General features: G+C 40.2%; 10 protein-coding genes and 2 long non-coding RNA genes across 25 annotated transcripts; 7 read left to right on the top strand and 5 right to left on the bottom strand.

Moving 5' to 3' along the window:
• The first annotated feature begins 7,247 nt into the window (after positions 1 to 7,247).
• On the top strand, positions 7,248 to 9,024 carry LOC120728303. The gene is made up of 3 exons (XR_005694696.1): positions 7,248 to 7,879; positions 8,027 to 8,135; positions 8,253 to 9,024. It is a non-coding gene; the product is annotated as an uncharacterized LOC120728303 (long non-coding RNA).
• A 798-nt stretch (positions 9,025 to 9,822) lies between these two features.
• LOC120728373 lies at positions 9,823 to 11,752 on the bottom strand. Its single transcript, XR_005694711.1, has 3 exons — positions 11,276 to 11,752; positions 10,354 to 10,479; positions 9,823 to 10,267 (listed from the first exon to the last, which is right to left on the bottom strand). It is a non-coding gene; the product is annotated as an uncharacterized LOC120728373 (long non-coding RNA).
• Positions 11,753 to 13,557: 1,805 nt separating this feature from the next.
• pvalb3 (parvalbumin 3) lies at positions 13,558 to 15,790 on the top strand. Of its 2 annotated transcripts, XM_040023214.1 has the most exons (5): positions 13,558 to 13,689; positions 14,161 to 14,228; positions 14,590 to 14,722; positions 15,167 to 15,276; positions 15,368 to 15,790. In XM_040023214.1, exons 2-5 carry the CDS (start codon positions 14,168 to 14,170, stop codon positions 15,391 to 15,393), a joined length of 330 nt encoding a protein of 109 aa, XP_039879148.1. In that variant the 5' UTR covers positions 13,558 to 13,689; positions 14,161 to 14,167; the 3' UTR covers positions 15,394 to 15,790. The 2 variants fall into 2 exon arrangements, with proteins under 2 accessions (XP_039879148.1, XP_039879149.1); XM_040023215.1 differs by lacking the exon at positions 13,558 to 13,689 and having other exon boundaries at positions 14,142 to 14,228.
• Positions 15,791 to 17,937: 2,147 nt separating this feature from the next.
• Positions 17,938 to 21,145, top strand: pvalb9 (parvalbumin 9). Its single transcript, XM_040023216.1, has 5 exons — positions 17,938 to 18,171; positions 18,994 to 19,061; positions 19,557 to 19,689; positions 20,150 to 20,259; positions 20,862 to 21,145. Exons 2-5 carry the CDS (start codon positions 19,001 to 19,003, stop codon positions 20,885 to 20,887), a joined length of 330 nt encoding a protein of 109 aa, XP_039879150.1. The 5' UTR covers positions 17,938 to 18,171; positions 18,994 to 19,000; the 3' UTR covers positions 20,888 to 21,145.
• A 977-nt stretch (positions 21,146 to 22,122) lies between these two features.
• Positions 22,123 to 37,002, top strand: ccz1 (CCZ1 homolog, vacuolar protein trafficking and biogenesis associated). The gene is made up of 17 exons (XM_040023222.1): positions 22,123 to 22,289; positions 23,775 to 23,850; positions 24,814 to 24,910; positions 25,014 to 25,111; positions 25,380 to 25,473; positions 25,617 to 25,697; positions 25,786 to 25,833; positions 27,698 to 27,781; positions 28,754 to 28,929; positions 29,514 to 29,595; positions 30,102 to 30,163; positions 32,507 to 32,618; positions 32,966 to 32,999; positions 33,166 to 33,283; positions 35,532 to 35,690; positions 36,231 to 36,358; positions 36,498 to 37,002. Exons 2-17 carry the CDS (start codon positions 23,837 to 23,839, stop codon positions 36,551 to 36,553), a joined length of 1,443 nt encoding a protein of 480 aa, XP_039879156.1. The 5' UTR covers positions 22,123 to 22,289; positions 23,775 to 23,836; the 3' UTR covers positions 36,554 to 37,002.
• A 1,804-nt stretch (positions 37,003 to 38,806) lies between these two features.
• dlgap5 (discs, large (Drosophila) homolog-associated protein 5) lies at positions 38,807 to 44,819 on the top strand. Of its 3 annotated transcripts, none has more exons than XM_040023217.1 (19): positions 38,807 to 38,937; positions 39,832 to 40,079; positions 40,154 to 40,335; positions 40,507 to 40,584; positions 40,699 to 40,738; positions 40,835 to 40,912; positions 41,033 to 41,122; positions 41,237 to 41,317; positions 41,438 to 41,475; positions 41,569 to 41,819; positions 42,069 to 42,230; positions 42,311 to 42,399; positions 42,544 to 42,704; positions 42,796 to 42,897; positions 43,066 to 43,318; positions 43,406 to 43,983; positions 44,106 to 44,271; positions 44,449 to 44,492; positions 44,636 to 44,819. In XM_040023217.1, exons 2-19 carry the CDS (start codon positions 39,842 to 39,844, stop codon positions 44,744 to 44,746), a joined length of 2,742 nt encoding a protein of 913 aa, XP_039879151.1. In that variant the 5' UTR covers positions 38,807 to 38,937; positions 39,832 to 39,841; the 3' UTR covers positions 44,747 to 44,819. The 3 variants fall into 3 exon arrangements, with proteins under 3 accessions (XP_039879151.1, XP_039879152.1, XP_039879153.1); XM_040023218.1 differs by having other exon boundaries at positions 42,075 to 42,230; XM_040023219.1 differs by lacking the exon at positions 44,449 to 44,492 and having other exon boundaries at positions 38,808 to 38,937.
• On the bottom strand, positions 44,609 to 51,125 carry rsph10b (radial spoke head 10 homolog B). Of its 2 annotated transcripts, XM_040023220.1 has the most exons (17): positions 50,442 to 51,125; positions 50,272 to 50,347; positions 50,034 to 50,102; positions 49,637 to 49,810; positions 49,477 to 49,562; positions 49,280 to 49,400; positions 49,004 to 49,180; positions 48,782 to 48,878; positions 48,572 to 48,687; positions 48,311 to 48,500; positions 48,113 to 48,221; positions 47,861 to 47,940; positions 47,393 to 47,532; positions 46,743 to 46,847; positions 46,510 to 46,647; positions 46,012 to 46,087; positions 44,609 to 45,551 (listed from the first exon to the last, which is right to left on the bottom strand). In XM_040023220.1, the coding sequence occupies exons 1-17, from the start codon at positions 50,546 to 50,548 to the stop codon at positions 45,274 to 45,276; spliced, it is 2,139 nt and encodes a 712-aa protein (XP_039879154.1). In that variant the 5' UTR covers positions 50,549 to 51,125; the 3' UTR covers positions 44,609 to 45,273. The 2 variants fall into 2 exon arrangements, with proteins under 2 accessions (XP_039879154.1, XP_039879155.1); XM_040023221.1 differs by lacking the exon at positions 49,637 to 49,810 and having other exon boundaries at positions 50,442 to 51,123.
• A 162-nt stretch (positions 51,126 to 51,287) lies between these two features.
• On the bottom strand, positions 51,288 to 57,923 carry pms2 (PMS1 homolog 2, mismatch repair system component). Of its 3 annotated transcripts, none has more exons than XM_040023227.1 (16): positions 57,789 to 57,923; positions 56,596 to 56,651; positions 56,356 to 56,495; positions 56,158 to 56,244; positions 55,970 to 56,072; positions 55,701 to 55,884; positions 54,951 to 55,118; positions 54,705 to 54,802; positions 54,517 to 54,616; positions 54,351 to 54,435; positions 54,115 to 54,267; positions 52,752 to 53,622; positions 52,500 to 52,667; positions 52,305 to 52,405; positions 52,038 to 52,207; positions 51,288 to 51,665 (listed from the first exon to the last, which is right to left on the bottom strand). In XM_040023227.1, the coding sequence occupies exons 2-16, from the start codon at positions 56,607 to 56,609 to the stop codon at positions 51,522 to 51,524; spliced, it is 2,586 nt and encodes an 861-aa protein (XP_039879161.1). In that variant the 5' UTR covers positions 56,610 to 56,651; positions 57,789 to 57,923; the 3' UTR covers positions 51,288 to 51,521. The 3 variants fall into 3 exon arrangements, with proteins under 3 accessions (XP_039879161.1, XP_039879159.1, XP_039879160.1); XM_040023225.1 differs by lacking the exon at positions 57,789 to 57,923 and adding an exon at positions 57,478 to 57,590; XM_040023226.1 differs by lacking the exon at positions 57,789 to 57,923 and adding an exon at positions 56,759 to 56,835.
• Positions 56,861 to 69,537, top strand: eif2ak1 (eukaryotic translation initiation factor 2-alpha kinase 1). 5 transcript variants are annotated; one of them, XM_040023228.1, is made up of 15 exons: positions 56,861 to 57,633; positions 59,577 to 59,744; positions 59,869 to 60,005; positions 60,128 to 60,198; positions 60,285 to 60,387; positions 60,536 to 60,616; positions 60,709 to 60,802; positions 60,900 to 60,948; positions 64,213 to 64,594; positions 65,057 to 65,165; positions 65,323 to 65,429; positions 68,520 to 68,634; positions 68,725 to 68,804; positions 68,979 to 69,212; positions 69,375 to 69,537. In XM_040023228.1, the coding sequence occupies exons 1-15, from the start codon at positions 57,465 to 57,467 to the stop codon at positions 69,498 to 69,500; spliced, it is 2,025 nt and encodes a 674-aa protein (XP_039879162.1). In that variant the 5' UTR covers positions 56,861 to 57,464; the 3' UTR covers positions 69,501 to 69,537. The 5 variants fall into 5 exon arrangements, with proteins under 5 accessions (XP_039879162.1, XP_039879163.1, XP_039879164.1 ...); XM_040023229.1 differs by having other exon boundaries at positions 60,288 to 60,387; XM_040023230.1 differs by having other exon boundaries at positions 60,164 to 60,198.
• LOC120728383 (ankyrin repeat domain-containing protein 61-like) lies at positions 65,174 to 68,524 on the bottom strand. 2 transcript variants are annotated; one of them, XM_040023234.1, is made up of 6 exons: positions 67,510 to 68,524; positions 67,225 to 67,319; positions 66,879 to 67,050; positions 66,504 to 66,704; positions 65,877 to 66,161; positions 65,174 to 65,762 (listed from the first exon to the last, which is right to left on the bottom strand). In XM_040023234.1, the coding sequence occupies exons 1-6, from the start codon at positions 67,690 to 67,692 to the stop codon at positions 65,556 to 65,558; spliced, it is 1,143 nt and encodes a 380-aa protein (XP_039879168.1). In that variant the 5' UTR covers positions 67,693 to 68,524; the 3' UTR covers positions 65,174 to 65,555. The 2 variants fall into 2 exon arrangements, with proteins under 2 accessions (XP_039879168.1, XP_039879167.1); XM_040023233.1 differs by having other exon boundaries at positions 65,174 to 66,161.
• Positions 69,538 to 69,738: 201 nt separating the features above from the next.
• usp42 (ubiquitin specific peptidase 42) lies at positions 69,739 to 80,255 on the top strand. Of its 2 annotated transcripts, none has more exons than XM_040023223.1 (18): positions 69,739 to 70,316; positions 71,552 to 71,801; positions 72,387 to 72,593; positions 72,696 to 72,806; positions 73,041 to 73,140; positions 74,121 to 74,188; positions 74,289 to 74,359; positions 74,451 to 74,533; positions 74,617 to 74,728; positions 74,845 to 74,985; positions 75,223 to 75,323; positions 75,507 to 75,672; positions 75,771 to 76,454; positions 76,561 to 76,640; positions 76,949 to 78,028; positions 78,294 to 78,601; positions 78,694 to 78,747; positions 78,833 to 80,255. In XM_040023223.1, exons 2-17 carry the CDS (start codon positions 71,561 to 71,563, stop codon positions 78,741 to 78,743), a joined length of 3,603 nt encoding a protein of 1,200 aa, XP_039879157.1. In that variant the 5' UTR covers positions 69,739 to 70,316; positions 71,552 to 71,560; the 3' UTR covers positions 78,744 to 78,747; positions 78,833 to 80,255. The 2 variants fall into 2 exon arrangements, with proteins under 2 accessions (XP_039879157.1, XP_039879158.1); XM_040023224.1 differs by lacking the exon at positions 69,739 to 70,316 and adding an exon at positions 70,659 to 70,772.
• Positions 80,256 to 80,425: 170 nt separating this feature from the next.
• On the bottom strand, positions 80,426 to 111,967 carry LOC120728384 (cytohesin-3-like). 2 transcript variants are annotated; one of them, XM_040023236.1, is made up of 13 exons: positions 111,613 to 111,967; positions 95,671 to 95,753; positions 95,215 to 95,279; positions 93,632 to 93,698; positions 93,293 to 93,411; positions 91,049 to 91,129; positions 90,839 to 90,951; positions 89,457 to 89,605; positions 89,214 to 89,325; positions 85,935 to 86,011; positions 83,849 to 83,920; positions 83,545 to 83,699; positions 80,426 to 81,765 (listed from the first exon to the last, which is right to left on the bottom strand). In XM_040023236.1, exons 1-13 carry the CDS (start codon positions 111,629 to 111,631, stop codon positions 81,693 to 81,695), a joined length of 1,185 nt encoding a protein of 394 aa, XP_039879170.1. In that variant the 5' UTR covers positions 111,632 to 111,967; the 3' UTR covers positions 80,426 to 81,692. The 2 variants fall into 2 exon arrangements, with proteins under 2 accessions (XP_039879170.1, XP_039879169.1); XM_040023235.1 differs by lacking the exon at positions 111,613 to 111,967 and adding an exon at positions 103,486 to 105,829.
• Positions 111,968 to 120,722: the final 8,755 nt, after the last annotated feature.

Below are 120,722 nucleotides of genomic sequence, written 5' to 3' on the forward strand. Positions count from 1 at the left end.
TTTTTCTTAGTGATTAAAGAAAATCACACATTTAGGCTTAAAAAATGTTCATCTTATGAAGTGGATGTTTTTTTTTTTAATACTGGTACAGATCATAAGAAACATTGAAAAGAGGAGAATAGTCCAGCCTCCTACCACTTGGTGGCAGTAGAGTGTAAAAGTTAGCCTCAAGTGGCGTATTAAAAATTGCTAAGTACTTTATTTCACACACTAACACACAAACTGTAAAGCATCCTAGCAGGGAAAATTGGTGATGCTACATGTACAATATTTGATTTTCCAGACATTCAGAGCAAGGAGGAGAGCAGCTTTTATCACTTAAACCGCTACATCAGCCGGTTGGTGCAACCAACAAACCAAGTGGTGAAAGGCCTGCACCTGTCTGTCACTTGGTAGCTGTCGCACTTATCCATGTAAACACTTACCTCATCCAGTGCTGTAATCAAAGTGCTGCTAAGGGCTCAGCTCAGCAGGGCAAAGTGATACTTCAGCATTAAAAAAAGTGAACATGCAGAGTTCATACATGTGAGAAGGAATTTCCTTAAACTGTCAGGACTGCTGGCGAGCCAACGACAGAGAGAAAAAGTGTTAAAAGGCTTGACTGTGACCTCTGACCTGTACATACACACTCACATTTAGGCACACATACTTGATCACAGCTGCGGTGCTCCTCGACTGGTTTGAAGTGTTTTTGAAGGAGCTGAGTTTAAGCACTCGTTGACAGAGCTCTAATTTACACACACACACACACAGGCACACAGACAGCCCTGATCAGATAAGAGCAGATCTGTTTCAGCGGCTAATCTTAAATGTGATGAGATTTACAGGGGCTTGTGGCATTGGAATATACATAACTATCTTTATTTGGGAATCAAGCTCTGCCCAGGGCTATATCCTCTATCTCACACTATAGGAACAGGAAACAGGACACTATGCTTTCATGATGAATCCTTTTATATAGTGGCTTGTTTTGGCCTGTGGTTCTCAGCAGTTGTTGGTTGGACCCTGTAGCAAACAATAAAGCCTGGAACACTTACATAAATCACTGTCTGTGAATACAGTTCACCGTGCCATCCTCGAATCCAGGTTAAAGCTCTGTAATGCAATGAAGCTATGTGTTGGCTGATTCAGAGACAGACCTCACTTAAAATGGACTGAGACAAAGTGGAAATAGTGAAATGCCTCAGTTTAAACATTTGAGATGTCTTCTAAAATATGGGTTTTTGCACATCAATGCATTCTCTTTTTAATTACATTTTGCGCAGCGTCTTTACTTTTTTGGAATTCTGTTTGTATATAATTACATTACCATAGACTATAAAGCATTGTTCAGTCCACTTGACACACTTTTACATTGAAAGGCTACAGTGTTAACCAGTTACCACCTCCGAGCAATTTTTAGGTTGCTACTTTGCACTAAAACGAACACCATGCGACACAAACTGCCAACATGTAACTGAAAGTCAAGGGCTGTGCTTTGGCCAAAATTATATGTAAAACTGCTCCTCAGACAGACCACGCAAAAGAGTGTCTCATGTCTGCTCCACATGACCTGGGCTGTTCCCACTGGCTGCCACTTGCTGTCACTGAGACACTTCCTAACAGGGCGTGGGCAACTCATGAGCAGTAAAACAGCTGATTTAAAGCAGGGTTAAAACCAGGGACATTGTAGAGATAGCATAACAGACAATTTATAAAGGATTTCCACCTGAAGATATTTAATTTATGTCATTTCCTTATTTAAACAAATGTCCCCTTTAAAATGTAATTGTTTACGTGTCACACAATAGGTATGTTATGTAGTGCTGTGCATCCATACATAGACCTACTTTAATCAGGAGGCAAATCAAGTTCAGGTGGCACTGGTCTGCATTCACCTGAAGCCTGAGAAAGGGAACACTCTAGTATAATATCCACACTGGAGTTAGTTGGTTGTGGTTGCTAGGTGTACTAACATGGGCTAGAGTGAGCTCATACTGCAGTGCTTAGACCAGGGTGACACCCCAATATGTACATTACAAATGTCAATAAGTCTTTGAAGCATCACAGTTTACTTACTGATTACCCCACAGGGTACCTTTCTTGTTCTTCATTATAAACATATTACATGTATGTGTGAGTGTTATAGCTTTGAGCAACTTAAAGGCAGCAACATGAATACACACACTCAAGCAATATGCTTTGGGTTCATTCAAAATTGCGCACACTGTCTCATTGTACTGCATATGCACACTAACCAGTTGCACAAGAGTGCATCAAAACAGTGCATGGATGAAATAGAATGACATGCACATGCACACTGAATGCCACAGACAATCACACATTTAGTGCTGAAAGACAGGTGCCAAAACAGAAGAGGGTGGTGAGCAGTCCTGGAGGGTGGAGTTTAAGAGTACTTTTGGAGGGCTGGTCTTGGCTGAATTTCAGAGTGTCTCTGACATGCCCACACCGCAGCTGGTCAGATAGAAATAGTCAAAGGTGTAACTGAGCCCAAAAAGAGGAGGAGCGACCACTTTCCCTGGACGGAAGGACGAACAGGGTGCCTCTCTCACTCATGTCTGAGAGGCCAAGCATTGCAGGCATTAGTGGGGGACTTAAAGATTTAGTTTAGCATCAGTGGAACATCAAGTCTAACCTGATGAGCCATCATAAATAAATAAAGCAGATAAATGATGTCAGGATTTGATATCAAGACTGTAAAGTGCTTAATAAAATATATAAACATGATTAATAGTACATTTAGCGAGTGATTCAACTGATCAGTCCAGATTTGATCAATCCTCTGACTCTTCAAACCTTTTGGTAACATTCAAGAATTATACTACAACTAACTACAACTGAAAATTAGGCTTCATGACAAAGTAAAATGACATCAAGAAAAAATGTGTCCAGGGCCAAAAGAAAAAGGAAACTAGCCAAAGGTCCTGCGGGAGGTGCAGGAAGCCGTAGAAGAGCAGGGAGCGCATTGTTTCACCTGCACTGCGGAGAGCCTTCCTGCAAAGTCATCATAAAAATCCATCATCTAACGCATGCACCTGGATAAGCCAGGACCATGATGGAAATAAGTCTGTTGTTGGGAAAGAAAAACTGTGGAAATAGTCTGCTTCGGGTAAACCTGTGCACTTTTCGGTGGTGCAGAAAGTGCAAACGTCCGCAGATGTCAAAATTACTGCTTATTGTCACAGATTTGCAAACTTTGCATAAAGCTGTTTGTAGTATGTCATCATGAGACACTAAAAACGGGGGGTGAGAAAAAAAATTCTTGCTCTGTAACAAAAAATTGTGAAAAATTGTAAAATCCAGAACTGCAGTACATTTTATTACAGTCCATGTCTGATAAAAAGCAAGTGTTACAATTTTCAAGGTGATGGCACATGTTTAACATAAAGGATATTTACATATTCAAGTGTATGGTAGACACATTATGGCTAAAGCTGTAAATAAACAGCTGGTGTTGGTTCTGAGTCTTAGTGGCAGGGTTCGCCTGGTAAATGCAATTAGCTAACTATTGCAGATTTGTTCAGGAAAAGCATTATATGTTATATGGACTCCACTTTCACAGCCAGTGGCTCCCATAAACCACCCATCTTCATTTAAGCTTTTTACTCAGGGATACTTGTGCATGCATGTCGAAGGAGCCCAGGTTTGAACCACCTGCCCTACAAATCAATCAAAAGCCCACTCATCCACCTGTGCCACAGTCATTAAATCACTCGTACTGAGACTTTATGAGCAAGATTCACAGAAAAAGCCAATGATGAGACAAAACTGAGAGTCGGGGATGCTGATAAAGTGAAAGTGAGAAGAAAATATTGAGAGAGACAAAGAGAAAAAACTGAAAATCATGAGCATTACATGTCAGCTGACTGCACCCAAGGATACAAATTTCCAAAGCTATAAAACTGAATACAACTGTCATGATGATGGTGAGATGATGCCCATTTAAAAAGTTTCATATTTGTATAGTTTTAGATTTTCATTTAAATCATAATGCCAAATCTCCGTGGTTGTTTATGCTAATAAATTAGATGCAGATACACAGAGAGAAAATGGTGTTTTTCTGCCTATCAAAGGTGAAGTGCAACCTACCTTCTGTTAATGGGAGCTTTACCTCTTCTTGTTTCCAGTCCTTTTGCTGGTTGTCCCATTATTCAGTGTTTCTCATTTTTGAAGGGAGAAAGGGGGGAAAGGCAAATATTGCTTTTTTGATTTGTGAGTGCACAATGTTCAAATCCAAGTCCAAAAAACGAACTTGTTAGTACCCGTGAGAACTGATTGCCTTGAATAAATCCTTGTAGCTCATCAGACCACTCCCTGCTAAGCTGCCTTACATGAGACAAGACTTTTTGCAGGTGCAGTAGACAAAAGGTAAAAGCATGAAACGTAGCAAAAGATCTGCATTGTAATTTTCTCTTCTCTTGTTGCTTGGACTCCCTTACAGCTGCTCGTCTGTCAGGAAAAGAAAAAAGAAACAAAATGCCCCAAATCACGATGAGTTTTGGACTGATGCCTCATCCCTATCTATCTCGCTCTGTCTGTCTTTTCCTGTCTATCCCATCCCCCTCTTCCTCCTCTCATCCATTGCTCCATCACACAGGAAGTCTGGTCTTCCTGAAAACAAGTCTCCGAGCATGGAAAGGGACAAGGACAAGGGGGGCAGGTACGTGTGGGGGCGCAGAGGATGTTTTTGTCATTCCACTGCCCCTCTGGTTACTGCAAGCCTCAATGTAGTCCATCCTGAGGAAGCCAAGCCCTCGTCACTCTGGTCAGGCCTTGGGCCCACACGTGCTCCCTCGTAGGGCCGGTGTGACGCAGTAACTGTAGCGCTGGAGTAATCCCTCCAAACAAACGCTGTTTCTTAAAAATCATAAAAGCTTTAACAAGCAGGAAAAAGTCAGCAACAATCACAGCAGACGATCAAATGTAGCATACAGCAACGCTGTGTTGTGAGGCTCAGTGTTAGAACAAAAGTCGAAGACTTTGCCATCTATCCAGCCTCCATTTCCTGTATGTAATCACTACAATCTGCCAAGCCACCTGCAAGTGTGGGAATTTATCTGCACATGGTTTTCCACAGAGTCCCACTGACTGATTTACAGTGTAACAAAAAAATGGACACATTGTCCAAAATGGGAAGTTTTACTAATAATCTTCAAAAGTAAAAACATTTACTAACGTAGCTATGCTTTTACAGTTCGAGTGAAAAAAACTGAATACGTTTCACGCTCTGTAAAAAGCTGGATATTAAAGGTGCAGAGAAGTCAGGCTGCTTTAAATGCAACAATTCAAATCATTTGAGCGACATATTAAAGTGATAAAGGGAAAAAGAAAACATTTAGCTGGAAATAATTAAGAACAATAAAGAAATCCTAGAGTGGGCACAGAAACACCTCCGTCAGTGAGTCTGCTTCATCTCTGCATCCACAAATATAAGTGAAATCTGCAGCCTGAAAAGAAAAAAAAAATACATATTTAGAAGCACAAACGTACCGCATTACTGCAGTTATTACCTCTGCCATGTTTTTGGTAATGTTTACGAGTCTGTGTGTGCGTCAATCTGTCTGTAACACATAGTAACAGCTTAGCAGTCCAATAACATTTGCCTTACATCCACCAAAGTCTTCGAGGTCAAACTATGGTAGGTCAAATTGACAGAAAGCCTTATAACTTAGAAACTATGATTCTTGTAAGTGTAGTGTGCATTGTCAGCATATAGAAAGTATCATATACAGATTTAAATATCATGACACATTTGACGTGTGACCTCTCATTCAATGTCAATAGATTGAGCTGAAAGTCAAAGTGATAATAATGCCATACAGAGTGTTTGTTCTAAGGTAAAATTATAGCCATTGTTTGTGCTGACAACATATAGACATATAGAAAATAATATTACGGGATTCTAAATATCACATTACTTTGGACCTCTGATCTCTTCAAGGTCGAATAAGGTCAAACTTTTTTTAAAAAGCATTTTATTTTGAAAACTATGTTTAAAATTCTACTTCCTTTGTTTGCATAAAAATCACGTTGTCACAATTTATCTCTGACCTTACTTTACGATTTCACATCTGCCTTAAAGAAACTATTTGGAAAGAAGTTTAAAGTACAGTGTAATTAATTTCAAGTAGAGTGTAATTTAGCCGAAGAACAATGATCTTATATTGTAAGTACACTGTACTTTTCAGGATGTGTTATGGAGCAACCTGCCTTTTTATATCATAATGTTTTACATTGTTATTTAATATTTATTCTGCGGATGCACACGATGAATAGTGTATTATTTAATTCATCTTTTCTTAAGATTACTTAATTTACTTATAAAAATTGCTTATACACAAATAAGTTACATATCATTTGCTTCTGCTTTCTTGTATAATACCTGGAAGTTAGGCAAGGTTAAGACACTTCATAATGCGTCACATGCAGAGAAAATTAAGATGCTTTTACCAATTACCAGGAAATTAAGCCGTTTTTAAAAATGCTTACAGTATAATTATTTTTTATTTCTTTGTAAAAACCTAGTGTACCTACTTTTAAGTATTCGTAACAGCTATAACTATGTTGCAATGTGCATATTAATACAATTACACCTTTAATGCATCGTATCTAAAAAATAATAGTACTCAAAATTATCTCATGTGTATTAAAGTATATTAAAGAATTAAATTAAAATTATTATTTTTTAAACAGGGCAAATAACAAAAGCCTGTACTGCAAACTTCTTATAGTCAGTTTAAAACAAACAAAGAAAACAAAATTATTATGCATACAAAATGCATTACTATTCCCTTAAAAGCAAATACTGCAGAGAGTGTGAGCTGCCTGGGCAAATGTTTGTAGTTTGCAGTGTTTTGCCAGAGTAATACTGTGTGAATATAATAGAGGGGGGAAAAAATCTTACTTTAAGACGTGCGCTTCTCTTTATTCTCTGAACACAGTAAGAAAACGTTCGTGAGACGTGTCAATATATATGCTGGTATTTCTGAAACACATATCATACTTCTCCAATGTATGCTCAATCATCCAACTATGTCCCACTTTTTGGGGCATACTTCTCCAAGCTTGTGAGAAAAGGCACAGCGATCCATACAAAACTAAATGCATTTATATAATGTAAGTCTAGTGTGAATGTCTATTGTATGTTCCTCATTTTCTAAATGCTAAATGTAGTATTGCTGGAAACAGTGTGGCTGTGAGCGGAGACAGCTCCATGGAGCAGAGCCTGAAAGTGACAGACTCCATAATAACAGGATGTTTACAGCATGCGGAAGCCCTGCCAGGGACAACCACAAGCAGGCAGCAACTTTGGCTGTGGCTGGAAACACGAGTGAAGAGGAAATGCAGGCCGGCCAGATTCCCTCCAGATGCACCAAATATAACCTCACTGACTGCTGTTTTGTTTACACAGAGTCTCTACCTGCTTGGGGTCTGTTTAAGTCTTTCTTTTTTTCCACAGTGACCCCTGGAGAAAGAAAACACAGCTGTATGATGGCACACAGTGATGGCTGATGGGGTCAGCTGCAGGTGACAGTGGACAGACAGAAATTGGTGGTTTCTGACATTTAGGGTGGGTTGAAGCTTGTTCACTGTCACCAGCTGTTTCTTTTCGACCATCAGTGTTCAAATTTTGCACCAGACATCACTTCTCCAATGAGCACTTGTGAACTTGAGTAAATAGTAGTGTAGGGTGTGAATACTTCCTGTTTGCCATAGGACAAAAAGGCCTGCTGTCACCTGGTGGGTATCATCATTTCATCTGAGTTGATCTGATCAGATTCCTTTGGTGTAAAGAATTTTATCAAAACAGTTATAAAAGAGAGCTTGAGTGTGTCTTTAAGCTTTTTGGACCAGGACAGAAGTGGCTACATAGAACAGGGTGAGTTACAGTTGAGTCACATGCACAGAAAGCATTCTGATCTGATATATAAAATCACCTTTTGCCAAGACAATTTTAGTGTGTTGTTCGTTTCGGCTCTTGTTTCTGTGTTTGATGTTCACTTGTCACTTCACTGCTCTCGGTCAGGCTCTTCTTGGAGAACTCTGTGAAGGAGCAAGACCTCTGACCCCAGCAGACACCAGAGCTTTCCTCCTGGAGGGAGACTTGGATGGTGACGGTGAGATCGGCTGGGAAGGTCAGTGTGTCTGAGCACAACTAACCAAAGATATAGAGTTCACATTTTTATTTTTGTGCTTTTTCAGGCATGTGTATTTGATTTGATGCCATAGTCACACATCTGTCTGCTTCCCAGGTGTTGCTGCCTATTCTAAGCTTGACATCACTTCCGCTTTCCCACGGTGTAAAGCTGATTGTGACATCACTAGTCTCGTCCAATCAGCTTTTTGCCAGCCTTCTTCGGGCCAATCAGCTGTGATTCTGTGTACTTAAAATCTCACTGGACATTAGTCATTGTCCCTTGCAGATGCTTTCATGCAACCCACCTCCTCCCCATCATCACCTCTCGCTCATCTTTCAGGCTCCATTCAAGCCTTCATCTTCATCTCCACCACCAGCATCTAGACTCCAGGGGGTCCTACCATAATCCCTATAACTGCTGGGATTTCATTCAGTGACACGCCATCGGAGTCTAACCACCAAATACCTCAAACTGAATTCTGTATATTAATAAATTATGCTCAGTTCCATCATAAATGATCCCTCCTTATTGAAATGAAGACAAGCACTCCTATAGAAAACAGTAGGAACAGCTTTAAAAATAGGTCTTTAGTCATCACATGTTTATTATATAATTCAATTCTAATTTATATTGTACCATTATATTTATTCGCCAGCCTTGTGGTCAGGTCTTATTCTGAAAAAACAAAAATCATTTTCACACTTTTTTTTCTTTTTGTGGTTTCTTTGTTTATGAAAATAATAAAGGGCACTCATCATTACAAACAATGAGCAGTGATTGCAAAGAAAAATCTTTTCCCGATTATGTCTGTTGTCATTTTGAATCCCAGATAAATACCAAATCAAATGGAAATGGTCTAAAAGCTACTATGTGGTGCACTGCTCAGAGAAAGCAACATTAATCATAACTAACAGTGATTTTACTGTCACTAAACCAGCTGGTGCTGGTATCAGTGGCAGTCACCAGCTATAACATGGTCTCTTGACAGTGATCTGTCATCCTTACACTGTCTTTTACTTTGCAAAGCTAAAATGTAGCTGGTGTCTTCATCTAATATTTTTATTTTTCAGAGTTCTGGTCAAGTCTGCACAAGATCTGAATGATTTACTGCATGGGGATGATCCTTTTCCTACAGTAAACCCCAAGTTAGATCTCGCTTCTCTGCTTTGTGTCCCTGCTAGAATATATGTTTCTTCATGGTGTGACTTTTATCCAGTGAGAGACACAGATGAGTAGTTACAGTAAAACCTACTGTTTTGATGTTATATTGAGCACTGGGTCACATCCAGGCTAGCCAAGGGGGTTGGGGAAGGAGTACACAGGAGACTTTTGACTCTCCACTTAACCGCATGTGCAATTTTCCAGTCAGCAAATGAAGTCGCCCCAGTTTAACACTCCATGCGCAGTAATTGGTGTGAATATGTTTACATTTAGATTCCGTGTGTTCAGTATTTATCCCGTGTTCCTTGAAATCATTTTAAAGAGGTGATTGATTGATTTGCTATAGATGCAAAAAAAAATAAAAATCATCAAGACTACAGATGAGCCATTAGAAGAAATGGTTTCTTCTGCCTTTACATTTTACATTCTCGTACAGCTAATGCAGCACAAGGCTCTGGGTTAATATAACTCCTTATTTTAACAGATCGACTGCATGCATTCATTCCTACACCGGGTCTTTAGTATCTATGGAGAATATTAACAATTAAGGTGGGGATCGTGCAGTTTAATTTTCACTTAAAGTTTAACGTTACAAGAAAAGATATTCAGCCAGCATGCAACCAGTTTCAGTTAGAAAACAGTTTCCCAAGCATATCACATCTATTAGGTTTTTTCTTATTGTCTTTATAGATGAATGCTGGACAAAAAAGCTAACTTGTTACGGTTAGATGGTGAGGGCTCAAGCGCAGGACTCCAGAATCAGCTGTACACAATAATTTATTTGCAGAATCCACATTGTGTATTTATGGGAAGTGCAGGGCAGTGCTATATACAATTAGGTGAGGGACGGGGCTCCGGGGAAATCCACGGGGGTAGTCACGCGTTCTCCAACTCTCCACACTCACAGCCACAGGTTCACTCTTCCACACTTGACACAAAGAATCACACGGGGAGGGAATCCAGGAGGTCTGTAGACGGGGAGACGAAGATTAGTTACACAGTTCACTTTTAAACACTTGAGCTTAGCTTAGCTGTAGACTTGACTTTCACTAACGCCTGGCAGACAACAATCCAGCGAAGAACAGCCAGGAGAACAGCACTCCTGGCTTAAATGCTGACCGCCCTGATTAGGCTCAGGTATTTCCTCTCACCGACGGCGTGAACCCACAATGACTTCCGCCTCGGCGATAGAGAAGAGGAGAGAGAGAGTGGAAGTTGGAGAGAAAGACAGAAAAAACCTCAGATCAGCTGGACGCTGATCCACCGTGACATAACTACATTATCACCAAAAGGAATTCAGATTGTTAAGAGTATAAATGGTCGTGTAAAATGGTGCTTTAATTACCACTAAAAGTCCTGCATTTATTTGTAAGTAACAGAAAAATGTTCATCAGCTGTTAGTAAATTTCTCATTAATCGTGGATAATGGAAGTAAGATATACCAGTGTTTTGTGGATAAGTGTAATCACAGACACATGACTACAGAAAATAAAATAATGAAAAAATGAATAAAATTGCACTTTTAAAAAGTTAGAGATAGAAAATTTCACTAAACTTTTGTTCATAGTGAAAAAAAAATTTGTATTACATTTCCACCAAACTGTTTCACTGCAGTAGTAAGACGCAGGGCCAGATAGGTTGGATCAATACTAGTCCAACTTTCTTTCTTCTTCTTCTTCTTCTTTTTTTTTTTTATAAATCTTACTTCAAACACTACAGACTAAAAAATGCTTATTGGTGCAAATTGCACCAGGGGTGCACAAGCAGGGCACAGTTGGCTCATGCAACTGATCTCTGGCAAACAGGAAAGTGGCTGTGAGGTTTGGGTGACTGGGTGTCTGGCAGAGCTTCGGAGTACCTGCATGACCCAGCAGAGAAACTCTGCGACGGGATTAAATTTCTGATCCGACGCATTTACAGTTCTGTCAATGATGCACATTTATTTGCAACTTTCTCCCAGACGGCGAGTCACTCACCTGACTGGCAGAGGACAGAGCGACAGGAAACAAGGGTCACTTCTATTTCTGCTGCAGCACCAAAGAGCGACCTTCTGCTCTCAGGCGGAGATATTGATTCAATACGTGCACTCTTCTGCACACAGAAGGCAAAATATCTCTGTGGCCTAAACCCGTTTCACAGGATTTTCTGAAATGTACATTTCAGAAGACGTCCTATGATCATTCGTTGGTGCTTCAGATTACAGGCTTGATGGGTTTCATTCCTGCTGTGAGATATTTGTAATTTAAGCCTGATATTGAAGAAGGGCAGAAATAGTTACAGTATCTATGGCTGAGTCGTTTGAGGTGAGAGACCTCATTTGACCACAGCAGATGTTAAACGCCAAAGATTAGTTTTTCCAGAGTTTTTAAGAAGTAAAGAAAAAGCCCAGTGAAACACATTTTAAGTACAATTTGTAGGCTTCTTGGACAACCTATGCCTGAAACCATTTCTGTGAAAGACTTATGGAGAACTGTAGCAGCAGCTAAACTAACAACGTATTACGTGTCCAGAGCTTGAAATTAAATATGTTTAATATAGATTCTGTTATGATTTGTACACACAATTAAATTCTGCTGGTATTTCAATAAAACTCCTCATCATCTCAATACTGCCACCTGATGTAGAATTACTGCATAACACCTGGCTATCCTAAAAAAAAAAGCAAACATGATAAGGAAAGTCCCCAGGACTATCCCCGTTTAATTGTCATTTGTTTTGATAGTACGTGAGAACTCGGCGTCATTATGCAACCATCCGGTGCCAAACTGGATTAGTTAAAAGGATGATGATGATAATGGGTGCGATGATACCGAGGGCATCAGCTTTCAGCGTGTCCCCAAATAGTACCACAAATAGTTTCATCGCCATATGGAGAAATGGTTTGAATGGATGTAAGAGGTCCAGAAATAAGTTCCGGCATGAGAGCCGGTGGCTGTATGTAGGTGCATGATGATAGTGGTGATGTACTATTAAATAAAGCGTTTCAATTAATCCCTGGAGCTCCCCACTTCATATAAACGTCTTCCTCCTATTCATAAGACTATAACTCACAGTTTGGCGTGGAAAATTATCATAACATAGTTTTAGTTCAGTATTGCTATTATATACAAGTCCCCTCTACGCATTCACGGCAATAAAAATGAATGAAACTTCAAAAAATGGGGCACAATGTGCATAAACATACATACGAATTAGGAAGATAGAAATCATAAAGACTCATAGAAACCGTAGTCCATAAGTTTGACGTAGATTTATATATATATTAATAATTCATATAACAATCATACACACATAATTGTTTTTATCAAGGGAATAGATAAGCAGGACAATGTTTTTCTCCATAATATAGTAGTATAATAGCTGATCAGCCTAGTGTTCTCAATGTTGCCATTATGTGAAGCTAAGAACAGCTGGAATAGGGAAAAGTGTTAAATGCATTCCCCTGTTGTGGGCTAAAAATCCAAAGAACAAATAAAGAAATGAACGTTTACATTTTGAACGTGGTGTTTTAACTTACGTAGGTTTTCGACTACAACGTCCCTACCTGCAGTGATCAATCAGACCAATCAGCCTGTTCTGACATTGGAAGGTCAGGAAAGTCATCGCAGACGTTTTACGCACGCCAGTTACGCACAAGCGCCGTTTCAACCAAACCGTGATCAGCGATGATGGTGTAAAAGCACAGAGATAATATTACCAAAATGTACTGAGTGTTTGGGGGGGTTTACAAAAAAACAACAACAACAAAAACACATTGCTTTATTAAAGGAACTCTTCTGGGGGTTATTTAGAACCAAAGCTGGCGAAGATAGCTATTTAAGGTCATTTAAAGAGTTCATAATCAACACAACGCTTTTTCACATTAATACATTTATCATTTAAACATGATTAAAGACAGCGTTTGAAACGACATTCATTAAAGCACAGTCAACAAGTGAAATTACATAAACACAAAGCAAAAACAAAAAAAATAATAACAGTATTAAGTACGGTTGACTTGGAATAAGTCTTTCTGGCTGTCAAAGATAATATAAAAGTTTACCCCAGCTTTCACTCTGAGGTGTTCTGCACACTTTAACAGGCTGCAGAGTATGTTTCAACCAAATCAGCAACATATATTATTAGCCTTATGCAATATTAAGCACTTTCACATAGGCCTACGCTTAGCCTACCATTTAAGCATCTTCATTTATGTTCATATAAATAGAACAGCTCTGTCTACTGGACACATTTTTTGACTGACTGCTTTGCACACAGTGTCTGTTACATAGCCTATGCATCATATTTCGGGTGAGACAAGGTATATAAGCTGGTGAGAGTCGCTGGGGGCTTTACTGCAGTCACCAGATTCATCTGAGCGAATCCACTCTAGTCTTAGCCAGACCCTAAGGTGAGTTTCACTGAAGAGTTGCAGACCTGTAGGCAAGTCCACTTCCTGACTCAGAGAGTTACAGGGCTTCTACTTCTTCATGCAATGGGATATAAATCATGTCCAGATTTTGAACATCACAAGGCCAGATTTCAGCTTTGGACTAACAGAGGAACGAAACGGAGAAAGAGAAAAAAAATTCAACTACAGATGCAAAGGAGATTTAATCTTTTGCCTTTTGGAAGGCTTTATTTTGGAGAAATTGGACTACCTTTTGTGGCTTGGAAGACTCACAGAGAGGGACTGTGAATTATACTGCATGGTATAATGAGTATTGCATGAAGCCCTGTAACTCTGAGCAGTGCACTACAAAGTGCACTGAGGGAAGTTAAAAGGTGGCCTTAGATTGAGAGTAAAGCTGCTTCATCGTGTCAGATTTCCCCACAGCCTGACTGACTAACCGATGACTTGTCCTCTTCTCTCCTCCCTCAGTTAAAAAATGGCATTCGCCGGAGTCCTGACCGAAGCTGACATCACTGCAGCCCTTGCAGCTTGCCAAGGTAAACATGATGAAACTCATAGCATTTTAACCTAGGGAAAGCCTAGACAACAGCCAAACTGTGACTGCAAAAACTTCGCATCCAGTTGCAAAATATTCTAAAAAAAAAAAAAAAAAATCTCAGGTGTCTGCCAGTAGTAAAGAGAGTTCTAAATGGCTGTATGTCTCAGCATAAAGCATGCACCAGTGCATCTACTGTAAGAAAAGCTGACCTGCACGTTAGAAAAAAAGCTGAGTGATGGTCAGGAAGGGAAAGTGGATACAACCAAATGCCAGGCCTTACATGCAGAAACTACAGCCTCTGCAAAACACACCACAGCCTGTGTTTGTGCTATAACCTCCCTCTGTCCATCTTTCCACAGCTGCCGACTCCTTCAAGCACAAAGACTTCTTTGCTAAGGTCGGCCTGGCAGCCAAGTCCGCCGATGACATCAAGAAGGCCTTTGCCATCATTGACCAGGACAAGAGTGGCTTCATTGAGGAGGATGAGCTGAAGTAGGCACCCTCTCTTAAATTTCACCCACAAGCTCCTCAAAGCTCTTGTAGCACTGGGATCATCTTTCTCTGGCTCACAGTGAAATCAGAATGATGTCAGAGGCCCAAAAGCATCTGAGAAGCTCAGGCTACTGGGTGTTCTCCTAGACTGCAACTCAATACCAGTTCTCTCCTTCAGTGCCTCTTGCTGTAGGGTGACGTAGAACAGAGGACAAAGGAAAGGAATTGTAGCCTGCTTACATTTTTTTCATGACAAAGCCCAAAAACCTCAGCATCCAATAGAACAAGAAGGATTCAGTTAGAGATATTTAATATGCTTTTTGAATAGATGATCGGTTTAGCACAAAATATTCACTGTGATCCCAGAAAACAACTGTTCAAAGAAAGGCTTCTCTTTTAAAAAGAAAAAAAAGCTAATCTTGTGTCTCTGATTACCCTCTCCAGGCTGTTCCTGCAGAACTTCTCTGCCAGTGCCAGAGCTCTGACTGATGCTGAGACAAAGACATTTCTTCAGGCCGGTGACTCTGATGGCGATGGCAAGATCGGAGTTGATGGTGAGGAAATCTTTACCTCCAAAAGAACAATGTAAAGGCCATCCAACAAAAGCAAAACAATAACCTTCTTTCTTTCTTTCTCCCTCTGCAGAGTTCGCTGCCATGGTCAAGTCTTAAATGAATGAACTGACCAACTGACTGACTTCACAACTCTAAAGGAACAACTTGAATCAAGACATCCTTTTCCTCTCTTCTTCTCCTCTTCCCATTCACTCTCTCTCTCTGTCTCTCTTCAGTTCTCCACACCACTTTTATACACTCAACCTTTCACCCCTGACCATGGACAAACTGCTCCCTCTCTTTCTTTCTCTGGCAGTGCAGACCCCAATGCTGTCCACGATGAATGTAACCAACTAAGTGTATAGCGTGGTTGACTCGTGTCTTTCTCTCTCTCTCTCTCACTTCTGTCGTCGTTTTACTGTGACTTCTGCTTTCTGTGAGATCAGTGATGATGCACTTTTAGGGCAAACGGACGGACGATGAGAAAACAATAAAGGTTCTTTTTTCAGTAAGACAAGTCTGACCCTGTTCTTTGCTATTCAGTTGTGAAGTAGTAAATCAATGATAGCTTCTTTTTTAAAAAAGAAATTCAAAAACATTCTTTTAAATGCATGAGAAAACTTCTACATGTAACATCCACCCACCCACCTATCAATTCCCCCATTGCCTGTGAATTGGCTCTTTAGGTAATCTTTAGGTAATCTGGCACAGATGTGCCTATTTTAAGAAAATAAATCTATGCTAAACTTTTAACTAAAATGCTAAACTAGTAGCCGAATGTCACACAGACAGGTAATTGACTCTGTATAAATGATGATCATAGCCACCATAATGTCACCCCCATGGGTTTGTATAGTCCTGTATTGAAGTCACGAGTTCAGAATTTTGCATCACCGTCTGAGATTTTGGAGCCAAACGTTGAATAGGTGATGGATGGGTTAAGAGGGATTGTAACATGTAGTTCTTTTATTGAATCGGTTGCTAAGACCATAAAAGAAGGGGCATTTTCTCTTGTACATCCAGAAGAATGCAGTTTTAAAGCACATCTGCAACAGCATGTATCTTCTGTGAACAATTCATGGAAGTGATATGATATGCAATATTCAGAAATCAACCCACCTAAAACACTTCAAAAATATCTATGTGCAAACTGACTTTAAATCATTTGATTACCGTACGTGTAGATTTTACATGTAGTTTTATTACAAGTACAATGTAAACCTGTGAATTTAATGGACTCTGTTCAAATGAAATGTACTTGATTTGTATGCATTCAGTTTATACTATATTTTCCTTAATGAGTCGTTATTTAAATAAACAAACCTTTTTATTTTACTCAAAATTATCTATTATTTATTAAGTGCCAGTAGTTATATCAGACCAAATAAGCCTGTTGCAGCAGACCAGTTGAGTGCACATACTGTATATGCAAAATTTTCCACTATAATGCGCTCAGTTTTTTATTTGTGTGAGGTGTAAGGTCCTGTTTTGGTTGCTTAAATGCATTTTTTTTTATTGACTTTTGCACTATTAATGCATTACAAGTACATCCAGCTGTGCTGATGTGAGACTTACATAACCTCTTAATCTAGATTCACTAATACGCTGACACACACCTGACTCCTGCTCTACATAATCCAGCTCTTATCTCTTACAGTATCTGGTAATGCTTAAATTCCACCTCCCTTCCAAAGTGGGGGAAAAACCAACAACAACATACAAGAGCAAAACTTGATTGATAATCGCAATAATAGTAAGCAACCACAAGGTGTCGCCATTTAAAATAAATAAATACAAAGAGGGCTTTCAGATGCTTGATGGTTAAAGTTGCAAACGTCGAGGCTTGGAGATAAAGAGGTGGTGTTTTGGAGTTACTTTTGGGGTAAATAGTTCATCTTTTTGTGTAACAAGTAGGTGAGACTGATGAAAATGCTGTTACTTGCAAAGTGTTAAGTCAGAGATTTGCAGCAATTGAAAGTTTGAAAAAAATAATTAGATTTATTCCCCCTGGTTCTAGTTACAGAAAGCACCCGTCCCCCCCTCTCTCCTAAAGCCATTAGTGCTGACTGGATTCACCAGAGACGCTGCTGCGTCAGATGGTTTGAAAGGCTTCCCCTTTGCAGGAAACAAATTCATCAGTTTAGAGTGGCAGGATGCCAGCAGGCTCTTCAGCACAGGCCCCACCCAGCCTCTCACCTTTTAGCACAGGTGCATGAGTGAGAGCTTCAAAACCTCTGACAGTAACAAATGATATGCATATATCTAAATTCTCACTAAAGAAACTTGTAATCTTCATGTTAACTTGTTAGGCAGGTTGATGGCTCACTTGCAACAAACACTGAGGTTTTTACTTCTGAATTTTTACTATCAGAGCATGCGTAATGGAGTATTTCTGATAAATTACGACCTGCTTGAGTCATCCAAATCAAAGAGACTCTTCATTAAAGAAACAAAACAAAACAAAGAAATGATGCCAGACTGATTATTGGATACTTTTAAGGTTTCAAATGCACCTGCAGGGAGAGAGAGAGAGAAGAGAAGAGATGGGATGGGATGGGGAAAATGTAAGGGAGGGGGAGAGAGGGAGAGCAGTGTAACACAGGGGGAGAAAGTTGATTGGACGAACCACACGCTGCCATATGAGTAACGGGGGAAAGGGAGAGAGAGTAGGAGAATGTGCAGCGGATATAAACCGTAAAGGTTAATTGGACAGGTGAGCGGGTGAGGAACACGAGACGGAGGTGGCTGGCTGCGGGAGAATTTGATCCTCGGACAGATTGGAAACTCAAGCATCGCACTCGTCGTATATAAGGCAGAGCCAGCTGTCGGCAGCCACCAAAGAGTCTTATTTGCTGCTGCTGCTGCTGCTTTTGGACCCGGACCGAGGCAACTGCGGTGAGTAGCCCACAGCTGCACAGGTAAACTCTCAGTACAGGTGTGGTATCTGTCTGGTGTGGTCTGTTGGTGCAGTGGCACAGCCTTTAGACTATTTGGGTTACTTTTTCAGGGACGTGACGAAAGTTTTAAATTCGTCTAGCACTGCTTAATTCCTCCAAACCGGACAGAAAGGTGAGATTTTTGACCAAAATACAGGTTCGGGCTGTTTCTGCTCATGCTTTTAACAGATTCCCCTAAAACAACCTGATAAAAACTTGCAGATCATTTTTTATCTACGTTTATTTTTTGTTTAAAGACAGCACGCTGTCGAGCGCTCAGGAGAGGGTGTTTTAACTTTTCCTAGTTCTCTTTTTTATTCGTTCTGCAATGGAAGTTTAAGTATCACAAATTTTACTCCTTCCCTCCCTCTGATTTTTTTTTCTTGTAAAGTCCCTAAGTGCCAATTATTTTTGCACAGAGCCAATTAAGCACTTCAAACAAGGCAAAAAAAAAAAAAGCCGATTAACAAGCTCGCAGGGGAGATCCAATCAAAAAGCACAATTAACCTGGCATCAACGATAAGACAGAAAATATGTTTGGAGTTTTTTGGTAAAATAGAGATTGTACATAAAACCCACTCATCAAAAACTCATAACCTGAGGTCTTATGGGATGATGATATTAACCTAGAAACCACTACAGATATTAAAAAAGGTAATCCAGTGTGATACAAAAGTGGGCTGAGAGGATATCACTGAGCCAAATGTAGGTTAAGATAATTAGAAAAAAGAAAAATACAGACCTATGTGTGTTTCTTAAAGACTTTTCTTCTATTTTGCAGGACCAACATGTCACTCACATCCATTCTTTCAGCTGACGACATCCAAAATGCCATTAAGGACTGTGAAGGTAGGATGTCAACTTATGCACACTGGACCACGCATTGCCCTAGTAACTAAACATGCTCAATTATGACGGTTGTATGACTTATATGCAAAATAAAATACATTAAATGCCGAATAAACGGTTGCTGTAGTCGAGTTCTTTTGTTTTGTTTTTGCAAAAAGGTGCATAATCTTCTCCACAGCTTTTCAATATTGTACAGTGTCCTCGCTACTAAAGTCGCACCCGCTTTAAATCGGGATTTTAAAAAGAGGGGTTTTAATTATATTTTCTGTTTTGTTTTGTTCTTTTTTTGTTTTTGTTTTTTTGTGGGGGCATAGCTGCTGGCTTTAAAAGTTAAAAAAAAGAAAAGAAAAGGAAAAAAAGTGGAAAATCCCTCCCTCCGTCGCTGCAGACACATGCCGTTTTAATCTCCACATCACCTCCCGGGCCGGTGAACCTCACGGGTCAGCTCTGTTTCTGTATTTGTTTCTCTTTTTTTCAACATTTGTATGCTTTCAGCTCCGGACACTTTCTGCTACAAGAAGTTCTTTAAGCTGTGCGGCCTGTCCTCAAAGACACCCAAGGAGGTCAAAGATGTGTTCCAGATCCTCGACGAGGACAACAGCGGCTACATCGAGCACTCTGAGCTCAAGTGCGTAAAAGGATACGGGGTGTCTGCTCTCCCAGAGGCGTTGAATCTTAGTCTTTTCTTTTCAATATGCACTTTTGTTCCTTTACCTGGATTTACTCCGTCAACTAACTGACCCAGTGCGGTGTGGCTTCATATTTAATGTGAATCTATCTCGTATTATTTCTCTGGTAGAAAGAAAAAAAGAAAGAAGGCTTGGTACATTAAATCACACAGTAGTACTCTAATACTGTGATGAATGTTAAGCTGTCTCGCAGTAATCCACTGTGAGTGGTGTTTTCATTTCATTTCTGTTACACAATTCATCCTTTTTTTGACAAGAGGTTTGACTTGTGCAGTCCAGTTTAGGAAGTGGTGTCTTTCTCCGTGTTCTTATTAGTTTATGTTTTTTAAAACATGCCCTATATTGTCATCCATAAATATCAGTCATGGCTAAATATCATCATTGTGTGTGTGCGTCTAGGTTTTTTCTGCAGCGGTTTATCCCCAGTGCACGGACACTGACTGACGCAGAAACCAAGAGCTTCATCTCAGCAGCTGATGATGACAGCGATGGCAAAATTGGAGTAGACGGTTGGTATCTGGTTTCTCACAAAAAAATCAGCATGTGGGCAGAAATGATCTTATTAGTTGGATTAAGACTCAGCTGGTGGAAATGAACCAACACAGGCTGTGCCAAAAGAGACGAACTGGGTGATATATGAGATTTAGTGTGGGGGGGGGGGTGGGGTGTCTTTCACAAAGAAGTTACCATCAGAAAACCTTAAATGCACTATACATCTATGAGGTGAGAGAAGGTATTGTTTTTCTATAATGTTGAAATCCTGGGAATGTTTCATTGGTGTATTCTCTGATCCTTATTTAACCATTATGCCATGTGTGAACCACACATGTTGATATTAAGGTCATCATCATGCTCGATCATTTGCCCCAGTTTTACCCATTATCCATTTGCAAACAAAAAAGTTGTCTTAGTTAATAGGATGAAGGATTTAGGCAATCCAAAATGGACCGCTTTAGTCTGTGTTTATTGTTTATTTACCAGCTCTTCCCTAATCCTGGAGGGAATTGACACAAGATTTAAATTTGCTTGTTTTCTTGATTTTTGTCACGTGGCACATGCAGAGCTATGATTAATTCTGAGTATTCCTTTATTTGTTTATTCTTTTCCCCAGAATTCCAATCCATGGTCCTATCCTGAGTTTTCAGATGAAAAAAGTTCAAGCATTCAGGTCCTTTGGTCACTTTCCCACATCTGGAGTCTTCTGATCCACTTCCAGGGATTAAATATGTTTTCTATTAATGTCTGTGTGCACAAATTGCTTTAAAAAGGCCTTTTTTTATTTTAAAGGCATCACAACTTAATGTGTCTTTTCACTATATTGGTATGTGGTTTCTCGTCTGTAGCATTCCCCCCCCCCCTGACAATGAATGTGGTAAATAAACATGTGGAAACACACACACTTGTGAACTGACTGTGTATATATTAAACGAACTCATATTATGATGTTTAGTATGTTTTGATGATAAAGTTATACATAAAGCAGTGCTTAGCACTGGTGCATCATATCAAGACGTTTGTGGGTCTAAATTTCCCTATCAAATGTCAGCCTTTGTTACAGAAAAGGCCTCTCCATGTGTTGCTCAAAGTCCAGAAGACATGCCTGTTAGATTATTTGGCTGTAGGTGTAGAAAAAAGGAAGATAAAGAAGCTTAAATTTATAGAATAAAATGGATATATGTAAATATTTGGACACAACTTGTAGTGTAAAGCACATTGTTGTCGGTAAGACCCGAAACACAACATATAAATGCCAGTCTAAATCAAAAACAAATACACACAAGATTACAGCTTTACTGGAGGTCAAAGGAGCTTGCAAAGAAAAGCATCTGGACTTCTTTAAGTTGCTTGAAGACGTTTCACCTCTCATCCGAGAAGCTTCTTCAGTTCATGAGAGGTGAAACGTCTTCAAGCAATCAAAATAAGTCCAGACGCTTTTCTTTGCAAGCTCCTTTGACTACGATGACCTGTATGACTGAGAACCTTCACAGAGAGCTTTACTGGAGAATCAAAAGAAAAACAGTCTGGGTGCAGGCATGTTTTGGTGGCACTAATTCCTAAGTATCAACTGTACTATTCATCATTTATAACCTGAAATGTCCGTAATTAAGAAATGTATGTTTTAAAGATTTAATTTTATATAAAGATAAGATATAAAGGGTGCAAATTAAGAAAAAAAAAACATTTTAAAACGAAAAAGACAAACTTTGTATCTTGCTATTATGTATTTAAAAATTCTAATTCTGTAATATTATTGCACAGCAGTATGCTTACTCAGCAAAACGTGTTGTGGTCAGTTAAACTGGAGCACCCCACAGATCATTTGAACCCCCTATTTGGAGAGTAGGAAACTTTGTTTGAAAGCGGTTTGACCCGAGCGACTGAGCTTGTGGCACCTCGTAACTAAAAGCAGGAAGTTAAGGATGTGAAGTAGAATGCAAGCGGCTTCGCTTCCCATTAACACCATTTACGCATTTGTTCTTTTAATTTTCACTGTCTGTATCAGCGAGTACATGGACGTGTTGTGTTTATCTTCTGTAAGGTGAGTGTTACTGTCACGGTTCACTAACGGTTCCTCCGACAGCCAACACAAGCCTACAGCTAGCAGAGCCAAGCTAACAAGCTAGCTGCTCTGAGTGACTCCGGCTGGTCGCTGACTGGATGTTTGTCAATAGTAGTACACAATCACATACATTTCCTTATGTGTTTGTTTTGTAGTTTATTATAACACATATTGTATAAAAATATCCAAGTATTTCTCTCTGCCGGCTAAAGTACAGTAGTAGCATTTCATTTGCAGTACCGTATGTGTACGAGACAATAATGACAAAATGTAAAACGAGTAGAAAACAAACACACCCCTTAAATGTAGAGGTGTAAGCGTCTGAACTATATCACTTTTATCTCCAGTAAATTAAGTGAACTGCTAAAATTTTACCTTGCGTGACCTAGTGCCTCTAACTTTAACCAAAATGGTCAAAAACTGGTACACCGTTTTATTATTATACACAGCAACATGGCTGCTAACTTTTAAATGCAAATATCTAATAAGCAAATCACATGGCAGCAGTTCAGTGCATTTAGACACGTAGACATGATCAAGACGACCTGCTGAAGTTCAAACTGAAAATTAGAATGGAAAAAAGAAAGATGATTTTAAGTGGCTTTGAACGCAGCATCGTTGTTGATGCCAGACAAGCTGGTCTGAGCATTTCAGAAACTGCTGATCCACCATCTCTAGGGTTTCCAGGGAAAGCGAAAATATCCAGTGAGCATCCAATTTTGGAATTAAAATAACTTGTTGATGGCAGAGGGGAATGTTTCTAGGTGATAGAAAGGCAAACTTATACAAATAACCACTAGTTTACAACCAAGGTATGCAGAAGAGCATTTTTGAAGGCATGACACGCCAAAGCTTGAATTGGGGGCTACAGCAGCAGAAGACCACACCGGGTACCACTACTGTCAAATAAGAACAGGAAATTGAAGCTGCAGTTTACACATGCTCGCCTAAATTTTGATTTCTCCTGCATCATTCAGAGGGTAGGCTTAGATTTTGGTGTAAACAACATGCTTTGTATCAACAGTTCAGGTTGCTATTGATGGTGTAATGGTGGGTGGAATATTGTCTTGGCACTCTCTTTGCCCCTTGACCATTGCTTAAACACTACAGTCTACTGTAGCATTCTTGCTGACCATGTTCATTACTTTATGACAACAGTGTAGCCATCTTCTGATGGCTTCTTCCAGCAGGGTAACAGAAAATACTCTGTGGAGGCCTTTTAAGTACAGTAAGCGCAATCTTTAGATCTCAGTGAAATAGAGAACTAATGGAGTGAGAGATTCCCACCATGTATGTGTAGCCAACAAGTCTGCAGCAACTGTGTGATGCTATCATGTCAGTATTGGCCAGAATTTCTTAGGAATGTTTCCAGCGCCTTTTAAAATGTGTACCTTACCAGTAGTGTATTATTACCAATGGATTTGTGTCACTATATAACTGGATGTTGTTGTCTTTGTTTTGTAGGAACACGGCATGCTAACCAAACGGCCACTGGAGCAAAGGAAAGGCAGACACAAGTTACACTAATGCTGATGATCAGGTAAGTTTAGGTGACTTAATATTTTGGTCTTCCCTTTTTCCATGCAGTATTTTGGCCCCTATGCAATGTTTTGGTCTCTGTGCAATATTTTGGTCTCTGTGAAATTACCATTCCCATCCTAAATGATCATAGCCCCTCCACCCTTATTTATTTATTATATTATATTACTGCCCTTGTATACACCCCCACACTGCTTCTGTTTCAGTGTTTCTACATACACCATGTATAGTCAGGGGTGCACATACGTGGTCCGCAGGTGCGCATTCGTTGTCAAAATAAAAGACGCGCACCAGATAAGAAGTTGCAACGCGCGTTTGCGTACATATACGGTAAAAGGCACTGTTTTTGTCCACTAGAGTGGGATTTTCACAGCATATTCTGCACTACATCTGTGTGCGTTCATCATTTGTTTGAAGCCAGCTCACCTCCTGCAACCACTTTTCTGAGTATACGCGCTTCTTTTGCGGTTCGGACTCTTTCTGGCATTTCTTTGGAGGTGGAGGACCACCAAAGAGAACTAATGGAGTGAGAGATTCCCACCATGCAAGCTCCTTTAATTGCTTAAAGGAGCTTGCTTCTTCGACATCTTTAAGAGTTCTAATCAAATGTCTGTCCTCCTCCAGAAAATCTTATGTACGCAAACTGGCGTTGCAACTTCTTATCTGGTGCGCGTCTTTTATTTTGACAGCGAATGTGCACCTGCAGACCACTTATGTGCACCCCTGTATATAGTTTAATCCCACAGACACACACACACACACACACACACATATATATATGAAATATACTGCTTTTTCTTCTTTGTATATTATTTTCTTTACTTTTCACCTTTGTGGTCTTGCTACCCAATTTCACTGTGCAAAAAACTGCACAATGACAATAAAAGGTCTAAGTCCAAGTATTACATAAGAGCAACTTGGATGGAGTCTAGAGGTATGTCACCTTTCTCTTTGTGTGCCACAGCCCCAAAATGGCCTCAGGAATGCAAGAGAAACAGTACACACCATCTTTACTCAGTTTTTTCATTTACAACCCCACGTTTGGACCTCGAGAAGGAGAGGTGAGTGAGACTCCCTGATAAAGAGTTCTTATGCAAGTCGCTGAATTCCTTTTTTAGCTTTTAGATCAAAAAAGCATACCTAATGCAAATATTTTTGTTTTAGGAAGAGAAAAAGATTCTGTTTTACCACCCCAGTGATGTTGAGAAGAACGAGAAGATCCGAAATGTCGGCCTTTGTGAGGCCATTGTGCAATTCACCAGGTATCAGTATTATGGTGTATATATTACTGCAGCAGCATCATGGCTGTATTTGCAGTCTATTTATTTGTACTTTGAGCATAAAATTAAGCATTTGTAGCTGTGATGAAGCAAAAGGAAGCCTGAAGCACAATAGAAAAGGGAAATGTTGCAATAAGTGGTCAGATGCACACTGATAAATATCTAGTGTAAATACAGACAGAAATTTAAGAGCCGTGCGTGTTGTTTGGGTGTGTCGCCCGTCTTCACTGTCACATCCCCTTTGTTCCAGGACGTTCTGTCCAACAAAACCAGCTAAATCCCTGCACACACAGAAGAACCGGCAGTTTTTCTTTGAGCCCGAGGAAAATTTCTGGATGGTCATGGTATCTTGCAAGCTTATGTGTACATCACCTTCCCAGTATTTAGTCTTTGTCCAGAGTTTGTCTCCTTCATTTTAAATATCATTCTGCTCTTAACTCTTTAATGCTCCTTTGTGCTGTTTTATTTAAAAAAAATCCATCCTCAGGTGGTTCGAAATCCAATGATTGAGAAACCAAACAAAGATGGCAAACCACCTACAGTAGAATATCAGGAAGAGGAAATGCTTGTGAGTACTGAAAAGTATTCGTGTATGTCTTCATTGTATATCTCTGAGTATTGCCAGTTGTACTTAGCTTCCCTCTTGCCTTTTGTAGGATACTGTTTATGGTGCAGTGGTAAGGCAGTGCTACAGCATGTATAAGGTGAGTTTGAGTGCGGTTTTAGAATTTGCCATACTTTTTAACATTTACAACACAAAAATCACTTAATACTGAGCTAAGAATCAATCAAGTATTCTAGTTTTCCACCACATCATAGAGTTACTGTAGGCTTTCATTTTGTGTTCGGTACAAAAATCTTGCCATATGTGTTTTATGCAAAATAAGTATATTACATAAGACGTTTGTTTATACTCAAGATTTCACAAGGAATGTGATTATAACTAAAAGCAGATGCAGCTGAAGAAATCTGTGAAAAACATTATTGCATAGATGGAGACCATCAGATTTCAAAACAAATCGAAAAAGAAGAAAATAGGAGCCCAATTTAACAAATTAAATAAAATATTTTCATTAATAATAAGGCGCTTAGCCTCATTGCGATGCCCAGAACACGTTTAAGTTAATTTCTTTAGAATCAGTTTGATTTTACTAAAACCCTTTTTTCTCTCTTCCACTATTCTTTGCTTAAACCACCAGTGTGATAAGTTGTTATTTAGCAACACAGACCCAAACCATAACACAGCCACCATCATGTTTTACAGATGAGGAAAAGGTTTTTATACTGGAATGCACTATTTTTTAATGCATTCCATTTTAAGTCTCTTCTTTTTCTTTTCTTCAGAACAAAATGTTTATCATTCACATCAAAACGTCCTTTTTGAAATTATTTAGTCATTAAACATTCTCGCTTGTCAGCATGACTTTGAACAGAGTGCAGATGAACTGTGGTGATGTTTTGACACAAACATCGTTGCTGTTCATTGTTCTTCTGTCGATGAGCTACTTAGCAAATTTGAAAGCGTCCTAGAGTGTGTGCTAGCTTACCATCTTCATAATGGTGATTCGTAAATAGTAAAATAGTTGTTATATATCACTGATCTATTCTTATCTTTCTCAAAGCGCTTTATACAACGTGGCTCATTCACACACATTCATACTCTGAGCAACGCATTGTGGAGCACGACTTGGGGTTCGGTATCTATCTGTAGTCAAATGACTACTCTATTAAATCTTAAAATAATTTAAATAAATATGTAATTAATATTAAATTACTAATGCTAGAGGTTCACAAACATTTCCCCTCACAAATACACATTTCACGGCTCTTGAAATGACATGAAATAGTACAATATATATTTGTTTGACTTGTTAAGAAATATAGAAAATGTCAAAGGGTTCCTGCTGCTGTGTGTAGTGATACATTTATCTGCTGGATGAAGAAATCTTTGACTTAAAGTTTAGTAAAGTAATTAAAATAAATGTCATTGCTTTTATCACATTTGTGTTAAAATAGTATTTTACTGCATTGGAGGCTTATTCTAATAAAAAGACCTTATTCGCTCAAAGCCATGTAATGACACCCTAGAGTAGTGTTTCTCAACTCTGCACCCCCAGAGGTACTCTGAAGTGTTGCAGGGGATTTTTTTTTGTTCATTTATTAGATGTGTTCTTAATTCCCGAAATTATTCCTGAAATAAATAGTATTTTAAGTTCCTATTATTACTATTTTAAGGTTAATCTATAAGAAAAAAATGACAGACAAAATGTAAAAGTTGTAATCAGCTGAAAACACAGGAAGAACTTAAAAAGAAGGCAACATGGAGTCAGTAAAATACTGTTGTTTCATTCAAATTTAGTGCTGGTCTTTTCCGGTTGTAACACTTCTCATGAAGTCAGGTCTGTGCATTATGTTGAGGGAATCTTGCTTGAAATACGTAATGAAAGGATTACATTACTGGGGGGAATGTTGAATCATTGCTCCTGAGTGTCACGCATTACCAATTTATGCCTGTATGATGCCAAAATAAGTCATCTTTTAACAATGCTCATTTTCCTCATGCTGTAGCTCTTCAATGGCACCTTTTCCAGAGCAATGCAAGCTGGCGGAGTGGAGCTGCTCATGCAGAAACTTGAGAAATTCTTCTACAGGGTAATAAATACTCACAAGCCATAACATTTTTGTTGCTAGGCGGATATATTTTGAGTTCAGATCATGCATGCATGTATATGCATGCATAATAAAGACTTTAACTGATCAAGCACACACATCCATACGTGTGCAATAACACTAATGTGCAATAATCTTTTCTGGCATCGTTGTATTTTTACTCAGTTGTATATAGTATTTGTATTTGTATTCTATTTTTATCTTATTGTATATTTACTTTATTTTATTCTACTGTATATAGTATTTTATTCTATTCTGTACAGTTGTGTACTGTATTTATTCTTATTGTATTCAAATTTTTGCCTCATAACTTTTGCACTGTCCACTTCCTGCTGTGACAAAACAAATTTCCCACGTGTGGGACTAATAAAGGTTATCTTATCTTATCTTATCTTATCTTATATTGACCTTGCTTTGACAGGATGATTCCCTTAGAATGCCGGCATGTGTGTTTTTAACAGAACTTATTCGAGCCTGACTGTCCTTGTTATCACAAGGGTTTCCCTCACTGATGACAGTTGTCATAGGGACACTGTTTATTTGTGAATACTCCCGTTACTCTTGGAAAGCTGTAAGATGTTTGCAGTCATGGTTGACGTCTTGATCGTTGTCTTGCCCCCATTATTTGTCTTCACATCGCACTTCTGTCAACTAGCCGGAACATTGCTTTTAAGGAGCTGCTTTAAAAATTAATTTCTAATTAGGGAATACCCTTCATCCATTAACACGGGCTTCCCTGTCCACCATGAAATCTAAAGACGGGGAGAAAGAGAGAGGCTGTGGTGTGCTTGTCAGAGGTTGAATGTCAATGCGGTACAAGTCAAAGAGTTTCTTATATCCTCTTTTCTGTATTGAACTGTAAGCAAGCACTTGTGGGCAGGTAAACTAAACCCTTTCTTTTTTGCGTCTCCTGTGTCTGTGTGTGTCCGTGTGTTATCACGCTGGGGTTTCCAGTATCTGCAGACTCTCCACTTGCAGTCCTGCGACCTGCTCGATGTATTCGGAGGCATCAGCTTCTTCCCATTGGACAAGATGACCTACCTGAAGATCCAGTCTTTTGTCAACAGAGTGGAGGAGAGCCTCAGTCTGATCAAATACACAGCCTTCCTGTATAATGACCAACTTATCTGGTATACAACACTTGTTGATGCTGTGCTTTAAACTGTATGTTTGTCCATCAAACCCACCGTCTGTCAAATTTGACTGAGCCATCCGGTGTATTAAGGTAAAATCCTGTGCTGGCATCAGCACACGAATAATGGCATGCTGGGTAAACAGTGGTGGTTCTAAACACAGCAGTTAATCCTCTTTGTGGTTTATGTGCTCCCTGACATGTCACTTGTTTTTAATTGTGCTGTCGGCCACCGGCTCTGTGTGTAAGCACAGGGGGAATTACATGATCGCTAATGAAATTACTTGAGAGCAGCATAATCGTTCACTGTGAACTGAAGATGGACAAACAGGAAGGAATATTTAATTACTGTGCAAATTAAGCAGCTGCATCTGCTGCACAGCACTCATTGAATCCCATTTATAGCCACTGCTGAACAGCAAATAGTAAGGCATTTTGTCTTATTATCTATCCAGTGATCCATAACACATTTGACAGCACACCTGATAAAAATTAATCCATGCATTTAGTTTTTTTTTTTTTTCATTAGTGCAATGTGAAGTTTACAAGGTGTCATTTTTGGCATCGTGGTCGTGTTTACAGGAGCGGGCTGGAACAAGATGACATGAGGATCCTGTACAAATATCTGACCACCTCGCTTTTCCCCAGACACTCAGAACCAGAGGTAGGTGGAGTGAAAAAAGTGGACTTCTGCAGAACTCCAGCCCACTAGATTATTTTAACGGCAAATTGAGGAATGGTCAAAGGAAGTGTCATGACTGTAGAGAAGAGGGTCACTGCTTCACGATATTGCATAGTGTATATCATATGACAACATGGCTAACTTGTCTTGATAAATCTGTACAGCTAATGCTAAGCTTTTTATATAATTTGTAAAACAGGTCTGTGTCCATGGTTTTGTTAGTTTCCATAGAAGGATCCACCGTCATTAAAACATACAAAGCTACTGTAGCATTTAGAGCAGTTTAGCTCACTGGGTTCATTTGCACAAACGTTGACCCCATTATCTGAAACTTTGGCTGTGTTTAATATAAATATCTGACACTTTAGTAATATAATGATTATTTTCTGACAGAAAATATGACCTAAAATAAGGAAAGCATAATAGATCTACTTAAATAATTGGCTAAACAATCCATAATTTTACTCTCTTGTATTTGCTTGTTTCAGTTGGCTGGCAGGGACTCCCCGATGAGACCAGAAGTTGCTGGAAATTTGTTGCACTATGGGAGGTAAGTCTATGATCCCTGCGCCCATCTCTTTTAATCCAACCCCCTGCAGTGGTGCGGTTACTAGAGTAATGTCATTCGTGGGCCAAGGCATCCCAGATACGTCAAAAGGCATGTTCTGGATGCACATATGAATGATAAGATACAGATGCATGTGTGTGTGACACCATGTGTGATTTCGACCCACTGACAAGCAAATTAGATAACGAGGTAACTCCCTTGGCTAACACACCGTACTGTTAGCCAAGGGGTGGAGTATCACTCCAGCCTCGAGAGGTTTCAACTTTCTATTTTGTTTCCGTGTCCATGTGTAACAGGAGAAAGTTTGCTCAGGTGTTGCTTCCCTGCCAAAGCTTATGTCTGCATGCTGCTTAAATAACTTGTGTCTCACGATGATGTAAAGTTGCTACAGTGGTCCGAGTGTGACTCTTGCTGAAATTACACGGGACAGGCGACACAGCATTTCTTGAAAAATGCTGAGAAATGTTTTTTAAATCAAGACAAGGTGTTGCAATAATGGAAGTTGCATAGGATTGCAGAGTCTGTTGGACAACACTACACAATAGACGTGCATTTAATTGGAAACATTAAATTGTTACACATAATTTTCAATTCAATTCAATAAAACTTTATTGATCCTGAAGGTTGACCCCGAAGGAAATTGGGTTAAGGCTGCCGACCTTTGCCAGCGCCGACTTACCCTTCTGACCATACATACATTACACAAACATCACATGGGGAAGACAGGTCAGAGAGGTATAACAATGGAAAATGCACCACATGAGGAAAGATAAGGAGAAAAAAAATAACTCTCCCCAGACTGAGTTCCAACAGGGAGATCAGTTTGAGAACAGAAAAAAACACCTCTGCACATAGCACATGAAAAAAACTCTAAATACGCCAAAGAAACACATGACAAGCAACAGGGGTGGGTAAAGGGTGAGAGACAGCCAAATTAGACAGTGCATCCGGGCCTGCAGCCTGTGCGCTGGTCTCCTTGATCCACCGTCAGCATCGGAAGGGAATAAGCGTCGAAGGCGTTTGGAAAGGGAGAGGGGATGAGTGTGTGCATATCAGTGTATATGTATGTGTGTGCGTGTCCAGAGTTCAGCTGAGACAGTGTCCTTCGCCCTGCTAGGTTAAGTAAACAGTCTTCCAGCCAACCCAGGTGGCCTTGGAATGGGAAGGAACAGTCTAAACACAGTCGTTATCAGGGTGTTTTTTGTTCGGCTCCAGCCTTGCAACCGCAGCTGGCGCCTAGAGGGTATCCGCATGAAGTGATGGTGCTTTTTACTTTAGTGCGAACAACTCATATGAATTTCAAAGCTGTTCTAACAGTCCAACACTGGTCTCTCAATCTCCCGTTGGAGAGCCGTGAGCTTTCTATGATGTTATCCAAACTTACGTTCCGTGATGTTGTCGTTCTTTTTGCTCAAAGAGCAGGTTCTGAGAACTCACGACCGCAGTTTAAGTGGTTTCTCTAAATTCCTGTGTAACTATATAACAGTGAATTCGTTGTTCTGTTGTGAACAAAAGAGGCATAAACGGTTTTTGCTCCTGAGGACATTAAGCTCATATTTGTGTGGTAAATTCCTGATTAGATTTGGTGCCATCCATTATTGGCTTTAGGCTAATATGCTACTTTACTACAACTGTTGATTATTACGGAGAAATGTGCACTGTGATGATTCATAACACATCAGTCAAAACAAATAAATACTTCGTCTTCCGGAGATTACAAATACATCTACGCAATTTCAGGGCCATCCATCCAACAGATGTTGAGATAGTAGATAGATTCATAGAAATCTAATGTGATTAGAAATAATACCTTAACTGCTTCTCAGAGGATGAGCTTTTCCTGTTTTGGAAACCTCATGTGCTCCCAGCATCACGCAGCCTTAATATTTTCATTCCCATCATTCTTCAGGTTCATTTCTTAACTCTTTCCCCCATAAAGATGACATTTGATGACCTCCCCTGTACCCTTAATGACGAGTTTATATCAGTATATTTTAATAAAGACGTGGTTTGATAACCATTAAAATAGTTTCCAGGTTTTTCTAAGGGAAGCTGCATTGGCAGAGACCACCCTCTCACATCCAGTCATGTTGTTCTATAAACAGGCCTGAAATATGATAGAAACCGTTCAGCTCAGGGTTACTCCTGGTTTCAAGGGGTAAAGAGTCAATAGCATCGTGTGCTTTTGTTTTTTGGTGTGTTTTGGGCACCAATTGAGCTTTCTGATTTTCAGTCATTTGGTTTTGAGTAATTAGATCATCTGTTTTGATTTTGATACCTGGTCTGTGAATATGAACCCAGGCACACTGCGTCTGTCTTTTTCAGGTTTTTGACAGGACCTACAAATCTGAAAGATCCGGAGGCCAAATTCCGATTTCCAAAAATATTCGTCTCTGCAGAGGACGGCTACGAGGAGCTGCATCTGATTGTTTACAAGGTACAGTAGGTTAAATGCAACACTCTGGCATGACAGGCTTGTTTCATTTCTCTTGATTTATTTAGTTTTGATTTTTTTTTTTTTTCTAATGCAGTAAAAATAGGTGGGCAGTTGTTATTCATTTTTAGGAGGATTCTTGTAATCTGTGACTGGGGGGGATTTAACCTTTTTTTCTGTTTATGAACAGTAGATTTGGGATAAAATATATTCCACTGCTCTGTCAAACGATGTGGACTTCAGGGATTAGTGCGCTGAATTTTAAAATGATGAAGTATATCCCGCACATTAGTGTGATTCCTGGCCTGTGTGACCTTGATTTTAACCTGCAGTGATCTGCTTTTTTCCAGGCAATGAGCGCAGCAGCTTGTTTTATGATCAGTGGTAAGTGTGTGTGCCCTCCCGGTTTAATGATGAAAGTTCACTTTCATTTTGCTTTTTTCAGTTCGGCATTTTGATGTTTTTGCTGCTCTTATAAAACGTAATTATTACATTTTCCTCACCTTATGTCCAGTAACAGCTGACAGTTCACTCCTCTGTTTCCTAATAGCCTCTGTGGAGCTGACGAGGGAGTTCTGTGAGCAGTTGGACAGCTTGGTGGGCCCTCAGCTTACTTTGCTGGCTTCTGATATTTGTGAACAGTTCACAATCAACCGCAGGATATCAGGGTTTGTTGTAATTTCTCCTCTTTCCTAGCTTTTAGCTTGGCATGTTCCTGATCTAATCTCTATGTGGTGCTGCTACGCTTACCTCAGCTTCATTTTACAGAGAATACAGGGCATAATGATGCACCTCTGGGCAAATTACAAATATTGTTGATATAAAAAGTGATACGGACAAAATGCCATACCTGCAGCAGATATTTATTCATTTTATTTTAAAATTATACATAAAGATTGCAACACAAAACCAGGGTTTAGAAACTAGACATACATCTTATTGTTTGTAGCTCAAGAGTTTAATATTATATGTTTACGACATTGAAGGACTATTTGTGTGCTTACAGTATTGTGCAAAAATCTTGAGCCACCCCTTATTTATTTATTATATTTTGCTTCCAAGCAGCCAGACTTTCTTGTAATATTATAACATATAAAACTGCATCTTTAGATACTTTGTTACTAGCAGCCTGCCACAAAAACACATCAACGTTTTCCCAATTCCTTAGTTAAACTTTCAAAAATGGCAAAGAGAACACAGTTTGACATGCATGAAATTGTATTTTTGCACCAAGTAGTTTGATTTTGTGCAGTGTTATGAAGAAATGTGGAGAAACTTTACAAGTGGATGTCAAGAAGTCATTTTTAAAGAACTGGAGTGAAAATCAGTGGCGACTAACTAGAGTGATGAATCCACATTTGAAATGTTTGGTTCAACTTTTCATCAGTATGTACTGAGGAGTCAGGTGAACACTATAACCCTGAGTGTCTGCTTGGTGGAGGCTTTATCATGGTTTGGGCTTCATTGCAGCCAGTTGGGATCTTGCCAAAATTGATGGAATCCAGAAAAGTACCAGCAGGTTTGGTCCACCATAAAATACCATCTAGAAAGTATTTGATTGGCTCCAGTGTCATTTTTCAGCATGATAATGATCCCAGACCCAAGGCCAAAGCATACCTGGGTAGAAAAACACGAGACCAATACTGTCAGTCACTATCAGCAGCCTGGAGAACTATTCCTGAAGATTACGTAAAGAAATTATTAGAAATTTACCTCTGAGAGTTCAGGCTGTGTTAAAGAATAGAGGTGGTCATACAAAGTATGGATCATTAAGCTCATTAGAGCTCATATTACTGTATTTCCAGTATATTTGCACTTGTTTCAACAAGTCGCTCCACCTGTTTCCTATTTCCAAGCAAACTGAAGCACTTGGAGGGTGGCCCAAGACTTTTGCACATTACTGTATTCAAAATAAATCCAATAGTTTTTTTCTACCTGTGCCTTTGTACAGTATCAGGAAGACTGGGAGGATATTTAAAGGCAATCTGAACTCCAAAATTAGAAAATGAGGTTAGAAAAGAGCGGTCTCAGGTCTCTTTTCAGAATAACGTACCTTAATGTCATTTGTGCGTCATATTTGTAAGTATCAATGACATTCATGTTTCTGTCAGTCAATCTGCTATAACTAGAAAGCTGATTGATTTGTGTGCTTGGTGATTACACTTCCCACTTTGCTTGTCATTGGCCTGTAGCATTAGCTCTGCCTGGCTGGCAGTGATAGATGAGACTCTTAATATCACTGGGTAGCATCGTGTCACTACTTAGGGGTAACTCAAGCAGTAGAGCTTTAAGGACTGGCATCCTGGTCAACGCTCCTTTAATCCCAGCAGTTAGCTTCAGACACGGCCCGGCAGGTAATCCAAACCTGACCGAGGCAGTTTGATGGGCTCCTTTTTAATCACCCTAGTGAAGAATCCACTCAATAAATAATGCCACTGCAAATTTATCAGCTAGCTTTCAGGTCTGTGTCCTGGTTTGGCCTCGTCCAATGGTAAATAATTACACACATCATGTATAAAAATCACCTATTTGAATACATTCACACACATGTCCATAGATGCAGTTTAGGCACTTTTGTTAAGTAAACTCCAGCTCATTAACTTGGCACAGCGTGGGTAACAAATGAAGCAGGGATAAGTAAAATGATACCTTGGTTTAAGGCTTCATTTGGTAACAGTATGATTTTAGAGACTGGCCCAGCCTCTTTAACTTTGTTTGTCTCTTACTCTAACCGATCTTACTGGATATCAAGGTAACACACATTTCATGCAGATTTTGAAAAGCTGTGCTGGCACCTTAAAGTCATAAATCCCAGGTTCTCTAAACTATCAGGTATAAAGGATAATTTGTAATACTAACATTTTATCGGCACTTTTTATAAGTTGCTTAACTTTTGCTTACTTTTGTTACTTTCAGGCCAGAAAAGGAGCCCCAGTTTAAGTTCATTTACTTCAACCACATGAACCTGGCAGAGAAGAGCACTATCCACATGAGGAAGACCGCCAGTGTTTGCCTCACCTCTGTCCATCCTGACCTCATGAAGATCCTGGGAGATATCAATTGTGACTTTGCCAGGTAAAATCAGAGGACACTTTAGTGAAACTTAAGCTATATTTACTAAGTGCCATCAGGCATTTCTTCGAGAGTTCTCTAATGACAGTTCACAGATAAGATAGGTGGTACTGCTGGTGTTCCTAATGGTGACCGGAGAGGATAAAGAATTGGTTAGTTTTGGTTTATATAAAAATAAATAATAATTATAATAATAATAATAATAATAAGAGTGATCACAGCAGCATTAGACCATCTTTAGTTGTGTATTTTAGAATCAAACAAAGAAGATGTGTACAAGTACAAACTCATTTTCCCAGCGTTTCAGCACAGCCGTGTAATTTTCAGTTTTATTACGACACTCCTGGGATCTTTGCATATCCACATTCTTTCCGTCTTCGAAGCAACTTATTACACTGCAATCCTGCAGTGTAATAAGTTGGGGGGTTTTGAGTAGGTTAAAATGTTCTCTGGTACATTACATGATCTCTCAAGCAACAAAGAACCTACTGTGAATGTGGTGAACACCTTCGTTTGAAACATGTAGTTCTTTCTGTCTTTCAGGGTTGACGAAGATGAGGAAATCATCGTAAAAGCTATGACAGACTACTGGGTAGTCGGCAAAAAGTCAGACCAGAGAGAACTGTACGTGATCCTGAATCAGAAGAACGCCAATCTGATCGAAGTAAACGGTACGTCTCCCCTTTTTGGCATAAAGCAAATGTATGTCATTCTTACCAAAAGTACACCATCTGTCCCAGTAATCTCCTCTTCTCCTTAAGTTGACCCTTGTCTTTTTTTTCCCTTTTTCTTTTTTTTTTTTTACTACAGAGGAAGTTAAGCGGCTTTGTGCGACGCAGTTCAACAACATATTTTTCTTGGATTAATGGTGAAGACACTAAAAACTGTTGCAGGGTATCTTGACAGCATCAGCGTAATGCAATAATTGCATCGTGAAATTAACAATAACAATGAAAAGATTCCTCACATCGATTTGTTTTTCTTATTTAACCTTGAAAAATTGTAATTTTTCTTCTGTAATTAAGTGTAAAAAAAGAGAAAAAATCCAGGTTTTGACTGTATGTGTAATTTGCTTTCTTTCATTTTCTTTGTACATACTTGAGCGATTTGAAACAATTTTCTTTCGCTTTAAAATGTGTTCATACACTTTTATAATGAACATATGACACTTTTTCAAATATATTTAAAAACTGACATGCTCATACTCCGGCTTTATTTTAAGATTCCGTGATTGTTTTCCGATGCCATGTCAAAAGATTTGTGGTTTGTAAACAACTGCCCTAACTTCAAATAAATTAAGAACCAATTTTCTGCAGTGTACTGAATATTTTAAGTCTCTTTGGCTTTAGACACAAAAGCGAGTAAAGGTTTTGGAAACTCCACAACATCATTCTGATCATGAGTCACTGAAGTCAGGAAAACTCATTAAAATGTAAAGAATAATAAGGTGTGGGTCACCTCTTTGATAACTGTTCAGTGCAAATTAATTGAAGGTAAGTGAGTAGATGGTAGCATTACTTAGGTTTTTGTGGCCTGTTTTCTTTGTTTTGCTTTGTTGTTTTGTTTTTTTACATTTTATAACAAAGACATCTGTTCAAAATAATTAATTCCAGTTACTTTAAAAATAAAAAGGATGAGGATGGGCTAGAATAACACAAATATTAACTTGTGATGAACTCCTGGAGCACTTGAAACATGCCAGAGATCATAGAAATCTACTGTTCCATGGTTCTTGGTAAATAACTGAGAGAGCACTGAATTCTTGGCACCTATGACATATTAAGCTTGTAATATCTTTTTTTTGGTGCTTTTACAGGAAATGTAGTTAGCAAAATCTTACAAAAAATCTCATGAATTAGGCTTGAACAGCTTTTTCTTTTGGTTTTGTCTGAACTACATCCTAACTTGTACTTCGTCCTTTGTCCTGCAGGGGAAAAGGACAAAATGCGATGACATATTATCTCTTAAAAACACAGTTGCGAGTTTTGTTGACAGAGAGGTTAGAAATGTAATATTTAGTCAGGTTTTTTTAATGACCTTTAAAACACAAGTGTTGTTACTATTTTAGGACTTAAATCCACCATAAAACAAAAATGATCATGACTCAAAAATGTATTTGTGTTGATGTTACTTCATTTGGTTGTTGAACTACACTACACAGAGTTTCATGTGGAGAGAAAAAAAGGTGTGTACATTTATATATGCTGTTGGAAATTTTCTCACCTGTTTATGCTCTCCTTGTTTGAGTTATGACTTTGTCGCTGGTCTCAGAGTCAATTCTGGTCTAACAGGCAAGTTACACAAGAGTGATGTGGACACTGAAGTCTGCATAAGGTACACAAAGGAGTAAATGGAGTGTGTATAGCACTTGGTGCAGTGGCCCCCTGCCCCCAAGCTAGGCAACTGGCTCCAGCAGATCCTAGGAACAACATCAAGATCTCTGTCCAGAAGAGTGCAGTCCTAGAAACAGCTACTGCGCAGGACCCTGAAGCTCCCAGGTCCCAAGCTTGAAGGATAAAAACCACCTGCAGGGGGAAGAGGAGAAAAAAACCCCAGAGATATTATAATTTATTTGGCTTCAAAATATCACTTTTTAAATCTTCTGTCTAATTGAGAAATGTATTAAACTTATTTATGATGAACACTTTTATTTGCATCACATTGTACAATCATTTCATTAGTTTTCTGTGGATGCATGTGTATTTTTATTTTAGGTTGCTTTGCAAAGTAACAAATAATGATTTACAGTTCATTTCATTCCACATGGATTTAACCCACATAGCTGATTGCTAATTATAAATAATTCCCGTGTTTAACTATATCAGCTAAACAACTTAATATTAATACTAATTGTTACCCTTCCTACTGTAAATGCCTGATTTTATCAGACACATGCATATTGTAATTATACAGGGTTTGACCTTTTAAAAAAAAAAAAAAAAAAAAGAATTTATTCCAAGCAAAAGTTTTTATACAATTTTTTTTCTCCACTTTTCTGGACTAATTTCAGCACACAATGGAAAGTTGTTACAACAGCAACAAAATAATCAGAAGAAGAAGAAAAGAAACTAACCAATCAGGGCTCACGTACGACTTGCAGCCAATCAGCGTAAACTTGGACAAATTTTAAAAACTCACCCGCCATGATTGTTATGTTTCTGCACTGAGCGTGTACGTTGCGCTGTCATGTTTTAGTAAGTAGACAAAAAAGAAAAGAAAAATATTGTACCTCTTTGGAAAAAGAAAAAAGGTAAGCTGGGTTTTTAATCATAAAAGTTGTTCACTTAGATATATTTGTTAACGGAACGTTGAACTCTGCGCGAGTCCTTCTGTCAACAGTCGCGGTGGAGTGGGTTACAAAACTAGCATTGGTTGAATAATTAGCTCGTGTTCCTGGTTCGCCTTTGAAAGTATCTATTTCTACTCACTACACTTTTTAGTAGCAGTAGAACAAAACACTGTGCTGGCTCACGTTTATTTTCTCCAATTTTTGCCTTATTATATTTTGCTTTTACTCAGGTATGTAGTTGGTGTAAGGTTCACGTCTCCTTCAAATCATACTTTAATCCAGTAATACTGACGTTGACATTTGTTTGCAGAGAAACCACCAAGGAAAAAAAATTAAGCCATCGCGACGCCATTCCTGTCGTTGCTTTAACGCAATTGTTTGAATTTCCGGAGAATAAGCAAAGCGGGAGGGGAAAAAACACAGCGTCAATATTTTTGATCTGTTGGTTGTTTCGTCTGCAAGCTTGTAGCTAAACAGGCCAAAAGGAAGCAGTTTTTGCCGTGTTACCGTTTATAGTGCCTAGCCTATACCACAGACTAAGAAGTGTTTTTTCTTTTCTTTTTTTCCCCTGACAGCTCTTGCTCAGTACATTGTCCATGTTTTGGGAATTATTTTTGTGTGGTTTTAAAATTGCCACCACATGAATAATGACACTAATACGTTTAAAAACTTTGTCTAATTTCTATTCTTATAGCTGATTACAACACAAAAAACGAAAAAATATTGCCATTCAGTTTTTGATCCCTCTCGTTTTTATCTAATATGACAAATGTCTCCTAATGTCTGTAATATCCATTGCATGCAATCTGCAGTACCTTTCAAAACATTATCTGTTTCCCTTCTTGAAAAATCCAGATACCCGATTATGGAGTCACGATTTGCTCACCTGCGGCAGCGGGACACCAGTGTGTCGATGCTTAGGGTAAAAATGTCTCGGAGAAGGTCTCATTCCCAGAAGGAGAATCGAGAACGTACTGTGAACACCCGGAGGCAGCTGGATAAACTCCCAGAGCTGGAAATGTCCTCCCTGAATGCCTCTATTGCAGTGGCCAATATGTCAACCATACAAGAGAAGACGAAAAACAATGAAAAACCTGCTAAAGGTATGGATTCACAGTTTTAAAAAAAATGGACTGCTCTAGCTTTAGCTGATTAGCTGATGCTTGTTCCTCCACAGCAAAAGCAGTGGAAGATAGGCTGAAACAGCTCGAGCGCTGGAAGGAGCGGAAGGCTCTTGAGAAGGAGAAAGAGAAGAGGGAAAGGGAACGTAAAGGGGTGTTTAAGATTGGTCTGTATCATCCAACGGGAACCATTACCTCACTACCTGCTGTCCCAGATGCCTCAGCAAAAATCCAAGAGGTAAGAAGGGACTTATCAAAAAACACTTTAGATAATTTATTATAAAACATGTCTGTGAATCACACTACTTCCCTATCTTTTTGTTGGTTCTTTCATAACTGTGATGACCACGTGATATCAGAGGATATTCTTTTTGGTCTCAGTGGAATTTATTTTTGGTTATGTTTTCAGAAAAAGGCGAACACTGCTCCATCCCAAAGTATTAGAGTCACTCGTTCAATGAAACAACAGCAGCAGCAAGTGGAGAAGGTACTGTTTTCTTCCACACATGCACCATTGTTTTCACAAGTTTCGTATTTAACTATTTAAAACAAAAAACTAATACTTTGTTCATTTGTTTTTCTATTGCCTCAATTTCTGCAGCCTCTGAAGATACAAGATCCAAATACTGGAGTGAAGAAGGGTAAATTAACTGAATGCCCCTTAACTGAATTTTTATTTTTTTTAAATGCAGCTTTTGATTAGAAGCAGTTTTAGTAATGACCTTCTCTTTCTGTAGGACAACCTGCTATGGAAAGATCAACAAGGACCCGGCTAGCTTCTGCCAAGCCTGCATCAACTACGACCAAGACCAAAGGTACAAATAATTATAAAAAACTGCCCTTGAAACCAGCCATTGAGCTTTTTTTTGTTTTGCAGTACTGCAATCCTGTGTTTAGCTCTTAATTTGTGTCTGTATTATCCCATTCTACCATAGAAGCACCTGCCGTACGAGCTTTGTCAACCAGATCTGCCAACAGACCTCCAGTTCCTGTGGTAAAAGGCAAACCTAAGGACAAGACTGCAGGTATTGTCTGGTTTGGAAGCTCATTTCATATCGAAACTGGGAAGGGAAGTTAAGAAATGGCGTTGAGGGATTAAAACAAATGGATATTTGTTTGTGTTTAATGTCTCTCACCAGTGTCCGATGCAAGAACCACAAGGAGCCGAGCAAATCTTAATCCTGTGGCTCCCCTGTCTGGTGCACAAAGGAACTGTAAAGGTATCATGAACCATAAAACCAAAACAAAATTTGTTCCAAATGTGTCTGCCTCACTTTACATTGTGAACAGTTGTTGGAATTTCTCTCACCATTTTTGTTGTCTTTCTTTATGAAACACAGAAGCAGTCAATGACACTAACCATCATGCTGTCTCAGAGGTGAGCAGTTCAGTGAAACACACGACAAACTAAACTTGTGAAACTTTTAAGTAACTTGGAGTTTAATTGCTTTGCTGCTCCTGTCGTGTGCAGGAACCTGAGCTGACAGAGCCTGAGATGCAGGACATTGAGAAAAGACCTAGTCCTCCCAGCCCGACACCATGTGCTGAGGAAGAAGACATGGTGGTGGATCAATCTCCAGCCAAGCCTGTTTCTGCTGATCTCGTCCCATCTACATCCTCATTTGCTCCAGAAGGTTTTCTCTTCCAGGCTCCGACTGGCTTGTCATCCTTCAAGTTTGAGCCTCTCACACCTCGTTCAGCAGACTCCTTCCTTACACCAAGGTCTGCTTCTTTTTTCCGTTTCATCTGCTCAAATTTTCCTTTTGCTAAATATGTACTGAAACACTGATGTTGGCCACAGTTTTGCAAAACACCAATTAATAGATGTGTTTACTGCTGTTGTTACTCAGCATTACTGTGACGAGTCAGGCAGTAGTATCTTTTCTTTTTTCTTTTGGGCCCTTTTTAAAGAAAATATGTAGGCTTTAGAATTTCAGTCAATCTAAAAGCAGTGCTGTTCTTTCCATCCAGCTCCAGCTTCAACCTTCCACCAGCCCCCATATTCAGTGATGAGCAGAGCGAATCGTGTCCACCTAAATCTCCTCTGCGCTCTCCTCCTCATACCTCTCCCACAGTTGCCCCTCCAAGTCCAGGTGGATCAGTGGAAACAAAGCACGACGTACCATATTTCAGGTACTTTTCATATTGTTTAGTCTTTCAAAAAAGAACACCTATTTATTTTTTTATTAAACATTTTCTTTTAAATTCTTCAGATCAGAAATGGCCAATGAGACAGAGAGACTGACGAGCTTGTCTCTCCACTGGGAGTCTAAAGTGGAGGATGAGTCCATCCCAGAAGAAAGTGAGTTTATCTTCTACACCAATTGATTATTAAAATCTTGAATATTTAATTTTGGTTCTGTAGATAGTGGTTGTTCATATGAGGAAAATGGTGGATTTCTCTGACTAATAGTAATTTTGTTATCTTCTTTCTCATCGTGTTCAGTGAGAGATCGCATGCGCACAGCTGTTGGCCAAGCACGGCTGTTGATGAAAGAACGCTTCAACCAATTCAGCGGTCTGGTGGACGACTGTGAGCTAGGCCGAGGGGAGAAGATCACCACCTGCACTGACCTGCAGGGGTTCTGGGACATGGTTTATTACCAGGTGATGCCTCAAGAGAGGTGCAACACGCACATTAACACGCAAACAAGGAGAAGTGACCTAACATCTGTTTTGCACTCTTTCCGCATTCCAGGTCGAGGATGTCAACAAGAAGTTTGACGCTCTGAAAGAAGCAGAGGAGCGAGGCTGGGTGGAGGAGCACAAGCCTCCACCACGACAGAAGAAAGTAGTGAAGGTAAAGATTCCTAATTTAAGCTTTGGTTCAATAACACTGCTTTACTTTTGTCAACACACAGCTGTGCCATCATAAAACTAATTGAGTTTTATGGTTGTTGTTTCTGTAGTCATTTGCATATGAAGGCCTCAGTGTTTAAGAAAACAGCTTGTCCCGTCTTTTTCACAGAAACAGCCAGCAGCATCTGCCAAGCCTGCAGGAACTAATGCAGCGGCTAAGGCTCGTCTGGCTGCCGCAAAAGCAGCCATGAAAGCCAAAAAGCAGGCAGCTGAGGCAGAGAAGGCAGCCGGTGCTGCTAACACTGAAGACTGTCTCGTCTTGAACTCTCAGAACCCACACCCACAGGCAGGCGCTCAAAAGCAGGACACAGTGGTCTTTGATGGAGGCTTCTTCCAGGTGGAGAGCCCAGCTAAACAATCAGGTGACTTGCATGCCAAAAGTTTGGACTTTGGATGACTCTGGATTTGGTCTAATCATATTGCACATGTTGGGTTTTTTCTTTGTTCAGTTAGAAGATCCAGCCATTTGAATGCTGCTGTGCCGCCTGGGGTCTCTCCCTGCTCCACATATCTCTCACCTAGAAGGGTCACCCAGCGCTCCCTTGCGTTGGCTCAGACACCTGTTCAACATGTTCACGCACCCGCACACCTCCGCCTCACTCTCAGACAAACCCCAGAACCAAAGTCTCAGTGCGGCACTCCTCAGGCGACCCAGAGCAGAAGGGACATTGTGAACATCTCTATGGATTTCTCACCTGTCAAGGAAATGATTTCAGATGACACCCAACCTGACGGATGCCCTGCACAAGTGTCAGAAAAAGTCTTCACAGACATTCCCTCTGTTCCACAACTCCTTCCAGCAATCCTCGAGCCAGCCGAGGATGTAACTGTTGATAACCCTGTCAGTCCAGCAGTTCCAGGCTCTCCATGCAAACAACCTGCCGTGCCCCCAGCTCCTGAGCCCTCATCAGCCCCGAGCTTTACACTGTCGCCCTGTGCAACTCCTAGCCAACCTTCCGTCTCTTCATCTGCTGTGCAGGGCCTAGTGGAGACTCTGTGTCACACACCAGACAGCACAGTCGTCGAGGTAAAATAAATTTCCCTTTCAATTCTGTTTTGTGCTTCAGAACAATTTTTTATTTTTTTATTTTTTTTGTGGGGGGTGTTTTCTAGCCATGTAATGAATATATTATTCTCTCGTAATTTTAGGAAATTTCTGGACTGGATTTTGAGAGATACCTCCAGCCCTCAGACAGATGCAGCCTGTCACCAAGGGACACAGTTGCGACAGAGACACTGTCACCCATGGCAGTGGATGTAGCGATGGAGAGTCCTAGAGGACAAGCTACGAACTTTCTTACTGAGAAAGAGTCTGGTAAGACTAATGTTTTATAACTTGGCAACACTAACTAATGAAAGAGATTTTTATGTTGAAGTGTTGTTAATTTTTTTTGTTTTTGTTTTTTTGTTTTGTTTTTTTTGTCACCACATTTTTAAAAACTACACATTTTCACCATTTTATTCATTCTTTTGCTCACTTTTGTCACGACAGCACTGCCAGTGGTGTCTTCGGTGTTAACTCCTCACTCACAACAGGTCAAAGTTTTTCCACTTTTCTTCTAAACACTAGGGTTTTATGGAGTGGTTAAGTAGATAGATAGATCGATCCTAATGTTTTGTCCAAAATTGTCTTTGTGATTTTTCTCTTTGGATTTTTTTTTTTTCCTTTTATTCTTTAGGTACAGACAGCAGAGTCTGCCTTGCTTCTCTTCACCCCAGACCTGAAGGACAAGATACGCCAGTCAGTCTGTCCGAGTGACCTCATGGTCTTCACCCCTCCTAATATTTAGTAAAGAGACTGAAGAAAGTAAAGAAGTGTTTATTTTTGACTTGTTTTAGCAACTTTTTACACTTTTTAATATTTAAAAAAAAAAAAAAAAAAAAAAAAAAAAAAAAAAATTGACCTCCTTAGATGAGTAGAAAAGTTTTCTCACACAAAGTTCTAATTAAAGTTTTGGTTACAACCAATAAAGAACTCTGTATCTATATCCAATCACAAATGAACAAAATGCTCAACGCTGTTATTACTGACTGCTTTTATTTGTTAAAACGGGATACACAAACAGAATAATTTGCTTCATCTTGTATTCTTCAATTTTCTGGGGGGGTTTTTGCTAAGGGGGGTGGGGGGCATTTCTTCTGAGAAGAGATGCAGTCACAAAATCTTTGTTGCAAAGTGGCAACTTGGAAAATTTGAAGGTTTTTTTTTTTTTTTTTTTTTTTTTACATGAAACCAGCCCTTTACTTGCATGTCTCGTTAATAATGGAGTACAACATGTGTAAGGTCATTGTATTAATCTTTTCACTTCATAATGCTCTAAACTGAACCAACAAAACTAAGGACATGATAGCTGCATGTTGTTCTGACAGCATTATTTTGCTTTTGTTTCATCTTATCTAGAGCAACCTGAGATTCTGGGTGGTGCTTTTCTTCCGTTATGTTTCTTGTGACTAGCTGGTAATAGTCAGATGCTGGGAAGAAAAAGTGGTTGAAGAATTCATCGACAGTCTTCATCTTAAGTTCCAATTTGCAGTCTTTAGTGTTGTTTTCTGCTGGTCTGCACATGATTTCACCTCCAGGATCGTCTGTGTACTCTAAAGGAAATAAACATGTTAGGCATTTTAGTTCTGACATAATCATTCTGAGAATTTGAAAGTACAAACCAGTTTTAAATATGTGAAGTGTGTATTTACTGGGCATGTCTAGCTTACATTGAATACAATAAATGTCCCTTCATTTTCTGAACCATTCTTATGTAAAACTTTGGGTTTAGGAAATTTTGAATCTGTAATGATGACAGTAGGATAACATCAAGGGAAAAGAATTTAAGCCTTTTTAGGTGGTCAGTCTGCAAAACATTTAAGCATTTTCAAGGCGAAGTCATGGACTCGGTTTACATCCCAGTCACCACTGAAATGAAAGGTTATTGGTTTAAGTTCTTCAAAGAAACTCTGCTCAGGCAAGATAAGACCTGCTTCTAGAAGGACTGAAGTCCTATATATATATATATATATACACACACAGGCATGCATACACTGAAACTATAAACCAAACCTGCAGGCTCAGGTATCTCGTTGGCTTCCGTCTTGACATCCCACTGACTTCCATCCTGAGCACTGGAAATCCCAGTCTGCAATAAAGATGGGATTTTATCTTATTAAAGATTTTAGCAAAGTTACTGCCAGTTTTGTGGCATATTCCAGAATCACCCTTCACAGATGCAGCCCCAGTCATCTTTTTGTGCATATAGTGTTGGTTGTTTTGTCAACCAATACTGGCCTGTATCGGCTAGTAAAACTGCCAGAAGGAAAAATGAGTAACACTGAAAGTAAATGAATAGGGAAAAAATACAGGAGCTTGTTAATTTTGAAATATATAATTATGTCACAGCTTGCAAAAATATGTTTGGTCCTTAATATGTTTGAACAACTACATATTTTACATGTGACATGACATTACAAGGTTAGCAGATACAGAGATTATGAAAGCGTTGAGACAGGATCTGACCAACTGGAAGGGGCTGTTTTTTGTCTGTATCATCTCTTCACTGACCTCCACCTCAGGCGAATCCTTCCTGGTTTCAGTGTTGGACCCAAAAACCCGATGGTCCTCCTTCAGTGTTTCAGAAACCTGCTCACATGTAACTTCTGCGCAGCCCAGAAGCACCTCAAAAAACTCAAGGAACGTAATCTGTAATGGAAAGAACAGAACAACAGCTCTCATGATTCAAAAAGAGTAATATTGTACCAAAAAACAGCTGAATGAGTTTACTGATGTAAACAGACCTCCAGATCAACACTGGCAGAAAGGTTGTCGGGGTTGTGGCTTTCTGTATTGATGATCTCCAATAACCTCCTTGTGGTCAGCTTATGGTCCAACAAATGGAAATCCTGCAAGTGGTTACAACAGGAGGTTTTAACTTTGATTAATTGTTTTCATGATAAATAGGCATGTCATTCATCCTATCTGCTGTTGTTGTTGATAAAGACATTTAAATCAGATTTGTTTGACCATAAATCCACTTTAATTTTTTTAAAGTATTGTATTAATGTCAAATCTGGGACATAAAACTTTCATTCAGTTTTATTTATATAGTGCCAAATTACAACAACAGTTGTTTCTGTGTGCTTTATAATATAAGGGAAAGACGATGCAATAATACAGGGTTAACCCAAACAATCAGATAACGCCTAACAACAAGCACTTGGTTATAGTGGGAAGGAAAAATTCCCATTTAACAGGAAGGAAGAAACCTCCAACAGAACCAGGAGGAAGAGCCACCTGCCGTGACCAGCTGGGAGTGAAGGGAAAGAGGGAATAGAGCAGCAGTAATCATTTAATACTGAGAAGCTTTTAGTTTGCACTGATGAAACAGGCAGCAAAAATGTAATGTACTATTTATACCAGCAAAGAAAAGTGTTACAGTTTGTTGCACCTTGAACATCCACAGCAGGTGATGGCAGGTCATGGTCTGTTCATCCCTGGTGGCTGTGCAGAAAAGCTGAAAGACTTCCCAGCACCTCTTCATATAGTTCATAGCCACCACTCCAACGTCTGGCTGCCTAAACAGAAAGCCTGGACAGACGCAGCTATTGTTAATGAACAGTTAGTACTACATACTATAGAGTTAAGCAAGAGTGTTAAACACTACAACATCAGGTTTCTACAGGAGTATCAAAACCTGTGAAGAAACCCAATTGAGGAACCAACAAACTACTAAACCAAAACATTAGTAGTAACTGAACTTTTCTTTCACCGATTTGCTCTTTTAGTTCTGATTACAGTGTCATTTGCTGTTACCTAGCAGTACCCCTGATGAATGGATTGTCTCTGAAGTTCACCAGCTAGTGAAATACAATTTAAATGAATCACATACAATTGGGTCTGTAGCATGTGTAAGCACCTTTTACATTCTTAGCATTTGGAAGGATGTCATCTGTCATCAGTTTGGAAAAACAGGCAGCCAGAAGGTACTTTGGTGACCTGTAAATAGAGAAAAAAAAAAGAATTATTACAGATAATTGATCACGATTAATCCCGATTAAACAAAGTTTTCTTGAGTATAAACAAACTGATTTTATTAAGTTTATTAAGGGACACCCCAGGCAGTTTCATTGTGATATCTTCTGATAAAGGTATTAACAGGTTCCCTTACACCATGTCTTCACTGTGGATGTGGTGGGCCACAATGACAAGATAGCTGATGAGCTTGCGAAGCAGCACAGGCGTGAAAGGCGAGTGTATCTCTGCTGGATCAACATCCTCTGAAACACACAGAGTGAAAGCGGTTAAAATAACCTATAAATACTCTCAGAGGATCATTCAGTGTCTGCTGTGGAGCAGTCCCTTTCACCTCTGATAAGACGGTCTATCTGTGTCAGAGTTATGCCGTGATGATGAATGTTACAGTCTTTGAGCAGGCGCCAGAACTGAAGACGGGACAGCAGGAGGGTGTTCACCGGGGAGCGGGCATAACCAAGCCTGCTGTAGAAACTACAAATTGACCTCAGCTCTCTTTCTTGCCTCAGCACCACAAACTCCACCTGTTACACATGATGCACGGTTTCAGGGTGGGAACACGGCTGTAAATGAGGACGCTGGGCTGAGGACTGACCTGTTTGCGCTCTGTGTCACGTTTTCTTTCCGGGATCATGTCCAGGAGACAGTCAATGTTCAGAGCCATGTCTGGTCCCAGTAAAAATGAGTTACTATGTGACAGCGGGAACGCACCTATGACAAATTTCAGAAGGATTTCAAGACTGCAGGATTGCTTATTTCCTCCTTTACTATTTTAAACATACTCTTGAATACTGTTGCTCCTTACCGAGAGGAGCACTATGTGCTCTCAGGTTGGGTGTGATAATTTGGTCATCCACAAAGTGTCCCTCGAATGCACGCCCGTCACTCAGTGTGAATTTTCCCTGACAAAGGTGACATTTTTCTGAATTTTACAATCAGAGTTGATTCATTCTGCACTTTTAATACATCAATAAGAAAGCATACTGTGGATTTCTCTAAACTTTTTCCAGCTGACAGTGAAACACACCTGCCCGTGCTTTTTATTGTTCTTCCATTCTCCTTCATAGATCGCACCACCAGCGTAGTAAAAGGTTCCCCATCCATGCCTCTGACCCTGAGCAAACTCCCCTGTGTATCGATTGCTCTGGGAATACTGAGATCCATCTTTTCGTCTTAAATTCCAGACATGTGTGCCTTGGCCATGCTGCCGCAGGAGCAACCAAAACATAAATCTGATTCAAGAGTTAATTTTTTTTAAGCTTTATAACTTCATATATAATTAAACTAGGGTTTTCTTTCATACCTGCACTCCATCCTGCCATGCCCCAACATACTTCTGTCCCAGATTCAGCCACCGCATCGTGCCCTTTCCATGCCTCTGGTTGGTCTTCCACTCACCAGAGTAAGTGTTCCCAGAAGGGTAGCTATCAGGAACAGATGTTATTGCAGGGTAATTCAAATACAACACCAGATGAGGAGATATATTCACTTGATGCATACCATCTCAGTCCACATCCTTCTCTGTTGTTCCTCACCCAATCTCCTTTGTACCAAGAGTTTTTTTCCTCGTTATAATACGCCGTACCCTAGCACAAACGAGACCAATTAAAAAGAGACAACCAAATTCCTAAAAAATGACAAAATCAATGGTAAATCATACCTTTCCATGTCTCTTGCCCTGATGCCACTGCCCGCTGTAAAACAAGCTGTTTTGGGTACATTTGTAGGTTCCTGTCCCATGTGGTATACCGTTGTAAACCTCCCCCTTATAGGTGCTGCCATCTGCCCATGTATAAGTGCCCTGGCCCATGGGAATATTGTGTACAAACTCTCCCTATTAGATAAATTCAATTCAGTATTTTGCCTGCATTCCTTTATCAAAGACTTTGCCTCCACATTATGTTTCATTACACCTTACTGACCTGTATTTTTATGAGTGTGTATATAAAGGATGGCAGTTTTTAGAAATGTTACATATACATTTACACTTTTCAAAAACCCTGCTTAAGAAAGGATACTGTACAGTAAGTTTTTAATGCATAATTTCTGTATGCTACCTCATATTTTAGTCCAGCTGCCCGTGTGAATGTGCCGAATCCATCCATAAGTCCTTTGGAAAACATGCCCTTCACAAAAATACAATTCAAACATACATTTTTTTTATTTGTTTGATGCATTTTTTTTTTTTGGATGGATATAAACACATTTCAAAATATATTATAATATAATAAATCCTTAATTGATTTATGAAATTAGGTCATTATTTGTATTTGAAATTCATTTGTAAAGCTGTACCTTGTACACATGGCCTCCTTCAAAATAAGCTACACCTTGTCCATGAAACTGCCCTTCACAGGTTTCCCCTTCATATCTGTCAGAAAGACACCAAACCTCGCACCCTGAGTAACTTATACGTTCTCTAAAAACAATTATTCACATAACTAACGTCGTGAGTAACAATGTACCTCTGTTCAGTTAAGATAACAAGTGGGGGAAGTTCATAGTTGCCTTCGTCCTCGGGCTGCTCGTCACTGTCAGGATGATTCTGGAGCTTGATTTGGCTCATCGTCATCGACTTTTAAGATCGTCTACCCTCCTCCGTTTTGGATGTCATACCCAACTGTTATTGTTTTCCCTTTTTATTATTATTTTTCCCAATCAAACATTTTCCTTAGCCTCTTTTATATTTCTCATCTTGTCTCAAGTACTGCACAAGCTGGGAATAGGAACTTAACCATGGCAACGGACGCTTACAACTACGGAAGCCTGAAAGAAAGCCTTCATTTGAGTTTGCTAGGCTAATCCTTGGTCACACCCTGACCTGGTGGGCTTTGAATGCGCAACTGATCTAGTATTTACGATAACCTTTAATAAAAGGCATTTTGTGAGCGCAAATAAGTAAATAATAAAACATATTTTCCAGATACAGCAGTCGGACACTTTCAAGCGTCATTAAAACACTCATTATGGATTTCAAGGTAAAGGAAAATAAATTATTTCCATTGTTAAATTACTTCTGCTAATCTTAAATCGGCATTTGCTACTGGAAATTCAGATAGTCTGATGTGTATAACGTTTACCAATCCAGTGGCTGATAAAACGATCAAAAATCTTGTGGTCCTAAAGTGACGATATTTACAGATCGTTTGCTTTTCTGCATTTACCTTGAAACCCAGAATAAGGTCTCAGTAATTTTACCACTCAGGTGTGAATCTAGGTTGACCTCACTCCAGTAGCAGACCCATTCAGTCAACAGAACACAATGCAAACCTGTAAATAAATGATTTAAAGTAACAGAGACAGAATACATATATTTTTCCAGTATCTTTTTTTATTGTTCTGTGTAGTGTATATTAAAATAAAAAAATATAATATGTAATATACATTTTTAAAATCTAAACACAACTAAACATGACATTAAATCAATAACAAACCATTTAACTCTACAATAAACCGTAAGAGTGGTTTGACAGAAGTAATCTGGAGTCAGGACACATTTGAGTTATCTTAAATCAGTTACTCCAACAGTTCCTTCCTTTGCAGACTCAGTATTGTGAGATGACGTCCAGGTTAGCGAGGTGCCTCATGGTTGGCCTGCCGTGAGGACAGTTCCATGGATGCTCGATCTCCCCCATGTGAACCACGAGCTTCTTCATCTCATTAACACTCAGAGCAGTGCCGATCATCACCTGATGAGCAGAAAATGTATCAAAAAGCATTTTTAAAATAATGTTATGCAATTTCCCTATAATGACATTTTTAAAAGATCTTAGATAACTACAAATTACCAGCATTACTAACAGGGTGTATCATACCATATAGTTTATGTATATAGCTTTCCAAATCAAGCTTCCTCAAAGATGAATATCATTTCTGAGTCCAAAAAAACGTAATATCACGATGGGCAAAACAATCTAGAAATCGAGACTTCAAAAGTGGACTTTAGAAACCAATAAGTGGCCACGTCCATCCTTTATATACAGTCAATGCTGCAGTCTATGACTATCCAGTCAAAACTTGAGCGAGCACTTAAAAACAACATCACAGTGATATAAACTCACAGATTTCCGACAAGCTCTGGAGGCGAACATCTGCCTGACTCTGGATGGTCGACACATAACCCCTGGACTGTCGCTCAGCATGAAGATCAGTTCTTCGATGTCTGATGGACCGAATGTCCAGTTTTTACTGGTGGGCAGTGAGACCAACTTCACTCTCTCCATCACCTGAGCTGCAGTCCCCAAAAAATAAACAACAAATATAAGCTTCATATTTGTAACTGTCAAAATAATCAGATCACTTTTAACCCCTGGTGCAAATTGTATTACCGTCCTCATCAATCAGAAATTCAAAGCCATTGCTCCTGAAAATCTCGATGTTCTCTATGAGTACGTTCTCACTGACTGCAGTGAGGTGAAGTTTTTGTGGGCTGCAAACGGAAAAAAATAAATAAATAAAAACATACTCGGATTGCCATTGGAAACATTCCAAACACGGTTTTACTCAGTGATTTACACTCTTACACAATGAGCTTCTGCCCTTGGAGTACGGTGTGCTGCTGTAGCATCTCAAAGTTGTACTTCTCATCTGTGGCATGCTGGTCAATCATGAAAAGGTCCGACTTGAGTTTTGTGATAATGAAGCCCAGGTTAAACTGACCGATGATCTCCATTTCTTTAAACATTTCTTTACTGAAGGGATTAAAAACATTTTTCTTTTAATTATTTGTTTGAAAATTGCACACCGACAGTTAAGTCCATACCTCTAAAATCTACCTGATCTCCTTCTTGAGCTCTTCTTCTGCACTCTGGTTTTCTCCTGGATTGATCTTGGCTCTGAAGCGTCTGTACAGCAGCTCTTCCCCGGCCCGTTGTTTCTGCTGGTCATGTAACCTCCTCATCTTCTTTGCAAGCTCTGCTAAAGAGAACTGAAGATGCACAGTCCTCCTCTGCAGGCAGACTGGAGCATCCACTGTCAAGGGAGGTTTCTCACCAGCATTTGAAAAAGTGCTGGATTCTTCTTCTGAAGGGAAATGTGGATAGTCTTTCCTGGCCCTCTTGGCCTCTGGGCTGACAGCAGAGTCCTCATAAGGAGTGCATGCTTCAGTCTCTAACTCTGGATCTTCGGGAACAGTGTGAATGTTGCCTGATGTCTCTTTAAAAGTTTCATTATTAACACTCGTTCTGTCCACTTTTGGAGGACTGGACTCCAGGTCAGAACACTGAATATCGGGTTTTGCTTCAGCTGTGTTACAACTGGACCCAGCACTGTCTTTTTGAGAATCAGTGTCCTCGCAGGACATCACTTGGTACCTAAACCCATCTAGCACCGACTTCCCTGCCGACGAGCATTTATCCAGCTGTCTTGTGTATTTTAATGGAGATTTTAAACTTGAGTTGCAGGAAGTTTTTACAGGATCCTTAAAAAAAGACTGCAGGGTTTTCTGTGTTGTGCCACTGCTGGAAGCTTTTTCCTTACTCGACTTCCCAGAACTGGAACTGTAATGACTTGAAAAAGCAGCTTTTAGGCCAGCCAGATTCAGGGATGACTTTGGGCTCAGAATAACAGATTCGGTGTCCTCCTCACGTTCTGCCTTGTTCTCGTTAGACAAGACAGTTCGGCAAGGTTCAGATGTTGATGTTGCATCTATGAAGAAGCACAGAAACAAAATGAAACTTTTAAGAACAGCTAATAAAAATACCATTCATTGGAAAAGGGATAATTAAATACTGAACACAAAAAGTGCTGATTTGATTAAACCTGGCAGGGTCCATATGCCTATGATATCCCATGAAGTAACTGTACATTATTGTCTTGGTAGGACATTTCTGAAAATAATATATGAATCCATGCTTCATTTGATAATACTTTGTAATACTTTATGGACTTCTCCCATAAAGTAAACAGATTTTGTAAAAAGATTCTACACGTGGCCATGCATTATTAGAAGATAAATACTATGTAGCTCTCATGCTCCCACACTTAATTAACTCATAACCATGGCGTTATTTCCTCCTTCCCTTACATTACTAACCAGTGAGCGCAAGGACAAATATTCCTAAAACCTCTCAGTGTTGCTATTTTACCGTATTATTAATGTAAAGATATGAGGGTCTACATGTAAAGGTGTATTCTTACTGGTGCTGGGTGCAGGTGTATAGTTCAGGCTGATCTTATTGACTCCACCCTCATACATGGCGATGAGAGAGGTCTTTAGAATAGCCAACAGGAGTTTCTCCTCCTGAAGGAAAATCTGTCGCTTGTCCGGGGTTACATTCACATCCACACACTCTGAAAACACAACGCACATGCACTCAGGGAAATCAAACGGGTTCCATAAATTACATCAGCTTGATTAATCCCCATTTTCTCACCTGAAGCAACAGCTACGTTCAAGGCAACAAATGGATACTGATGTCTGTTGTACATGTGATACACTTCGTTTACGAGTTTGGTCACCTGCAGGGTGGGAATAACCAGAGGTCAGGCAGGAATGATGAATTCTGACACCTCCTCATAAAGCCACTCAGCAGGAATTACCTTCAGGGGGTCACAAGGCCGACTGTTAATGAAAAAGAACTGCCTGTCTGTGGTGCTTCTCCCAACACCGTGGTCACCTTGAGACACAAAACCTGTGATCCTGTCAAAAGCAAACAAAATAATAATAATTACAAAAAAGAAAATAATAACAAGAATTGTGCAAAAAGGTCTTCCTATAAAACACTCACGAGAAAAGCTGTTTGGGTAGATCTGCACCCTTGAGTCCATATTCTTCAATAACATTTTCAGTGGGAGAAACTTGCTGGAAAGGTAGAAGACTCTGCAGCTGCAAGATGTACAGCCAGCACATAATCACAGAAAAAAAATAAATATGAAATAAAACATTTAGCAAGCACATGAACCGCTTTTTGACAAGCCTCTTTTATGAAGTATCAGGCCAGTGGCTTTGTTGTTATTAGCAACAGCATATTAACCTGCTTTGGTCCAAATATGGCTCCAATGTTGTCTCTCATACTTTGGCTGCCAGTAGTGCTGAGGACTGTGCTGCGCTTTCCCTGCCCATTTTGGTTGGAGCAGGTAATGCGCACTCCTGTAGAAATGATACAGTAGGACTGCAGCACATGTATCATTTTGGCATACTCCTAAAAACACAGAACAAGATAATAGCCGTTATTAAGGTCTGTTGACATTGTTGATCTAATTTGTTACTTTAAAGTTAAACTTGGCATAGAAAATACCCACTCCTGCCGCCGCCTCTCATCTAGGACAACTCCAGAGTAGAACAAAGCCCAGGAAACTGGCTCTGGAGCCCGAGTTGTATGTTGAGGCGAACCAGCCCATCTCTGAGAGATGTGACCTACCACAAGCTAGTTTTGAAAGCCACGGATCAACACACCAGGACCTTGTCCCTGATCACCGCTCACCGCACTGGGACTGGCTCACGGGTGGAACCCTGGTAACCCTGAGTTTTAACCCTTGATTTTTTTTTGGACTTCATAGGGGTTGTTAGAATCGCTCTTTGTCTGGCTCCTCACCCAGGACCAATTTGCCTTGGGAGACCCTACCAGGGACAAACTGCCCCTGACAACATAACTCCTGGGATCACCGGAACGCACAAACCCCTCCACCGCGATAAGGTGGCGATTCACAGAGGGGGCACCTGAAGCCCACTTTTGGAAAACTCAGTGAAGAAAGGCAATGAAAGAGATGACTGAATGCCCAACCTTCTTAATATTGCGTTGAAACTCCTTGTGTCGAACAGGCAGGGTTGAAAAGAGCTGCTGCAGGCTGACCGTGGTGCCCTGTTGCCGAGGATGAGGGGTCTTCTGCACTAGGTGGCCTTTGTGGTCAAAAACCAACTTTGTGCCCACCTGGCTGGACTCGTGGCAGGTAATGACACTTAAGTCACTACAATAAGGAGCAAGAGCAAATTTTAGCTGGCAAATAATTTAGTTTTATATCTAAAATTACCGCAGAACTTGAAATACTTTACCTCAGAGCACATAAAGAGCTCAGGGCTTCACCTCTGAAGCCAAATGTTTCCACGTGGATGAGGTCAGAGAAATCCCTCAGCTTTGATGTGTGATGCTTCAGTGCTGTGGAACACACAGATGATTTCTTCTTAACAAACAAGCACAGGCAGATATTTTCTAATTACACAGATACAAAGGTGACACTTACTCAGTCCTTCAAAGTTGGCCTCCTCAACACCTTTGCCATTGTCTGCCACCTCCACTTGTTCAGCTCCACTCTCCTTCAGCTTGACATCTGCAGCATGCAAACATGTGATACATTAAACTATATCCAACAATGCAAAACAGCATTATTAGGCAAACAGGGGACTCTATCGAAAAATACTTTGGGTAAATATTTAATTACCAATGTTGGTGGCTCCTGCATCAATGCTATTCTCCACCAGCTCTTTGACAGCAGTGGCCAAAGTCAGCACCACCTGTCCTGAGCAAATCTGATGCACCGAGTGCTTATCAATAGCTCTGATGGCCCCGGCAGGTTCAGAGCTGCAGCAAAGAAAAGCAATGTTGAATTCCAGTGTACAAGGTAACAAACGTTTAAAAAACACAAACATATCCATATGAACAAATGCTCTCGCTAGCTTACCATGCATCAGACATCTTCGAAGAGTGGAGTGACTTGAGAGTTTAAATTTGTTTTTTCTGTAAAACACCGAATAGTTAGTCCCTGCCGTCCCTTCTGTCAAATAGTATCATTGGCACTGCTTGCCAGTACATCCACTACCCGACACCATACTGTAAACACAAACCTAAAGCAAGTCCCGCGCGAACTGCGCAGATTGTTCGCGAGCGTCATGTGTGCGCAGAACAGCGCAGCTTCCTATTAAAAGCAGCAAAACAGTAATATAATGAGTGCGTAAGAACACAGCCTCAAAAATAAATGCAATAGTAGCAAAAAAAGTAAAATAAATGGCACTGTTAGAGCAAGTATTTTCAAAGCTGTTGCCTAAAGCTTAGTATTATTTCATCACCAAACCGACTCCGTGACGTGTCAGGGCGAATGTGCAATTATCCAGTTTTTAAAAACGAAAAGACGACTTTTTAACTACAGGGACAACCTCAGTGTCTTGACTTTTTAGTTTCATATTTTTCAAATGCGCTTATGTTAATTTTACTTTAAGTTTTTTTAAAATTAAATTTTATTTTACAAAAACATAGATTAAATAGAATAAATAAGTTAACCTTTTGGCTTAATACGCATATTGTCAGACGGTCCCTGTAAGGCTGGGGAACGCAAAACATGGCTGTCCATTGACATGGTGAACCTTATGGCATTTTTCATACAGCTTTTCGGACTTTTCTGCCGTTGTACATTTTCACAAACTGGGATTTAACGTAGAGTTTGACTCATCTCATTGCAGACATGGGACAGCTTTTTTATTTTTATTTTTTATCGGGCAGCGTGGTGAATTAAGGGTTTTATTTTGCCATGTCATCGTTATTTCCCGTACTAAAATGTACAGCTCACCGTCCGACAACGGACTCGTGCAGTCGGAGGAATGTTCTGGCAGCAGCGGCCTTTTGCTTCGGCATAACCGTAAACCCAGCTGGAGGCAGGAGGCAGACAGTATCGTTAGCCTGCTAAACTTGGCGACTGAAGAGGACGACGAAGTCCAGTTTGACAGTAAGCAGATTTTCGTTGCTGTGTTTTACAACTGCTAAACTCAAAGGTTTTGTTTACACCGGTGTCAACCAAACGTCCGTGACGGTTGTCCACATTGATTGAGTGAAATGTGAGTTTTGGAGTTGTCGAAAGTCCACACCTGCATTTTTACTTACGTAATATAGCAGGGGCGTAGCTAAGAAGTTAAGAGTCCGTGTGACAAGCCATCCTCTGAGAGACCGTTTATTTTAACTGCATGAACAATTTTAAGGATCAGCTTTAGTCTTCAGCCTCAGCCTCCAGTCATGATATCGTGCACAGTACCCTCCAATAAGTATTAATTGAATATGGTGCTTGCAAGCATATTCAATCTTTTCACCTTTGCAAAACCCATTTGAGCTGGGTATGCATTAAAATGTTAACTTAAAAAGCAATCTCATTAGTTGGATGACGTATTGTAGTATCCATTGTTTGAGTTTCCTTTTACTTGAAGCAAACAAAGTAGCATGAATTAGTACAGACATTAAAAAAAAATACAAACACTCCCTTTATTGTGGATAGCTGGTACCCAGCCAGATCCACTTATACTTAAGTATAGTGGCAGCTGTCCTGTTTAAGGCATGTTTAGAGTGAAATTAATTCTGTTAAATGCTACCATTTACCTCAGTGATTGTATTAGATTTAGGATTTGAAATAAACTTCAGTGAATGTGGCCAAAAGAAGAAGCTACCTTAGCTTTATAACTTTTGCTGATTTTGATTGCATGTAAGCTTCCTCTACTTTTGCTGTCTTCATCCTGCACTCTCTCCTTCTCACCCTCTCTATCCTCCTCCCTCAGGCTTTGTGCTGTCACCAAAATGTAAATGTGACAGTGAAACAGAATGTACAACAACAACAACAACAATAAAAGCAGGATTTACATCATTTTATGATAGTATTCTAATTGAATATAGGCTTCCACTGCCCGTTGATAGCTAACATCCTTCTGGCTTGCTCTGGAGTGCTGTTGTGCTGTAAACAAATAATGAAGCCCAATTCGAGCAGAATGGGAATAAAATAAACTACACTGGCTCCTTTGCTGGCATAAAGCGATATGGCAGTAGACTTATGGACAGCTAATAATCTTTAGCACTCTAGCCTACATCAGCTAAGGTTTGTGTTGCTATTTAGAGAATTTGGTGATGAAAATTAGGGGTGCTTGTCCCCCCACCAGAAAGGCTCCAAACCCTTTGAAATACACTCGTATATATTTGTGTGTTTGAGGTCTCATTTATGTTTTGGGTTTTGAGGTATGTGCGGCTGAAATGCATGACTGAATTAAAGCAACCATACTTATTTATGCATGGCCTATCCCTTTAGTTCTTAGTGTCACAGAGAGAAATAATAGTCTTTACATGTGAATTTACTCCATAGAGCCTTCAAATAAAGTGAGTCACAAAGAGGCAGGTCTAGCCTGACCTTCCTCCTTTACATAAACAGGATTTAAAATACACCTGGTTAATGTTTGCTTCACACGTCAGGCCCTCCCTGTGTACGAATTCTGCAATATTATAAAATGAGAGTGACGACGGAGACCATGCAAAGACCCCTACATGCACATCTTCTCCTAAGCTCAGTCATTTTGTGCGATAGGTGGAGGGGGGCCTGTGTCCACTGGATATGGCAGATAAGCGTTACTGTTGTGCACACCCCCTTATGCATTAACAAGATGAGCAAATTTTTTCTTGAAGTTGAATCATTAGTGTAGCTCTGAGGCCTTAATATTGCACCGAAAGGGTTTTCACACAGAAGAATGGATATAGGAGAAAGAAACATTGTAGAAATTATAGCAAAAGTTATTGAAGAAGGTAAGACAGCTGTGTCAGAAATCTACTCTGTGAACTTTACAGAACAGTCAGCTGCTTTCACAAGTGCTTATTTGATCTCATTTTCAGTGTTTTTCTTTCTTTTTGTCCTATGTTTAGCTTCAGACACAGATGATAACTTTGAGGTGTTGATGGCTGGTAGGCATTATCCGTCAATCCAAGAGTTTGCCTCAGCCATCCCCAACCACCTTCTCCTCGGGTCTTTGCTCGAGCACCTGTGCTTTGTTTACGAGAGCAATCCAGCTCGCTCACGCATGCTGTTTAAAGGTAGCCATCGAGATCCTATACTAAGAACTGACATTTAGTTAGAAGAGAAATCCAAATACAGTTCATGTTTAGCATTTGGTTCATGTGTCACATAGGTTTAAGTATTTTATTGCTCCTCTCACAGTCATAGGTCAGCGTTTAGCTGCCATGAATCTCCTTTCACCTCTGGCAATAAGTGATGAATTCAGCACCGTCAGACTCCAGCATAACCGGGCCTTCACTGAGCTGCTTAATGCTGCCAGCTCCTCACTCTACCCTCAGGTAAGTGGATCTGTTGCCAGCACCTACACTGCGTGCTTGGAGTCAGTATGTTAGTTTTAATCAACATTTTTGAGCAAATTCTGTACTTTGATAAACCTTCTTTGCCGCCTGCTGTGTCAAAGAGTGATCATTGTGATTATCCTCGTCTTGGTTTGCAGGGCCTCGGAACAAACGCACACAATCCTTCTCTAAGGTAAATTGTATTTGGATTTTTTTCTGATACATGTGTTCAAAAGCATATTTCAGTACATTTTTAAGGAAGCCTGTTTGTGCCTTAAGAAGACCTAAGGAGGGACTGTTTCAAGCGCAGACATCACGGTATCTCAGTGAGTTCGAAGAAATCTGTAGACTTGGGAAAGGATCATATGGAAACGTATTTAAGGTATATATAATTTTTGTGACATTCTGTAAGAAACTCTTCTAAACTTTTCATTTTTCCTCACAATTTCATTGTACATGTACAATGACAAGAAAGGTCTATTCTGTTCTAAAACTGGATTTGAGTTAAATCATTGTGTTATCGTTGATAGGTTATGAACAAATTGGATGGACAGTATTATGCGATGAAGAAAATTCTCATCAAAAAAGTTTCAAAGGAAGACTGTATGAAGGTAAGCCTTCTGAGCTGTGCTCATTAGAACACTTATGTAACTTAAATACGGAGATATGAAGTACCCGCTTTAACTTGTTTTGCTTGCTGTAGGTCCTTAGGGAGGTCAAAATGTTGTCCAGCTTGCAGCATGTAAATGTTGTGGGCTATCACACCGCGTGGATGGAACATGTCCAGCCTGCAGCATGTGAGTATTTCAACTCTGTCCTGCACATGTTTGCTTGGAAGAAATGCATGATGGGACCGCTGATGGAGACTTTGTGTGTAAACTGTCTTTGTTGCAGATCCTGAGTCAAACTTGCCTGCACTAGAATCTGCTGGACGACAGGACAGGTAGGCAGTGTGATTATTATCCGTTTTGGCTTTGTGATTTATTAGGTTGTTGATAATTACAGTGTTACTATTATTCTCATTTATGGGCTCAAATTTTCGTTTTGAGGGTGTGCTAGAATAGATTTGCAGGCGTTAATCTTCAGATGGTACACAGATACAGCATTACTTCTCACCTTATGTGTGCAATGCTGTTTGTTTGCTCCCTTCCTGAATCCCTAATGTGTTCCGACTGGTCAGTTGACACGATATTTCCACAGTATAACGGTTTAACGTTTTCCTAACAACAAAGGATTCCTGGTTTTGATCCTAGGAGGAGACACAAATGCCATGGGCGGGTGTGCTAAATTAGATGCTGAGCTACCCATTGTAACCCTTTAGGGACTAGCCAAAAGTAACTTTTTGTCAGTGTTTACTAAAAAGACAACAATTTAAAATAAGCAGAAAGGTTTCCTCTTGCTTCTAATGTCCTCTCTGTGCAGTTTTTATACAATTTTTAAAAAACCTAACAAAACAAAAAAACAGCACTTATGTAATCTTTAGCTGATTATATTAATAGTTATTTTTTCAGACCACATTACTGTTATATTAAGGGTTTTAGTTATGAGCAGCAAATTGGCACATGATTTGGAACATGGCTTCTGGTTTAAATTTATCTCAGTGAGCCGAGTTTGTTTGACTGTTTCATTTTTATGTTGTCTGTGAACAGAAACAGAAAAATCTACCTGTATAAATGAGAACAGATTTATTGGGAATATTGCTTGACTAAAATTTTGTTACCGGTAGTGTGAACAAAGGCATATGGGAGAGAAGCAAACATAATGTTAACCATATTACTGTCACACTTTCCTCCTCTTGTTGGAACGTTGCCATCTGGATTTAGTTGACTCAGGTGCTTAAAGTAGCTACCAAGTAGGCATCTTGCCAATGTGTTACATAGTAGCATAGGTAACAGAAGAAAAGACTGGATTACAAACCAGATATTTGAGGCAGTTCAGTAGCATTGTTTTGTGTGCGAGTAAATAACTCCATTTGTGGCCTATGTAAATGTTTTACAAGTATAGGCTATACAAATTATGAACGACATTATTAAACTCCCTGGGAAAATGTCATTTTTTTCATTATTTCACAAGTGTTGTTAAACAGAGAAATTGTCCCACCATGGTGTCTCTCTCTGTGGGGATTGTGTTCTTTATAATGTGTGCCTCTCCCTTCTTTCTTGAAACATAATCAGCATCTCTGAGGTTGTCCTTAGCATACTTCAGTCTGACTTGAAGGTGTCTCTAAGTTTTTCTTGGGCTGCAACCTCACAGTCCATTCCTGTGTATGGCTCTATTGGATTACTTCTTGAAGTCTACCATTCCCGACATGGCTAAGTCATTCATTGGTGTCTTGGCAGTTGTTTTGGGGTCTTTAGACACGTCTCCCTCTAGTTTTCTTTCCACAGTCTTTGAGATCTTTCACTTTCTACCTCTACCAGGCTCGTTCTTTACTGTGTGACTCTCCTTATATTTCTTGGTGATGCTTTTCACTCCAGTTCTTGACGCTTGAAAATGCTGTGATAATTTTGTATAGCCATCTCCTTATTGGTAAGCATCAACAATTCTTTTCTCAAGTCTAAACTGATTTTATTTGTCTTTGGCATAATGCTTTCTCATGTGACAGCTAAAACTCTTGCTGAAGTTTTAACTGTGTAAATTAGAAGATAACCCTTAGATTTAACTTGATTTTACAAGCTTTGAGTATTACAGAGTTACATCATTGCACAGCAATGGTTTGTGCTATGGCTCAATAAAAAGGTCAGTTTTTCAGGAGTCTGATAATGTTGTTTTCTTTTTCTTTTTTTCTGAAAGAAATCTGGATTTTTCTAAATGGTTTTCTTGGGAACACACACATTATGTATGTTTATCCTAGAAACCCTATGTTGATTTCTTTATGTACTAGGTTTCTGACTTGTTGTGTTTAAAAGCATTTGGGAAAATTTTGACAAAACTAATAATTTTCTCCTGCTTTTGTAAAATTACCTTGAAGTGGAACACTTTGGATGAATTGCTGACTTCAATTCAGAGCACAAGTAACATTATTCTTGATTATGTGTAGAAATACCATTAAAGGTGGGCTATTTATTGCAGGTCTTGGCATAAAGTCTGTGTGACTAGTGAACAGTGTTGGTCAAGTTACTTGAAAAAAGTAATCAGTAACTAATTACTGATTACTTCCCCAAAAAAGTAATCCCGTTATTTTACTGATTACTTATTTTCAAAAGTAATTAATTACTTAGTTACTTAGTTACTTTTTAAAAACACGATTTACAACCTGAATAGGTGATAAAGCGATAGATCTTTCAGCCCAATTCTACTTTTTCTACATAATCCATCATACAAAATGTAATCAAATGGAAAAGTCCCTTTTTAAAACTTGTTTTATTAGTTTTAATCTTTTAACTTTATGCATCAAGCAAAAATGTAATTATATGCAACATTCACTGACTGGAAGAAATTTGTTTAATATTTAAACCTATTTTCTGCACATTCCAGCACATAAACTTATTTTCTTTTGTGTTTACACTCAGTCTTTCAAATAGATGCAAGTAAAACACAGCAGAAAATAAATAAAGTCAAAGACTAGCGGTCCTTTTGCTCTATTTTCACCTGTAAAGCAGGAGCAGGGTACGCGGAGGTTTACCCTGGTGCAGGTGTGCCGCAGCGGTCAGTGGAAGGATACGGCAGTTTCTCTGTGAATTTCCCATTACGTGGTAGCGCACTCGGAGCTTGCTTGGAAGTTTAGGGGTTTTTTTTTCGCTGTAAAAAGAAGTTTTCTTCCCACGCACAACGGACACTAATGTTTTTGTCACTTTTTATGGAATCAAACTTAAAGTAAGGTCAGTACTTCCACGCTTTAAACGCTGCACGCTCATACTCTCTCCAGTACTCGATATATGATCCACTGTTGATCTGCACACAGCTGTTGTCACGAACGTCGCACTTGCTTACGTCACTGTCATGAGACATTCTCGCAAAAAAAATCACGGTTTTAGTAACGCAGTAACGCAGCGTTCCTACGGGAAAGTAACGGTAATCTAATTACCGTTTTTGCAATAGTAATCCCTTACTTTACTCGTTACTCGAAAAAAGTAATCGGATTACAGTAACGCGTTACTGCCCATCTCTGCTAGTGAATGACTAGATATCTCGAGGCATGTACAGGCAGCACTAGTAATTAGTTTGTGAACTTGCACTAAGTCTGTCTCGACTCTTTCATTTACAGCCTTGATGAAAGTGGGGAGAAGAACAGCAGCAGTTCCTCTATAGTTTTTCAGAGCCACAGTCAAACACCCGCAGAGACTGCTTCAAGTGCCAAAGTACCTCAGAGAGACACGCAGCCTATAAAAGCCTTAGTTCCCACCCAGGAGGGACAGGTGGTGTGTCCCAAGACGATGCGTCGCATCCCAGAGAACTATGTCCCTTGCGTTTTTCTGGGACAGCAAGGTCCCATTAAGGCCTCCAAGTGTCCTGCCATGGGTTGGGACGCTTCAGCAGTTTTGGATGAGGAGTCCAGTAGGAGTAGCATGGAACTAAACAACAACTCCTGCATTGACAAGGAGTGTCATCAGTGGACTGAGAAGCGTCCAACGAGGCCTTCTAAAGAGGTAGGTGATTTTAAAAAAAAACAAAACAAAAAAAAAAAAAAACACCAAACTTTCTTGGATTTAAAAAAGCTAATTAAACTAATTTCAGATACTGAGGTAAGTGTATGTAGAAGTCATAAGTTCAGGCTTCAGACTGATCTAAATTATAATATTTATAATTATTTTATTTTTATAATTTTTCACAGTTTTCACACGGATGTCAGTGAGATTGAATATCAGTAATATGATCATCTCCAGCACACTGCTCTCGAACAGTGCATTCCAATCAGAGAATAAACTGAAAGGGTATACCTAGTTTAAGATAATTTTATATAGGCTTGCAAAGCAATGCTAGTAAAGCCCATAAATTATAATAAATAATAGACATGAAGGTGGAAATGAGCAATAGGAGTTTTTTCTTTTTCTTTATTGCAAAAAAAGAAAAGCAGAGGATGTAATTTTTCTGTTATGGCATATCTGCAGGTGCACTTCCACCTGATGCTTTATATCCAGATGCAACTATGTGAGCGCTCCCTAAAAGACTGGATCTCTGAGAGGAACGCCAAGCCCAAAGAGGAACAAATCTCAAGATGTAATTGCTCAGTTATACATCCATGTTTATTTCAGATTACTTACAGCCCAGAGCTTCATGTTGCTTATAATATATGCAGATAATATTTTTAGGGGTATTCTGAGATAGAAAATCTTTTTGGGGGAAGGGAATAAATAGATGTATTTTCTGTTTTCAGGTCCTTATGCCTGTGTTGATACTGAACACACGCTCAGACTGCTAAGACACATACTTGAAGGTGTGGAGTACATTCACTCCAATGGAATCATGCACAGGGACCTGAAGGTATGATTTCTCTTTTCTTTCTTTCATCCACACCTCTGTTATTTTAAGGTTAGTCAGCGGTTTGATGCAAACGTTTAAAGTCAGGTGGAGTTTGAACTGGTGTCAGGTTGGAGTAATATGAAATTATTATTTTACATATTCCTGTTCACTGTCTGTCACAAAGGAGATGTTGTGTACATTCTCCCAATGGTTGAAGATAAATTCGTACAGCTTGTCAGGAAGGATTTTCCTCGTTTCTTCTTTCTTGCCTCTGACATGTGTTAGATAAATGTCACTCTTACAAATATCCTGAAGTCTCCTTGGCTGTCGAGTTAGGTTCATGAGGTAGTCTCTCTGTTTAAAGAAACATGGTTTTGTCAAGGTTAAGGGCAGGTGGCCTTTTTGGTTGTAGACAGTAAGCGGTGAGGTCAGGCTGAGGAGCTTCACTAGCAGAGAAACATTTCTCACATTAGGCATGTTGTTCAGGAAAAGGTACAGACAGTTCTCCCCTGCTTTGCTTAGCTTATAGATGCTAGCTCCGTAGCTCAGCAGCAGGTCTACGAGCTCCTCGTTTCCCATGCTACATGCCTCGTGTAAAGGTGTCATGCCAGCGTTGTTCACTGCATTGGGCTCCGCGCCTTGTTCGAGCAGCTCAGTGATGCTGCTAATGGCGTCTTCTGGGGTTTTAGTGGTCTTTGTAGCCATTGCCACAGCAGCGAGGTGTAGAGGGGTGTTCCCAGTGTGCTGCACTCCCTATTAAAAAGAATAATACAGACTTGTTGAAGGACACAAGATATTTCAACAGTGTTGAGAGCAGAAAGGTTAAAGAAAAACTGAATCACATGCTGCCATTGTGCATCTTTACAAACTTGATCCATGCTTTTGGATGGGAAGGGGCTTTTTATAACCACAGCATATATAATTGAGTGAGTATGTAATTAAGATTGTAAGTAAATATTTAATTAATGATAAGTTGGTGTTGACAGTTATAATTAACTTTTCCTATGTCTTATTATCCATAAAGCACAGTTGATAAAAAAACAACAACAACAAACAAACATAATACTGAATATCAAATTCTCAAACAATACAAACCATGTTAACATTTGCGCCATGCCTGAGCAGACTGGCAATAATATTCTTATGCAGTATCCCAGCAGCCATATGCAGAGGTGCCATCCCACTGCCATCCACAGCATTAACATCAGCACCATAGCGCGCCAGTATTTGGACAGCAGATAGTGCTCTGTAGCGTACTGATATGTGAAGAGCTGTCTGGTGGCCTTTTCTCTCCACCTACAGATGAACCACAATTTAACCAGTATTTATCTTAAAGCAGAATTTACTTCCACAGACTTATTACAGTATGCTGACTTTGACGTTGTTGGTAGCCCTTTTGCACGTTGAACATCAAAGTTAGGAGATTGTAAGAAGCAGCTAGACATCTATTTGCCTACATGGAAAACTCACCTTAGCATTGATGTTTACACCATGGTCACAGAGGAGCCTCAAACAGGCCTCTGCCTTTGTACACACACCGATCACTTTAGTCTGGAACTTGGAATCTGGTTTTTGGGACGTATTCAGGATGCTTGGCCAACCAATTATCACCAAGTGCAGCGGGGTTCGACCAAGCATATCTCTGTGACAGAGGTAAAGGTGAAGACATGGAGAACAGAAGACTTTTAACAGAAAGTACATTATTTTTCTTGTTCTCAACCCCCTATAAAATAATTGTATGATGATCAAATGCTTCAGGAAGTATTAGGTGATTCTACCTGAGTTAGATGTCAGGTTTTAGTGCTTACATCCATACCTCAATTCAGTGTCTGCTCCTGCAGACAGAAGGCTCTGCATGCTTTGGATTTTTCTGTAAGAGGCAGCCAGGTGAAGGGGAAGAATAGCAAAGCCCTACCGGGAAAAACGAGTGAAGAAGAAATGGAATAATCATAAATTTAAGTTTCTTGTTTGCCTATAAACAGTTGACATTTATTTGCTATCAAAGTTGTTTTCTTTCTTTGTTTCTGTGAAGTGAGACTTGCTTGCAAGCATATAAAGATCCTTGCAGTATTTTATAAGATGGTAGCATTGTTGCATTTACCTTGCAGAAGGCTTCTTTATATACTTTGCCTTGTGGCTCAATGAGGAAATTGCTCCCATGTTTCTCAATCAAGTCTTCAATGCGTTGCAAGTCCTCTTCCATGACTGCTGTGTAATATTCATTGCTGTGAATTTTGCTAATGCTACCTCTCTTATCCAAACACTCCTTGTGCTCCTCCAGCATGGTCAAGTGCTGCAAATTCACTGATGTTTTTCATAGAAAGACATCAGGAAGCGATACTTTACGGAAGGGAAGTCGAAAGCTACTTCTGTTTTCTGTGGTTGGTGTTTTTCTAACTTTGATGTGCAGCCTTCCTGTCTGAACTGATAACTTGTTGCTGCACTCGGGGCCAATTTTGGGGGCTTGCTGCATCCGTTCCTGCAACTAACTGTGTTTGCATCACATAGTTACCTTTTATTTACCTGTACTTAAAGTTAAATCTTGATGACTGTGGGGGGATGAAATTGAAAAACAATTGACCATGTTTGGTTACCTTCGATTTTATTTTCATATTTTTACTTTCTCCTTTTTATTTTTCCATTTTAAGTTATCTTTAGCTAGACTGAGCAAGTGCCCCAGTTGTCTAGCAATCTCATAAATCAGTAAGTTCAGGGAAATAAATGGGGAGAAAATGTAGGTGAAGTCACTACAAATAACGTAAATAAAAAAATGAATACAATTGAAAAGTAATGGAAAAAACAAAATACAGTATAAATAGTCCCATTATTAAAAATATGCTTTCTATTGCATTTAATTGCTTATTTATATATTCTTTTTGTTCACTGGGACAGACTGGATTTATTATTCAATGTATTTTCCCATCAGAGCCTTTATGTGGAAAAAAATTTAAGAAAAAATATTGCACATTTTATGTAAAGTTAGATTCTCTCAAATCATAAGAATGTTTAGTTTTTGTCTTTATTGTATTGCAGATTTCACATAAAAGAATCTGTGTCCTTAGTGACATATTATGGAACTTAATTATAACCTTTTTTTTTTTCTCCCCACAGCCAAGGAACATTTTTCTTCACGGCCATGATTGTCATGTTCGGATTGGGGACTTTGGTTTGGCCTGCAGGGACATCATAGCGGATGGACTCAAAAGCAACACTTCTCCTTACAGCGGTAAGAATTTACCCACATAACACGGCATGTTTCAGAACCACCAGTAGATGGCAGCGTTTGCTATTTAATGACATTGCTGGTGTTTTCAAGATTGCAGCCATACTTCAGGTGTTGGCACATTTGTGTATGCTGCACCAGAACAACTGAAGGGCTCCAATTATAATTCAAAGGTAATGGACCGCCTTACTTATTAATAATTCATGTTTTCTTTTCATGTAAAAATCATTCTGAAGTTTTAGCAATTTATGATTAGAAATGGTAACATTTTATTAGAATTAATTATTTTTTTCTGTTGTCTTTTAACAACTGTGCTGAACATGAATCTTCATTTGCTGCTCACTCAGTCTGACATGTACAGCATCGGAGTGCTGGCTCTCGAGCTATTCCAGCCTTTTGGTACCGAAATGGAGCGGGTCCGGACACTTGGGGACCTGAGGGAAGGGAAAATCCCTGACTCGTTCTGCCACAGATGGCCAGTTCTGACAAAATACATCATGAATCTCACAGATAAAGAACCCAGTGTTCGTCCCACAGCCAGCCAGCTTCTACAGAGTGAACTCTTCTGCAGTAAAGACAAGGTATGGTGAAATTAAAAGACTATTTCTTTCTTTATTTAAGGAAACAAAGTAAATAAAAGTTACTCATGTAAAGAGTGGATTATGTCTTACTGTTTGAAGTTGTTGAGGTTTTTGTTTTCATAATAATTCCAATCCAGTTTTAAGAATATTCCTCACCCTCAGGTGATCCACGGTTTGCAGAGGAGGGTTGAAGAGCAGGAAGAAGAGATCATGCAGCTGAGGAGACGGATCACTCAGCTCCAGACTTCACAACTCACAGTTAATTTCTCAGAGCTGGAAAACACCTGAGCCTTTTGAAGAAAAAAAAAAAAAGTTGCTAGCTTAGTGCAAATTAGTGTGTTTGTATGTTTGAATATTTAAGTGTGTCTCATGCATCTGGATTGCAAATACTTTTCTTCATTCAGCAGTTTAATAAAAATTATTTCTAATATATTCGGCAGAGTTTCTGCAAAGCACCGTGTCACTTAAAATCATTTGAGGTATTTTTTTAAAATCTATGATTTATATTATGAGTTTGACAAGTCGATGTTTAAGCAGAACTGAGCAGCAGAATAGTTTATCCTGAGAGTTCAAGGTGCAGTCTTTACTGTTTGACACAATAAGTCCTGTCATTCTTTCTTTTTTCTGAAAACATAGGCACTTATTGTATTTACATGATGAGGGGTTTCTATATTTCCTGCATATATGTTTGAGATTTGTTTAAAATGAGATACAGGGGGTGCGCTCTGTTATGTTTCAATAGCTTTCAAACGTTAAAATGCTGGGAGCACCCAATAATATAGGGAAAATAGCATTTCTACATAGTTTTTGTTTTGTTTTAGTAAAATAATTAAATCTGGACCACTTCTATAATCACGATAAAGCTATAGAGCTCATACTGTGGGGTGGTACACCATGTACACAAAGTTTAGAGGTATGTACATGCGCCGGATATTCACTAGGAACGTTTGACGATTTTAGGAACCTATCAGCGGCCTTGTTTCATCCCAGGTACCCGGATGTACCCGTGGGGCAATTAGCTACGTCATTGTTCACCGCCGGACACCCGCTAGAAATAAGGAATGGATTTACAACCTCTACTAACGCGATCATAACAGGTTACAGGTGAGTGTTGTATTGCCTTTACGATCAAGTGCCACTTTAACTGTGCGCCCGTAATATTTTGGTAGGCGTGAGCCGCTGAGATTTGTTGTAGTAAGCTTACACCGGTTCTCTATGTCGTGTCGGAGAGAGCAGCGCAGTGATCATACACAAGCGCCGGCGTCGAGCCCCTCCTTTCTCCTCTAGCTAGACGCCCCGTTGCCCAGGCCACACATTTTTAAATAAAATAAATGTCACCGCACAGCCAGGAAACTACCCGTCAGCTTGCTGGTCCGTAACTACGCTTCTCTGCGCCATGTCAGCCAGCGTCCATAGTCTTGTGCTAGCTAGCAAGTAGGCAAGCTAGCTAGCCGCACAAAATGCTAGCACAGTTCGATAGCTACGTTGCGTTCGGCGTTTCGATGGTTTTTGCATCTTCTTTAAGTGCGCGTCATTACATCTCGGAATTCGACAAGACTGGTAAGCTCTCAACTTGCTCTCCGTCTGATGTGCTCAGGGTTTTTTGTGTGTTTTCTTGAGGTTTTGCGACGCTGCGTGTTAAAGGCCTAGCAGCCGTCATTTAGCCAATGTGAGCCACTCTGTAAGAGCAGGTGGGAGGGAACAGCTGCTTCTGTTGTAAACGTGCTTCCGACTTGGAAATTTCCTCGGTCGAGTGGGTTATCTGGCATTTCCCCTCTTGAGTTTTCTAAACACTAATTTTTGTCGATATTTTAAGTTTGTTAGTTGGACAGAGTTAAATTAGATGTCGAAAGTTACTCTTGTCTCCTGGTGTTTGTTATTTAAAAGGAATCTGACAAGATGAGTCAAATAAAAGCAAAGGGTCAAAAACAAATATTTGGCGCTCACTTATGCTAGTCTGTTTGTGAATGTAAACAAATCATCCAATCTAACACAATTTCTGATACTTGTTTGCTGAAAGTTTAGGCGATGGTATGAGGGCAGTGTTTAATATAGCGTTATTTAACTATAAGCTATAAGAGACTTAGAGCTTTTCATTGTCATTGTGCAGTTTCTTGCACAGCGAAATTGGGTATAATCTGTTAATGTGGCTTTTGTATTTAGTAGTTGTTGTCCAAACTCACTGTACTGCTACCTAACCAGTGTAGGATTGATGTAGTATTTAAGTTTTCTTTCCCTTTTTCCAAAATAACAATGAGAAAATTCAAACCTAGCAACGACTTTGTTTTTTTTGTTTTGTTTTCAGTTCATAAACGTATGTGTCTTTGTTCCTAATGCAGCTATGAACAATGACCATAGTTGACGGATCTTCAGAAAAGTCTGACCACGAGTCAGCCGGATGTAACCGACCCTCCTTCACCAGTGGAGACGTGGGGATGGACGGCAGTTGTTCCAGCAGCTGGGCAGTGGGCCCCACTGTACCCAGTGACTCTCCAAGGCTCAAGGCTCCAGTAGGCTGCCTGGCCCCCACTCCTGGAGCTGCTGTGTACAACAGTACACCCTCCTCTGTGGACCGGCCCAAGGACCAAGGTCAGAGCAAAGCCTGGCTTTTTTTCAAAATGTCTTTTTAAGCTGTTTGAAGATTTTTATTGTCAGACAGAATAGTTTTCCAACCTGTTTTAGCAAATATGGAACCACACTTTTTAGCCATTATTTACCCATATTTGTCAGAATTGGTTTTAGTAACATACAGCTAATCTTTTTGCTTCTGCTTTCACACAAGTTTGACAACTGCTTTTGTGGGTGTTGTGTTGCTGCTTCCCTTCTCCGTTCATTCATCCAGTTATGTAATGCATCCAGCTTTGCATGATCAGTCACTTCAGCTCGTGATGCAATTGCTCTTTTTATATAAAGACCGGCAACCCAACTTGTTTAGCAGAAACAAAGGAGAAGGCAAACTGTCCCGTCTTTCTTCCTGAGCCTGTTTAGGAGTTGTTCACAGTGGCCAGAATCACATTATATAACTGTTAATAGTTGTAGCTATTACTGTGATGTCCTGACATGACTTTGCCATGTGCCAGTGTGTGGTTGTATAAGTAAGGTAGCATTAAATTATGTCCTTTTTAAAATGTGTTGAAACAGATTTTTAGTAATAATTGTGGCTCTGTGTGTCAGTGATGAGCAGTAGCGATGGAATTGACTTGCCCCAGAAGGTGCTGTTCTCACCAGATCGGCTCAGCCTAAAGTGGGCCCAGGTTCACCGCATTGGTGCAGGCCTCCAGAACATGGGGAACACCTGCTTCCTCAACTCAGCCCTGCAGTGTCTCAGCTACACCCCTCCTTTAGCAAACTACATGCTGACGCGGGAGCACTCCAAAACATGTAAGTTTATTTCACCAACAGTGGTGTTACGCAGTCCTGCGCTGATTCTCACATTGTATCACTCCTTACTCACTCAGTATTTTGTCTCTGTCTCTGCTGCAGGTCATGAGCCAGGGTTCTGTATGATGTGTACCATGCAAAACCACATCATTCAGGTTTTTGCCAACTCTGGGAATGTCATTAAGCCCATTGGTGTACTCAATGAGCTTAAGAGTAAGTGGATGACTGTTGATGCTGTGCTCTGTGCAAAGTGTTTACTTATATTTTAATGATAGGAGGCGCTGTGTGACTGTTTACCGTTTGTAATTTTGGAGGGAAATAATCTGGAGGGATTTTGAATTCTGTTTTTAAATAAGTGTAAACTTGCATTTAACTGTGGTATCCTTTACAATAATTCACCTCTCGCTTTGTTTTTTGGTTCTGTTTTTCCTCGTTCCCCTCACACAGGGATTGCAAAGCACTTCCGCTATGGAAGCCAGGAAGATGCTCATGAATTCCTGCGGTGCACAGTGGATGCTATGCAAAAGTCCTGCTTACCTGGAACCAAGTGAGTGTCATTTTACATTGCATGCATTCTAAACAAATTAAACACACAAAAATATTTTTACTTGGGCTTGACAGTGTTTGCACTTTATTATGTAGTAAGATCCATAATTAGCTACGTAGAGGTAACACCGTGACAGTAGGAGAATATGAAATAAATCCTTTATCCTGTTTTTCAGGAAGTGCAGTTTATACTAGTTCCTTTTAACTATTAATGCTTCAATTGCTGAGAGTATTTTTCAGAAATGCAGATTCCTCAGTCTCTTGCCTGACTGACACCTCAGCTTACATACTAGGCAAGCCACTTGATATAATACCTCATTATTATATCAAGTTTTTTAATGAACTTGACTGCTCCAACACAGAAAGTATTCTAACACTGGGTGTGGTAGCTTGTTTTGGTAACAGGGCTTGAAAAGATCAGAAGCGGCTTAAACGTGTAGTAAAACAGGTGTCTGGGATTATGGGGGAGAGCTGCCAGACTTAGTGTCTAGTATAGATTTCTTCTGAGGCAACAGGGTAAGCAGTGTGAGCAGGAGCACTCAACCCCTCAGGTCATCTCTTATTCACCCTAATGGCATTAGTGCTATTATTGCAGCAGCAAAATTCAGAAATTCCAGGTTTTTCTATGTGTTACTATAGAGCTTCAAAGTCTATGTGCACATTTAACCAAAACTACACGTTTAACAGATGCACTGGGCTGAGTGTTGTGCTTCTTGTTAGACTCCTAAAAATTATTTATTAATTCATTTATTTTTTTAAGAACCTAAACTGTCAATTCTCATCAAATCAATTCTTCCCGTGTAGCAGCAGATGGCCTCTTAAGTAATTAATCGTGCTCAAATTCCTCCTATTGTCTTTTCTGCTACTTGAATACTATAAAGTGATCGTCTGGTTCCAAAATGCTAAAAAATAAATGGTCAGTCAGTTAATTGTTGCACTGTCCTTATTAGTTAACTTTTGTGCTTTATCTTTTTATTATAGATTGGACAGGCAAACGCAGGCAACCTCTTTCATCCATCAAGTGTTTGGCGGGTACCTAAGATCCAGAGGTAAGTCACTGTTTTTTAAGGTTTGATTTATTTTTTCTTTTATTTGTCTTTTTATGTCTTACAGCTTGCGTGATACTCATAGCACTGATTTCTGTTTCAGTTAAATGTTTAAACTGCAAAGCTGTCTCAGATACATTTGACCCTTTTCTGGATATCACTCTGGAAATCAAGGTAATTGGACCACATTCAAAGTGACGTTGCTACTATGTATTCTCTGCATTATGGAGTGTGAGGTTTTTCCTCTCTCTCTCTGTTCATATAGACTGCTCCAAATGTCTCCAAAGCTCTGGAGCAGTTTGTCAAGCCAGAACAGCTGGATGGCGAAAATGCTTACAAATGCACCAAGTAAGTCAAAGAGATGCCAAACCATGATGAGTTTGTGTTTAGGTGTGATTTTTGTCAACAAGCTGAATGTTTGTTTCCTTCAGGTGCAAAAAAATGGTAACGGCCTCAAAAAGATTCACAATCCATCGCAGCGCCAATGTGCTCACCATCTCACTCAAACGCTTTGCAAACTTCAGTGGAGGCAAAATCACAAAGGTAAATGGCCAATAGTGTCTGCTTAAGTCATAAAGATACATGACAGATGCTTTGTTTTATTATAAAACAGGATATTTGCATGTAATGTTTGAAATTTTTTGTTTGGTGGTCATCAGGATGTGAAGTATTTGGAGCATCTGGATCTGCGGCCCTTCATGTCTCAGTCCCACGGGGAGCCCCAGCTCTACAGGCTGTATGCTGTGCTGGTTCACTCTGGATTCAGTTGTCATGCTGGACACTATTTCTGCTATATTAAGGTACTGGCTGTGCCCGAATCTGTTTGAATGTTGCTATTGCTTAGTACAAACAAACACACACCATAAACAACACATTTCAGCAGAAAACTGAATGCAAACAGAGAAAAATACTTTGTATGCATTGAAAGAAAGAAAAGAAAAAAGACCCCTATATAACCATAAGATTCTTCTTTTTAGCTCAAATTCAATTCAGAAACTGAATCTGCTGTGTCACATCTCTCTCATTCTGTCTCACAGGCCAGCAATGAGCAGTGGTTTCAGATGAATGACTCGTCCGTGTCAGTCAGTGACGTTAGGAACGTTCTCAACCAGCAGGCCTATGTCCTCTTCTACATCAAGTGAGTAAACATGGGTATTTTTAAACATTCTAGGCTTATTCCTTCAGTAGAACTTTTCCCATCATTATTTAATAATGTAGACATGTTTATTCCCACTTTTCTTGTAGAAAATGTATTATTATAACCTAATGTTATAATGTTGATGCTTTGTCATGGTTAATATTCTTTTTTCCATGTCATCAGGTGCACAGATGTGAAAAAAACTGGGGACTACAGCCACTTGAACCATAACGCTGGCATATCTGGTCAGTCATCTCCCCGGCCGGTGGTGATCCCACGCACCATCGCCACCATGCATCACAACAGTGTTGGCTTCATAGGTCCCCAGCTGCCACCACACATGAACAAGGTACTTCCTCACCTGAGGGTACTGATAATGTTGTTGTTTTTGTTAAACCCAGTGTTTCTCTTCTAAAAACCTGTTGTTGTGACTTCTTGTTCCTTCAGAGTTCTCTTCATGTTAATGGGAATGGATCTCTGAGGGACTATCCCACAAGCTCCAAGCCCAGCACCAGCGGCAGTGCGGTGGGGAAACCAAACCATGGACTAGCTTCTTCTGCTTCCTCTGCTTCCATCTCCCACTCAGTAAGCCGGCCCACAATGATTCCAGACAGCGACAAACAACAGAAGCTTTCATTTTCAATTGGGCTAAGCAAACCGAACTGCCCATCTGCTTCTTCCTCCTCTTACTGCAAGCCGTCCTCCGCCAGCAGTTCCTCCTCCTCCAGCTCTTTGTCCTCCTCACAGTCTACCTCAGACGTCCAACCAGACGTTCGTTTTATTCCGCGTCCACTAAACCAAGTCAGCGGCATGCCTTTCAGTAATGGGGATCAGAACCCTGTAGGAAACGGGGCGTCCTTCCTGGTGCCGTACAGCCAAGAGTCTTCAGAGGAATCAGACCAAGAGAACTGTGGCACTCTGGATAACAGCAGTTCATCCAAGTCTCATCCTAATGAAAATAAAGACACAGGAAATGTCTTTGATAATTCTCCCAAAACCACCAATGGGGAGTCAGGAGTGCACCATCACGGCAATGGATTAAATGGACAAATGTATGGAGACTTCAAATCTAGTCAAAATGGGCACCACAATGGTCATCACAAAGTGAATGGACACAGCGGCCCTGACAAGGTAAATCTTGTCTTTATTTTTATAATGCTTGTGTGTTTGGGTTTTTGTTTGTTTTTCTTAAATGGACGTATTATTAATATTTCTTTTATTTATTTTGGGCAATTAGATCTCTGGCAGTAATCATGGCAGTTTGACGTCTACGGCTCCTGTTGCTAATGGAATAGGCAGTGACCATAGCCAACCAAAGTAAGCCTAACACTGAACTAAAAAAAACTTATTGCTCTGCTGTCCATTTTATGCATTTAAATTTTTAATAATAATAATGGATTGGATTTATATAACGCTTTTCAAGGCACCCAAAGCGCTTTACAATACCACTATTCATTCACTCTCACATTCATACACTGGTGGAGGCAAGCTACAGTTGTAGCCACAGCTGCCCTGGGGCAGACTGAGTGAATGTTTAGAAGAGTGATCTTAAAACTGTGCAGACTTTCCTCTCTGCCAGTGTGACAAAGCATTGCTCATATTGCTTTTGTATTTTATTTTTCCAGCAAAGATGCCTCATCCCAGGCCAGTTCTTCTCAGAGCATTCATCCTGCTGCTAATGAAAGCCAGGATTTCTCCACTCCTGTCACAAGGGCTAAAACTCCATCTGAACCCCTGCCTCACTGTACAGAATCCTCCGCCGTTAGCGCTTCACCCTCAGCTACTGCTACAACTACCCCTTCTGTTGCAGCTAAAGAATCTGCTTCCGCTCTTTCTTCTTCTGGGCAAGATGGCAACCCTGCAGCCTTACCCCCTCAGCTGGGCTGCTCTCAAAGCACCAGTGGGGCTTCTGCAGCTCCACAGAAAGTTAGCGTAAGCAAGGATGAAGCCAAGGATCTACCACAAGATAAATGTGCAACAACAGGGACTGAAGGACGTAAGGATACTAAGGAGCAGTATCAGTCCAAGCCTAGTTCTAGTTGCAATGAAAGACGATCTTCCCGAGACAGGGAAAGACTGTACTCTAGCTCTGGCAGAGATAGAGAAAGACACTACAGGGATAGGAGTCACGAACGAGAAAGCGACGGCGATCGTCACCGGTACAGACGGGACTACAAAGACGGTCACCACCGCCAGTACAGGGATCGTTTCCCCCTTTCTGGACGTTACTACAGGGAATGGGAGGCCGATCGTCACCGGGAGCGAACCTTCCAGCACCCTCGGGAGCGTGATCGCGACAGGTGCTCTAACCATTACCATTACTACCGCTACCGGTCAAGAGAGGACATTGACCATGAGCGAAGGGGATATGGTTACTCCCAACGAGAGGAGTCTCGTGGCAGTCGGAGGTGGCTGCAGGATAGTAGAGACTCCTGGGCAATGAAGGATAAGAGTAATGGCAAAGAGAGAGAAAATTACTCCTCAAAGGAAGGAAATTTCTCACCTTCTACAGCACCAGAAACAAACAAGTTCAAGGGCTCCCCGCCACGGGCTCGCCTTTCCTCTCCAGACAAAGAGGATCAAAATTGCAAGAGGACTCTCAGCAAAGACAGGGACGACAGCTCTGAGGCCCGCCACACTAAAAGACACAAAAAGAGTAAGAAAAAGAAGAAATCAAAGGATAAAGACAGACACCGTGAGAGTGGGTGAGTATTGCCATCTTTCTCTCGATCCTTTAATGAAAACAGAAGGAAATGTTTGTTTGTTTTAAGCTAGATTTTATTTTTTTTTATTTTTTTTTTTAAATAATATGGGGTTAAAGCTCACTATCAGTATTAATATTTTCTTAAAAACGGAAAGAATTTTCATCATTTTATTGATAATGGGTCACTTTTTCTGTCTTAGGCTGGCCGTAAAGCTTGAGATCTTGGTTTTGTTAAACAATGTGATTGGTTCTCTGTCATCCCGTAGAAGTTCTGACGGAGATTCAGACAGAGCTGCGGAAATGAAGAAGAAAAGGAAAAAGAAGAGACATCGGGACGGCGATCCCGAACTGCACAGCCCAGACGCAGCTCGGAGCCACAGAAACAGAAGCAGCGAGGAAAGGGAGAGCCGCAAGCGACACCACTCTGACAGAGACTTTGAACATGACAATGGCTTTCCACCGGAAAAACGTCGCTGCACAGACTACGCTGACGGCAGCGGTGACCATCTACTACCTTCCAATCATACCACACCGGCAAACGGTTCAAGTTACGGCCATCTCAATGGACAACCAGGTATTCATTTAGTCTCCAAAATCACCGGAATGCTGAATTAAATGGTGCTGACGAGCTAGTCCAATTTTAAAGCATCAAACCCTGTTTTGTAGGTTACAGCCAAATCAGCGGCAGTGGATTTCCCAGTGACCTGAAACACTGACTCTGTGAGTGGATGTCTTTTTAAATGGTCAGCGTTGCTGTAGCTACTAATACTTTCTCTTCACTAAGACCTCATCTTTGTCATTTCAGATCCATCAACCGAATTTTAACAACAGCAGAGGAATGACATCAGCTTTTTTGACGTGGTGCTTCTTCATTAGGAATAATATTGTATTTTTACCTTAAGTAAAGTGTTTTAAAATTTAAACTATCCCCCCTTTTTTTTTTTTTTTTTTTTCTCTTCTTTTGTTTTCTCAAATGGGCTTATTTATTTGCCGTAATTTCTCCTAGCTATCGGTTAAAAAGAAACCTGTTGAACATTTATGATGAAGAATATTAATATATACTTGTATGAACATAAAGCCTGGAGCTTAAACATCTCAACTGCTGCTCAGTGGAACTCAGGACTTGAAAAAAACGTGTTAACATCAATCACAGATATCCACCTGCTTCGAAGAGGAACGAAACAAAGGGAATGACGTGATGCCCGAGAGGACTGAAAGGCATCGGAAGTTTAAGATGTCACCATATCTACACAGCTGCAATGTTTTACTTTATTTCTTTATTTGATCCCACTGGGAGCCGTGAAACTAATGGAGTTATTTGTGCAAGGGGAGGGAGGGTGGGGTGGGGGGTGATGAGTGCAGTGGTGGGAACAGAGCTTTGCTGACTGATACCTCCATGTTAACCCTGGAAAGACTTGAGAACATTTCCCAGCTTTCATTTTCATCTTCGTTCCCATTTGTGAAGCCTAAGATTCACTCTTGTAATTTTAACTTTCTTCACCAGATGCAGAGGGGTTTTTTGTTTTTTGAAATTAGTTTTGTCATGCCGCTCTCTCCCTTTTTTTTTTTTTTTTTTTTTTTTTTTTAAAAAAAAAAAAAACATTCGAAAAACAAAAAGAAGCACCACACTATTGCTGTCATGGTGGTGGACCTCTTTTTTTTTTTTTTTTTTTTTTTTTTTTTAAGATACGGTTTGTCGTCTAGCGTCAAAAAATACTGTGAATTTAATTTTGAACTGTAATATCAGTTACTTTTATATGTAAAAAAAAAAAAAAAAAAAAATCAAATCCTGTATCAGGATTCTCAGATTTCTGTTTTGTGTTTTTAGAAGAACTAATTTTGAGCATATTCTCTGGACAAATTCAGTGATGAATATGCTTTGGGTTGTTTTTTGTTCTTGTTTTTTTTCCTTTTCAACTCTAGACAAAAGTTGGAAGAAAAACTGCTGTTATACCTTTAAGTTTAGCATGTACGAATTTATACATTGTATAAGGTAAACGCCTTAAAATACATTTGTTAATGTCAGAAATTGTAATTTGTTCTTGGTCTTGGACTTTGTTTACAAGCTGCATTGAAATGAATGGAAAAAAAAATGCTGATTGAGATGAGTTGCAGGGATTTTGCTTTTTAAAGCCCCTGTGTGCTTTTGTATGATATAGACTAGACTGTATGAGACTCTTGTTGAGCAAACCTTCCACTACGGTTAAATTATAATGTAGATCCACTAACGACACTCCTATGTATTCAGGTTTTTGTTACATACACTTTTCTAGCTGTTTGGGCTCAGCTCACTCCTAATTTTCTCACAGCACTGTATCCATGTTTGAAATAACCAAAGACCTGGTAAGTTTGGTGAGTCGAGCACTGCTCGCTGAATTCACATGCACGCAAAAAGCTGTTTTCTTATCAGCATGTATTTTTTATTCAAAGTGTACATCAAAGTATTCGAGAGCCGTTTTCCCGCACAAACGCCAAACCGTGCTTAGAGCTGAAAGCTGCACCCGTGAGGAAAGTTTTGGCTTTGTGGGGCGGTTTGATCTGTCTGGGGAAAACGGTTCTCAAAATTCCAGTTAGAGCATTCACACGTATTCCAGCAAATTCCAGTATCTTATTTTGAAAGGGTTTGTCCTAATTCTCTTTCATATTACATATACTATCGGAACCTCAGTAATAACAGTGTGAGGGGAAGCTGCACAATGACCCTCTTCCACTATTGTAAACTTGTTAGCTGTCAAACTAAAAATGAAAAGAAAATGAACGGGTAAAGGCTACAGCCATTATGATTTCCACACTACGTGAACACAATACAGAAAAAACAAAACAGTATGTAAATTATATACTATACATGCATAATGTGAGTCGGGGGGAGGGCTGCTTTTTTTGTGAAAAGATGAGAAAATAAATACAAAAGAAACGATCGCAGAGGTGGATCTTCACTATGTGAGTTAATATGATGCGTTACTGCTGGCGGGCTTCGTTACACACGACTTGGTTTGCCTTTAAAAAGGAAATATCGTAAATGGACGTGTACGAGCCCATGTTGAGTATGTTTGCATATACAGGTACAGTCACTTAAAGGCTACATCAATCAGACCAGCTGACTGATGAGCTTGAGGCTTTCTGTAGTTGCGAATTATCTACAAAATATTGTTGGCAGTTGTCGAAGGAGGTGAAGGTAATAAAACGCTGAGACCAGACAAGTTGGTCTGAGTGGCTGGGAGCTGAACATTCAGCTTTCAAATCCTCCCAATGTGTTGCAGCACCTTATGTGTCCAGCAGGGGGTAGTCTCACATTAGGGCATGATGAAAAGACTAATGATTACAGCTATGGCTATCTCCAGTTACATGAAGTCCTCATGCTGTTCTCCATCGTCGTCTAGTGTGGTGAGAATTTACCTTCTTTTTTTATTATATCTTTTGCCTGTAGCAGACTGAATTTGAATCTTTAATTCCCAACAGCCAAGAACTGAGGTGCAGACAAATCTTCAGGCAGAAGTAGGGATGATCCACGTTAGTCCCATATGTTTTACTGCATGTCCCGCAGGGCTGACGGAGAACGTATGAATCGGACGCCTTTGAGACTCTTAAACACACACATACACACAAGGATTCCTCTGATGACAGAAATGCTGCTGACACTTGACGTAAGTGAGGGTGAGTCATCATCATTTCTTGTTGGCTATCCTCCTCTTCCTGGTGGCCAGCATGTCGTAGAAAGGATCCCTGCTGATGCTTGCTCTGTGGAGGACAGGAAGGAACAGATTTAACAACGACAACACCTATTTTTAATATCAGCAAAACTGCTTCTATCTAGTCTGTGTCAGCCCTGCGACAGGCTGATGGTTTTTCCGGGATGTACCCTACTTCTCACCCCATGACAGCTGGGGCAGGCTACAGCCCCTCCCGTCACCTTGAACTGGATATCTCTATCCTATCCATCCTGTTTTGTCTGTATAGTTGAAATAAATCACCCATCTACAAGTTCATCAGCACCAAAATCTGGCACTTACACCTCTGAATGCTGTTCTTCACACACACTCGCTGAGCTAGAAATCTGTGCGACTGATAATTGTGTATCTTAGTTCAGTGGAAGTCAAATATTGAGTAACAGAATTTTAGGATGGAGCAGACATGCTGCAAGCTCATGAGCTTTTAAGTTGATGTGCATTTTTTCTTGTCCAATATTTCAGTGAGGTAGTTGCTAACTTTGCGTGCATTAAGCACTGCTGTGCTGTGAAGGTGAGAGACTGAACCAAAATGAGCTGCGGGCTGTAAAGTCAACACGAGCTAAAAAAAGCTCCAACACTTCACGAAGCAAAGAGGAACTGTGGGTTAAGTGTGAATCATGTGTGGGTTTGTCACAATGAGCATCTTTCACCTCGCACATGTGATACGGAGCTGCCATAAAATTGTAAAAATTACAACTTCAAGTTTTTCATTAACACAGCTGCTCGTCAACCACGGCGTATTTAACTTGGACTTCTATAGCGGAGTCACAGATTGCTGATGGGAATAACGCTGAGTAATTAGCCGCTTTCCCACCACCATGACGGCTGACATGTGTGCAAGTGCAGAACAGTTTCTACAACAGTAGTTTCCAGCCTTGCAGGTTGAATCAGGGCCGGACAGTGTGTGTGTGTGTGTAGTCGCGTGCTTGTGTGAAATCTGCTGACCACAGGACAGTCTGCCGTCCCGGAGTGTGGTTGCGGCAGCACAGCTCTGCCCCGCTGAGTCTAATGTGTAATCATTCCACTGCCAAAGTGACAGGAGGAGACTTCATGATGTGCAGCCACGAGAAGCCAGCAGTCCCCCCCCCTCCATGTGAAATTTTCCAAACCAAGAAAATTAGCAGTTTTCAGTCTATTTAACCATACCCCAGGCCATGCTCACCAAAATAGGATTCCAGTAACTCACCCTTAAACCTTCCCCACTTTCATCAAACATCTCTCCACACCAAGGGTTTTTAAATCTCATCAGGGCACGGGGAAGATTCAGCAGTACAATTTTTCGCCTGATATTGATCGCACTGAAGCAGAGCCGATCATAACCAGCATGCTCAAAAGTTACCCAGTGGGTCCAATTTGCAGCAGCACCTCCACTCCTCTCTGTGGTTAACAAGTGTTTGGATGGGAATGCATTAAACCTGTCATTATGTTTTTAAGTGTACAGCAGTGCACCGAGTCTGAGCAGGTGTGTGTGTGTTTCCCCCCCCTTTTCTTGTTGCGCGCTAATCAAAGGCAAGTGTGCTTATCCAGCAGAGCCGACATCACCTCCGAGTGTTATCTGCATGGAAGTGTGAGAAAATGAGTCACAGTTAGTCACCAGCCTGCATGTGTGTGTGTGTACTCAAGCCTCAAGCATAGTTATGATTAAGCTCGCAGCTCCGTGTATGTGTGTGTGTGTGTGGGCTTCTCACAGTCAAGGTCAGACATGAGAAAGTCCCACATGGGAGCAGGCAGGCGTTGGCTAAGTGCCCTCTCAGTGTAAATGGATCCACACTAACGCAGCGTCTCTTACTTGATGGATTTGATCCACTCTTCTTTCTCCTCCGGGGTGGGGGCAGATATCCTGTACACCACGTGGTTTCCCTCGACGACGCGTCCATCCGCCTCCGTTTTGCAGGCCTTGATTACCTGACCTTTATGGTTGGGGTTGTAGAGCTCAAAGCAGTTCTAAAGAAAAATCATGAAACTGTTGATTTACATGATGAAAGAATCCGAGAACACATTGTTTGTGTGTTGTTGTTTTTTTTGGCAGTGCAAAGGTATTTAAATTTAAATGAGATGAGGATTTATTCGCAGGGACAGGAGGTGTTTCTTACAGGTTTTCTCGGCTCATCCACTTCTCTGATACTAAGATTTTCCAGAGGTATAATCCCACGAGGCTCTTTATCCTGAAGAGACACAGAAAAACAGTCCTCAGTATCACTTATTCATTTGCATGCACATCATTTACAATAATCATATCTATGTGCAAATGAAGTCACAGTGACAAAAGATCCGCCTGGATCATTGTCACATCACCTGTGACACCTTTAGCCTTATGCTGTAGCAGCTAGCATGGCTGCCATGACCCAGTCACAGACTGTATATAAAAGATGGATGTAGCCTCCAATTTTTAAAAAGTAGTCTGGACAGAAACTAACTATTTGCTAACCTGATTTATGAATTCAATAAACACCGTTCCGGTGAGTTTATGGTCTCAGTTGCATGTTTCAGGTATGATTGATATAATATGATGTTATTCTATAAATTATGGAACCATTATGGTAAAATAGATGATAAAGCAGGGCATGATGAGATGTGATTGACAAGATGCTTCTGGACGAGTGTTTCTGAGCCAGATCCTCCCAAAAATGACAAAAACCAAAATGTGATTTTTATTTTTTAAATTATCCATCTTTCATATACAGGCTATGCTGGCTGTCTTGTTTGTTGGTGGGACAGAATATGATTCATTAAAAAAAAAAAACCCAAAAAAAAACAAAACAAGAATTTGTAAAAATGTAATTGCAAACAACCTTCACACTTTTATCATCACTGGTAATATTGAAGACATTTAGTACTTTTTGTTTTCTAGCGTGGAGTTTTACTAAAGGCAGTTTCAAATAACAAGACCTCAAAAATATGTGTGTCACAAAAATTTCCCAGAGTTTTTGATGCAACACATTTGCTATTTAGGTGCCATTTTTACCTTTATGTTAAGTCTGAATGCATCTAAGTAAAAATCAAGGTTCGATTAAAGCACTTTGAAGGTTTTTATTCATCCTGGTCACCCAAAGGAGATGTAACCCGACTCTCTCCATCCCCCCATTGTGTCTGCGGGGCCAGATGTGTATGTGTGTGTGTGTGTGTGTTGGGAGAGCTCTTGAGGAACAGCCCCATGTCCTGCTTGTCATCTTCCTTCTAATAAGGTGGCAAAGCGTGGGGGGAGGAAATGCCCTGGGAGAGCTGCTCACAGCTGGCTCTGCGTATGCCCCCCACCACAGAAGGCGTTTGTATGTGCTGAGGGATTCATGGTCGCGGGCTTGAGGGAGACACTTGGCTTATAGCTTAGCAGGGCCAGATGTGTGTTGCAGACTTTGCAGATGTTTCCTATGATGTCTCATGTTAATTGCTGGAGTGAGGTTCATTTAGGTCAAGGGGGCTGCATCTGTTAAATAGCAAAGCTGGAAGGCACAGACCAGTGCCAATATGTGTGCGCGCATGTGTGTGTGACAGACTAATCTGATGCCCCTTTGTTTAATCCGTCTCTACTATATCTATTCACAAAACTGTACTAAACAGTCCTGGGTTAAATATTTTAAAATAATGTGAAAATTTATTACAGATGCATTCTTAAAGGAACAGTCTGACATTTTAGAGATTATATTTACTCGCAATTCTGCTGAGAGTTGGCCACCGATATTGAAAACCAAGTCATGACTGCAGTGCAATTAGCTGATTATCTTAGCATAGATTATTTTAACACCAGCATCATGATGATTGATTATATGTATATGTGCATGTTTGTTCCCAAACTCCACCTGGACAACTGGTTTAATATTGATTAAACTTAACCGATAAACTACCGAAGGTACCAAGGCTCGTAACATCTACATGATGACTAATTATAATATTTCAAATAAAAAGTACTGTTTCATTTTCTGTGGATTTAAATATAGAAACTGTGTGATCGAGGTCGGTGTGTGAACATACGTCGTTTTTACATATAAATTGCATAAATTTGCCACTTGCGCATACGTTTTCACGGTCACTAGAGGTTTTACGTTTTAAGAATTGGCAAAGTACACTTTCACCATTGTGCACCATGAAATGGTCAAATTCTGTCCTGACACACACACACACACACACACACACACACACACACACACACACACACACACACACACCAAATTGCCTACTTACTGTTGTGTATTCAAAGTAATAGAGGCAGTTGTCAGTCAGAATAAACCACCTCCTCTTCCACGTCTTCACTCGGCCACCTGCGAGGGAGAAACAAACAGCGTATGAGGGTAAACTGAAGAGGTGAATCTGTTTGTGTATGTGGAAGCTAACCTGCTTTGTTCCACGTTCCACATCTGGTTCTAATCAACATTTCCCAGCATTATAAGACCGAATCAGACCCTTATCCCTCAATCCCTTGAGACCGATGCCTGCAAGGGCAATGGTCTGGAGGGGAATGAAGGTGTTTCTCCTCCAGGAGGAATCACAGACACATACGAACACATACATGCGACAGCTAAGAGAAGCAGCGCCCTGACCTGATTTGAGAAAAGCCTTACACTTTTTAAATAGAAAGCAGCAGAAAAATATAAATAATGGCCTGTGATTGTTGCAGTGACAGTCTTGGAAACATTTTAATGCATCCATCCATCCATCCATCTGCTCCCGCTTGTCCTTTTCAGGGTCGCGGGGGAGCGCTGGAGCCTATCCCAGCTGTCATAGGGCGACATTTTAATGCATTAATGCAAAATATAAGGAATTCCCCACAATCTGTCCATCTAGCTCTGTCATTGAATAAAAAATGGATTATTGGGATTATTGGATTTCCTGATAATTACCCCATCAACAACATGATAAACAATTTATCTATGTAATCAAAAAATAAAAAATAAAAACTTAATGGGACTTATGTCAACATATAATCTTCATAATAACTTATTTGCTGACTGGATGAAACGTGCACAAAGCAGCTGTCACTGATGTAATCAATAACGTAATGCTTATGTGACTCAGATTATCATCCTAACACCCAGTATGATTTATTGGACTAGTTAACGAAACAGAAGTTTTACTCTGCTGCAGTCCAGGGAACCACATGTACACTTAATATACAGAGCTATCATCAGTTTGTTTTGTTTACAGAAAGCTCAAATAAATGTAGTTTTTATGAAAATTTGTTGCTATGATTAAACTATAACAGTTTGAGTTGGTGGATGAATGGATGGGCTGGAGCCAATCCCAGCTGCCATAGGGCACGAGGCAGGTACAACCTGGACAGATCGCCAGCCTGTCGCAGAGCTAACACAGAGAGACAGACAACTGTTTACACACATTGACAACAATAGGAAATTTAGTATTAACCTAACCCACTTTTATGTCCACACACACACACACACACACACACACACACACACACACACACACACACACACACACACACACACACACACACACACACACACACACACGGAGAATATACAAACTCCACACAGAAAGGCCTCGGCCAGATGGCCTAGACCTTCTAGCTGTGAGGTAACAGTTCTAACCGCCACCCTCTGTGCTGCCCTCAGGCAAGTCAATCAGTTAAATTTACACCTCCCTGTTTAATTCACCTTATTTGTGCCTGGGACTACCAGCACAACATAAATCAAGAGTTTTAAGGAGCTTCGTTGCTCCTTTAAACTCCTTAAACATTTGAGGTCGATGTAGCTGTGATTAGATTAGAGTCCAATATACTGCTGTAAGAATTCAAAAGATTTAAAACAGTCTAGTGGGTGCAGCTCATTTGCTAGAGGACAGAGAAATCCCTGAATGAGCGGGAGGTAATAAAGCCTGCAGGGCAGGAACAAATGGAGGACAATGAAGAAAGGGAAAGGCTCTCTCTGATGTTTCGCTGCATGACCAGCCACGCAACCGTAGGTACGCATTCCCACAGTGCAGACACAAGCAGCCACATTCACTAAAGCCCGAGCACAACTGCGTGTTCTGGCAGGAGGAGCAGGAGATGTGTGACGTGCAGGGAAGTGGTAGAGAGCATGAGATGACCCGTTCAGCTAATCGGTATGAATCACGATGATTCCTGGCATCTACAAAGAATTGACGTTCTATTGACGAGTAATTTGGCCTAACCTTTTGGGTGCCTTGCTGATATTTTCATGGCTGTTATATAATTTTATGCTTCCTTTCAGTGAAGTTGCAGAAAGGATTCTAATCGTTGTGTGCAGGTTTTGAAGCTAATGCTACAGCTGATACAGCTTTTTTTTTGGTATGGAAAAAGGCAAGAAAACTTAGAAAAACTGAGTAAAATTAGAGCTCTCGTAAGCACGAGCTTAGCTGTGTCCCTTGTGCCTTCTCAGTAGCCACAAGAGGAATAATACAGCCAATCCCCACGCAGAATGAGCCAGATCATTGACCTCTGACTTAACTTCGAATAAGATAATCCATCACATCACATTGCTTATACACTTATTTTCCCATTTACAGCTATGATACAACAACACAATTATATGAGCAGGTCAGCATGTTCAAGGGCCTGTTGTGCTAAGGAGATAACGGCAGCCAGTGTCAGAACGAGGGCGCTCTGTGATGAATTGAGCGGAGGAATGAAGACAAAGTGTTACCTTCCTCCTAATACAGAGATTTAAAGAGGGAGCAGCCATCACAGAGCAAAATGGAATAGCAGAACGAAGAGTGAAACAGAGGTCAGAGAGAGGGAGGGAGGAACCAAAACATGGGAGGAAAAAAAAAAAGAGAGATAAAAAAACACCATGGCAGGAAGATGAAGAGAGAAAATGCAGAGATTACTATAAAAGGACAAGAGAATAGTAGACAAAACAAAGAGGAGAGGTCACAAGCTGATGGATAAAGACAAAAACAGACATGCTGCAGGTGCACCACAAATTTCCTTTGAAACCTTTTGCCAAGGCCAACTTCGTTTTGCCTAGCTCTTTGTTTCCTTGTGATCTCACTTGCCTGACAACCAAGTCTCCCCTGTGTTTGAAGCTCATGCTGCCCACAAATCTGTCTCGCACCATCAGCCACAGCAGCTCTCCCTGCTCGACTCTCCACTCCTTGCCTACCCACCTCTCATCGATCCTCTCAGCCATGCTTCCACCTTCAGCACGATCAACCCCAGCCCTCTACATTTGCTATTATTTTGCTTCTCCAAGGTTTTAATTATTCTGGAGTGAATCTGGTGAAATATTTAATCGAGTCAGTCTACCCTAGGTGCTTAACATTTATTCTTGCATGCTCGCATGCGACAGCGGTAACAGGCAAACGTCATTCGTTGGTCATAGGCACCATTTTTGTAGTTTTTTGTGGCACCTCACTATGTGATGTCTGTCACAAATTTATGTTAATCTATTAACAAAAATACAGCACACGTTTGCAACCAACATGACCAACATGAACCACCATGGTGAAGGTTAATTTTGCACCTCTGAGGCGCCCCATACATACCGAGCTTTAAGAGCCAGCCTTCCCTGTCGGGGTTGAAGAAGGTGTGCGTCAGATCGTTCCCGTCGTCCTCTGGGATTTTGAAGGGCTCGTTTTTGATGCTGTCGTAAAGATTCTGCATAGAGAGAGAGTGGTGGTTCAGGGGAAGCTAGTAAATTAAATGTCTCATTTGTATGGAGTGCGTGCAGCAGGGCAATCGCACATTTAAATCATCGCGCCACACACTTGGTACAGACAAATCCTCACCCTGAGAAGCTCCTCTGGCAGATCTCCCCCTTCATTGATCCCCCTGTTCATGGAGATAAAGCGCTCCACGGGGGGCTTGTCTCTGACATTAGGGTTATGCAGGCTGGTGTTCAGCATGATGATGGCGAACGACAGCACATAGCAGGTGTCTGAGATAGAGAAATGGAAAGGGCGCGATGCGATGGATCAGAAAAAGCCCATGTCCAGGCACAGTGAGCACATTTATCCCTGCTGTTAATATACAATTATCACTGTTAATGATTTTAATCAATTTTGGTTACATTAAAAAAAAGAATATTACAATTTATTAAAAAGCGTGTGCACAAGAGGGAGAGAGGTGCGTGTGTGTCTGCAGAGGAACGAAGCGTTTACAGTCTCGCAGACTCACACGGGCCAGTGGCTGCCTGTAAATGAATCATTCATTCCCGTCTGTCTGTCTCCTCTCACTGACACACTTTGGCTCTGGCTGTCCCGCGCCGTCTATTGTCTCCCTGCTACTTTGCAAATGAGGACCTCTGTACCAAACTCACCACAGGGAAAAAGGTGCTGAAGCGAGGCGAATGCCATGTTGTCGAGCTGGACGAAACCCAGGTTTCGCTTGCTCGTGGGAATTTTTAAAAACCTGAGGTCGTGTTGTGTTTTTCCCAGTCTTGATACGCAGTTTACGTCAATGAACAGGAGCCGGTGCGCCCACACGTACCGACTGTCACACACACACACACATAATAAAAATGCCCACCTGCCTATCATCAGATTCTGTTACAGGCTGGGGAAACGTCTACCACAGGAATGTCCAGTATGTAAATGATACAAAAACTTCATGTATCAAAAAAGAGGCTTTTAAGCATGTAGTTTAATCACCAAGCACTTTTACTTTTCAGCATTTGGATTGGCTCAAATGCTAAAATGGGACCACATACACCAGCCATGGTATAGCACACAAAAGGTTCCTGTGAAACCTTTTACATTATTTATTGACAGATGTAGCTGCTGGCTTTGTTTACCACAACACTATGTATCACTCAGGACAGGTTGAGCCTCCCTGAATAATGCATTGGTTTTTTACTCATAAGCTCCAATGTAACTTGCTTTAATCTGGTTAATCCTTGTTGAGCTTTAGTTACAGCAACTCTTATGGCTTAATGGTTGAAATGCATTAATAAAAACAGGCCATCACTCAGGCAGTATATCTGCAGGCACATTAGATTAGATGATTTCTGTGTGTTGGACTTCACATTTTCCTTTCATTTACCGCTGGGGTAAAAAAAAAAAAAATGATGCCAAAGGAACAGTTTATTAATCTGAAAGAATTGATTTGAAAAGTCTTGAATACATGGGAATCACTGGTTTACACCACACCACACACATGTTGTGCCTCTGACCTGTCGACTGGAAAACTCCAGGGTTGCACTGACAGTACCGCGAAGCAAAGGCCTCCATCATACGGTCGATCTTCTGCGCCTCGCCGGGCAGGCGGAAACTCCACAGGAACTGCCTGCAATAACGAGGCGTAGGGTTCGCACAATGCAGTTAACTGTTGAAATTATTATCCCCCCCTCCTGCTCGATATTTGAGTTAATCGCTCCCCTGACCGTAGTGCTTGGACGAGGTTTAGGTCTGCAAATTCGTGCAGCTCCACAAAAGCCTGAAGCACCTTGATGTTGAAGTCGTCCCTGGAGAAAGCAATAAAACCCCAAAAAACAAAGAAGGTAAAAGTCAGGTTTACAGTATCATTCAACAGCTAATCATTTTCTTTGAAAATACAAAACGTTTAATGGCGATAAAAACCCTGAAAACTATGTAAACCTAGACAGGTTGGGGAAATCATATTAATCCATGAAGGCGTTTCACAATCCGAACTCCTTTTTTCGTTGCATTCCCTTCATATTTGTGCCCCAGCTCATATCAGACGCTGTGAGGGTCTGGAAGCAATTGAAACAGCTGGATAATAGTGCGTTTCTCTGCACCGCAGAGGGGAGGACGGGGGTAAACGGTGCGTTTGACTGATGAAAAACAGCTAAAAAGGACCAAACCCATACAGGCTCCTCTTTGTCAGAGTTTTGTTTGGCCGTTGGAGGGTTTTCAGAGGAAAAAGTCGGCAGCTGCTCTCATACTGCGGTCACGGCTTCTCTGATCATATTTGTTGTACACCGGGCTCCACGATCCTGACCCCTGTGTAGTCTCTGTATTGTGTATATTGTTGAAACCAAACCAGGAATTTTAAAGACTTAGCTTTTTGTTTTTTGTGGAAAGAAATTGTAGAAGGGTTGAAAGTTATAAGAAACCTACAACAAACACTCTTTGAATTACTCTCAGAATGACTTCTTCTTTTTTTTTCTTGCTTATTTGTAGTTCTTGGTCTCGTTTGTGATTACAGTGCACGCTCGGCTGTCATCTACAGCCAAATAAATGGACTCCTGTCCCGTGAGAGTTACATGCAAGGTTACATTTATCCGTGCCTCAGTGTGCAATAATAATAATAGTACTAATTCGTCTCCTAGTTGTTTTCCTTTTCCACCATCTCTGTCTCTATTTTCCTTCTCTTCCTCCCCCCCTCTGCTCAGCATGTAATGATAGGTTCCTGGTCCTTGCATAAGCTTAATTAGTGATAATTACTGAGTGCAAACCCCCATCCTGTGCTTAGTGTGATTTCCAGTGGGTAGATGGCCGCTTTGATGATCCTCCATGAATAAAGCCTGTTAGTAATAGGAGTCTTCAGAGCCCCCCCCCCCCCCCCCCAGCCCCCCCTGTCTTTCAGCGTGTGTTTCATTGATTCACTATTGTCAGACTACATCTGTCTGCTGATGCACAAGCAGCACCTTTACTCGTGTAAGCCAATGCAGCGCGTTGTTGATGCAATTTCCTGCATGGACTAAAGGGCAAAGGGTCAGGCGGTGGAGCAGATAGTCTATTTGAAGCTATTTTAAAATGCTCTGTCGCCAATTAAACATTCTGCGCTCACAGAAAATAAAAAGAATCCATTTATAAGCTTGAACACTGGCAATAAAAGAGGCTACTTTTAATTAAGCTTGTTCAAATGGCAGTTTAAACAAAGCACCAAATCCAGCTGGGACAGCATCAGAGGAATGCAGCCAGTCAAAATAGCTGAGGATTTATTCACCACCTGCAGATACACCATCACCTGACAGAGTCTGCGCTCGGTGCTATGTGATTTCCTGTATTTTATATTGGCTCCTTGGGGGCATATGCTTGTTGTTAGGTCTTGGTTGCAGGCAGCTGAGCATTGCTGAGCATAGAAATGTTTGAGATTCAGATTTTTCTTGCGATATTTGCATTTTAGATTTTATATCAATGACAGAATAAAACTCTTTAATGCCTTTTTTCTACAGACTGTATATAAAAAATGGAGGTAAACCCCCCCCCCATCCCTGGCTCAGTAATAAATAACAGGGTTTATTAGTGGACAGTTTTCTTTGTTGTTCGTTTTCTAGCAGCTTCCATGTCTTGGTGTGGACTTCCTGTGTTTCTATACGGTTAAAATAGCACCATCCATCTCACTAGTCTTTCAGCTATCTGAGACAGCTACTGCGTTACAGCATTGTCACAACTTGTCTCTTTCTTTATTATCCTGCAGTCTGACCTGAGATATAAAAAGCTGGATGATGGTTTTATTACCAGCTATAAGTCCCACTGTGCGGACTTATAGACCAACACGCCTACGCTGCCTCAAAGATTTATGTTAGAAAGGGGTCAATCATGTTCCCCCTCTTTAATCAGTAAATCCAGTCCATAATTTCCTTCTTTAATCACAGATGGGGTGTAAATCTCCTGTAAGGAGGACTTTCTCTCTAGGCCTGATAGACGCTTTGTCTTACCGCTCGCCTAAGTAGTCCCCGATGACGGTCTTGTTGAGGCCCTCGCCTTTGTAGAGGAACTGAGCGATGTCTTCTGGAGTGTGCTGGAGAAGGTCGTTCTCCAGCAGGAACTGTATTCCCTGGAGAGGAAGAGGAGGAGGAGAAAGCAGGATGACTGCTCATCTCAAATCATGGTGGGATGATAGATCACGACAAGATTTCACAGCTGTGAAGAGATTGCGTTTCAGTCCGGCACACTCGCTTCAAGGCTACTGACACTTTAAAGGCTGTGGTGGGTTTTGCTAAGAGCTTCAGAGCTTTGACAAAACTGCAAACCGCAGAAATAACACAACGGAGTACCTTTTTAGGATCCATGTTGAATTTCTTCCTGCCCATAGCGATCTGTTTGTTTCTCTGGGAAGTTTTACTGGAACACAAAAATAAATATAGAGACTTTATTTATTTACTAAAAAGAACTCCAAACATGAATGATTTTCACCATCTAGCATGACAATAAACTCACTGTATCAACACTCTGATATGTTTTCTTACACGTGTAGGGCTACACATGGTCTCCTTGATCCACCCTGAGTCAGTGGCTTTGTTTCCTAAACCAAACACTGAGTGATGGCAAAGCTGGTCCCAGACAATAAATGAGCTGCCTCCTAACGTGGACTTTTCACTCACTTCATGTGGAAACAGCGCAGTGACCTCTATGCTGCTAACATTCCTTTTTTAAAAACATAGTAAAGGGGCAGCGTCACATCTTGAGAGTGCTCAGGAACAACAACCAAAAGCTGCTGGTGACCTTTTAACACTCCTCCACAGAGAGCGTGCTGACACTCTGTATCACGGTAAGGTCCAGGAGCTGCACCGACGCACAGAGGAGACGGCTTCGACACAGCTCAGAAGGCTGCTCTCCGCCCTCCCTGCAGGGCTTACTCACCTCCAGCTTTTAAAGGACCCCCTCACATCCTGGCTCTCACCTGTTCAACAGCGTTGCCCCTCTGCAGGTGCTACAGGGCACACAGACTCGGAAAGAGCATCTTCATAAGTGCCATAATCACCTGGCCACCACCACCTCCTCCTCTTCCTCATTCTGCGATAATTTCCTTCCTTTACAATATCACAGCTAAGTGCAATAAGCAATATTAGAATATTGTCTATTATTGCTTAAATCATTGTGCAGTTCTTAAATATTTGCATGTTCATGTTACTCCATAGGATGACCGCTTGTTGTTAGCACATTGACTTCCTCACCATATTTTAAACACATCTTATTTATTTATTTATTAGTTTTAATGTGAAGTACTTTTTTTTTTTATGTCTACTGTGTAAATGACTGTACGCTTGTTTCATCATACATTTCATGACAATAAAAGCTTTTTAATTCCCATTCTAATATACAATAGGTATGATAATTCATACAGCCAGGTGTAGTTATGTCACATAATGCTGGTCTGTCATCAAAACTTGCATGCAAATCCTAAACGCAACTCAGACAGAGGCAATGAGCCACAGTCACAGAGATAGCTTTTATGAGGCAAAATCTAATCAAATGTTGCTGCTATTTATTGCTGTAGACAATCATCTGTCATGGAACACTCTAAAATCAATATTGTATATGTTTGTGTTATTTTAAGGGTGTTTCTGTCAACGCTATACAAGATTTGTTCTTTTTTTAAAATGTAACCCAGAAAAAGGTTTGGTATTTATCTCCACAGATCGCTGCCATAGTGAGAAGGGCTCGATGAAAGCCTCATAACAAATAGGGAGTAACTTTGAGACACACTGCTGCCATTAAATCCACACTAAAAACAATTAACCTGTTTCCACACTTAGACATGCCTTTCCACATGAAACAAGATAATAAGGTTAAAAAAAAAAAAAAAGACTATAGCAATATCTCTGTTTAACAAAGCATCTCCACTTCTTTGACTTACCTTTCTCCGACGCATGTCAGTTGCTCGATCTCCGTCATCACCTCTGCTATCTCAAACTTCAACCTCTGTGAGAAACACAGAGAAAATACAAACCCCAGTTGGTTTTCTTTATGCTTAAGCAGGACAAAGCAAAGGGATGAGACGGGACTAAGAAAGAAGTGTACGCAATGGAAAACTAACTTTTTTCTTATGAGGAAACTGCGTGTGCAAAGATAGGCCCATTTGCATTACATACAGCATGCAAATGCCCACAGTGCCGCAGCAGCGTATAGACAACGGAAAAAGACTGGGAAGCAATTACAGTTAAGCAATTACAACAAATACATTCAGCACTGTCCTTAATTTGGCAATAAAATGATTTTCAATCAATATACAACGGTTGTAGTTAATGAACTTAGCTGCTGAGATGAAGCTAAGTCTATCTAGTTAATATACTGTATATATTCAAGCACACACCTCTATGTCATCGAGCAGCTCTCTCTTCCTCCGCCTGATGTTCGACAGTTCATCCCTCTCCTCCACGGACAGATCCTCGGGGACTGAAAAGCACGATGGAGAAAACACAGAAGACATTACCTTAAAAGAAAACAAGTCAACTAAAAGGAGCAAAACAGGACTGCTAAATCAAATCTAGCAGTTCACTGCAAAGATGTAAAAGCAGTTTTAAGGCTTATTCTCCTAACACAGTAAAGTGGGACCTTGAACAGCTGGAACAGCAGATATCAAGAGCCTGCATGTTAATTTATAAAGACAAAAAGAGAAGGCAAAGGGTCTTAATTATTCCACTTGAAAGTGTTTAGCCCCTTCCCTCCTTCCTTCTCCATTTGGCTCGGGGGGAAAATTCTATTAATAAAACCAATCCAGATTATGTTTCTTTCATGTGAATTTGGTAATTTAACACAGCCCATGACCCCAACCCCCTCCAGCTGTGTGTGTTTTACCACTCTGAGCAAGAAAAAAACCCAAAACATGCAAGAGAAAAAGATGATTTGCTTTCTTTTCCAATTTTTCACTCTTGTTTTTCCCTCTAACTTCATCCCTCTTCCATCCAACGCACGCTTTACTTCTCAATTTTCTACATCTTCCCGAGCACAGTGAGTCTGTGAAATCCTGCTTCATTAAGCCAACCAAAAAGCAGAAAGCGTAAATCTCTCAACAGGAAAGCGGCACATCTAAAAATCATGCGCAGCTTCACATGTTGCTAAAGGGAAAAGAAACAACCCACCCCCCCAAAAACCAAGAAAAACCCACCACTTGTTATTTCCCCCTCACAGTCGGGATTCTGTGCCAATTAAAAATAAAACAGGGTCACTGGGCTCAAGAGGAAGTACTCAAGCCCCTTTTAATTTGACAGCTTGCAGAAGAATTGCATTCAGGGCGGCCAAGTATTGTTGTCGATGGTATTCACATTTAGCAGTGACACAAAAGGTACTTTCTAACCCGGTTATGTAATTCTGAAGCAGCGTGATGAGGGTCAGGTAAAGATGGGGTGGGGGATTTTCTCCCGGGGCCATGATTTTATTAGACAGCAGATGGGAACATGAAAGCACAACGAAAATAAAGATGTTAATTAATTAGTGTTGCTCACCTTCGGCTACCTCACATCACTTACACTACTTGCAATTCTATTGTGACCATGAATGAATGTGGCTTTGAAGACAATTACTTGGGAAACTCCTAAGTTTCCCAGTTTCAAGGCTCTTTCACATGACTTTTTAATGTTTTATTTAAGTGTTTTTGAACAATTTCGCCTGCATACATCAAAGTCTGTTTGTGAATTTTACTGGTTAAAAGTTCAAGAAGGGTTGGAGGCATCTAATTAGTTGGAAGGATGTGCTCCCTGTGTCCTCCGCTTTATGAAATCTCAATCTATGCCTATATAAGCACAGTCAAGTTGTTTCTAAGCGTTATCTTATGCTAAACTATAGCTTCGTATTTAATGGACAGATATGAATATGGTATAAAATGTTTCCACGTTTATTGGGGGTGATACCAGTGCCAAAACCAGAAAAAAAAAAAAATCAGACATCAACAGAATACAACCTGGGTGGCCCTCCTGTCAGCTAAAAATGGGAAAAATGAAGCTTCAATTCACAAAATTGAACAACAGAAAACTGGAATCTGATCTGAAGAAGTTTAGGCTTGCTGGCGGTGGTGTGATGGTGTGGGGGGGATCATTTACTGCCTCCTCGTACCATAATGAGTATTGTTTAAATGCCACATCGTCAACACTGTTGATGGTGTCCATTCCTTTATGGCCACAGTGGGCCACCATGCGCCCTGTCACAAAGCTCAAATCATCTTAAACTGGTTTCTTGAACATGACGATGAGTTCACGGTACTCAAATGGCCTCCACAGTCACCAGATCTCAATCCAAAAGAGGACTGTGGGATGTGATGGAAACCTAAACACTTTCTATCATTAAGTTTTGTTAAAAATGAAGTATTATTAGCAAATACTGGATATTGTATTGTAAGTGTTAATGCCAATATATATCAAATATGTTAAGACATAGGCTAAAGCATCAGTTGAATGTGTTGTTCTTAGAAAACTAAATGGTAATCATGGTGAATGCTAACAGCTAAACAGGCGGATAAAACATTTCCTGGCACCAGCTTTCTCAGGCTAAACAATCAAATCATATTCCGGCATCTGACACCGTTTGTACCAGATGACTAATTATTAAAACAGGAAATAATCTATAAAGCAAAAAATTAAAAAGGTTTTCCCAATCACTGGGCTTCTTTTATGCCTTTTGAATAATTGTCCCAGAGGACGATTTTATGCAGGAGGCATACAGCTCCATGTTTTCCATTAGCCTATGGCTGTGCATTAGCTAATAGAGATATCCCACGGCTGCAACAACAACGTGCATGATTACAATCTTGATTCATTACAAATTGAATGAGAAGAGGATGCTCCCTTTAATGAAAGCCAAGCACCATTAGTGGCATAGCGTTATCACGATCCTTCGATCGAGGCTAGTCTTGCTGGATCTACAAGCTTTTCAAACCACATGATAACAGAGAAAGCCATAAAGTCCCTGCTATTAGTGCTTCTGGTCTACTGGATGCGCTTGCTTAGCAATGTATGACCTTTCTTCAGAGGTGGTCCACCAATTAGATTATTAACACACCCGCCCCGTGACCTTCTATGACTTACTCATGAAATGACTTTAGTGTCTTTAGCAAACTGGTCGCTACCAAGCCAAACGCAGCCATGCTTGAATGATAATCTACTAAAATCAATTACGGAGTGAGTCACTGCCTCTAAGTAAACAGCAGATCTTGAGAGGGTCAAATCATACAAAAGTTAATGGCACGCTGGCTTCGATTTGTGTCTAAGAAAACAAAAAAAAAAAGCTAGACACACATTAACTTCGTGACCTCTAGAAGAAATCCCCAACAGGCAACATTAGAAATACACGGCATCGAGTGAGAGATTCCAAAGGTTAACACTCCAACATGTGTGCGGCAAAACAAAAGGGTTCCAGCAATTTCCTGCCTTAAAAAACAAAATCTCCCCAAAATCTACTTTTAAGCGTAAATCCCCTGCTGCTCTTCACACCCAAAAGCAACAACAGTCCCACAAACACCCACTAAAACCATGCAGGAAATCGTCTGCAAACCATCGATGTGTGTATGTATATGTATACGTACATACGTACATACACATATATATATTATATTCAAGTTATTTTTTGGAGTCGACAGAAGAAAGGGGAAAAAAAATTCCCAGGCTTTGAGAAATGAGTCTCTAAATCCTGTGTTCAGACCATTCGTGCAGGAAAAGCAGCGAGGTACTTGCAGCACATGGAGCTCACTTGAAACTGGCTGTGGTCCCAGTTGTCACTGACTCGTGTGACTGAGAGGGGATTTGTCTAGATTCACTGCCTTTAAACTGACTTTAAACGCTATAATGTATTTTAAAGTGGATGAGCTTTGAGAAAAAAAAGGCATCCTTTTTATCCCAGTTGGCTCTGAAGCTCTATGTGTCACATGAGAGGAAGGAGGAAAGACCAGGAAGGAAACTTCCTTTGGATCCAGACCCTAATCCATGCTCTGCTGCCCTCAATCCCTCAAACGGTGGACAAAGGCATGCTTTATATTATATTATAGCCCAGATCATACATACCAGTGGACATGTAGATGAAAATATATATGATTACATGCACACCAAAGCCAGCTGGCACTAATCCTACACACACTCTTTACAAGCCCTGTACACTCATACAGTGTGATATATGGCAGCATATACACAGATGTTCCCAGCTGCTAGCCGCTGCCTGGCTCAGTGATGCTGGATAAAGTAACGTGATAGTTTGCGCTGCAGCAGATCACCAGGTGTAGCTATCTGGAGAGCCATGTCGGTACAAGTGATGCTGTGAGGTGATTAAGGGTTTGATACAGAAGATCAAAGGTCACGAACGTATGCCGTATTAAAGCAAAGTGGTACACAATAAAGGAAACAGCCAATGAAAACTGACTTCTGTAATAGCAGATTGTTGCTCCTTTAAGCGTTAAACTAAAGCAGTCAGTGTTAATTGCTTTTTTCTGATGATCGCGTTTGGGCTTTTAGGTATAACAATAAAAAATTTTTTTTAAAAAAAGATGTGGAACATAACGGTCCTGGCCTATCGTGTCAGAAGAGTCGTTCCTGGGTGGCTAACATGGCCTCTAGTTTTAACTACCTCTGGGGGTCACCATCAAAATCTGGGGCTCGAGCGGCTGAAGAGCCTTTACACTGATTGCTCTGTTAATCTGCTGTTTTGGGGGCTGGGGACCTCCTGCTGTGAGTGCATTTGTTTGAGTGTGTGGTTGCATAGGAGGTGGTCTGCACATGATGTCCTTGTTATATTGCACATCTGTTCGGCATCAGCACTATGTCAATATTTGATGTGATGCTTCCACAGCCTTATGCCGGTGGCTAAAGTAACTATGATCGGATGATTTGATTGGCCAGAGAAGGCATTTTTGTTGGAGCTGAGAGGATGAGTGAAGTTCAAACAGCATCAGTTTCACACACTGGAACTCTCCAGTCCTGGATGCTCCAGGTTATAGACAGATTAATGTTTTTCCGAGCTCATAAAGTCAAGTTCTCACTGAGAAGTATGGCTACACCCAGTACACTACACGTACCCAGACACTGTACTCATGATAGTGACAAAGTTTGATGTGGAAAGTTGTACCCGTCTGACCCTGCACAGTCACCGTCTTTGTTGCATGATAAAAAGGATCTTTGCTCACAGCAAATGAAAAATAATATTTCTATTGATGCATTAAAAGCCCACATTATGGCTGCGGCGTGAAACAGTGACATCACCAAGTCCAATCATCATTTGCATCTGCGCCGAGGGTACAGGTACTTGCTGCAGTATTCTTCTCTGAGCGATAGGCGTATCAGCGCTAGCCTTGGAGTAGAAGAAGTTGGTGTGCACCGATGACTGTAGAAATTGGTGTCGACACATTGAAGATTATGTTTGATAAATGGCTGAACAGCCTGTAAATTATTACAAAACTAAACAACCAGCACAACTGTTATCAAATGTTACACAAAACAGAATAAGTGCTACACAGAACAGTACCAACAAAATCCTTCGTCTCCACCAGCATCGTCGCTTTTATACGTGTAAAATTCGAGCCTTACACGGTCAAACCTCATTTGGATGCGGTTCCAGTTTCAGCCGGCAAAGATGGACAACACTGATATGACAACACATTTTGAAAAACGACATGTATGTGGCTGATCATTTCCTTTGCTTCCTGTGGGTGTCAGCTGACGGAGAAGCAGCAGAATACAACGCTTTATCTGATATGTGCATGCTCGCCTCCAATATTGTGATAGATATCTAGCCAGGGAGCAATTTTGAAATCCGAATTTGGTGCCTGTTATTTTGCACGCATCACTGAACAAGAGCAAACTTCTGATATCTCGAGTGATGCAGACTACATGCAGGCAGCGGCAGAGAACCGGAGCTGGATGATGGGCACAGACTTCTGTTAAACAGGAGCTCTGCGCTGGCCTTCAGCCCGCTCTGAGATCTGGGATGTTCCTGTGATGGTTGTGTCGCTGTCTGCAAAAACACCGAGTCTGGTGGACCACCCTGATCATGTTCACAATGAGACCAGAACAACACATTAGAAGCCACCCACAACGTCAAGGTAATTGCTCTCTCTTGGTATTGACTCCCAAGTTCACTATAGTTATTATACACGGATCACCTCAAAATATCCAGATGGCCACCTGGCAGATCAAATACTTTCCATTTAAAACAAAAACAAAATTTCAGTTCTTATCCAAGTCTAGTTGAACACAGACGTGAAAATATATACTTGATCGAGAAAACGGTGCAGGAAATGAAAGGAGAAAGTGCCCGGATATTTTATTAAACTTCAAAAGTTTTCTCCAAAGACGGAATGATTCATTTCCATGGATTTAGGAGAGTCTGATGTTGAGCCTCACTAATATAGGATTTTAAAAGTCGATACAGATATCGATGCCAATACTGACATTACGCAGGTTATTTAAAAATCTGATATTCCAACATATTGGCTGATTTTCAGACATACAAAACATTAACAGATACCCTTCCTCATTTATGCTCTCCACCGACGCTGCTCGGATCAGCTGGTGGTTGTATTTGTCGACTTTGCAGAGCGCCCTCTTTTGGACAAGCTGTGCAACATCGAGCTCGACATGGTTGAAGGGTGTTTCTCCAGTCTCGTTTTTACTTTTTGAACTTTTCATCTGTTGGATGTTATAAATGCAGATACTGATATATCAGGAAATAGCTAATATCAGCCAATAATAGGTACAATGGCAGAAGTGCAAATCATAGAGGTACACCTCTATGAACTACCCTGAAAACCTAACTAGCAGTATGTATTTAAAGGGACGTTTCACCCCAAGAAAAACGACATTTCTATATTTTCCCTCTGGCCTGTGCAGTCATTTATGAATCTTGATTGTAGAATAAATGAACAGAACTATAGAAATGTTTGCCTTCTCTTAAACACACGCATAAAAAGCTCAGTAAACAAACCTTACAGTGGGTATTTTAATGCACAATGTTTTTCTTTGTATAAAAGTGCAACCACAAAGCATCTTAAGGCAACTGCTGTTGCGATTTGGCAGCATATAAATAAAATTGAACTGAAGCAGCAGTGATATCACTGTGCAGACGGACTCATGCAAAGGCTAGGGTTTGTATCAAGATGTTCAAAGATTAGGGGCGTAACAATTTTGTAACTGATACAAAACCGCGATATAAACCTCCGCGATATCATATCGCAATTGCATCTTCCCATAACGTGACAGCCATGCTGTTAATGGGTGATTAGAGAACACAACTTTGGGGTCTGCAAGAAAACTAACACTCAGAGATCATTCAGATAACGTACTAACTGCTAATGTATCATAATAATAGACAGTTTTTAATCCACTCACAATCGAGTGATCAGCCCTGTGGTAAAAAAGATTTTCTTCAGGTTTTTTTTGTAATTCATCCCCTCTGAAAGAAAAACCAAGAATGGATTGTTTGCTGGTTTTAGAGAATTCTTATGCACAAAGCAAACATTTATGACCTTTCCCCTCAGCTGTGCTGTATTTTTAGTAAGCACTATAACAATACATGTCAGCCAAGTAGTTAATAATAAGCCTACTGTTCAGTTGGGTATAGATATAAGTTTAAAATCCTCACCTTTACGTTTATGTCTCTACAAGGTGAGGCCCCCATCTATATCTCGGAGCTTCTCAAACCCTATTCTCCAAAGCGAACTCTTAGATCCACTGATAGTGGTCGTCTATCTATTCCACGGACTCGTCTGAAAACAAAGGGGGATCACGCTTTTCAAACCCTGGCTCCAATACTGTGGAACGGTTTACCCTCCTCACTACGCACCATCGACACGGTGGCCTCTTTTAAAAAACAGCTTAAAACTCATCTGTTTAGACAGGCATTTGGGTAATATGTTGTCTTATTTTATATTTATATTGTACTATTGCTTGTTTGATATGCTTTTATATTTCTTCTAATATTGTTCGTTTGACATGTTTTTATGTGAAGCACTTTGTAACAGCGTTTTTGTCTTAAAAAGTGCTATATAAATAAATTTTACTTTACTTTACTTACTTTACTTGTAGTACATAACAGAGGAAAAACACATGCAGTTCATTCTTGGGATGAAATGTTCCTTTAATATATGGCCTGACATAAGTGCCGACAGTGAGACTGACCTAAGATATGTAGTAGTGGTTGAAAAGTAACCCACGTATTTGTGCTGAGGTGAGAAAGGGTTTGGCGTCCTCCATTTCTATCCAGCCAGAAGCCAAGAAAAACATGCAAGTCTCACAGCCACCCCCCCACTACTCCCTCCCTCCTTTCAGGCCTGTATGATCGACTGGACCCAGTTTTCTTCATTCTCCTAAACTGGACGCAGCGTTCCCCTTCAGCTGAAATTACTCAGACACTGTAGGCCCAGATCTCTGCTGCTGTCTCTCTGTGTTGGTCCCCACAGTGAAACACGCTCATTTAATTTGCCGAGCCTTTTGTCTCCCATCTGCTCTCTGTCTCGCACTTAAAGAGATTCCTCCTTTCAAAGCTCGGAGCAATAATTCCAAGCAAAGCGTCCCCCTATTTACAACAGCAGAAACATTGCCTCACTGACAAACAGTTGCAATGTGTTGTTTCTCTTTTGCGCTCTCTCTCTCTCTCACACACACACACACACACACACACACACACACACACACACACACACACACACACCTACTACCATGGAGATGGGAACATGTTGCAAAGCCTCCACAGTCTCTCTTCTAATCAGGTCCATATGTAGTCGTCTCTCCCGACACTTAAATAATGCAGTTTGTTACGAGCCCCGACTCAATCCTTGCGCATCACCCGCCAGCGCTGTCTTTGTGTGTTTGTCTACTTACATGTGGTGTAATGCAACTGTATGTTTAATCTTCTAATGTTGCACCACAAAACCCATAATCTTGGCAGTCAAAATGAATTTCTGTTCTTTCCAAATCTCCCCTTAAGCCTTTAAATAACACAGCCTGCCTACTGGGTCAACCAGCGAGATTTTAAGAGTTCATTTTAGCACTTTTTTTTTGGCAATTGCTTGTGATGACACAAAATAGACGCATTTGCCTAAACCACTGCAGACAGTCATTTCAGACTACTCGGGTGGTGTATGGCGTTTGGAAGGATGAATTATATGGAGCTCTATGCTCTATGGAGTTTTCTTTATTTTTTAATTACATTTGGATAAATGTTAAGCTAATTTAAACTCACCCTCTTCTGGCTTTTAGCTTTAAGCAGCATTAATATTAGTCTTCTCACATAACACTTGGTAAGAAAGCGAATGAGTGCTTTTCAAAATCCCCACCTATTCAGATGACTGGCATTTCTTTTTTTATGTAACACAATAATCTGCAGATTTTACACTTTTTATATACAGTATTGCTCAACTACATGTTGGATACGGGAAATCTAATTGTCACCAAAATATATTACTGGATGTTGCTGCGGGGTTATGTTTATCTTCATTCAGTCCAAAACAGAAGTTATTTTGTTTTTTATCACAGAAAAATATGCAAAGCTGAAACAAATGCTTTCGGCTTAGTTGGACTATACTTAGCACCTGACAACACAACTGCAAGTCATCAACTTTGGGAACTTCTTGTTCTTGTTGTTTCTATTTTGTCCCGTTTGTTCTTTGTGGTCTCTCTGTGCTCCTCTTTTTTTTTTGTCTTCTCTTTCCCCTCAAGAGCCCATCTTTCCAGGAAGTCTCATCTTTTCAAGCAGTCGTGACATCTCCCTCTGAGCTTCTGCTCTGATGAAACCAACATGATCTGGCTGTATCGCCCATGTGATGTTACAAAAGACAGAAAGACCCCCCCCAGAAAAAAAACAAAACAACAGGCATATGACCAGCTGAAACAATCAAAGCGTGGCTTGCACCAGTGGATGTGACATCATGTTTGGTGTTTTCAACCACTGGTTAGGGCCACAATGGAAGCTACACTAAGGCTTTCACTGGGGTCGTCGAGGAGATTTCTTCATGTTAAAAAAAAACCCCACTCTCTGCTCTTAAGTATGATTTATGTTTAACTGCAAGGACTCTGTAATCATGAACACTTGTCAAACCCTCTGCCTTAACTTATGGTAATGTACCTACACGCACGCTCAATCATCCAAGTAAGTAAATCCCCAAAAGTTGATTCTGTTCATCTGGACGTAGCGTTTTCAGTGGGAGAAACGCTACGTCACTCATCCAAGTGACTTCTTCAGTCTCAGAAGACCCTCCCCCTTAAGGCCAGGACTCCTCAGTCTATTTACACCTACAGACCAGTGGACACTCTTTCAAGGATGAGGATGTACACACACTGGATGGGGAGGAGCGGGATTTGAGCGTGGAGTCAAGGAGGCCATTTACGTGGAAAGGGAAAGCATCTTTGAATCGTGGAGGGAGCCTAAGGGTACATGCTGTGATTGCATGCCATTCCCCAGTGAATGGTACTCATGGCCATTGATCAGTGATCTTTGATCAATGAGCTCTGATCAGTGGTTGTTGATCAATGGTCATGAGAATTTGCATGTTAATGATCAAGGAACTGACCTCCCAGCCCATTGTTTCTTCAGTGGTGCTAGTTTAAGTCATTATGCAAATGTACTGTTTATAAGATTGGGGAAACCTGCAGTCAGCTGAGTCTGAAGAAGTCACTTGGATGAGTGATGAAACGTTTCTCCCACTGAAAACGCTACGTCCAGATGAACAGAATCAACTTTTGGGGATTTATCTACACGTTGCATCGACTGCAATGACTGATTGCATTTTCAGCTACTTCGGCTTTTCCTCTTTTTTTGAGTCGACTGGAAGAGAACAGACCAACTTGAAGAGAGAAACTCCACCACCAATGAGTATTTTGGCAGCAAACATGCAAAGCAATGCAGGTACACCAGCACAAGTATTAAAGCTGGTAGCCCTGTTGGCCTATTCTGCATGCTGCGTTAGACATAGATTGAGTGCAGTAGTATAAAATCATTCACTCTGTAATATTGTGCTTTTACAGCAGTTCAGACCACAGCTATCATCAGACAGCAATGTTATGTCTAATGTGACATGCTAAGTATTGACTGCATCTTGCAGAGCTTGTGGCAAAATCTTTGCACAGACCGACACATAAACCCAGGTTAAAGTACTCTAAACCATCTTTGGGGTAGGTCTGTCTAGAGTAGGTGTCTCCCAGACCACATTTTCAACCATAATGCCACAGAGAGAGAGACAGACAGACTCACAAAGCAAAAACAACACTATTCATGCTGTCGCCACTAGTAAACATGTATCCACCCATTCAGCACCAGCACCATTTACTTTCAGCCTCCCAGGGTGATGGATACCTACAGAGCAGCCACAGCTCGCCTCAAGTACCCTGTTTGATGTCCTCCCACTCACTCGCCCTACAGCCACAACAAAGACCATACCCCAATCACACCAACTTCCCCTTCTTACCAACTAATCTCCCTCAGAGCTTAAGTTCTGTGTAGACTCAAAAGCCATCTTATCTTGAGTTTCACGCCTGCCGGGGTGAATATGATATGAAATAATTGCATCCAGTCTGATGTCCATTGAGAGTTGATTGCACAGAAACGCAAAGAAGAAAGGCATTTTTATTTTTTTTTACTGAAGCTCTTTCACTGCAAGAGAAGACTGATCAGAAAGCCTGGATGTGCTTTTAGGAGACACAGTAACTGCCATTGTGGTGTGTACCATTAACAGGTCTTTACATTCCGATATGAGATGTTATTTCAGAACACACTCACAGTCCAAAGACAGCAGGAGAATGGAAGGAAAGGCCTTTCCCATTTAACTTTTCCCACGGTCAGATAGAGAGAAGAGTGCTGATTGACTCACTCGGGTTATCGTGACAGTTAAACAGGAAACATGGACAGAAAAGCCTGACGGGGCTCAACAAAGACAAACAGTTTTGCACATTTTGGGCGTCTGCACCGATTTTGCCACAAAGAGCTTCATTCAGGCTTTAAAGGTGTTGGAAATTTCTATTCACTTCAGCATTTTAATACTCCCAAGTCTGCACAAAAAGCTCAGCTCGCAATAATCCTTGACTGAAGCATCACAGAGCTCCTACGAAGGAAAGGAAATACTAAAAAAAATAGTTTTTTAAAATCCAAGAGTAAAAATCCATGGCCTCAATCCAGCCATTCAGCGAACTGCTTCCTAGCCAGCTCTTGCATCTGTGTTCTTTCCACTTCTCCATTCAGCTATACAATGATTCTAAAAATAGACACATGAGTAATAAAAACATTTTGAAGTCTGTTGCTGATTTCATCCAATCTGAAGCCAGGCCCTGTCTGCTCTGTGGCATGCAAGCTGAGCAGAGAAGCGCCAACTGTGATTAGCGAGTGCAGTAAACATGCACTAATGAATCCCATGCTGCAGCTGAGTACCACAAACAATGCACAGTGGCACCGTTTATAGTTTCGTTCAGCGTGGGGATAACTGTAGTTAAGAAATATAGGTTCTACTTGCAGGATGGGACAACTCCACACACTGCACAGTAGTAGGTGCTTTACAAGTTCTTGATTCTGTCTGCGAATTTCAATAACCCCGCCCCCCCAGATCACACACTTTGAGGCAGAGCAACAAGTTGCAAACACAAGCATGACTTTTCCCCTTGCAATGAGTTGCTTACTGTATGGTTGTTGACATGGATTGAAATCTATCCGCTATAACATGCTAGACAGTGGATAAAATGGAGGGTTGCAGGACTGGAGCTACGATCTAAGTCTCTTAATCATCCAACAGAAATGCAGCATGCAATGAGGAGCAGATCACACTGGCACCACTGTGAAGTAACACAAAACAAAACTCATTCACACCTGCCAAAGGAAATGTTTGGGATTCCATAAACGAATGTGCCCATTGTGGACTCTTATGTACGATGTGTCCTCCAGCTGTTATAGTGATAGCACCACGGAGGCCGCAGCATGGAAGGAAAGCTTAACAATGTGAAATAACTGTGAGGCCATTGGACAGCCTTCATCTGTTTGTTTTTATTTTTGTACTGAATGTATAAGATTCCTTAAATGTGACAATCGGCATGTGTTTAAGAGATGAATGGTAAATCCTTTTCCTTCTGTTTTGGTCTCCACCTGCTCCTGAAATAAATAACTAAATGCTCCACTGTGTTTAGTGGTTTAGTGTTTATGTGGTCGCTTACTGCAGGGACGCCAGCATGCAGTCGTTTTAGCGGCTTTTGTTTAGCTAGACGGCCGCAAGTTGCGACTAGAGAGTGAACAACACCAAGCATAGTGAAAACCTTTCAACGAGTCGTGGGCGGCAACTGGATTTAAACACAAAAAAATTAAAGTCTTTTCACATCATACGCTGATTTTATTTGCAGACTGTCAACACGGTGCGATCAGTTAGTCACGCCCAAAGCATATTCTTAATGGGTCATTTAGCTAAAGAGAGCTGCAGAGGCGGGTCGTAATTTTTTCCCTGATTGGTTCATGATTACAAGCAAAGCCAGCTAACAGTATACATCATCGCCTGATCACCTGATAATCAGTGTCAGCAGAAAGCATTGATTATACCGATTTGGTGCACACCTGTAATCTACCAAAAAAAAAAAAGGCCTCTCATATCAGAAACCTCAGTATCGCCTTGTCATTTTGGGCCCAGCTGCATGTTCCCATACACTGTTTAGAGTTACAGAGGAGGAGGGTTGAGGGAGCATTAGCTCTTTGTGTACTGTTGCTTAATCCTATAAAATATGATGTCATCTGTTGGGCCTCTGTTGTTCTCAGATTGGCTCAACGGTGCAGAACAAATGATGCCCTTAACTTTGAACATATGTTGTGCAGTTTGCATGCAGGCTGGACGTGCAGGCGTGGGAACACGGTCCCATAATGTGCACATATGTTAGAATGCAAGATAAGAGAGCTACAAAGCACAGTTTGCAACAAGGCAGATCATCATGCATTGAGCTAAAGGTCTGCAAAATCACCACGGCACTGACATCACAAAGTTTTTTCAGTGATCTGACATAAAAATGTAGCAGAACACACCTCTGAGTCTTTGACATTACTGACTTTGTGCAGCTGCCCGTTAAGTGACTGGCAGACAGATTCAGGCGCCAAATGCCTTTCGCTTAGCATCAGCGTATCAAGGTGCGCATGTGAACAATTTTTAAGCGATGGGAGGCAGCGAGAGTGTGAGTAAGTGCTCCAGAGCTCTCAATTAGTTTAACATGTATGGAAAGTTATTTGAAAAATCCGCTACGCACACCGCTGCGTGTAATCTCAACAAGCTCGTGTCCTATATTTCAGATTTAATCACACACGGCGTGCCTCTGTGCTCTTGAGCTCTCTCTTCTTGTCACATGATTTTGTTTCGGGGGGGGGGAGAGAAATTTGTATCGCTATGATTGACCTCATATGAGGAGCTGGCTTGTAGTGCGCATGATTTTAAGGGAAAATGGAACAACCACACTAACTCCTCATGGGTTAGAGTCCAAATAGGATGACTGTAAAATAATATTCATGTCTGCAAGCCTCTGAAATAACACATTTAAAACTCTTCTCCTAAAACACACGTGAAAAGAGAGATCTTTGTTCATAGCTGGCTGTTTTTCCCTCTGGTAAAGCTAAAATATGAATATTTCTTGCCCTTTGGATCATGAATCAGCACAGTTACCTTTGTGGCACATTAGATCTTCTTGTTGATAACTAGCCCTAGAGTGAGAGCGTGGAGTGAGAAATCAATACGCCTGATTTTGGCAGCAAATATACAAACATTAATATTCACACAAATCCTCCAAAATATAGTCCCTTATTTGTCTATTATATAAATATTCCTACACTGATGGATGCTCATATTAAACAGTTTCAAATAATGGAGTCAGAGTGTGTATAAGTAGTCCTTGTAAAGCAAGAGCTCAGCTTTCAGACTGCTGTAAATGTTCAGCTCATGTGTTTCTTTTCAACTCTTAACACATTGATCTCAGGCAAACAGCTCTGATTGTTTGAGAGGGGCAGCCAATACAAAGGAAGCTAGCCTAAATGGAGACGCGCTAAAGAATGCCTGTTTCAGACAGAGAATGGAGATGATTTTTAAGCGTGAATCATGCAAAGCTACCCGAGTGGAATTCAAATAAAATTGAACACGGACATCAGCTAAAGGGCATACTGACTGGAACATTTGGAAAGATCTGTGTCATCTATATCACTTTCATTCAAATTCAGGGCAGAGCATGAAGCTTTCCTTATATTCAGGTAATTCAAGCATGACACCGATGAGGGTAAAAAAGAAAAAGTGGAAGTTCAGAGGAATGCCTCTCCTGCCTCTACTAATCTCACAGTTTAACCGCCAAACCGTTATCAGACTATATCCATTTGTTTACACTACATTGCATTCAAGGACTTCAGGCCAGAAGACGGTTAGGATTATCTGCTTGGAAGCATCCCGTATGTGTGTCGCTCGCCACCATCATTTAATAACCAACTCAGAGCTGCAGCCACCATGTGTGGTAATCTGGGTTATGTTGCACTTGCCTGAACTGGTTGAATTCATTCAGCTTTAAAACCAAAACCCACCATCAGGACTGCATTATACTAGCTTTAATACCCAAGTCAGGACAGTCTCTGGACAGTCAGCACACACTGGACATCACTAGTGAGCTCATCATGCTTAATTTCCACCTACATCAAGATCAAAAATGTAAATCTTGCATCTAATTCAGTAATGAGTATTTCATTTTACTACAAGATCTAGCAGTAAAACTTCAGACAGACTTTAATCAAATGTGCAATGGGTGTCACTATCCTAAAAAAACCCCCTAATTTTTAAACACAGAACTGCTCATGAAAGAAGAACATTTAACAAGAAAATGCACTATCCTCCATATGGAAAGGTGCCTGTCAGATATCTTATCAATTTCCACCAGTTTACAGGCTTCACATGGCGCCAAGAGATAGTGAGAGATACTTCAAAGCAAAGCAGAGAGACATCAAACAGATGGAAAAGAAGCATGCAGGGAAAATTTTGCTTTGTGTAGCTTTTTTCCACCCTTCTTTCCTGATTTCTGCCAAGATCAGGATCTCACCTGCGATGAATGAGGGCATGCAAATCATTACAGGGCTGCCCTATATCTGAAAAACGCTCTTTTATCAGCAGGTATGTATTATCAGGGTACACGGCGGCCGACCGTGGAAGACTGGGAATGTCTAAACAAGACAACCTCATGTCTTCGCGCATCCTTGCGTCCTCGCACACATCCATCCATACCGTCCTCTCCGTGTCCCCCTCCCCTGCGCGCAGACTGAGAGGGAGAGAAAACCAGTGTGGGAGAAAGGAAAACAGCCTCACCGTGATTGTCTTCGTCCATACCAGCGACCTGGCACTTCCAGCAGAAGGTGTGAAACCTCGCGGGAAATTCTGTTTATCTGTCTTTACCGGGATTTTCTTTCCGTCCACTGACACATAGGCGACGCCGGCGGTGTGTTGACAGATGGAGGAGTGGACCGGTGAGCAGATGTCAGCGGCAAAATTAACAGAAAACAAAAAAGGGAGAAGAAGGGAGGGAGGTGAGGAAGAAGCCTCGGTGTATATTAAAAGAAGCTCCTTAATTGCACGAGTGAGGTGAGACGATGAGATGTGAGGCAGCCGCTTTCTTGTCCCTCTGCTCCATCCTCAGCTGCTCCGTCTGCGTTCACACCAGCGACACTGCAAGAGCGACGTCATCAAGGCCCGCCCCCCAAAAATAACACCCCCCCACACCAACGATACATTACACTACACACACACAATGTAACCGGCGCTTACTGATTAACCAAACAAAGTAAAATGAGTGATGTGGGGTATTTAAATCAAGCAAAATAATTGTAAAGCATTGTGATATTTAAAGTGAAATTACTCACTCACTCAAATAAGAAAGAAAAAACAAAATCCCTGCACATGTGATTTTTTTAAATGTAGATTACTATTATTCTTGCAATTTCTTTCAAGGTTTTTTCTAAAAAAAAAAAAAAAAGAAAGAAAGAAAGGAAAATGGTAAGAAATTCCCACAAAAGTTAGATTAAATTGAATCCAGTTTTCTTTATTTAGCGCCAAATCACAACAACAGCTGCCTCAACGTGCTTTACATTGTAAGGTAAAGGTAAAAAATTTTAATAAATGACAAATTAAAAAGGCATGAACATTTTTTTGTATCGAAAAAATATCGAACCGTGACACCAAAGTATCGAACCGAACCGTGAATTTTGTGTGTCGTTGCACCCCTAACACACATATATATATCTATAGTGGATATTTGGATTTATTTAATCTTGTATTTTTTATTATGCGTTTCACTATGAGTTGCTTTACAAATTAAAAAATAATGACTTACAGTTCATTTAATTCCACGTGGATTTAACGCACATAACTGGCTGCTGATTATAAATAAGTCCCCCGTTTTACCATATCAGCTAAAGAACTTAATGGAAATACTAATTGTTGCCCTTCCTAATGTAAATGCCTGATTTTATTAAACATGTACATCTTTGTTATCAGTTTGATGTACTGTTAAATGGATCATTTATTAACAGTTTCTCTGAACACTCATGTAACTCCAGTGTTGTTGATGCAGTGATGACTTGAGCAGTGTTAGATTCACATGACTACCCAGAAAAACTGTTTGTATCATTCAAAATGAAAACATTATCCAAGCGAGGATGCAGCATATGAATTATACACTATGTGGAGACTATTGAGACTACAGTTGGAGATTAACCTCATTAATCAATGATGTGAAGATAAACCAATAAGAAACATGTCATAGGTGTTGGATTATGGATCATGGATTGTTGTTTTATCCCTTAAAACTAGTTAGTTCACATTATAGTTCATAATAAGGTGATTACATCATATCATATCATTTTATTTAACATTATTGATTTGGCCAGATGTTTTCCCGATGTATTTATTTGCATCAATTACAAGATCAGTGGTTAACTTGTGAGCAAAGTCTAAATATCTGTTTTAAAGGTGCTTTTTGCACTCGACCTATATACCTGCCTCAATGTTGGTGATGCACGCATGACGACACCTTTGAGGGCTCACCGCCAAAGGAGTCTGACTCACTGAGGATTTTCCACCAAAGCCACGCCAGCAGTCCAACTGCAAAGAACATGAAATGCATATGAAAGTGCAAAACCCAGAGCTCAGGAAGGGAGTTGTTGCTGAGGACACATTGTGCAGAACTACAGGGGCACAATGGAAAAAAGCTACAGAGCAGGAAGTGATGTGATGGGCCTGTCCTCCTCCACCCTTGCAGCATTATGAAATCTGACCTCTTTCAAAGTGAAGGTTCAATCACAAACAGCAACCATATCCACGGTGGCTGAAATATTTGGGATAATAATCCATGAATGTGAGCACAAGCTTGCAGCATGCAAGATTTAAACTCTCATTAACTACAAAGCATGCAGAGTGGGAGAGTGAAGACACACGTGTTTAATTTGGAAATAAACATAGTGGTGGCACAATATATACAGTTTATGACTATAACATGGGAGCTTATTTGGAGGCAGTGGCTTTTTTAACACTAACGGTTTCTGCGTTAGTATGCAAGCACATGCACAAATACACTTTTTTTTTTTTGCTTTTTTTTTTAAAAATTGTATTCCCAAAGGCAACTTAAAGTTGTGTTTTGCACATTTTAATAAATCGCTGGACCTTTTCTCCACTTTCCTACCAAAATATAATGAAATGAGGGGCAGCTCAAGACTTAGGCAAGTAATAAAAGTTAAATTATAGTAAACATTAAAACCTGATAAGCTACTTTCATCTTATATTTTCAGTAGTTCTACTTTACTTCAGTAACTCCTGCTTGCTTTGTGGGTTTGTTTCATGAAGACGTGTGGAGGAAACATCCAGGCCTGAAGTAAAAGCACCATAATGCTACAAAGGTTTCATTCACTTGAAAAGTTTGCAGTTTGGAACATCACAAGAGCGATGTAAGGAACATGATTTATTTTCAGTCTTTTGTTCAGATGCTTTTTTGTACTGCAAGAAGAAAAATGAACTTGTTGAATGCCACACCTTTAGTATACCAAGAGTCTGATAAATGCAAGTCTTTTGTTCAGTCAAACCTTGAGCTATAATAGAACTGTTACTGGAAAGCAGAGTAAAACTCCCGTGCTTAGTTTCCCTTCTGTGGCATAATCACAGTAAACTTCTCCTGATTTGAAAATCCCTCTGCTGGCTGAACGGCTGACATAAATCATGCCTGCATTCATTGTTTCATGCCTCAGCAATGACGTCATTGTTACCAAGTAGAACAAACACGTACACATACTTCCAATCACAGCAGATTTATTTATGATATAATGGACCTATGAATCTGAGTGGGGTAACGTTTCATTCTAATACAAACTTAAAGCTAAATCACTCTCTACATATTTGATATCTGACTTGAATAATATCAACACTCTTGACACACAGTTTAATCTACTAGAAATACAAACATTTAACATATATGCACACATTCATTTATTCCCAGAGTTAAGTATCTTGAAATACTCATTATTTCAATTTGAAGAATGGGTTTCCGTCTTGTGATCTGATCGTATGTTACTAATCGCGCTCTTTCCAGAAAATAAAAAATGAACAGTTACTTCATTTCCTCATTCCTCACTTCAAATTAAAGACAGACCCTACTTGTTGAGCAAACTACACTTATCTTCCTAAAAATAGTAATTTAATGGCCTTCCTTGTTTTCCCACTGCAAAGCTCATGGAATAAACAGATACTGAGTCCACAGCGTGGGTAGCTGTAATTAATTTGTAGCATGTTTCCCATGAATTCCTCCTCACTCCCCCTCAGAGGCATGCTTGTAGTCAGATGTTAGAGTTTTCATACAAACCTTCTTGAAGAAACTTGAGGACTGAATAATTGGATATGTGACAGTTTTGTCATATTTCTCTTTAACTAGCATTCCTGGCTGTGACAATAAGCAGGAATGCAGGGAGGTGACAGCCATAGGTTTGGGAATCATCCTGTCTTGCATGCAGATGTCCGGACTGGAACAGGAAGAGGCTCCATTTCCAGCTTCATTGAAACCAAATGGGTGGACTCAAGCAAGAGCTTCCTTCAAATCACTGAAGCTAGACTTCATACATCTGCTGTTTATGGTGTACACTTTGTTTTGAATAATTTGGAATACTTGGAAATGGAACATTTGTCTTCCAGAGGTGTGCCTAAAAATACTTTGTTAGTCATCTCAAATTTCTAGTGAATTTAAAATAGAAAGAGACGGAAAAAGTAAGAGCCAGTCTTTCCTTGGCCTAGCATTCTCATTTTTGTTGACTCATAAAGTTGGCCCCAGTCGGTCATCACACTTGACTTCATTAAAATGTAGTTATGCATTTTGTTTTTATTTCTTTAGAAGCCAGAAGAAGAAAAAAAGCTTTGCATGGACGCACATCCTGTAAGGCAACTTGTGTCATCTGCATTAAAACATCATGTGCAGGGTCATCATTGGGTGCACGCACGCAAGAGTTGTCCTTTTTGTGATGTTTGTGGACGCGTCAATTTAAACTCTTCAAACATCAGTTTATTATAACTTTGTAAATGTGTTACTGTTTCACAAAAAAAGAAATATAGAGAAATCATTTGGGGATGTTCTTACTGTTGGTAATGTAGACATTGTCAGGGGTTTGTGGTTTGGTTGCTAATATTATAACTTTGTGTGATGGTCATGCACACATGCTAGGAGAAGGTGGGTATGATGGCATTCTCAGATGTGCTCATTTAACCAGATCACCATGCTGAAGTATGCTACGTACCACTAAACCATAGACTGTATATGAATAATAGACATAGCTACACGATCAACATTGTACATAAAGGTTCAACTATATACATGCACCCCTACTAATATTTGATCTAAGGTTTTGGCAGTCATCAACAAGCTTCTGTCATAATTCTGACTGGATGTTTGATCACTCATCTTAGCAGAATTTGTAAAGTTCATTTAAACTGGCCGGTTTCCCGGCACAGACTCATCTTTTCAGTGTATTCCACAAACCACCAACCTTTGGGAAGGCCATTCCAGAATCTTAATGTTAGTCTGCTTAATCCATTCCAAAACCATTTTAATATGTATTCGGGATCATTGTCCTGGTGGAACATCCAACTGTGTCCAACTTACAGTCGTCTAGTGTCATGATCCTAAGTCTGTGGCCTCACTCCTCTTAGAGTCCCTTGGATTTTCCCATTGTTCTGAGCATTCAACCCAATATCACGGCAAAAGGTGTAATAAACACATCAGTCCACAGTGTCCATTTCACACTTTATTAACATTACTACCACATTTACAAGTGTAAATGTACACATTAGCCGCCTAGCTTGATCATTTCTGATGATTAAGGACCCTGGAATGTACTTAATATATAAATCTATCAATTGTAATCAATAATGATCACTAGTTAATAGGTTAATAGGCCTCATCCTTGTCAAGTTAAAGACATCGTGGAACCTTCAGAACCACCAAGTTCTTGTTTTTTAAAGTTATAGTAGATGTATGCTTTACAATCATTTCACCCTGGAAAAGAACAGTTCAAAGAAATCAAGTAACGATGACATTCATGTCCATGATGAGTGTATGTAAACCTCTGACCACAACTGCACCTCTGGCAATAAAACACACACACACACAAAATCCCATGACTAATCCACATTCACCCTCAAATGTTTTTCTCCAGGAAGTTGTTGACTTTTTTCTTTTAGCTTACAAACTTTTATGCCCTGAACTTTTTGTTGCTCTGAAGAAGAAAATTACAAGTCAGCAACGCTGTAAGCTGCTTCCTGACCCATACTGATATAATGAGGCATAGGTTGAGCAATGTAGCTCCACGCTTTTTCTATTTTTAAGATAGAAAAATGCTGATTACTGAGCTCTGTTAGGTAAGTAGTGGGATTTTAGATCCCTGAAAGTGAGATTTACAAATGAAAGTGATGAAATGTTAAATGTAATTAGGCAATTAGTGAGTGCACTGCATTTGATTTATCACCTCCTGTGTTTCGGTCTACCACTGCAATGACCCTGCTTATCAATGTCTGTCATCAGATACAGAATTTATTTTCTTCAAACACATATTTTGTTTCATTTGTATCATTTGGCTTTGAACCTGCTGAGTTTCTTAAGAATTCCTCAATCCTGTGAAAACCATCATGAACTTCCCCCACACATTCCTGCAAATCCCAACACACAAGTAATGTGACACACTTCCTGTCTCACAATGGTGGAGAGACTGAAGCAGGCAAAGCTGGTGAAGGCCGGAAAAGAAACCGGAGAAAGAGAAATGCGCACACACCGAATGAGAGAGAGGGGACAAAGGGAAACACGTGGGACGTCTTTCCAGCTGGGAGCAAAGCTCTGCAGTTTTTCTGTTCTTTGAGCAGACACAAGCTTCCCATCACATCCACCCCTGCAACATGTGACTCACCAGGACATTTGATTGTAAAAAACTCCAACTTGTATTTGATTGTTAAAATGTAATTGCATAATTAAAAGATGTTATTTTGAAAGAAATGGGACTGGACATTTGCATGGAAGTCCCCTTTCATCTCATGACTAAACCATGCACATGTTGCTTGTCATACTTCAAAAGCGCTGCTTATTTTTAGGGAGCTTTCCATCTGCTGCCACTGGCTAATAAACAAGGTGCACAGCACTGCCTGAAGCCAAACTGAAGGAAAACATGCATCCTTCTGTTAAAGCTCAACATCCAGGTGGAGAATATGCAAGAGGAAGCCTTTGGGAAGCACCTAGAGGAAGGTTTCAAAGAATAAAGCAGAGTTTATTTCTGTTTCTAACACATTGTCATGGGGGGATTTGCTTCATAGACTTGTGCTGTAAAAAAGTAAAGTTATGAAACCGAACTATGAGCTCCAAATGAACATTTGCAGTGACTTAATCAGAGTTGCAGTCGCAGCTAAATTTTTGGAAAGTCCATCATGAGCTACTGAATCATTTATGTAGGTTATCTCCTGTCGCTGTGGCATAGGCTTACATTGATCATGTGGGAAGGAGAGATAGCAGCAGCAGCAGCACAAATGGCAAATCCTCAGCTGGGATCAGCCATCTGCTTTATGTGCTCAATTCAGCTGGAATGAGGAAATCCAGAGAATGTAGCTTTTACTTCATTTAAAATGCTGAATTTTCCCACATTGTGTGATTCCCCACATGCACCATTGCAAGCTATACTCAGGCACTTGAGTGATGACTACGTGCAGACTGTCAATATGATTCCTATGCAAATGGCAACACCATGAAAAGGGTCATTAAATCTCGGTGCTTATTAGACATCATAATGATCTGATGATATGTCTCTCTGAGCAGCGGTTTGAAGGAAGATGCATATGGACTGATGGCATAAAAAAAGACTTGGAGGCTAAGTTCATGAATAGTTTTTAAAACCTCCCTAAACTCAGGTGTTACAGCAAGACAAGGCCAAAACAGTCCCAATGATAAAACCCTCACATCTTTATTAAAGGTCAGATGTTAAAGGTATAAAAAAAAAAATCACCCAAAGTTGACCATGAAGAAAACAGATACTGTATTCTATAGTGTAAGTAATGACACATCCCTACCGCTGTCAGTGAATGCACCGGAGATCAGATTACAGTCTTAATCTTAGGTTTTATGTGATCTGCTTCATTGCACAAGTCAACCACATCGGCTTTTCGTTGCAAAACCGCAAAATCTAAATGAGATGATAAAATACAGACAGAGCTTAACTTTCAGGGAAATGCTACATTTCTTTTCAGCTAGATAAGAAAATTACTTGAACTGTCATGCCAGTTGCAACAGTAACATTGCTGTAAAAAAGAGAGAGAGAGAAAAAAGGAAATGTGTGAATTTTAATGTACCTTTCTTTATGAATACACTTGGGTGCTATAAATGATCATGACTTTAAAGTCTCACGATGGTTATTTCAGGTAAGTTTATTAAAATGTTTTATTGTCGGGGATGCATGATGCTGTTTCCAGTGTTTATGTGACTGTGTTAATGTTTAGCTAGCAATAGGACACCTGTATTGAGCCAATGTTCATTGTCCAAAAAGTACAGGAACTGTGTGACATAAGTAAGGAGATTGTAACGGGAACATAATAGAATAATGGTATAATGAGGGGACAAATCCATTACGATATTAGAGTGTAAAGCTGCACAGCACAATGCAATACATGTTTGCAGTAAGAATACAGTAGATATGCAAGAAAATAGCTTTTCACCTTTAATGCAACTTTACAGGTTTTTAAAAAAAATGTGAGAAATGTGGTGAGAGTAAATTAAAAAAAATATCTGAATTTATATTCAAAAAGCTCAAATACTGTAAGATCCAGTGTTGCTAAAACTGCCTTTACTGGTAATATCACTTGAACAGACTCAAAATATTAACAACATGCTGCTAAACTAGATGCAAACATTAAAAAAGAAACTATTATGAAAAAACTTTGTGCTGTGTAAAATTCACAGTAAAACATTAAGAACAAATTTTCTTTGTGATTTTTTCTTCATTAGGATGCATGAGTACAACCTCGGGGAAGATTTTCTTCATTCATTTTGTCAGTTTGACATACAGTAATCACGCAGTGTGACGCCCCTCTGCTGTGTTTTACAGCCTCCCCGTTGTGATGGCGACAGGCCTGCTTATCCTTCATTAATCTCTCTCCCCTCCTTCTCCCCCTCACTTAATGGTGACGTTTATCCTATTAATGTGTTGTTTGCCGGTAAATCTCCCCCAAAACATAATCCAGAGACATGGATGTGTCTCTAATGTGTGTGAGCGGGGACATGGTTGCCTTGGAGTCTGTGATTAGTTAATGGACACAAAATAAATGTCAAGAGATGATGCTCAGAGACGCTGAGAGAAAGAGAGCGATCTGTGATTCTATTATACTTTTCCCCAGTGGCAACGAAAAAATCAGCACTACTGGCTTCCCTTTCACAGAGCTACAAAGATGTACAATACTGCCCCCTGCTGTGTGCATGTACAACTGCAGTTTGATTGTACCACGTTGATGAGTAATAAAAGTGTTCAGGCCCTTAAGTAAAGACAGCAATGCCACAAGATAAAATAGATCATTACATGTATAAATCAAAACATCGAAAGAAGTACATAATTTTTTTGCTACATTTTGTAACCCATTTTACACACGTTCTTCCTTTGCCGATTCTGAAATATTTACTTGCTGTACATGATATTACTGCTTCATATGTACTTATTCCACTTAAGTGTATTTATTTTGATCTCATATTGGCTTTCATTTTATTATAATCTTTGTTCAGTCAAAATGTAATGTAATTTAATTTATTTTAAAATTATTTCATTTACATATATGCCTTTAATATATATATACATACATATATGTATGTATGTATGTATGTATGTATGTATGTATGTGATGTGTTTCACTCTCTGTTTTTCAAA

The sequence above is a fragment of the Simochromis diagramma genome, unplaced genomic scaffold (assembly GCF_900408965.1).
Source record: "Simochromis diagramma unplaced genomic scaffold, fSimDia1.1 OVJJ01000208.1, whole genome shotgun sequence".
Lineage (NCBI taxonomy): Eukaryota > Metazoa > Chordata > Actinopteri > Cichliformes > Cichlidae > Simochromis > Simochromis diagramma.

Excerpts from the sequence above, each read along its gene's own strand:
- pvalb3 (XM_040023214.1), top strand. The coding sequence starts at position 14,168 with ATGGCATTCGCCGGAGTCCTGACCGAAGCTGACATCACTGCAGCCCTT. Across the intron at positions 14,229-14,589 it reads AGCCCTTGCAGCTTGCCAAG|CTGCCGACTCCTTCAAGCAC; the intron begins GTAAACATGATG and ends ATCTTTCCACAG. Across the intron at positions 14,723-15,166 it reads ATTGAGGAGGATGAGCTGAA|GCTGTTCCTGCAGAACTTCT; the intron begins GTAGGCACCCTC and ends TACCCTCTCCAG.
- pvalb9 (XM_040023216.1), top strand. The coding sequence starts at position 19,001 with ATGTCACTCACATCCATTCTTTCAGCTGACGACATCCAAAATGCCATT. Across the intron at positions 19,690-20,149 it reads ATCGAGCACTCTGAGCTCAA|GTTTTTTCTGCAGCGGTTTA; the intron begins GTGCGTAAAAGG and ends GTGTGCGTCTAG. Across the intron at positions 20,260-20,861 it reads TGGCAAAATTGGAGTAGACG|AATTCCAATCCATGGTCCTA; the intron begins GTTGGTATCTGG and ends TCTTTTCCCCAG.
- ccz1 (XM_040023222.1), top strand. Across the intron at positions 28,930-29,513 it reads TATAATGACCAACTTATCTG|GAGCGGGCTGGAACAAGATG; the intron begins GTATACAACACT and ends TCGTGTTTACAG. Across the intron at positions 29,596-30,101 it reads CCAGACACTCAGAACCAGAG|TTGGCTGGCAGGGACTCCCC; the intron begins GTAGGTGGAGTG and ends TGCTTGTTTCAG.
- dlgap5 (XM_040023217.1), top strand. The coding sequence starts at position 39,842 with ATGGAGTCACGATTTGCTCACCTGCGGCAGCGGGACACCAGTGTGTCG. Across the intron at positions 40,080-40,153 it reads CAATGAAAAACCTGCTAAAG|CAAAAGCAGTGGAAGATAGG; the intron begins GTATGGATTCAC and ends GTTCCTCCACAG. Across the intron at positions 40,913-41,032 it reads AACTACGACCAAGACCAAAG|AAGCACCTGCCGTACGAGCT; the intron begins GTACAAATAATT and ends ATTCTACCATAG.
- rsph10b (XM_040023220.1), bottom strand. The coding sequence starts at position 50,548 with ATGACGATGAGCCAAATCAAGCTCCAGAATCATCCTGACAGTGACGAG. Across the intron at positions 48,222-48,310 it reads GATAGACCGTCTTATCAGAG|AGGATGTTGATCCAGCAGAG; the intron begins GTGAAAGGGACT and ends TGTGTGTTTCAG. Across the intron at positions 46,088-46,509 it reads AGGATTCGCCTGAGGTGGAG|ACTGGGATTTCCAGTGCTCA; the intron begins GTCAGTGAAGAG and ends TCTTTATTGCAG.
- pms2 (XM_040023227.1), bottom strand. Across the intron at positions 54,803-54,950 it reads CCATATTTGGACCAAAGCAG|CTGCAGAGTCTTCTACCTTT; the intron begins GTTAATATGCTG and ends TACATCTTGCAG. Across the intron at positions 54,617-54,704 it reads CTACCCAAACAGCTTTTCTC|GATCACAGGTTTTGTGTCTC; the intron begins GTGAGTGTTTTA and ends TGCTTTTGACAG.
- eif2ak1 (XM_040023228.1), top strand. The coding sequence starts at position 57,465 with ATGTACAGCTCACCGTCCGACAACGGACTCGTGCAGTCGGAGGAATGT. Across the intron at positions 60,006-60,127 it reads GCTCCTCACTCTACCCTCAG|AGTGATCATTGTGATTATCC; the intron begins GTAAGTGGATCT and ends GCTGTGTCAAAG. Across the intron at positions 68,635-68,724 it reads CAACACTTCTCCTTACAGCG|ATTGCAGCCATACTTCAGGT; the intron begins GTAAGAATTTAC and ends GGTGTTTTCAAG.
- LOC120728383 (XM_040023233.1), bottom strand. The coding sequence starts at position 67,692 with ATGCTGGAGGAGCACAAGGAGTGTTTGGATAAGAGAGGTAGCATTAGC. Across the intron at positions 67,320-67,509 it reads ATAAAGAAGCCTTCTGCAAG|GGCTTTGCTATTCTTCCCCT; the intron begins GTAAATGCAACA and ends TTTTCCCGGTAG. Across the intron at positions 67,051-67,224 it reads GGAGCAGACACTGAATTGAG|AGATATGCTTGGTCGAACCC; the intron begins GTATGGATGTAA and ends CCTCTGTCACAG.
- usp42 (XM_040023223.1), top strand. The coding sequence starts at position 71,561 with ATGACCATAGTTGACGGATCTTCAGAAAAGTCTGACCACGAGTCAGCC. Across the intron at positions 75,673-75,770 it reads TGCCACCACACATGAACAAG|AGTTCTCTTCATGTTAATGG; the intron begins GTACTTCCTCAC and ends TTGTTCCTTCAG. Across the intron at positions 78,029-78,293 it reads GACAGACACCGTGAGAGTGG|AAGTTCTGACGGAGATTCAG; the intron begins GTGAGTATTGCC and ends GTCATCCCGTAG.
- LOC120728384 (XM_040023235.1), bottom strand. The coding sequence starts at position 103,555 with ATGTTTTTCTTGGCTTCTGGCTGGATAGAAATGGAGGACGCCAAACCC. Across the intron at positions 91,130-93,292 it reads GGGGACTACTTAGGCGAGCG|GGACGACTTCAACATCAAGG; the intron begins GTAAGACAAAGC and ends TGCTTTCTCCAG. Across the intron at positions 86,012-89,213 it reads AGGCTGGCTCTTAAAGCTCG|GTGGCCGAGTGAAGACGTGG; the intron begins GTATGTATGGGG and ends TCTCCCTCGCAG.